The sequence below is a fragment of the Prionailurus bengalensis genome, chromosome D1, assembly GCF_016509475.1.
Source record: "Prionailurus bengalensis isolate Pbe53 chromosome D1, Fcat_Pben_1.1_paternal_pri, whole genome shotgun sequence".
Taxonomy (NCBI): Eukaryota; Metazoa; Chordata; class Mammalia; order Carnivora; family Felidae; genus Prionailurus; species Prionailurus bengalensis.
The window spans coordinates 56,741,673-56,882,193 of record NC_057346.1 but is presented as its reverse complement, the minus strand read 5'-3'; the positions used below and the strand labels follow the sequence as shown (position 1 = coordinate 56,882,193).

Genomic DNA, 140,521 nt, shown 5'->3' with positions numbered 1-140,521 from the left:
AAAATGAGCCTACTCTCTCTGCCACCAGATAATTCTTCCAGCATTCAGTGATTTTGTAAATTTTTTCTAAAATTTTACAGAGAAAATTGTCATCAGGGAAGAGAATTTAGAGGTGAAATTATGCATGCTGCTTTGTAGACATATTTTTTAAATGCCTTCCTGGATAAAGTAGGGGAAGCAGAGGGAGAGAAAAGGCAGGCTTAGAACATTTGCTGAGGAAAAGGCTTTTGATTTCTGAAGGGGGTGTGGGACTGGTGCAGACTATGGTGCTGTGTTCAAGGATATCTAAGGATCCATAGCCCTGAGGTTGGGAAGGAAGCAGGTGTTGGGATGGTCATCAGGGGCATATCTTCAGGCTTCTAGGAATGTGTTCCTCATTCATTCAACTATACTTATTGAGCATCTACTCTGTGGCAAACCTTATTTGAGGCATTGGGGATCCAACAAAATTCCTGCCCTCTCATGGAGCTTACATTTTAGTGGGGAGAGCAGGTGAAAAAAAATAAGTAAGATAAAATTAGAAATGTATTTACCCGGGGGCGGCTGAGTGGCTCAGTCGGTTGGGCATTGGACTCTTGGTTTCGGCTCTGGTCATAATCTCGCAGTTTTGTGAGTTTGAACTCCGTCTCAGGCTCTGTGCTGGTAGCACGGAGCCTGCTTGGGATTCTCTCTCTGTCCCTCTCTCTGCCCCTCCCCAATTCACATTATCTCTGTCTCTCTCAAAATAAATAAACTTAAAATTTTTTTTCAAAAAAGAATTGCATTTACCCCCTGAGCTGGCGTCCCACTTCTATGATTATAGCCCAGTCCTTCATCTGCAGGGTGAAATGAGGTAGGCATGAGGTTATTCATCGCAGTATGATTTGTGCTAGTGAAAGACTGGACACAACTTTGAATCTTGAACTGTGAGAATGTATTACCCATTCAAATCAAAGCAAAAAATTTTTAATGTAATATAGGTTTTATTAGATGGTGATATATATGTTATGGAGAAAAATAAAGTAGAGAAGGGAGGAAGAAAATTAGGTAACACTTGGAGGGGATGTTACTATTTTAAATTGAAGGTCAGGGAAGGCCTAATGGGGAAGATAACATTTGAGTAAAAATCTAAAGGAGGTGAGGATGTATTGGGGAAGTATTCCAGGCAAAAGGAATAGCAGGTGCAAAGGCACTGGGGTGGAATATCAAAGGAGCAGCAAAGAGGCCAACTGGATTGGAGCAGAGAGAGCCAGGGGCAGAGGGTGTGTCAGTGTTGCAACCCCAGGCACTCTGAGTCTGAGGGGCTGCAACTATGGGGTACTCATGACCCTGGGAAGCTCCTTTCTCATGCTGACCTCCCCAGTTCATTCTAACATTTCCACAAATGTAACCTGGTCCTTCCCTGGATCTTCTCTTCCTATGAATGTTTGTCCTGAAGTGTGATGCCCAGAACTTCCCTGGCTTGTGTCCCCAGTGCCCCCCCCCACCACCTCCAGCCCACCTGCCCCCTCAGCAGTGCTGCTGGCTGCCCACCGCTCCCTCCTGGGACCTCTCTTCTCCGCTTCACTGGCCCTCTGGACTCAACCCCTACCCAGCCCTCTGACTGTTTCCCCTCACTGCCCCTGCATATGGAGACTCCCAGGCTCTGTCCCCACCCTCTTCTCTCTCTCCTACCAACTCTTGCCATCCCACCCTCACCCAGGGCTTCTGAGCACATTTCTCTTCCTAGCCCAGACCCCCAGTTCTTCTGCTCCTTTGACCCCAATGTCTCTGGTACCATGGACTCCACATATATCCAGAGCTGGACTCACCACCCACTAATCACTCCTCTGCCCCCCAGACCAGTTCAGGCTGGTCCTCTCGATGCCCTCTCCCAGACAGCACTGACCGTGATCCCTGCCTAGGCCTCCCATTCCTGCCCACCTGAGTGGGGACCAGCTCTGTCTGTTGGCTGCTGCCTCCCTAGCACCTAGCACAGTGCCTGGCACACAGTGAGCACTCGATAAATAAAAGTTATCAAATGACTGGACAGTCTCATCCTCTGCTTCTAGGTTCTGAGTCTGCTCTCCTCTCCTAGTGACCCCTGCCAAGTTCAGTGGATGGTCCCCCCAGGTCCCCACCTCCCCAAACACTGGGCAGGGGAGGTCCCATGAGTCTGGCCTCATTCCTGAGTGGATTCAGACCCCAGGAGGCACTGGACCTTTACATTTGCCCACTGGAGGCTTAGTGTCATTCTTTGGGTTTCAGTGAATTCCCCCTGCAGGAGACAGAGTGTGAATGGATCATGGAACCCTTTGCAGACAGCTGTTTGAGTAAGAGGAGGGAGAAGCAGAATCAACAGTTAAGGGCCCAGTCCAGCCAGGCACCTGAGGGACTTTAGTGGCCTTCTCAGCAGCATCCTGCATGAGATTGTAAGCCCCACAGAGCAAGGATCTCCTCTGTCTGCTCCTTTCTGTCTGGCACCCTATGGCAGGGGCTTTTAACAGAGGGTTATCCCTCCATCCCCACCCCTAGGTTGCCAGGTAAAATACATGCCACCCAGCTCATTTGAGTTTCAGATAACAAGTAGATTTTCAGTGTATGTCCCCTCCCAGTATGTCTTTGGGGTATACTTACACTAGAAAATTATTTCTTATTTATCTGAAATTCAAATTTCACTAGGCAGCCTTATTTCTATTAGTTAAATCTGGCAACCCTCTTCCCGGGTGACAGTGGCAATGTCTGAAGACACTTTTGATAGTCACAACTGGAGAGGAGGTCAGGGATGCTGCCAAACATCCCACAGTGCAGAGGAAAGTTCCCCACAACCAAGAATTATCCAGACCACAATGGACCTCTCCTTATGGGTACCCAGAGCACACAGAACTCCCCACTCTACCTCCACCTCTTACCCCTGCCCACCTGCCTTCCTTCCTTCAGGTCATTAAGAGATGTGGAGAGGGGCACCTGAGTGGCTCAGTAGATTAAGCGTCCAACTCTTGATTTTGGCTCAGGTCATGGTCTCATGGTCATGGGATCGAGCCCCCCATTGGGCTCTACTCTGACGGTGCAGAGCCTGCTTGGAATTCTCTCTCTCCCCCTCTCTCTAACCCTCCTTTGCTCTCTCTCTCTCTCTCTCTCCTGTCTCTCAAAATAAATAAATAAACATTAAAAAAAAAAAGTTGTGGAGAGAAACTCATGGTCCTGTCACAGGTGCTGACAGATGCCAAGTCATGAGGTTAATGGGAAAAACAGAATACAAAATTGTATTGCCTCTCGACACTGTGCAAGAGTAAACTATGAACAAAAAAATTCAGTGGAGGGAAAACGTAAAAGGTCCAGGTGGTTACTTTAGGCAATGGAAATATTTTTTCCCCTCTCCTTGTCTCTTTTTCTTTTCTCACACACCTCTTGAAAACCATGTTTATAAAATACTTCAAAATTTTTCAACTTTTCATTACATAAGTATTGTATGAGTACATTCTCCTTGTATTAGAAAACGCTGGAAATAATACAGCAAGGCCAGTGTCTTTGACCCGCACATCCAATCTGGGCCTAGCCCCCACAGAGAGAACTGCTCCTGTGGGGCTAATGCAGAGCCATCGGAGGGACCCAGGTCTAACTTTGGCTTTGAACGGATGCTGGAAAATGGGATTATACAGTCATAGGACAAGTACATTCAACTCGTTACTGCCAGGTTGTTTTAGAGTTAGCTGTTATCAGTTTACTTCGCCACCAACAAGGAATGACAGGACCGGTGTAAGCCAACTCTTGATGCCAGACTTGGAAATGCTGGCTGATCTGATGGGTGAAAAGTATAATCTCATTGTTTTAATTTGTACTTCCCTTATTACAACTCTTTTATTCAGCTTTACTGAGATATAATTGACATATGACATTGTGTAAGTTTAAGGTGTACAGTGTAATGATTTGAAGTGATCACCACTATTAGGTTAGTTAACACATCCATCACCTCATATAGTTATCCTCTGTGTGTGTGTGTGTGTGTGTGTGCGTGCGTGTGTGTGGTGAGAACTTCCAAGATCTACTCTTAGCAATTGCAAGTGTACAACACAGTATTATTAACTATAGTCACCATGCTGTCCTTAGATGCCCAGAACTTATTCATCTTATAACTGGAAGTCCAAGTATTTGACCGCCTCTACCTATTTCCCCCACCCCTCAGTCTCTGATAACCACCACTCTACTCTGTTTCTACGAGTTTGGCTTTTTTTTTTCTTTTTAAAAAGATTCTACATATAAGTAAGATCACACACTAGGGGTTCCTGGCTGGGTCAGTAGGTAGGACATGCAACTCTTGATCTCGGAGTTGTAAGTTTGAGCCCCACATTGGACATACAGATTACTTAACAATAAAATCTTTAAAAATAAAAATACATAAGATCACCCAGTATTTTTTTCCTCTGACTTCCTTCCTATGACTTAGCATAATGCCTGTGAAGTCCATCCAGGTTACAAATGGCAGAATTTCCTTCCTTCAGCTGAATGATATGTACGTTTATATATGTACATATGTGAATGTATATATGTATATTTGTGTAGGTATATGTGTATATGTACATATGTGTGTATATATGTACACGTATGGATATGTATATATATTATATACGTGTATATCACATTTCATTATCCATTCATTCATCAGCTACCACTTGGGTGACTTCCATGTCTTGGTTATTGTAAATAATGTGCATTAAACATGGGGGTGAAGATATCTCATCGAGACAGTGTTTTTATTTCCTTCAGATGAATATCCAGAAGTAGGATTACTGGATCATATGGTAGTTGTATTTTCTTTATTATTATTTTTTTTATTTAAAAATTTTTAATGTTTATTTATTTATTTTGAGAGAGAGAGAAAGCATAGATGGGGGAGGGGTAGAGAGAGAGGGAGAGAGAGAATCCCAAGCAGACTCTATGCTGTCAGCACAGAGCCTGATGTGGGGCTCGATCTCATGAACCACAAGATAATGACGTGAGCTGATATCAAGAGTTGGACGCTTAACCAACTAAGCCGCCCAGGAGCCCTTATTTTTTTATTTGAGAGAGAGAGAATCCCAAGCAGGTTCCATGCTCAGCATGGAGCCTGACATAGGGCTTGATTCCACGACGCTGGGATCATGACCTGAGCCGAAATCAAGAGTTAGGGGCACCTGGGTGGCTCAGTCAATTAAGCGTCCAACTTCAGCTCAGTCATGGTCTCACTCAGTTTGTGAGTTTGAGCCCCACGTTGGGCTCTGTGCTAACAGTTCAGAGCCCGGAGCCTGCTTCAGATTCTGTGTCTCCTCCTCTCTCTGCCCCTCCCATGCTCATGCTCTGTCTCTCTCTGTCTCTTAATAATAAATAAACGTTAAAAAAAATTTTTTTAAGAGTTAGACACTCAGCCCACTGAGCCATCCAGGTGCCCCTGGTAGTTAAAAACTTTTTTCAATTTTTTGAGGAAGCTCCATACTGTTTTTCATACTAGCTGCATCAGTTTGCATTCTCACCAACCATGCACAGGGTTCCCTTTTTTCCACATCCTCACCAGCACATATTTCTTGTCTTTTTTTTTTTTTTTTACAAATAGCCATTCTAATAGGCATGAGGTGCTGCTTGTATCTCTTATGGTTTTGCTGTGCATTTCTCTGATGGTGCGTGATGTCGAGCATCTTTTCATGTGTCCATTGGCCATGTGTTTATCACCTTTGAAGAAAATGTTACAACTGAGCTTGGATATCTTCAGGGGTCCATCTCTGTTTTCAAATTAATGAAAAATGTACTCAATATGCATGCACATCCTACAACATTCAAAACGGGTGTTCAGTGAAAAGTCAGCCTCCTTTCCATGTCTGAAGCCCCGCTCTGCAACCCTCCATCCAGAGACCACATCCAGACGCGCGGTCTGGCATCTCCATCCAAAGGTATTCAATGCATTTGTAAGTGCTCACATATATAACCTTTCTCTTTAATTTTTCCACAAATCATAACATTTTCCACACTGTTTCCCCACCTGGTTCTTTTCTTTTTTCAATCTGGAACATGGTTCATTCCACTAGACACAAAACCATTTCTTTCTTGTTCATGATTTCACAGAGTCCCATCTGATAGAGGTATCACAATTGGTTTAAACAGTTCCCTAGTGTTGGACACTTTGGTGGCTTCCAATCTGCTGTCACAGTGCGCATTCCGGTGCATATGCAGTTTCTCACATAGAGGAATACATTTGCAGGTAATTTGCCAGAAGTGGAATAGCTAGGTCAAAGGGGAAGTGTATTTAAAGCATTTTTTTTTAAGTTTATTTATTTTCGAGACAGAGAGACAGAGCATGAACAGGGGAGGGTCAGAGAGAGAGGGAGACACAGAATCTGAAACAGGCTCCAGGCTCCGAGCGGTCAGCACAGAGCCCGACGCGGGGCTCGAACTCACGGACCGCGAGATCATGACCTGAGCCGAAGTCGGACGCTTAACCGACTGAGCCACCCAGGCGCCCCTGAAGCATTTAAGCGTGTAACTGAATTGCATTCCGCATCAGTTTGCTGATCATGTCATTTCATGACTGTAAAGAAACTGTCTTACTTTTTAATTCACAGAAAAAATATATTACAATCATTGTCTCTGATGATAAGAAACCATGATTTATAAAACACGTAGTGCCGAAAGCGCTCGTGACACCCGTGAGGCATAGTGAAGTAAGCCGTTTGTTTAAGGCACCCATGGAGTGGATGGCAGAGCCAGAAGTCAAACCTTGGCCTGTTTGGCTGCCTCTGCTGGGCCTGGGCCTTGTCACCCCGGAATGAGGAACTAGGCTCCAGCATAACTCACAGTCAATCGTGTTTGGAGGTATTTTAATGGGTAATCTTTTCCTTCGCATTGTTTAAAAAGTTTAGTTGGCAGACTGGTAATGATGGGGTCCATTGAGCTGAAGGTGACAGGAGGTAAGGTCAGAACGGCCTGATCCAGGGACCACCGTTGTCAAGGTTTGATCACAGCCATGCCAGGCCCCTCTGGCAGCACAGCAGCTGACAGAGTTCCCAGAAGTTTACATATTTTGGCAAAAAAAGAATTGCTTAAGAGTGTTGAAATGCAGTCATGCAAAGGTAGGGTTTTTTAGAGTTAATGTTGATTTAGCTCTTACTATGTGCCAAGCACTGTTAAAAGCCCACCATTTAAACCTTCCAACAAGCCTACTGGAGAAGTACTGTTATTATCCCCAGGTTACAGATGAGGGAACACCCCTGTTACCTCTCTGAGGGTCTGTCTCTCTCAGTGGGCAACTGGATCTAGAATTAAGTGGCCGTCTTCTCAATCCCTGCGCTCTTTTGGAGTGAATCTATGGAAACCGTCACACCTCCTCAAGCCTGAACAGCTCTGATCTCAGAGCAGAGGGGAACGGAGGGGATGGGGAGCCACAGAAGGCTCCTAACCTGGGGCATGACACATTGGCTTGCTTTTCATTTTATTTTTTTAAGTTCATTAACTCATTTTGAGAGAGAGAGAGAGAAAGGTAGAGAGAGAGCACAAGCAGGAGGGGTAGAGAGAGGGAGAGAGAGAGAATCCCAAGCAGGCTCCACACTGTCAGCACAGAGCCTGACGTGGGGCCCAAATTCACGAACAGGGAGATCGTGACCTGAGCCGAAACCAAGAGTCTGAGGCTTAACTGACTGAGCCACCCAGGATCCCTGACTTGCATTTTAGGGAGAAGTTCCATAGTGCCCCAGGGGAAATATTTACAGGCAGGTGTAGGGGGGTGGAGGAGGGGTGGCAGGCCAAGGCCAAGAGGTCCTTGGACTGACCTCTCTGGGAAACTACTTGAATCTTCATGAGGCCCTTATCCTCTAAGAGGTACTTACCCGATGGAAATTAAATGTCTATGGTTACAAGCGGCTATTGAACCCTTGAAATGTGGCTCATCCAAGTTCAGAGGGCTGTAAATAGAAAATACATGTTGGATTTCAAAGGCATAATCAGAAAAGTAAGACATCTCAATAATGTTTATGATAATAGCATGTTGAAATGATACCAGCTTGGACATACAGGACTAAATTAAAAATATTCTTAAATTTAACATCACCCGTTCCTTCTTTCTCCTTTTAAGCGGTTACCAACAAGCTTGAAATTATCTATGTGCTCACATTGTATTTCTACTGGACGGCTCTGGTCCATAACCTTCCCCCCAGGCACCCGACTCTTTTCCGCTTCTTGAGAAGCTGTGGTGGTGTCTAACAAGGACCTGTCAGCCAGAGGTACACGCCGCCCCCACCAGCGTTCTTAATTTGAGACAACAGGACAGAGGCTGGGACTCCCCGCGACCTCGGTGCGTCCGCTGCGCTCTGCCGCCCTCTAGCGGTTCCTCTTCCAAGCTGACCTCTTTTGTGGTGGGATTGGGCTGGGCTGGGCTGGGCTGGACTGGACTTGGGATGCTGAAACTCTTCGTGGTCCCAAATTTATTCCACTCACGTACTATCCTGCTTTGATTTTACTTTTTACTTTTTATGTTTTTGAGAGAGAGAGAAACGGACAGAGCATGAGGGAGGGAGGGGCAGAGAAAGAGGAAGACAGTATCTGAAGCAGGCTCCAGGCTCTGAGCTGTCAGCACAGAGCCTGATGCAGGGCTCGAACCCACAGAACCATGAGATCGTGACCTGAGCCGAAGTTGGACGCTTAACTGACTGAGCCTCCCAAGTGCCCCTCATTTTAGTTTTGATTTTAATTCAAAGTTGCCATACAGAAAGAATTTAAGAAATGTCCTGGTCCCTAGTTCCTATCTTCTCAACAGGTCTGCATACAATTCGGATGTCACGGGTATCCCTTCCCCAACGTGGCTTCCGGTTGGTGGAAAATTATCAATATTGCATAACCCTTTAAATTCCTGGATGTTAATAAGTAATTTTCTTGAGGAGGCTAGAGTTTTTGGTCTTAGAAGGCAGTTTCCTTTGGTTGGCAAAATGGGTTAATATCATGGCAAATAGGTCATAAAGTGGATTGTGAGGATTTGGGGGGAAAATATATATAAAGTACTTAGCATAGTGCCTGGTTCTCTTATAAATTCTCAACATGTGGAGATATTGTATACAAAATTACTTGTTGGGGCTCCTGGGTGGCTCAGTCAGTTGAGCCTCCGACTTCTGCTCAGGTCATGATCTCGGGGTTCAAGGGTTCGAGCCCCATGGAGGGCTCTCTGCCATTAGCACGGAGCCCACTTTGGATCCTCTGTCGCCCCTCTCTCTGCCCCCCAATTGTGCGTGTGCCCTCTCTCTAAAAAAATAATTAAAAATTCATTTTTTAAATTTTTCAATGTTTTATTTTATTTTTTGAGAGACAGAGCGCCAACAGGGGAGGAGCAGAGAGAGAGAGAGAGAGAGAGGGAGCCACAGAATCCAAAGCAGGCTCCAGGCTCTGAGCTGTCAGTACGGAGTCCAATGAGGGGCTCAAACCCACTAATGCAAGATCATAACCTGAACAGAAGTCTGATGCTCAACTAACTGAGCCGCCCAGGCACCCCAAAATAAATAAACATTTTTTAAAAATTACTTGTTCTTTACACAAGCAGAGATATTCTGAGTGTTGTCGCTAGATGCTTATGTCCCTGTATGCTAGGACTTTACTTCAGACCTTTTTTGCTGAGTAAACAGGGGGTAATGGGAAGAAAGGATATCAGTAGGTCACTGAGCCAGGAAAACACCCAGCTGGTTTGGGGTCTTCCTGGAAAACCACCCAGCTAAATGAAACCTGAGTCAGCTTGGCCAATGAGGGCAAGGAGAGTTGCCAGAAAGAGGTCATGGATCCACTCCGAGGGAACTCTGGCTTTGTCAGGGTGCACGAAGCCATTCACAGGGTTGTGCACAATAAAAATATAAGTTCAAAGAGAGGATGAATATAAAATATAAATATAAAATATGCAGCTGTTCAAGAAAAACTTGTTTGTGTATTTTTTAAGTGGATAATTGTGGGTATCAAATCACTGTGGCATTCATATTCCTATGGATTATTTTATTTTATTTTTTTTAAGTTTATTTACTTATTTTGGGAGAGACAGTGTATGCAGGAGGGACAGAGAGAGGGAGAGAGAGAGGGTGAGAGAGAGAATCCCAGGCAGGCTCTGCACCGTCAGTGCAAGGAGCCGAACGCGGGGTTTGAACTCACGAACCCGTGAGATCATGATCTGAGCGGAAATTAAGAGCCAGACACTCAACCGACTGAGCCATCCAGGTGCCCCGCCTATGGGTAATATTAAAAGAGTGACTAACTGCTATATTTTAAGGTGCTGCCATTCTGATGATGATGGAAATTACAGTCTTTGCAAGTTTATTTAAACTTACAGCGAAAAGTTCTACCTATGTTAAAGTTCTACACAACTTGAAGTGTACGAAGAATCGCCGCATCCTTCAAATTCTTGTAGGGAGAACATGAGCGCAAACTTTTCAAGACCGGGGTCTAGGCTGCCTACCCAGGAGTGGAATTGCTGAGGTTTGGGGATGCACGATCGACATTCCTCAAGGATACTGAACTTTCCAAAGCAGCTGTGCTAATTGACATTGCCCCGCCCGGCCCCGCCTCCCCGCAGCGCAGGGCCAACGCCATTGCTGCCCATCCTCCCCCATGCTCAATGACTGTGTGCAGCCTGCAACATTCAGGAAGCAGCTATGTCTGTTGTCTCCCTGGGAAAGTGCAAGGCTAAGCAGAGGTTGCTTGCAGCCAGAACTCCAGGCCTTCCGTGCCTGTAGGATCAGGGCCCGGAGAACTAGATCAAATGGTTCTAATGGCTTCGCTCTATAAAAGCCCAAAGCACCGATCTCTGAGAAGGAGCTCTCTCTACTCACAGCCAGCCCTGTCATACCCCAGGCCTGGCTCCTGCCCCTGAGCAGCGCTGGCTACATGCCAGCTCTTGGCTCTTGCCTTCCCTCTTTGTCTCCAAGCTAACCAGCCGCCGTTCACACGGCCTTGCTGTGGGCAGGGAACTGGGCAGCTGGTAGCACTGGCTTCTTACCATCCTGTTCCTATCCTCCCATCACCTCAGGGGAGTCCATAAGTTCAGTCTTTTATGTGTGGTTTCACTAGTCCAATCCTGGGGAGCCAGCCTCCTGCCTCTTGTTTGTGGAGCATCCCCACCTACCTGGCTCTGTGCTCTCCCACATTCTCAGCCCCTTGCATTTGGCTACCCGAGATGCTCACTTGGTTAGTGGATCAGGGGAAGAGGTAAGGAGTATCCGCTGGGAAGAGCCCCAGCCCCACGCCCTTCTGGGAAAGAGCTTGAGCAAAGCGCTGTAGTTGCAGATTGTCGCCGCCAGAGGGCAAAGTAAGCAAAGCTTTGGAAGAGCAGGTTTCGGAAAGGTGAGATTTCCCCGTTCTAAAGTGAAACTAGACAGAGTCTAGTGCCCCACTTGTGTTCCCCATCCTCGAGCTGGGTTTGGTGACACCCTCTCAGAAAGGCTTTGGCTGGTCTTTCATACCTGCCTGCCCTCCCCTTACTCGTCCTTGTTACAGCTGTCCTTGGGCCCCACCTCTCCAGACCACATGCTGATCCCATGCCCTTGGAGGAAGCCTGATGATGTCTCCTCTTTCCTGATGAAGGGTCTGAGCTTCAGAAGGTTAATGAATTGCCTGAGATCACAAAGCCTGTAAGTGGCAGCATTGGGATATGAAACAGATCGAGCAGGCTTCGTTATTTCCCCAATGCCCCCCTCTAACCCTGCTTCCATCCCCTCAGCATCCTTCTGGCAGGGCTCCAGCATCCTTCATGGCCCCCGTGCATTGTGGTGACACCATTTGCGTGACGCTGCAGTTGCGCATCTATTCGTGAGAATATATCTCACTGCCTGAGGAGAGATCTGGGGCAATGTGCCCCGATATGTTTACACCGCTTAACCAGTACAGCATCGTTTTTATTTCCTTCTTTATTCTTTGCCATGTTTTTTATGAATGCATTTTATTTTTTGAATCAGAAAAGAAAGCTATTTTCGTAATGAGGGGAGGTCAGCCCCTTCATTTTGCCCGAAGTGTCCACTGGGCTGGCAAACACCTACGTGTCTTGTGAGCCTCAGCTCAAGGGTTGGATCTCTGTGACATCCTTTCAAGTATCCTGTCCCCTCAGTACTCTATTGCCCCCATCGTGACACTTATGATGCTTATCACACTCATTTATCTGTATCCTCCACCTCATCCCAGATCTGAGCAGGGGCTGGGTCAGATTCATCAGTTTCCCCAGGACCTGGCATAAGCCGTGGATCCATGGAATAACTAATGCTAATTGAGCACTTACTATGTTCTGGGTGCTTAACTATGTGCTAAGCATTTGGCCTGTATTAATTCATTTCACCCCACAATCACCCCATGAGGTTGAGGTGGGTTTACTATTATTTTCATCCATTTAATAGATGAGGAAATTGATGCAGGCATAACCTGTTTGAGGCCACACGGCTAGTAAACCAGCAGACCAGGGGTGGGTACCTAGACTGTCTGGCTCAAGTGTGTGACCTTAAACACTATGCCACCCTGAAAAGTTGCTTGGAAAAGTTCTGCTGGATGAGAAAACTTGGAATTTCTCCAAAGTGTCATTCAACCTGAGAAATGTTTTGCCTAACCCCAAAGGCAAGGATTTAAATCCATACCCCAGCCTGCCATGTGGGTCTAGGGGCCACATAGGCAGTTCACTCAGAAAAACCTGAACGCTGGGGCGCCTGGGTGGCGCAGTCGGTTAAGCGTCCGACTTCAGCCAGGTCACGATCTCGCGGTCCGGGAGTTCGAGCCCCGCGTAGGGCTCTGGGCTGATGGCTCAGAGCCTGGAGCCTGTTTCCGATTCTGTGTCTCCCTCTCTCTCTGCCCCTCCCCCGTTCATGCTCTGTCTCTCTCTGTCCCAAAAATAAATAAACGTTGAAAAAAAAAATTAAAAAAAAAAAAGAAAGAAAAACCTGAACGCTGAGTTCACCTTTACTCATTCACCGGATCACGTGGGCTCGGTTTATGGAAGAGAGAGAGCGGGTGTATGTGGAAGAAGGGCTGTGATGGTCTTATTTTCCTGATGCTAGAGCTGCAGGAACGATCCTGAATGCCCCCTGATGGGTCTCTTCCACCTGTCTAGTGTGGGTCCAGGCCAGAGTGGGGTCCTAGTGATGTGGAAAAGGTTGGGGTTTGGAGCCAGTGGCCAAGAAAGAATTCTTGAGACATCTTTGGTGCAAAAAGGTGGTTTCATTAAAGCACAAGGACAGGACCTGTGTCCTGCAGAAAGAGCTGCACGGGGGTTGTGGCGGGTGATTGATTACATACCTTCAAGTGGGGAGAGGGTTAGGGATAGCGTAAGTCTCTAAGGAATTTTGGAATCAAAGCCTCCAGGACCTTGAGGGGGCTAGCCAGGGTTAGGAAAAGGTCATTTATTACTGACCTCAGTCATGAGATCCTTCAGATGTATATCAGTGGGCCATAAGCTTGGAGTAAGATTGCCAACATATATGTTGGTGGGGGGCAGGTAGAGATAAAGGAAGCTTCCAAAGGAATTTTTATATGTTAAAGTAGATTTACGGGATCCCGGGGGTTGGGCTTAGATCACATCTTGCCCTTCGCAAAGTGTCATCATGGAAGCAGCTGGGTTCCCAGAGGAAGGTCACTCTGCCCGTCTCGAGGACTTGTCAGTGGACTGTAAGTTGTCAGGAAATTTAATTTTTTCTTCTGCCTTTGTTTCCCACATTGTTAGGACCTCAACTGAGCATGAAATTTAGCTCTGAGCTTCCCAACGCCCCAGGCAAACAGAGAAACAAGATTGGTACGTCAATACTCCAAGTGAGCTTTCCTCTGTTCTGTAAGTCTGTGGGGAGTTGCCGACTGCCCGTGCCCTGCCAGTCACTGTGCCCAATCCCAAGAAAACAAGAAGTCAGACACCATTGATCTCTGCAGTGGAAAAGAGTACAGCAGCACTATCCAGTGGAAACGTTGAGGGTCTCAGATGGGAGCCATATATGTAATTCCAGTTTTTCTTCTTTTTTTTAATGTTTATTTATTTTTGAGACAGAGAGAGAGAGAGAGAGAGAGAGAGAGAGAGAGAGAGAGAGACTGAGCATGAGCAGAGAAGGGGCAGAGAGAGAGGGAGACACAGAATCTGAATCGGTCTCCAGACTCTGAGCTGTCAGCACCAGAGCCGGACGTGGGACTCGAACTCACAAACTGTGAGATCATGACCTGAGCTGAAGTCGGCCACTTAACTGACTGAGCCACCCAAAGGGCAAAAGAAACAGGTGAACATAATTTTAATAGTATATTTTAACCCAACGTGTCTAAAGTGTTATTGTCTCAACATATAATCAATATAAAAATTATTAATGAGAATTTCTTCGTTTATATATACCTTGAAGTCTGGTGTGCATCGTATACTTATAGCGCTGTTCACTCTGACCAGCCACATCTCGGGTGTTCAACATCCCCGTGAGGCCAGTGGCTACTTGTATGGGACAGTACAGTTTTAGAATTTAAGAAAAGAAACGTTTTTCTTTACCTTAAACTATCAGAAGAAAGGATTATGGCATTTGGTGCTGGAGGCTGGCGCATTCACATTGTTTCACAAGTGGTCGTGTGGTCAGAAATCCAAAATGTATGTGGCCCTTGCATTTTTTTTCTTTGTTATTTGTATTTAAGTTCACGAGTAATGAATATATATATTTATTATAAGGGAAGCAATAAAGTAAATAGCCCTTTCGCCTCCCTCAATACTGTTCCATTCCCAGAAGTAGGTTTAGCTCTCCATCAGTTGGGTAGAGATCCTTCGATGTATCTATATGCATATATATTTTATTTTACCATACAAAGATATTGCACAGTCCATATTGTTCTGCAACTTGTTTTTCTGGTGTAGCAGTATCTCTTGGTGCTCTATGCATATGTGCACCTCATTCTCTTTAATGACTACATAATATTCCACAGCCATTTCCCTACAGTTTGGGGGCTGTTTTTAATTTATGTTTTCACTATTAATAACACTGCTATAATGGGCATTCTTTATTTTGTTTTTTTAAATTTTTTTGATGTTTATTTATTTTAGAGACAGAGACAGAGCACAAGCGGTGGAGGGGCAGAGAGAGCTGGAGACAGAATCCGAAGCAGGCTGCAGTCTCTGAGCTGTCAGCACAGAGCCCTCCGTGGGGCTTGAACCCACGAACCGTGAGATCATGACCTGAGCCGAAGCTGGACATCCAACTGACTGAGCCACCTCAAGCATTCTTTTTTTTTTTTCAAAAATTTTTTTTTCAACGTTTATTTATTTTTGGGACAGAGAGAGACAGAGCATGAACAGGGGAGGGGCAGAGAGAGAGGGAGACAACAGAATCGGAATCAGGCTCCAGGCTCTGAGCCATCAGCCCAGAGCCTGATGCGGGGCTCGAACTCCCGGACCGCGAGATCGTGACCTGGCTGAAGTCGGACGCTTAACCGACTGTGCCACCCAGGCGCCCCTCAAGCATTCTTTATTTTATGTTTATTTATTTTTGACAGGGGGGATGGTGGAGAGGGTGCAAGTGGGGGAGGGGCAGAGAGAGAGCGAGACAGAGAAGCCCAAACAGGCCCCCCGCACTGGTAGTGTGAGCCCAATGGTGGGTTCAAACTCATGAACCATGAGATCATGACCTAAGCTGAAGTCAGACACTCAACTGACTGAGCCACCCAGGTGACCCATAATGAGCATTCTTGCACCTACCTCCATGGATGTATGCCAGGGCAAACCACACCTTTGGTCTTCTGGAATTTCAGGATGGTATCTGTGTGGCATTCACAGAGCCCAGCCATGGCCTGCATGGCCAAAAGGCCATATGTGTTCTCCCACCCACGGCTCCCTCTTCCAAGTTCTGAGGACACTTCTGTGGCACTGGGGGCTCAACACAGTGAGCCTTGGTTAGACTTTGGATGTCCCAGGGGAGATTAAGGCATCCTCACAGTCCCTGCTTCTATTAGAGTTCAGCGTATTGTGGCCACTATTATTCCTGTGGTGTTATTTTGAGTAATACATTATCTTCTTATAATGGTCTTAGATAAAATGTAAGGCATCATGATAAAGACAAAGGCTCCCTTCACGGGCTTCCTTCTGGAACCAGAGGACAATACCCAGGCAGGCAGCCTCTCCTAGTGCCGCTGAGGAGCTACTGTGGAGCCTCGGGGTGGATTTACCTCCAAGAACTTGCCATGGTCTGATGCTCAGTTTTGAGTCTCCAGAGCCTGGTTCAGAAATGGCACTTGCAAACAAATTCGTATGAACCATGCTACTAGGAAAGGATCTAAAACCAGAATTCATGCATTGATTTGATTGCTCGTCAAAGTTTATTGACACTGGGCTCGAGCCAGGCCACATCCCAAGCTCTGGTTATAACGAACAAAACAGGCTTGGTCCTGACGGTCTAGTGGGACATAAGCAGGCCACTCCAACCCAGTGAAATGAGATGTGGTGGTTATGGGATCGACGAGGGAGAAGTGACATATTTAGCACGGGGGAGGAAAGAGCCAGTAAAAGAACAGTATCACAGGAAAGAGAAGGCATGACTGCTAGAGCAAGGTCTCAAAGGAACAGAACTAAACTTGAACCAGAACACAGAGGGGTGGCCGACCTTGGGCAAGAAGAGGGTCTCTTTCCTGAGCAGGGAGGAGGGCACACACAATCGCAGGACGGGTGAGGGGCAGTTCTTGCCTGTACAATCTACCGGGGGCAGGGGTTAGGAGGGAAGCTGATCACTGAGAGTGAGGGGAGGCTCTGGTCTGGCAACGCTTACAACAGGCACCGTGGGAGAATGAGGGGCATATCTGGACGAGAAAATATTCTGACCCCAGCATGCAAGGCTGCTGCTGTCCCACAGCACCCAGGTCCTGTGTGAGGGCACAGAAAAGTCAGGTAGGCAGATTCATCAGGGCGGACGCTTTATCAGCCTGGCACCACCGAATCGACAAACCATGGAGCTGGATGAGGAAGGGAGTGAGGAGCAGAGGGAGATGACCCGGGGAGAAAAAAGCCTGATCCTGGGTGCCTCATCTCAGTGAGCGTTGTCACCAAGCGCCCACTGCTGGCATCAGAAATTGGGGTATCATTCTCAACTCCCCCCTCAACCGCAATCCATCACCAAGATACATGGGTTCACAGCCTAACTATCTCTTTGGCTCATCTACTTCTTTTCATTTTCCCTGGTCTCTCTGCTCCGCTCCCCCCCCACCCCCCCCCCCCGCCAGAACTCTGGTAATTCTGTGATTATAGGACAGATCTTTGCATCGGAGTTGTTTTAGTGCTGGGGAAAAGCTCAGATGGCTTCTAGGGCCAGACGATAAATGAGCGAAGCTGCCAGGGGCTGTGGCACATTGGAAAGCCCTTCGCCATCTAACAGGGAAGGAGAGTGCTACACGAGGAAACGTGGGCCTAGTATTCTGCTAGATCTATTTTTAAGAGAAGCCTAAAATAGTTTTACAGAGAAATGTCCTGATTTTAAGTGTAGGCAAACTATTCAACTTTAAAATAAAACTGCTCGGGGCGCCTGGGTGGCGCAGTCGGTTAAGCGTCCGACTTCAGCTCAGGTCACGATCTCGCGGTCCGGGAGTTCGAGCCCCGCGTCGGGCTCTGGGCTGATGGCTCGGAGCCTGGAGCCTGCTTCCGATTCTGTGTCTCCCTCTCTCTCTGCCCCTCCCCCGTTCATGCTCTGTCTCTCTCTGTCCCAAAAATAAATAAACGTTAAAAAAAATTAAAAAAAAATAAAATAAAACTGCTCCTCCTGAAACCAATATTGCAGTGTATGTTAACTAAAATTCAAATTAAAAAAAACACAATTCAATAAAATGCAATGCATCTGCAAAAAAAAAAAAAAAACCCACCTTCATCACAGAGAAACTTTTTCTTCTTCTTCCTTTTCTTTTTATTGTATCTATATGACATGATAGGTGTTAGCTGAACTACAATGGCAATCGTTCCACAATATTTGTAAATAAAACTGTGTGCCTTAAACTTATACAGTGATGTATATCAATTATTTCTCAATGGAACTGTTGTTGAGGTGTTTCGGAGTGAAGTGTGCTGATGTCTGCAATTTACTTTGAATTTTTTTTAATGTTTATTTTTTGAGAGAGAGAGAGAAAGAGAGAGAGAGAGAGAGAGAGACAGGGTGTGAACGGGGGAGGGGCAGAGAGAGAGGGAGACACAGAATCCAAAGTAGGCTCCAGTCTCTGAGCTGTCAACGCAGAGCCCGATACGGGACTCAAACTCACGAGCTGTGAGATCATGACCTGAGCTGCAGTCAGATGCTTAACTGACTGAGCCACGCAGGTGCCCCTACTTTGAAACTCATCGAATGATGCACTGTTGGGTGGATAGAGGGATGGATAGATGCTTGATAAAGCAAATACGGCAAAGGTGTCAGTTGGGCGCCTTGGTGATGCACATATGCACAATCCTTTCCACTTTTCTGTACATTTGAAAATTTCAAAATGTAAGGGGAAAATTTTTTAGATGAAGAATAATTGTGAGCCCATGAACCATTATTTTTGCGACTTCCATTACAAGTTTTAACGGACTTTATGAAAGTAAGGTACAGGTAAATGAGTTCATAACATAAAGGGCATAGAACGGTCCCTAGAATATTTAATAAATATTAGATATTATTAGTGTCATCATTTGGAACAGGAAATGGTCACAGATTGGAAGAGCTGGGCACCTAAACGGATTTCATGGAGGGCTTTCAGCTGACTTTTTATTACAGTGTATAGTGTAGGGACCAGGATTCCATGCTGTTGCTGTATGACCTTGTAACTGTAATTTCCATCTCTGTGTCTCACGTTGCTCACTTTTACGCTAGTGAGAGTTGGACTGTAAGCTCCCCTGCAGTTCCAAAGTTCTGATTGATCTGCTACTCTTCCTGTTTCTGCCTATAGGGGTCTCCATTACCCTTCTTCCCCGCCTCCCCTTTAACGCTTTCCTAAAAACTACAATTCCCAGGAGGGCCCACAGGCGTTGACGTCGCGCAGTTCTTTGTCGTCGCTCGCGCCCTTTATACGTACTTCCGCCGGCGAGCCACTTCCTTTCCTTTCAGCGGTGCGCGGCAGCAAGATGGCGGTGCAAATTTCCAAGAAGAGGAAGGTGAGACCCTGAGGGCCGGTCCGGGGAACCGTGGCGCCGCGCGGGTCGGGGCTTGTGGCGATGCCTTCGCAAGACTTGCGGCTTTGGGTCCTGCCTCGGGAAGCGGCCGTGGCCGTGTGGCGTTCCCCCGGGCTGCGGATGGCGGCGGATGGAACGCGGGCCCCGGGCTTGGCGAGCGCAGTTCGGCGGCGGAAGTCAGGCAGCGAGACATTTCTGCCGCTTCTGGGCAGAGAGCAGAGATGAGTGCCGGGCGCCCCTCCTGCGCCGGAGAAAACGCTTATGAGCATTTCTTGGTCGACAGATAGCTTTACTAAACGAATGCTATGTGGGGAGCGTGAGCCATTTCCCATCACGGCTCACACTGTGGCTTTGGGTAGGAGAGGGAGCAGCGTATTCGTGCTTTATTCGTGGCGGGATGCCGCCTTCTGACCCCAAAGACCTCAATTGGAAAAGCTACTGTCAGTTTCTTGCTACGTCTGGGGCCCAAAGGAAACTCCTGGAGGAAGAGAGGAAGGAGACCCGGGGAGAACTTGAACTTTTCGAGCTTTAACTTTTCGCTTTTCCGTGGGCGAGAACTGTGTAAAGACCCTTTTGCTTTAGAAAGAGGCAGCTTGTCGTTTTTGTGTGTGCATAACATCTCGTAGATCCACACACATTTCGAGTTAGGACTTGCCAGTTTTGTAAGACCACAGGTACTTGCAAGATAACGTGGTTGGGGTTCTTCTGATGGTCCAAGTTGTGTCTGTGTGGGACTGCTTAAGTCACTGTATTTTCACCAGTTCCGAGGGTAGTTAGTGTCTCTGCTGTTCTGAGTGAGTGAGTGGTAAATGTGCCCTTTTGGGGCAGCTTTCCGTTCAGCATGTATATGTACATCCACATAAACACGTCTTAAAAAACCCTTCAATGAAGAGAAGATGACGAGTCTGACTGGAGGTTTTCTCTTTGTCCAGGGGGCCCCTACTTCGTGCCGCGTTCTGTGGCAGTGTTAAGGGCCCTCGGGTTAAAGTAACTTCCAAAGGACGACCTAGAGGCATTTGTCTGAGAAGGGTTGCCCCGTTCCAGATGGAACAAGGGTAACAGAGAGGTGATGGGCTGGTTGTTAGAGGTGTGGAATTTTGATGAGAGGGGCCCTGGCAGAAGGACTAGGCAGGAAAAAGTGACCCTGCATCCATGTTCTAATTGCAAGTTTTACCTTTTGGTTAGTTTGTCGCTGATGGCATCTTCAAAGCCGAACTGAACGAGTTTCTCACGCGGGAGCTGGCTGAAGATGGCTACTCCGGGGTTGAGGTCCGAGTTACACCAACCAGGACAGAAATCATCATCTTGGCCACCAGGTGAAGACTCAGTTTCCTGGTTATCACCTGTAGTTGTATATGTGAGGACGGTGTATTCTATACGTTTAAGGGGACAACCAGTGAATTGGCTGTAGTAAACGTACGGTTCTTATTAACGGCATTTTAAATCTAATTCTAGTTCTTGTTATCTAGAATTTATATATCCTCGTGTCAGATGAATGAGACTTTACTACCACGTGCATATAAGATTTAAAGTCATGTCCGGAATTTTGTGAGAGTTATAAATTCTCCCTCTTTATTTTCCTAAGGACGCAGAACGTTCTGGGTGAGAAGGGCCGGCGGATCCGAGAATTGACCGCTGTGGTTCAGAAGAGATTTGGTTTTCCTGAGGGCAGTGTAGAGGTGAGTGATCTTGGCTTACGCCAGAGATAACTGTGGTCCTGGAAATGGTTATTTAGGGTGGTACTTCTATAAACTCTTAACGTCATGTAGATCTTAGTTATGATCACTAAATTTTATAAATGGAGTGGTATTTTGTTGAAGGTCTCTTAATAAGCAGTGGGCTTCAGTTTATAGGCCTGTTCTCATTTCTGGTGGTTAAGGGATTTTTACGTTCAGTTTGGGTACGATAATGGTATAGTGGATTGGCTACCCCGTCAGTTGGTGTAGCCGTAGAAGGAGCTAGGGGTGGGAGGGCAATAAGGAAAGGTTCAAACTATATCACAGTGCATGTTACTCGTGGGTAGCAGAAGTGTTTAGTACTTGAGGGATGCCAACAGTGATACATGCTGGCATGATGAATGAACTCGTTTTTTGTAGAAAACACTGGTTTAAGGCTGTGACTTGTTTCCTTAAAGCTTTATGCTGAAAAAGTGGCCACAAGAGGTCTGTGTGCTATTGCCCAGGCAGAGTCTCTGCGTTACAAACTCCTAGGAGGCCTCGCTGTGCGGAGGTAAGTGTCTTGAACCTTTTAATGATTAGGGAACTCCAGGGAGAGGAAGTTAGGATTCTTGTTGAAGTTACTCAGGTCCATTAAGTGCAGGGATTATAAAGAGGTGAGACATAGTCCTGATGGGAGAGCTTATCTGTATGTATGTATGTAGATAGTGCTGTGAGGAGGGATGGACTGTAAAGCCATGAGGTGGCTAGAAGGCTCTGGAGCTGGGCCTACTGGTAAGATTTCAGTAGGAGTTCTTTGTGTAGTTTCACTATTTGTGAAGTTACCGGAATGCCTTGCTTGGGTGTTTGAAATTCAGGCAGTACATCATGCAGAGCCCTGGCAGGTTTTTCAGCAGGGGAAGGACATGAGAGCTGAGCTTTAGGAATGTTGACCTGATGGGGAAATAGGTAGCAGGAAAGGCTGTAGGCAGGACTTCTAAAAAAGGCTGCCTGCCTGGTTTGAGTACCAGCCACGCCGCTTAGAACCGTGGTCGTCAAAAGCTTGGTCCCTGGGCCAGCGTCACTGTCATCATCAGAGGACCTGTTAGAAATAAAACTTGTCAGTCTCCACCCACTGAAGTGGAAAGTGGGGGTGTGGCCCAGCAACCTGGTCCAGGTAATTTTTTGTACACAGAGAAGTTTGACTTGGAAGTTCTGAGACCTGAGCCTCTTACTGAGTTTCTGACCCTCGGATCTCCTATTTGTAAATGGAGGTCATTACATCCACCTCTCCTTTTTGTGGTGATTACATGAGATGATGCAAAGGGGCCTAGATCCTAGAGTACCGGGTCCTACCTTCCCTTCCCTGTCTAAAGTGGCATCTAGCTCTCCCAATTAGTATTTCCCAGGGTATGCGGTGATAAACGAGTTGGGCGCATGATATTTTAAGGCTGTCAATGTATAGGCCTAGAAACCTCTTTTTCCAGCACTCTAGTCAAGGTGGCTAGGAACCCACATTAGTAGTTAGGGTTCCTAATGAATGTGAATTCTGGAGATAAGGGGCCACTCAATGACTGGGGTATTTCTGGGTTCTTAAACTGAGTGCTTACCCGATTGTGAAATGCTGAGTTTTACCACCCTCACCGTTTAATTGGCCTGGAGTGAGGTCTAGACTTCACAGGTTTTTTTGTTCTATTTTAATCTTGTTGAGATGATCCTAATGTGCAACCAAGGCTGGGAAGCATGTGGTTAGAAGAATTTGGTAAATATTCCCTAAGGAATTAGCCTAAGATGAGGTGTGATGGGAATGAAGGAGAATTGCCAGGCTCTGGTCAAATTTATTCTCCATTAAAGGAACGTTGAAGATAGTGCAGACCAATAAGTCTTGTGCTTTTTGTATCTGTTTTTTAACATGGTGGGGTGTGGTGGGCTTGAACAATCCCTATCTTTGGTGATGATAGGTGGGTATCTGTCTCTTGTTCTCCCAAAGGGCCTGCTATGGTGTGCTGCGGTTCATCATGGAGAGTGGGGCCAAAGGCTGTGAGGTCGTGGTGTCTGGGAAACTCCGAGGGCAGAGGGCTAAATCCATGAAGTTTGTGGATGGCCTGATGATTCACAGCGGGGACCCTGTTAACTACTATGTTGATACTGCTGTGCGCCATGTGCTGCTCAGACAGGGTAAGCAGCTGGGAGTGCTTGGGGCAAAGGGCTTTTAGCAGATAGATGTGCTTTCCACGCACACCGCAGTGTTTGGGGAGTTCATTTTGGGAGTAGTGGAGCATGTTGATACTCCTTGGGTTTACTGATTAACGTGTTGTATCGAACTGTGAGAATTACTGAGATCAGTCAGATCCGAGAGTTGGTTTGCTCTTAGCCACCTGTGTACCCTTCGGTGATGATACGATGACGAGTCAGAAAGGTCACATCCTGCTCTTGGTCCTTGTCAGTGCCACGTTCTGTGGTGCTGTGCATGGGTTCCTTTTGCAAAAGTGTCCTGTTCATTGATTGATTAGAGGCATTTGTCTGAGAAGGGACCAGACCCAGGGGTGCTTGAGTAACCTGTCCTCTTCTTTCTGTCCTGTCTTATCATGGGATCGGTGCAGCCCCAGCTAGATTCTAACTATGGCATCTTCTAGGTGTGCTGGGCATCAAAGTGAAGATCATGCTTCCCTGGGACCCAAGTGGTAAGATTGGCCCTAAGAAGCCCCTGCCAGATCATGTGAGCATTGTGGAACCCAAAGATGAGATCCTTCCCACCACCCCCATCTCAGAACAGAAAGGTGGGAAACCCGAGCCGCCTGCCATGCCTCAACCAGTACCCACAGCATAATAGGTATGTCTCCAGGGACCTCTTGGGGTAGAGTAAGACCCTATTCCCTGTCTTCCTATTAATAATTCTATATCCCACACTGTGGTAAGCACTTGATACATAAAAATTAGATTATACTTGCTTTACGACACAGGTTGGATCCAGAGGCCTATTTACCCAGGGATTCTGTTGGAAGGAGTATTTGCCTTCCATCTCTTAACGAAGTTCCTCTGTTGGGGTGCCTGGGAGCCTCAGTCATTTGAGTGTCTGACTCTTGGTTTTAGCTCAGGTCATGATCCCAGGGTTGTGGAATCGAGCCCCGTGTTGGGCTCCATGCTGAGCATGGAGCCTGCTTAAGATTCTCTTTCTCCCTCTGCCCCTCTCCCCTGCTCATGGTCTCTCAAAAAATTCCTATGTTTACTGTGTTTGAAATAAGTTTTCCTTTATTTGCTTAAAATCATCAAGGCTCTCTTGTTAGTTATTAGTTGCCTGTTCTTCAGCAGCCTCTTCAGTTAAAATAGTAACATCAAGCCTCTTCTATGCCCAGCACCTCTTGTGTGTTCTAGGTGTTCTCTGTGTATATATTCACACAAACCCTAAATGGGAAATGAAAGAACCCAATATTCAGGTGAAGATTCTGTTCTTATTGTTGTGCTTTATTCTGTTTCAGGGTCTTCTTGGCAGCTGGATCTGGAGTTTGGATTTTGCTCTCTAAAGACCTCTAATAAAATCTTTAAAAAAGACGCATGGCCTGAATGGACTGTAGGTCCACTATTTGGACTGATAATTCTATTGCCCCAAGGGAATATTTCTTGATTGATTCTTTCGGCTGCCAGGAAATCCTTGGTTTCAGCTGTGCTTATGAGGCAGGAGCCAGAACAGGAGGAGCCGAGCAGAGTTAACCAGACCCAATATCCCATAAATCTGGTGAAAGCTGAAGGCTGATGGTTAATAGGACAGCACTTTGATTCATTCACCTGCAGTTTGGTGTTACAGGTTTAGAAGAGGGATATGATTAAGATGGCTTTTTTTCCTCTGATGTATAAGGGAATCTGTATTGCACATAGAAAATGAGTGTGTTTTATTTTGCCCATTCCATTATATTTGGGTCATTATACACTATAGGTAGTGTTCTGCATTATTCTCATTTAATCCTGAGTATCTCTAAAGTGTAAAGGGAATTTGCTTGTGCTACTGAAGAGCCTAAAATGCTGAAATACATTTTCCTAAGCAGCATAGAGCTGTGATTAGAATCCACATTTCTATGCTCAGTCCTCTGAGCTGTTACACTCTAGAAGAACATTTACATGTCTACAGTTTGTCATATTTGAAGCGTTTTCTGTTGATGGGCTTTAAGAAATTGAGTTCTCCTAGTTTCTTCAGGTGAAACTAGTGCAGGACAGGCTGGCAGGAAAATCCTACGTGACTAGTGCATGAGTTACATTGGGAACGCAGTGACAAATGTGTCTCTGCCCTCCCCCTTTCAGGGGCCTTTGATGTTTATCCTTACTTTATCTAGAAGTAACCTCTCATTGTTTTTTTCAGTTTTTAGTAGAGACACTCCCCTTTGGAAGTCTCTAACCTCTAGGATAGCTAATGTGCTAATGACTGCTTACTGTGTTCTAGGGAGTGGAATGTATTGTATCATTAGGAAGCAGAGCCTAAATACAAAAATGAATGTTTATTTCCCCATGCTTCTGAACTTGAGGTGACAATTTCTCAAGCTGATGAAAGTTTTCTGGGAAGGGCTGAGGGTGAGGTGGTTATGAGCAGTCAGGCCTGGTATTGGGCCTCCTCAGTAACTATATACAAGTAAAGTGAGATTTGAGTGCCTTGATTAAGTGAGTCTGTGCCCACCCCCAAATCTAATGCAGTATAGGCAGCTATCATAAAGTCTTAATTATCCTTTATGCGTAAAACTAATGGCATTTTGTAATTTTACTGAAAATGTTGAGCCAGGCTATTTAATTCTTGTATTTTTGGACTTCTGTAATTTGGTTGTGAGGGGATTTTTGTTGTGAAACTAGTTCAGCTAATATAAGCATCCAGAATATTTGGTGCTAGAAACAGATTAAGGCAGTCCTGGTCATCTAAGACCTTAGTATCTAGTACTGGCACAGCCAGTCACAGGTCTTTGTATATTAGATGGGGTGATTAAATTCCTTAACTTCCAATCCACTTAAAACTGAAAGTTGGTGTGTGGGGTTCAGTCGTACTGTTATGTAACTCCCCGCCAGGGGGTGCTGTAGCAGGAAATAAGTACCAAAGTAGATGCTTGGGGAAGAATAAAATGCCTTGAATAAAGTAGCAGGTTATTAGTGTGCATGTGTAAAGCTTGAGTTACTCAGGTGAAGAAAGGGAGGCTGAAAGCTGGAATGTGAGAATTTGAGAATAGGCCCAGGGGCCAAGCAAGGGTCCCAGATCAATGGGCAACACTCAATATGGAGAACCAGGGAAAGTACAAAAACTGTTGGCACCAGAAGACAATGGGTAAGGGGTTTCTTGGTGGGGGTGGGTGGGTGGGGTCAGCATCCAGACAGAAAGGTCACTGTTGTCACAGGCTGCTCTATCCCACAGCAGAGTGATAATGTGTGGAGTCTGTTACCTTCAACCCCTACTTGCAGTCAGCCAGTCTCATCTAATTGGGAAATTAGACAAAGGCTTACAGGAATGTACAAGCCTGGTGGGGATGGGGATAACCTTTTCCTGCAGAGTGCTTTAAAAAGGAGACGTGGGAAGATGCTGGGCTTTGCAGTCAGACTTGGATTCAAATGTGACACAGGCACCGGTGAATCTTTCCCATCAGTATCTCTCCAGTCTGTTGGAGTTGAAGATCTAACAATACCTGTCTGTAGCATATCATCTAGTGTACTCTCTCTAGAGACAACAGCTGAGAGCCCAGGCCTTCCAGCCAGAGTCATTCAAAACCAGGTTAACCTCTTAGTATGACCATGGGCCCATCAATGTCCTCTCAGCCTTGAGCATGTGATTTCATAGCACAGTGCCTGACCCATAGGAAGTCCTCTGAGTGTACTGGATGTTGTTACTATTAGTACTTAAGCAAATCCTCTTAGAAATGATTAGTAGCTTAACTTCATGGTATTGGATTCTCCCCATCCTAAGGGCCTTGACCATAGAGATGGCTTTCTGCTTCTGCTGGGAAGTGGGCATAGCTGATCAGGTGTTACCACATTCTGCAGGTGCTGAAATTGGCCTTTTACCATGCCACATCCCACCTAGTGGTTGTTTCTGAGCCCTGAGTTTGCTATGTATAAATGTAGCTGTTCTGTGTTAGGGCCTGCCAACACCAGAGCAGTAAGTCATTTAAGTATCATTTAGAGTCAACATTTTCAACCTAAAAAAATAGTTTTTCTTACTATTTTTCCCTCCTCAGGGACATGAGATTTTGATGTTATTTTATTCATGAAACAAACCATTTCCCTATTTGTTATTGATCAAAAACTACATGTATAACTTGTTAAGCAGCATGACTGGTGAGAAAATTGTTATATTCCCTGAGCTTGCTGTAAACATCCCATTAATCTGCACATCCCTACAATGGGCTAGTTCTGTCACTAATTTCATTTTATAGCAACTTTAGCCCACGTGATACATATTAGAGGAAGGAATGTATGATTTCTCTTAGGCTTTGGAAAATTCTTAGGCTATCTCAAGATCTTACTTAGGGTTTGACAAGTGACATGAAGCCCTAGATTGGGAACAACTTACTCTAAACTCAAATTTTTACAAGTAAGAGGCTCCAGTGGCTCTGAAATTGAAATGAGACCACACCTTTGCTGCTCAGTCCTGTATTGTACTAGCAGCTCAGCCGGCCAGGTGCAGCTGGGCCTTTGTCCACTGCTGGAGGAGTGCTGCTGTGATGGGTTCATCTCACCCTCCACCCTCACTGGCTGGCCGTGGACTGCCCCTATGACCAGCCTGTACCTGCCAGTCTTGTGTGGTGAATCAGAGGAGCTGGAGTGTTGAGTTGTAAGTTGTTGACCGTGTAGAGGGCTTCCCTTGTCTTTGAGAATATTTTTGCTCTTTAGAGGGAGAGCATAGACCCAGCAATGGGACCACTTTCCCATCAGGGACAGAGGAACAGAGGTGATGGAGCTTTCCTCACTGGTTTTCCCTCAATACGACAGGAAGACTAGCCATCACTATTTACCATCTAGGTCCAATAGACACCATATCTTTTAAATTTCAAGTCACTTTACAAATAATTTATGGAAGAATAAAGGGAAAGTGGGAAACAGTTATATATTTTACAAGTATTGAAGTGTTTACTAAAATTTTAAAGTTGATTTTTGAGAGAATCCCAAGCAGGCTCTGCACTGTCAGCAAGGAGCCTGGTGTAGGGCTTGAACCCAAGAATAGTGATATAGACCTGAGCTGAAATCAAGAATCAGACACTTAATCAACTGAGCCACCCAGGTGGCTCTAAAAATACTAAAATTTTAGCAAGTATTAGCACAATTCTGAATATACTGAAAACCATTGAGTTCTGCCCTTCAAATGGGTGGAATTTATGGGATGTGAATTACATGTCAATAAAACTCATTCATATATTCATGAAAATAGATATGTATATGTATGTATATACATAGATGAATTAAACAATTTTGTATTTTCCTTGCCTGGGAGACAACATACCCCAAATGAGCACCATCTCTTAAACGTGGTTAAATGCTCATCAACCACCCTGTGTGAAGCTGGAATGTATTCATCTTGTAACTACTGATCCCAGGTTTCAAATATATCTCTAGTAGACTCTAGCTTCTTGCTTCTGGGTTTTTGGTTTACGTTTTGTTCAGTTTTGCACTTGCATTGTCTACATGGAATACTTTACAATTTTTTGATGGCTCATAATGTTGAAAAGACATTTTCTTTGCTCCATAATTTTAAAACATTTTTGATTTTAGGTTTATAAAGATCATTTTGAAGGACCAATCTAATGAATTTTTAAAACATCTACAGCATCTGTTTCCCTATAGTCACCTTAGTACACAACTGCCTCAGCATGTCTCCACTTAACGAACTGTAACAAACTATATCAAGTAAATGTTGGGGCACAGGCATCATAAAAGATGAGTATTGTACAAAATAGGATGGTACAGGTCTTTGTCAAATACTGTGTAATGAAATCCTTCCTGTTGATTGACTTAAAATGCCATATATCCTTTATATTTTTAGAAATAGGTTGTTCACTCACCAATTCTTGGGTTTGAGAAAATTCATCTACGCGGGGTTTTGCTTATGTGACCAGTTTGCATCCCCAGAAATGAGAGTGCTGCCGTGTCCCTGCATTTACTTTCTGGTTTGTCTGTATTAAGTGTGAAATGTCCTCTGTCAGTTTCCTTCTCTTGGGCATTCTGTCATTATGGGCAGAGAATGAAAGATCCTGAGTTCTCAGCTGACGTCTCAACTTCTTTTATACCTTCTTGAAAGATGATATGCACTATAGGAAATTTAGTATGGAAACTGAAAGATGATGTAATAGTAATGATTTATTCACTACTGTGTCTTCCTTCTAGGCAATACCATCATTCTTCCATTTGATCATTGTAGTCTTGTTTGGGAATAACTGATGAGTAATGTGAAATAATTTTTAGGATGATTAAACAGCAAAATCTTTCAAGATACAGGAAAAATAAATTCATCATGATCTCATAATGTATTTTAGATTTATAGATGAATCTAATGAATCTGTATGGTCAGTGCAAGATAGAATGAGTTTTATTGTTTTTAAAAAGTAAGTAAATTTCTCATTGTTCTTTGGAAGCACACTAAGAAAGAATAACAGTCATAAAATACTAAGTCTTACAAATAGAACTTTTAAAAAACGAAACTCAAAAACTAAATCTGGGTCCAGTGGCTTCTGATGGTATACAGAAAGTTAAGTCTGTTCTCAGCTGGGGAGAGGATGGCAAACCCATTTACCTAAGGAGTCATACTCAGGACTCCTGGTCTGGCTTCCTCCTGGGCACTAACAGTCCCATTCAGCAGGCAGCCTGGGGTGGGGGGCGGGGCACAAAAAGCAGTGGGCTAGGAGCCAGGGAGGCCCTCTGTATATGGTCTTGGTCTAACCTGCAGTCCTAGAAAATTAGGACACTAGTGTAAAATCTTTTGCTTGTATTCTGGTGAGCCTGACTCACCAGGGAGATGAACCACGTCTCCCCTCATCCAACTGGGAGCCCCTAAGGGCAGGGACAGTATCGCATCAGGCTGGGGTTTCCCATGGTGGAAATGATGCACAATAGTCCCCCCCACCCCTCACCCCCGCTTATCCATGGTTTCACTTTCTGCGATTTCAGTTACCCAAGACCAGCTGTATTCTGGAAGCAGATTCTCCTTCTGATTTAGGTAGATAGTAGCCTAATGCTGCATCATAATGTCTGTGTCATTCACTTCACTTCATCTCATCCTGTAGGCATTTTATCATCTCACATCATCACAAGACAGGTAAGTTAGTACAAAAAGAGCCTACATTCACACAACTTTTGTTATAGTGTATTATAATTTTATACTTTATTAGTTAATTTTAAATCTATTACTTGTGCCTAATTTATAAATTAAACTTTATCATAGGTATATATGTATAGGAAAAACATAGCATACATAGAGTTTGGTACCAACTGTGGTTTTAGGCATCTGCTGGGGATCTTGGGATGTATCCCCCCACAGATAAGGGGGGACTATTGTATCTTCCACTTCTAAACAACTCCTGTGCTACACTCAACACTGTTTTAGCAGAGCCTGGGCAAGGCTGCATGGAGAGAGCACGCTTTATAGATAGCTGGACCCAGGGTGGAATCCTGCCTCTGTCACCGCTCACCAGGCCAGTGACATTAGTAGATAAATCACTTCATAACTCTGAGTCTCTCTTTCCTGATTGGTAAGGGAGGAAATAGTACTACCTCATAGGTGTTATGATATAGAAATCCAGGAAACTTCGTATAGTGTACTGAGTGGAAGGTCTTGTTCCAAGCATTGGGGGATACAGAGGTAAAGCTGACACTTTTCCTGCCTCAAGAAGCATTCTGTGGGTATGTCAAGGGAGACTAGAGACGTCACATATATAGGCCTGGCTATATGCCTGGTGATAAAAAAGAGGGGCCGATAAGGAAGGGGCATAAGGAGAGTGATCAGCTCTGGAATGGAGGGTATCAGATCTGCCCAGGCAGAGAGGGCAGGAAAGGGCATTGCGCTTACACAGGAGAGCACTGGGGCATGAAGGGTCATTGTTGGGGAAATGGGGCAGTCTGCTTGGCATACAGGAACTGTCCAGCCCAGGTGAGGTGCCCATGTCAAGATCTTACCTTTTCCACTCAGACTTTTGCCTGAGTGGGCAAGCAGTACAGCACCTTTTTTGCTTTGTTCTGGGTATTATCTGTGGGGTAGGGACCAGCAGGCTCTGAGAGGCTGGGCCTCCATTCTCCTCCCCTCCCCTCTGCCATTATCAGCTGTGTCCAGATGGTCACAGGCTTCCTAATCTGGGATAATCAGAGGGTAGCAGCTCAGTTGGAACCCAGGGCTTTGTGATGGGCCAGTCCCAGCTGGAGAGACCCCACAGATAGGGCCCTGGGGCTTTGGAAGATGGGGAGGGGAATGGGGCTGGCCCTGTGCCGGGAGGGATGCAAAGAGCAGATGATAGCTCTTCAAAAGGCAATCTAAGTGCACAAGAGAGGGAGCCCCAGATGGGGCCTGGCCAGCTCCTCTGGGCCTCAGAAACACAGGCATAGGACCAGAACCACTGGGTCTCTGCCTCACAGAATATGTGACATCTTTTGTCCCCTGTCTGTGCTCTGAGCTCATCCTTCCCCCTCCAGCAGTTTTATTTTGCTGCCCATAGAGCCCCAGGCCACCCAGGTGCTTATGATGGTACGAGGAGCTTGTGCCCTCTGTTGACATTGGGGAACTCGGAAGTCCAGCTGTGGAGCTGGGCTGGCTGGGTTCTCAGGCTGGGGCCCTGGTGCCTGCCACCCTGAGCCTGCGGTTTGCTGTGAGCTTGGCCTCAGAGCTGCTCAGGGTCCCATGATGGTTTTTGTTCTGTTTCTGCTGCATTTGTGAGTTGGGGCACCCCACCTTGGCCCTAGCATCTAACAGCCTTATTTGTTATCCTTTTTAGAGCTTTATCCCAGAGTCTGAACCCTAAAGCTGAAGCTTCTCCCTTCCTCATGGTTTTATAATTCTGTTTCTGATCCTCGGACATGTTTACTTACTTATAAGCCTAAGCCTCTGTCTTTATTTTATTTTACATTTATTTGTTTACTTGTTTATTTATTGTCAAGTTAGCTAACATACAGTGTAATCTTGGCTTCAGGAGTAGATTCCCATGATTCATCACTTACATACAACACCCAGTGCTCATCCCAACAAGTACCCTCCTCAGTGCCCATCACCCATTTTCCCCACCCTCAATGCCCACCACCCATTTTCCCAACCCCCCACCCCCATCAACCCTGTTTGTTCTCTGTATTTAAGAGTCTCTTATGGTTTGCCTCCCTCTCTTTTTTATCTTATTTTTCCTTCCCTTCCCCTATAATCATCTGTTAAGTTTCTCAAATTCCACATGTGAGTGAAATCATGGTATCTGTCTTTCTCTGACTGATTTCACTTAGCATAATACCGTCCAGTTCCATCCACATTGTTGCAAATGGTAGTATTCCACTGTATATATATACATCTTCTTTATCCATTCATCAGTTGGTGGACATTTGGGCTTTTTCTGTAATTTGGCTATTGTTGATAGCGCTATTAAACATTAGGGTACATGTGCCCCTACGAATCAGCATTCCTGTATCCTTTGGATAAATTCCTAGCAGTGCTACTGCTGGGTCTTAGGGTAATTCTATTTTTAATTTTTTGAAGACCTTCCCCAATGTTTTCCAGAATAGCTGCACCAGTTTGCATTCCCACCAACAATTAAGCCTCTGTCTTTTTAGTTGTCTGGCATTTATCTGTCATTGCTAAGTGTTTGAATTGGAGAAGGTAGTTTAGAAAAAGAGAACCATCCTGACCAGAACTGCTTCATGGATTCCTGAAGCTTCATGAAATCTTGAGTCATGGACTCCGCCACTTACTAAGTATATGATCTTGGGTGATTCTCATCTTTTTAATGCAGTTCCTTCTCTGTAAAATACAAATATTAATAACTAGCTTATTAAAAGTTTCAAAAATGCCAATAATCTCAAATGTAAAGACAGTGATTACCTTTGGGATAGATGTGGGAAGGAATGGGTTTAGGAATGGAGGTGCCTACAAAGGCATTTGTAAAGATCTGTTTCTTAAGCTAGATGGTGGAAACACAGATATTTACTTTATTATAATTCTTAAGCTGTATAAAAATATATTCTTTTTATGCATGAAATGTTTCATAATTTTTTTTAATATGTCCATACTGCCATCATGAAGGTGGATATATGAAGGTGCTTTGTAAAGAGTCAATTCAGGGAGTAGATGTTGGGCATTACTTCTCCAGGCAAAGCAGGCTTGAGCTGGAACACAGACCCAACCTTTGAAGGTTTTATTTCTATGAGAAGGGAGGGCAGCAATAAGTTAAGGGGCTATTTACATGGAGGAGCCATGAGGGGAGCAGTGGTGAACCCAAGTTCTCCTTCCTTTCTCTGTTTCCTGGCTCAGGCTGTTCAAGTCTGTGTCACCTGCTCAGGCTCTGAATGATGGTGATGCAACCATGGGAGCTGGTACAGCGCTGTAGGGATGGCTGGGCCTCCACCTGCCCACTGCTGGGATCAAAGGTGAAGACCTTGTCGGTGCTCTCCCCAAGATCATCCCGCCCACCAAGGATGTGGACCTTCCCATCACACGCAGTCAAGCCACAGCTCTCCTGGGTGGACAAACAGAAAGATAATCAGCTATGGGGTCCAGCCTGGAGCTCCCTCTGTCCCTAGCTGGCCAGGCCAGACAGTAAAACCCTGGTCCACAGAATATGAGCAGGCAGTCTAGACGGCAGGAAGGCAGGGACTGGATGAATCAGAGTTCAAGCTCTGGCTTGACCCTTACTAAGGGTTGCCTTAACAGTTAATGGGGTTAAGCAATTAAAACATTTTACATAGTTCCAGGAAGATAGTAAGAACTTCAGTAACAGTGATAACAATCACAACCACCACGACCGCTCTAGGATCTCAGACTCAGGCCAGAAATCTCAGGCTTTTAGAAGCACTGAAGGTCAGAACTGGCAGGGACCAGCAATCCAACCACACCCCTATGTAGTATCTTTGGAGTTTCAGGGAAGGGGACAGGAGATGGGGGAGACAAGGAATGCAGGGGCCAGAACATCTAGGGCCTGGACCTCCCTCCTCTAATATTACTAGGGCAGGGGAACTTACCAAGTCCCTTCACCCTGATCTCCCCACAATAGGCTACCAGCTGGTGGCCTTCAGAACAGAAGAGACTGTGGAGTCATTTAGACCAAGACCCCCATTCAAGGCTAAAGCACTTGGGACTAAGGTTCCATGCTCTGCCTTAATATGGCCTAACTGGTGGCCTTGGATGAGGCCTCAACCTCTCTGAGGCTGGTCTCCTTATCTGTGGAACACGTGGCTGATTATCATAACGAGGACAAAGCTAAGGAATTATATATAACTGCCTAGCATGGAGTCAGAGATAAGACTCCCAAACTCTGAGATTCACATCCTTAGACATGGCACCTTGTTCTCCTGATTGCCACCAGTACCAAGGCTGTGCCCAGTAGCATCTACTTACCACAGGGCTGGGGAGGACAGCTGCCTCCCCCCAGACATCTGTGCCAGGGTCATAAGTGAAGATTTTGCTCATGAGGCCTCCAACCACATAGATGGTGCCCTCAAGGGAGACAGCCTCGAGACAGCACTGTGAGAAGGGCGCCGGTGATCGCAGGCTCCACCGGTCCTCCTCAGGGTCAAAGCACTGTACCTGAGGCGCAGGAGGAGGGGCTGTGGTGAAGCTTCACCCCCCAACTGCCCTGCTACCCACATCCTCCCATCTCTCCGGCTGGGGGGACTCATTCGACACATTTACCTGTGTCCACCAGGCCTGAGCTAGCATCTGCAAGAATAGAGGAGAACCCCTATCCCTGCCCTCAAGTGTGCTGAGTCTGGTTCCATATTCTAGCCCCAGCTCTGGACTCCTCCCTTTGTCCAAAGCCTCCTCATCCTTCAAGGTCTGGGAAAGGTCTGTGTCCCAGAAGATGGAAGTACCATCTTCATTAGTGCTAGAGAAGGTCTCAGAGAGCAGGCCCCCCAAATAGAGATGCATTTCTTGTTGCATACGTTGTCAACTCTCTTCCCTCCTCTTGGTGCTCTGAGCTCATGACAAGATTCCAGCTGGGCTGTCTTGTAGTCCCCATTCCTACAGCTACCCACAGGCTTCCCACCCCCACCAGTGTTTACAACACCTTCCACAATTTCTGAGGGCTTATCCTACCTCTGTGTTCACCCTTACTCTGTTTCCTCACTTGTTTCCTTGGAGACCCCTGGAATGGCCTATAATACATCAGTGCTGCACAAAAGGGTATTAAAGGGCAGTTCCCCCAGCCAGCCCCAGGAAGGTGCGTGTGTGGGGGGGAATGGGGTCGGAATAAGGAGGGGTGAGGGATCCTAGTTTTTGAAAGATTCGGGTCCCAGGACCACAGACTTGTGAGGCCATCAGGAGAGGGAGGAATTTACTATCAAGAATAATTTTTATTCACAGCTTAAATGTTCAACAACTGAAAATTTGGTTGATAGACTATGGTTCACCCACCCAGAGAACTATTGAAATGATGGCTGTGAAGAGTTTGTAAGCATGTGGAAAGTTGCTTACATTTAGATGAGAATAAAAAGAATGCAAAATTTTACTAAGGGTAAACACAAAACTTAAACACCAAAGAGTCAGAAGAAGCTTGGAAGGCAATGTACCAAAATATTAATAGTAGTTATCCTTTGGTGGTGGGGTCATGGGTGATATTTTTCTGTTTCTGTTTTCTAAATTTTCAGTACTGCGTGGTGGTGGTTGTTTAAATGGAGGAAAAACATTTTAAGTAATCGCATCCTTGCCCTCACTTAATTTTTAAAATGTATTTGAAACCCCTATGGCACCAGGTAAAATATTCACGTCAGACCCACCGTGTGACCTTGGGGTCATCTATCTCTCTGAACTCACTTCCTTGATGCAACCAGGAGGTCATTCCTCAGGGTTGTTAAGAGTGAGAAAATGGACGAGGACATGAAGGTGCCAGTTCTGCGCCTGGCACACAGCAGACCTCTAATGCCCTGTCTGTGCCCACCTTGTTGATGCTGACACCGTCCTGCCCGGCGCCCCCGATCACGTAGATCCTGCCGGCGCAGGCCACCACTGCAGCTGAGCTCACAGCCTCTGGGAGAGGTGTTGCTGCCACCCAGGTGTTGGAGAAGGGGTCATAGCGTTCTACGCTGCGCAGGCGCCGAAGGCCATCAAAGCCGCCCACCGCGAACAGCTGCGGGTGAGGACAGGCAAGGATGAGGTGTGGCGGCGACTTCCAGCGGGAGTCAGAGCCATGTGTGTGCCAGCCCCACGGGCTCCACTCTGTGCAGAGAAACTTTCTCCAGACCTAGATCACGTGCATCTCAGCACTGCCAGTGCCTGGGTGGCCTCCATCCACTTACCAAACCTCCCTGAACATGTTTCCTCTGTTAACTGGGGATAATGATATCGGTCTCTGGGGTGGGTATTAAATCTGTCTGTAAAATATCTGGCACCAGGCTGATGCTTAATAATAATACCTAGTAATTTATTGAGAGTTTATCAGCTCACTTCAGTGGTCCTAAGAAGCACTTCTTTTTTCTGAGTTCGGGATGTAGTTTATAGAGATAATGAGCAATTTTTTTTTTTTTTTTTAAGTGGCAGAGTCAAAATTCAAACTAGTCTGTTTGGCCCAGAACCCACACCTTTGACCCCTGACTGCTAGACTGTACTATTATGGTGATTGGTATTAGCACTAGCATTATTTTTAACTTCAGGCAAGTAGCTTTGCTTTTTGGTGCCTAAGATCTCTTCTTTCAAAGACAGTGTCTTAGAGGGCCTTCCCCCAGTAAGTCCATTAATCTGTACCTTGGTTCACAGGGCAGCAGCTGCTGGGTGTGCTTACCTGCCCCTGCATGACTGCCATCTTATGCCTCCACCTGCCCTTGAGCAGCGAGGCCACCTTGATCCAGGTGTGCAGAGGGGAGCTAAACATCCAAACGTCATGGCTGTTGATGTGGCCTCCTAGGGAAAGAGAAGCAGCTGTTGACCCCAGGCCCTCTTGCTAACCCCGGCACCCCTCAAGACCCAGAAATAAGGGCCCCCAGATGCAAAGGAAGTGTTAAGCAGGAAAGACTCCCCCCCACTGTGCTGGTGTGAGGCTCTAGGCCTGTCACCTGGACAGTGTGCTTTGACTGAATGGTGGGAAAGTGTGAGTTAGGACAAGGGGCAGGAGTTTTGAGGAGAGAGGCCTGAAAGCCTCAGGGAGAAGAAGCTGATCTTCACTTGGTGCCTTATGGTGGTATGCCAGGCTCTGTGCTCAGGGAAGCAAAGTGGGGGGCACTTAGAATTCAACTAGATATAAGAGTGCAAAGCGTGCCCAAGACAAGCATCAGGAAGGTGATGGGGGCAAAGGGAAAGCAGAGCCACCTGCTCTGGATGGGTAAAGGTAGAGAGTGACCTAGGAACCCTGCCTCATTTCTGCCTTTACCTTCACAATTTCATGTCTGTTATCCCTCCATGAGGTGTTAGTGTTACTGTACCCAGTTTAGAGATAGGAAACTCAGATGCAGCTTAGAAACCAAGAATGCACTGTTGAAGACCACATATGGCCTTTCACTCCAGATCAGTGACCAGATCCAGAACTTCTAGTCCCTGAAGCTGGGCAGTGGTATGGCCTATGAAGCCAGGCCCTGGAATGCAGGCCGTGGACTCTCCTTCCCCGTTCCTCCCGGGGTTACTGACCAGGGACTCAACTGTCAGGAGCACCCTTCCCAGGGACAACCCTGACTGCATCCCTTAGCCTGAGCCCATGACTCAAGCCCCAACACTGTTTTATAGCTCTTGCTTCTGTGTATTCCCAGCAGAGGCCCAGCAACATGTGGTTGCTCACAGGCCATCAGGAGCCTTAGAGAAGTTATCCACTAATAAAGTGTGGCCTGGATTGTCCCTGAGGCCTTTCTGGTTCATTCTTCTCCTTATCCTTCCTAGACACCCATAGCTCCCTACCACAGTGCTGTCTGCCTAGACCTGGAATCAAAGCTTCCCTGACCTGACTCGACTCCCTTTCCTGCCTCATCCAGAATACTTCCCTTCTTCTCCCAGATGCACTCAATCTGCACTTTGGAGACCTGAGTACCTGGGTTTCCTTTCTGCACATTCCTGTCCTATGCTGTTCCCTCCAGATTTTCAAGATCCAGCTGAAAAGTCTGGTGGTAAAGTGAAATGTCTCTGTCTTCAGTGCCTCTCCAGGGCACCCCTGGGGAGGCAGGGACTATTTTATTTACATCTCTGGGGCCTGAATCTCAGGGCACAATCCATTGGTATCAAAACAATCTGTGTTCCTCCTAGCTTTGCCATTTTTGAGATAATGGGAAAATTCTTAACCTCTCTGTGAAATGGGGCTAGAGGGGAAATTGAGTAATGTAAGCTGCCCAGCATAATATCCTACATGTGGTCTACTAAATAGAAGTGATTAATAGTACTACAAACTGAAGTGGACTTTGGTGAATAAAGGTCGGAATCACACTAGTGATGGGCTCTGCAGGACTACATGCCACTTCAGCCAGTAACCACAGGTCATCAAGAATATCCCACCCCCATTTCACAACTGAAGATTAAAACAAGGGACCTGCACGAGAGAGGCAAAGAGCCAATCCTGTGGGGCTCCCCCTGCGGACCTGCCCTCACCGGAAACATAGATGTCATTGCGCAGAGCACAGGCGGCGAACTCTGAGCGCATGTATCCTGGGAGGCTGGGCAGTGGGGTCCAGCGCCGGCTCTCTGGATGGTAGGCATCAGTGAAGGGCAGCCTCAGGAGCCCCTTGCGGTCACAACCGCCGATGACCACGATCACTTCAGCTAGGTCCATGAATCTGGCATGGTGATAAGCCCAATGCCTGTTAACCCGCACACAACTTTTGGCCCTCCTCACCCTCTCGATGACCAGACTGTACTGACTTGCTGCCCTTCCATGCCTTTTTGTCCTCCAGTCCCGTGCTGGACTCTGACACCTCCAACCTCCTTTCCAGCTCTTGATGGGAAGAGTGTCACACTAATCCTTAACCCCAATCTACTGACCTCTGAATTACAGAGAAAGAATCTTTACAGAGCCCTTGCCTAGAAAAGTCACCTTGTTTAATCCTTATGATTATTAGGCAGGGATTACAACTCCTTTGGCAGAGGAGGAAACTGAGGCTCACAGACTTTGGCTTGCCAGAAGTCATGGAGCCAATAAGTGAGAAAGCTGGAATGCAAGCCCAGGTTGGGTGCCACTAACTCATTCTCTTCACCCTTTTCTGCCCTTCATCCCTAATGAAGACTGCCTAATTCTGCTGCCTCCCTCCTACTGTAATCATCTCCTAAACCCATTCCCTAATTACTAATTCCATCACCCTTTCAGCAAAGCATTCTCCCCTTCCACTAACCAACCCCTCAGGCTTTTGACCATACCAGAATTCCCAAGCCAAGCCACCGGCTTCGTACCTAATTCCTTTGACAAATATTGAGCATCTTCTTTGAACCAGGCCCTGAGATTAGTGTTGGGAGACACAGTATGGGAAGACAGAGGCGTTCTGTCTTCTATCCTTGGGAGGGTGACAGACAATCTTGGACTACTCCATGCAAAGTCTCCTGGTTTGGCCCTAAGCCTCTCATTTTTTTCCAGGACCTGCCTATTTATAGCCTTTACTAAACTGAGCTCTCGTAGGTAAATGCTATTTCCAAATATTCCCAAATCCCAGGCACCCAGTACAAGATCTGCACGCAGGGAAGCACTCAGAATTATGGATGGATGGATGGATGGATGGATGGATGGATGGATGGATGGGCAAGGCAAAGGATATGTGTAAGGTGTGAGATCCCCACCCCTCCCTCACTGGATCCTGAACTCAAGGGCAGCATTCCCAGTACCAAGTCCATGAAATGTGTGCCGAATGCATGACCGCATCTCATTCCGGAGGCACGATTAAGTGATTGGATTAAAGGATGCCACAGGGATGAGTGAAGAACCAGGGATGCGGAAGGGTGGAAGGCAAGGGAATGGGGGCCGTACCTCCGCGGCCGGGCCCGCAGCGCACCAGCTTCGGGGCCGAGGATGAAGCAGGCGCGGGCCTCGAGCAGCAGCGGGCGGCACTCGCGGTTGGCCTGCAGCAGCTCGTCGGCCTCCACCTTCTCCAGGAAGTAGGCAGGCGCCAGCAGGGGCAGCCGCACGTGCTCCAGCAGGCGCCGCAGCTGCCCGCGGCGGGCCGGCGCGTCGTGGCGCACCCAGCGCATGGCCGCCTCGAACACGGCCTCCTCGCGTGCCACGCCCAGCGCCGGGTCGGCCAGCAGCGCCGCCACCTCGTCGGGCGCCAGCTCCAGGAAGTCGGCGTGGCGCGCCACCTCGACGAAGGCCTGGCGCAGCACGCGGCCGCAGCGCTCGGCCAGCGAGGCGAGCGAGAAGGCGGCGGCCACGCGACGCAGCGCCAGGCTGTTGGCGGCGCGCAGGCGACCCTCGAGGAAGCTGGCGCAGGCCTCGCGCAGGCCCGCCACGCCCAGCCGCTCGGCGAGCGCCAGCACGGCGGCCGCCTCGTCCTCAGCGCGCAGCCGCACGCCCGCCCCGTACACGTAGTCAAGCACCACGGCCAGAGCCGCCGCCGCCACGCCCGGCCCCGCGCCCGGCGCTTCCGAGGCCACGGGCGCCACGGGCACTACGGCCAGGCCGCGCTCCGGCCGCCCCGCGGCGAACAGGCTGCGGAAGTAGGCGCTGCCCGCGCTGAGTGCCGCGCGGTGGCACGGGAAGTCTCGGCCACCGGCGCGCAGCACCACGTCGGTGAAGGTGCCACTCAGTCGGTACGCATTGAGGGTCTGCAGAAGGCGCTGCGCGTGGCAAGACCCAGCGCACGGCCCTTGGGACCTGTGCTCCGACTCCTCCGGCACCGGACCCTCCAGCATCCTGCCAGGTAAAGAGCACAAACGGCGTCAGAAATCCACCGGGCTGGGCCTGGCGAGAGGGCCAGAGGCCCCTCGTCCGTTCATCCTTGGTTCCTTGTCTGGTTTGCTCACACAGGTGTGCATGAATGTAACGCGTGTGCTTTCATTTATCCAGCTGCTCGTCATTCCATTCCTCCACCCAGAGCCCTAATGGCTATAGTGATCTAGTCCTTGCCTACCTGAAGGGCTAGGCCCTGCCTCGGCTGTATTACCTCTCCCTCGCTTACCCACTTAAGCCATTTTACTCTTTCTCTTCTTCAAACTCGTTAAGCTTTTTCTTTCTTTTTTAATGTTTATTTTTGAGAGAGAGCGAGCAGGGGAGGAGCAGAGAAAGAGGGGAACAGAGGATCTAAAGCGGGCTCTGTGCTGACAGCGGTGAACCCGATGTGGGGCTTGAACTCATAAACTGTGAGAGCATGACCTGGGCAGAAGTCAGACGCTCAACCGACTGAGCCACCCAGGCACCACTAAACTTTTTCTTAATAACAGCAGGAGACAGATGGTAAGCTCTCAAATGGGATAATTGGAGGAGAGTCTAATAAGGGAACAGTTTACAAACACATCGTGTTTAGGGCCTCTCACAAGGGGTGAAGCAGTGCCACGTGGCTGCCAACAGCAGGGAGTCTTTAACTCTCCAAGGTCTGGAACAGGACGGCTGGGAGGTTACTGGAACCTGCACAAAATATCTGTGTGTGTGTTGGGGGGGGGGTCCCCTGACAGGAGCTGTAGAAGGGATTCAGACTGCCCCCCAGAGACCCAGTGTGGTGTAGGGAGGTATAACTCTGCTCCCACTTGTCACCCCATCCTGTCTCCTGATTTCCTGTGGGTACTCCACACTGACTAAACCCTGATTTTTCTCTTTTTCTTTTTTTTAGAGAGAGAACACACATGAATGGGGCAGAGGGGGAGAGAGAGGGAGAGGGACAGAATCTTAGCAGGCTCCATGCTCAGCACAGAGCCTGACTTGGGGCTCCATCCCATGACCCTGGGATCATGACCTGAGCCAAAATCAAGAGTCAGATGCTCAACCAACTGAGCCACCCAAGTGTCCCCAAGCCTTGATTTTTCTATTTAATATCCACGTTTCCCCCATCAGTACAGGATCTGGCCCGTGGTAGGTGCTCAGTTAATACCTATTTAAGATTGAGCGAATGTATTAAGCTAGCATGTATTTAGAGCCTTTTCTGTGACAGGCAGTGAGCAAGATAGTCATAGACCCTGCCCTCCTGGATCTCACAGCTTGGTGGGGGCCCCACGGGGGGGAGTGTGGGAGCCGATAGCAACTAAACCCAGTTGGAGGGGAGTCAGGGAAGGTGTTCCTGAGGAGGGGTGTGCAGACTGAGAAGCATAGGTGGACTTAGCCAGAGGAAGGCAATGCAGGGAGCTTGTCACCATTTAGAGAAGAACTTTTGCTAAGGCCCAGAGAGAAAGAGTGCAGGAGGCTAGAGCCCCGCTGAGAGGGTAGTTGGCCCTCTCTCTAGTGAGTTCTCTCTGCGTTTTCAAGAAGCACGGTGGGGAAATGGAGCTAGCTCTAAGGACTGATCTGGGTTCTAACCCTGCCTCTGTCACTGAGTCTCTGTGTGAGCTGTACAAGTCACTCCCCTTCAGTTTCTTCCTCTGAAGAAGGATTGTTGTGACTTTGGGACTATCAAGTGGAATTTGAAAAGTGCTAGGTACATAGTACAAATTCAGCTAACATTTCTTTACATGTTTTTACACGAGAGGAAGGAAGCGCACCAGGTATGTTAGTTGCTTTTATGTACATAATTTCATTTGATCCTCACAACCCTGAACATTTCTTTAGATGCCCCTGCCCTTCTTTGAGTCTGTCATAAGGAAGCAAAAGCACACAGGGAATCCGCCTTTCAGTGGTTGCTGTGAGGATGAAAAGAAAGGTGTTCGCGAAAGCACTCTAGAGACTGAAGGGTGGTACTGGGCTGGCTGCGATTTGGCCATTATGAACATACAGTCTCTGCTTGCACACCTCCAGGGACTGGGAGCTCACTGCATGAGGTTGCATTGCCCTGGAGGTCAGATCTTGCCCAGCGTTAGTCTGGCTTTCATTGCTCATGCTCCGGTCATCCTTGGCGCTGGATCGTCCTGTCTCAGGATGACAGAAATGTGCTCCCCGGTGGGCAGCGTCCCAGGAAGCTAACTATGCCCAAGTAGAGGGGCTGGGCCCTGAACCCACCTGGCTCCCGACTCTGCATGCCTAGCTGCTCAGCCACACTTGCCAGGGTTAGGGGATGTTCTAAGGAGCAGCCCAGGATCAGCAGAGGGAGGTGAGAGAGGTCAGCAGAGCACGCGGCCCCCATTCCATTCTCTGCAGGCTGTTTGCTAAGAAAGCAGCCACCTCCTGAGCTGAGATCCAAGAGGGCAGGCCTCCTCAGGGTAAAGAGGGGCTTGTCCCTGCAGCACAGGGGCTGCTTGGCGGGGCAGGGAGGGAGTCTTCTCCTGGAAGTGCACCAATACTTTTTCACTATTTCATTCGTTCTAACTGCTGTCTAGTGCACTGGGCACTGTGGTCATGCTGGGACATCAGACTCAGTTTCCACCCTGGAGATTCCCAGTCTGGGGGCCGGAGGACACCCGGTTGCAACATGGAAGGTAGGGATTCCCAGGGAGGACCCTGCTGGGCATTCTCCCATCCCAGCTAAGAATCTAGGCACCTCCAGCCGAGAGTCCTGATGCAAACTGGGGAATCCAGCCTCTAGAAGTTGACATGCTACCCTGTTTCTTGTTCACATCCACAGCCACTCACACAAATACACATTCAGACTTGTAGACACCACACAGCCTTGCCGTGTGAGGGTCTAAGTCCCGGATGTACCTGGAACTTACCTGGCCATGCCCTCACCCAGGTGCTCTGTGGCTGCTGCGCTGGCACTGACCACTCCTCTCTGTCCTGCTGCCGCACCCCTGGCAGTCCCGGCTCCAAGGTCCTTGCGGCTCTGCCTGGACTCCCGTTCCGGCTCAGCTACAGGAGGACAAAGGGGCTGGACGCCAGGGGGGAGGGGAGAGGAGAGGGGGAGAAGGGGAGGAGGGGACGCTGGGCTTTTGTTCCATTCCTGGACCAGCACTGGGAGGGACGGGGGGAAGGAAGGAGGCGGGAGTAAGTAAGCGTGGCATTGACTGTGCATACATCTCAGGGAATGTTGTACCTGGGTTGGGGGTGATCTGGCACTGGTTGTACCCCTGAATAAATGCATGGATGTGAAGGTGTAGGGGAGATTGCCCTAGGGAGTTGGGGTGTAATCGGGTGGTTGTGAGTGTACAGGTGTTCCAGGGTCCCTGTGAGTGTGGGAGTGCATGGGGACCTGGTGACTGTGTAGCACCGGGGTGGGTGTGATTGTATAGCTGTAGGTGTGACTAAGAATGTGACTGCATAGCTTAGAGGTCTCCTGTTTCCCTCCTGCTTCTGTGTGGCTCTGCTTTATCTGTGTTCCTATTTGACAGCAGACTTTGTCTTATAGGACTGCATGTGTCTGGTTGTCTGCCTGGTGTGTCCCTCTTAGTGTCCATCTCTAAGTGGTTGTTTCTGTGTTTTACATGGGTCTGTCTGTAAAGGACAGGAAGCTGTGCCTCGTGGACTGTGTGTGTCCTATATCTGTGGCACGGTATGAGTTGAGGTAGTTTTCAGCAATGTACCTGACTCGGAGGGGACCCAGTGAGGTGGGGCGTGGTGGTACTGAGCAGGCCTGGTTGGCATGGACAAGAGGACAAGAGGAGGCAGCTTTGGGCTGGCCTGGCCTCCTGGACCCCGAGGAGGCAACCCCATAGGCTGGTCCCAGATCGTTTGCTGCCTCCACAAAGGACCGCCGGGCCTAGTGTTTGAGAGGCAGGTGAGGAGATTTGCCTTCATGGAAGAGGTCAGCAACTGGGAGGAGGTTGCTTTGACAAGAACCCGGATAGGCCCAGGGCACTTGGGGTCTGGTCCTGGAACTGCTGTGACTTGCCATGCAGCCTGGGGCAGACTCCTGCTCATCCCTTGGCCCAGCTCTTCATCTTGGCAGTAGGGATGCTCACAGTTCCTGCTCTGCCACTCTTACTGGGTTGCTGTGACACTCAAGAGGGGGTCTGTAAGTGAAAGCCACGTGCCATGTGGAGTCAGTGAGGCCTGGGGCTGAGTTTGTGGAAGGAGCTGGGATGGCAGGGGTCACCATGATGCTGGCCAAGTAGGCGTCCTGGGGGGCAGAGTCTATTCCCAGAACCCCATGCCAGGGAATGGTCTATCTCCCTTCCCCCCAAGAAAGGAGTATGTATTGCGATGTGTCATAGGTTATGAGAGATTCTTTTTTTAAGTTTATTTATTTATTTTGAGAGAGAGAACATGAGCAGGGGGTAGGGGCAGAGAGAGAGAGAGAGAGAAAGAGAGAGAGGAGAAAGAATCTCAAGCAGATTCTTGACGTGGGGCTTGACGTGGGGCTCGATCCCACATCTCTTAGATGGTGACCTGAGCCGAAACCAAGAGTTGGACACTTAACTGATTGAGCCACTCAGGTGCCCCTTGGTCACTTTTTATCTGTACTTGGGAAGGATGGCCCTGGAGCAGGCTCACCCAGGGGAGGCTGTGCCCCTGAGGTCCAAGGGAAGGAGTGGGACGGGAAGGGACCCTGTCTCCGGTTTCTCTGTGAACAGGGCAGTCAGTCTGTCCTCCTCAGACCAGGGGAGGGTGTGGGGATGGCATCAGGAAGGTTGGGTTCTCAGTAATTCTTCAGTCAAGGGACAGGAGCCAGCATTGACCACAGGCTGCAGGTTCAGCTGAGGGTGGAGACAGGACTGGCCCTCTGCCCACCTAGGGAATGGTCTCCATGCTCCCTCTGCTTTGGGGGATGAGGGGAGGCAGCTGGACTGCCTGTGCACTGGGGAGGTGGGTACAGTGTAGGGCCCCGGTGAGGGATGCTGACTAGCTGTCCCACTCTGAACTCCCAGCCCCCTCTACCTGCTCCTGAAGACTTTGGGAGGTCTCAAGTTGCCCAAGTGTGGCCATGAACCTGGGACATCCTGGCCAGGGGCACTGGCTGGACAGGAAAGGGCTGGAATGAAAGGTCAAATCCACTTTCCTGGGTGGGCCTGTCAGAGGCTGGAGAGGTTATGGGGGCATTTTGTGTAGAGCAGTGCAGCCCATCCCTGACCTGGCTGTTCAGGATTTCTCTTATACGTTGTGCCCAGGGAAAGGTGGGAGCTGGCCTCTGTCCCTGAAAGGGATGCACTTGTATATGTTCAGTAGGAGGGAAGGAGTGTGAATCCCCTCACAGTTCCCAGAGGGTGGTCCTAGAGGTTAATGTGGGGGGCACAGTCTGGATTTCAGAATTTGGGAGGGGTTTCTTTTCCTTTCTTCCAAGAAGGTACCAGAATTGCTTAGACCCCAATAATTCTACCCAGAAGAGGTACATCCCTTGGCTCCTAGAAGCACCTCCATATGGCTGTGAGGGGACCTGCTAGCTCCACCACCCAGCCCTGCACTGGACCCAGGAGGTCTCCCCATCTGCCTTGCCATTCCTGGCTGGTTATGGAAGGCGCGCATGCATAGGCTCTGGGGCCAGAGCTTGGGCAGGATTCTGCCTCTGCCCATTCTAAGCTATGTGGCTTTGGATGGTCACTTTATCTCTCCAAGACCATCTCCCCACCACAGTATGGGGATGCTGGTCCCCAACCCCAGGGTTATTAAGGAACCCCTGGTGTCACGGTGATACTGGGTAGGGGCCCAAGTACCCTGCCACTCTTCTACTCGTTTCTGAAAATGCTTCCTCCTTTGGCCAAAACTGAATCCCAAACCCAGCAAGTTCTCTCCCCGTCCTCCCACAGACCATTCAGAGACAGCACGTGTCAGGATGGCAGCTTTAATCATATTGGCCAAGGCTGTCAGGCTTGCTCTGCTATAGGCCTCCTTGGCCATGCCTAGGACATTCTTCCTAGGTGGTCAATGCCCTGTGGCCACTGATGTGGAAACCTGAGGTTGTATCAGTCTGCAGATCTCTTGGGCCTCTGTGCCACTGTGCCTTAGAAGTCTGTTGGACATGAGGGCGAGGGATAAAGCAGCCTTAGGCCTATTCTCCTGGCCATCTCCAGCTGTTCCTGGGGACGTGGCTCAGTCCCTCTCCTGAGGCAGGGCCAGTGGTGGTAGGAGGCTGGTCAGGGAGGAGTGTCTCCACCACAGCAGGCTTTCTTCTTGGGCTGAACCTCCTTGTGCTTTGAGACTGATGTGAAGAACAGCTGCTGGGGGCAGAGGCCCAGCCCAGGCCCTCAAGGCAGGAGACACCGAAGAAGTCGGCTACCTCAGCATAGAAGGGAGGATGGACACACGTGGACATCCACATCCTCAACTGCCACACGGCCCAGCAGCGAGCCATCAGAGCTTCCAGATCAGGATGCAAGGGAAGGCCTCCGGGGGAGGACCAGGCCCTGGGCCCCAGACTTCCCAGAAGGGGCCCCAGGCCAGCAGGGGCCTCTGCGAGACTGGAGTTCTGACCTGGCTGGGCCTCAGGAGAGAGGGGAGTCCCCTTCAAGGGGGGCCATGGCTGACGGGGGCCGGAGCCAACGAGGAGGCCGTGGAGCCAGCTCCCAGAGCACTCCAGGTCCAGACATGCTTCTGCCCGCTCTCTTGGGCCCCCTGGTCTCCACGTACAGGTACAGGCTGGGACAAACAGGTCTTCGGCTAACGCCCACTCCGGTCTGTGAGAGTCTTGGTGCGGCTGCCACTCCCTCGGTTGTCCTTAGGGGTGGGAGCGCTGTTGGCATATGTGTCATAGCTGTTGTCTGAACATACAGAGAGCTCATCGGAAACCTCCATGCCATCGCTGATCTCTGCTGGGCCAGAGGGAGGCAGAACGTGAGTAGGGAGAAGAGAGTTCAGTGAGGATGGCTGGCAGATGAGGGGGAAGGGTAACTCGCAACACACAGCTCCTATTCAGGCACTTGGAGGCTGATGAAATCACTGGGTTCAGGTTTGCTATTGAGGTTGGTATTCAAGGCCCTCCTTGGACTCTGCAAACACTCTGGCCACACCCCGTTCACCTCTCCCCTGGAACTCCACCTCCCAGCCACAGAAAACCATCTGCACCCTCCTGGGCTTGGTGCTCATGTGTTTACTCAGGGCCTTTGCACGCACTGGTCCCTCTCCTGGGAGTGACTTCCCCATCGGTACTTTATTTCTTAAAATATGGCTCAATTTTTCTCATCTCTGTTATTATGGTTCCCTAAAAGCCTCCCCTGAGCCCCCCAAGCTGGGGTGGGGCCTCCTCATGTCCACCTTAGCCCCTGCTTCCCCCTGCCCCATCGCATCCTGTACTGTCACTATCTGTGGCCCCCACCAACTGGAGTACTTCAAGCACAGGGGTGAGGTCTGGGTGCATCTGTGTCCCTACTGCCTGGCACAGCACCGAACATAGAGCAGAGGCTCAGGAAGTGTCTGCTGAGTGGAGCTGAGCCCACCCTGAGGGGACTCAGGGTGCCTTGGTGAGGTTGAGGGTCTCTGGAAAGGACCTCTCAACCCGGAGTGGGCAGGGTGGCCTGAGGGCTGTGGCTGGCTGCCTCAGAGTCTGTATCCTAAGGTGCTCAATGAATGGCCTTTGGCACTGAAGGAGAGGTGGGGGCCTGCATGGGCAGAATCTTCCAGGCCTAGAGGCCTAAAGGCTCTCCATTCACTCCGCCCGCCCCTTCTGATTTCCTTGGGCCAGGCTGTAGGAGCCTGGGGACCCCGGGTGCCTTTGGCCCTTACAGGAGCTCCCCAGTGTGGCTAGAGGGCTGAGAACCACCAGGAGAGGCCCTCCAACCCAGCCTTGGTGCTCAGAGAAGGCTCCCAGGAGAGGGCGGTCTTTTGAGCCAAGGGAGGAGGAATGTAAGTGTCCCATAGGCAAGAATCTGTAAATCCTGAGCACCTAAAACAGTGCCTGGCAATTATCTGTTGAAGGAATGAATGAATAAAGGGGAGAGTGAATGAATGGATGTTCACACAATCCTAGGAACCAGCTCCCAAACCAGTCACCCCCTCTGGGGTATCGTTCATTCAGGCCGTGTTTACCAAGCACACTGCTGGGTCACGCATGGTGCTAACCCCACAAGCACCCTGTGAGGGGCAGGAGGTGCCAGTCCGTTTTATACAGGAAGGGTCTGGTGCCAATGTGCTCTGGTTCACACTCTAGTTGGGGACAGAGCTGGGATTTGAACCCCAGTCCATCTAGCTCCTAAATATCCCTCAAATCTCTCCTCTCCTCCGTGTTCCCATGCCTAATCTCTCACCTGAATTTCTGGCTTCCTCATCTCCACCTTCCCCCTCTCTAGTTCACCCTCCATGCTTGTTAGAGGTGGAATTGTGCTCTGCCCCCCCAATTCGTATGTTGAAAGTTCTAGCCCCCAGTACGTCATGATGTGACTTCATTTGAAAATAAGGTTGTTGCAGATGTTAGTTAAGATGAAGTCATCAAGGTGGGCCCTAGTCCAATATGCCTGGTGTCCTTAGGAAGAGATGAAATTTGTACACAGAGATGCATACTGGGAGAACCACGTAAACCCAGATATGACCACCTACAAGTCAAGGAGAGAGGCCTGGACCAGATCCTTCGCCCACAGTCCTCAGAGTGAATCAACCTTGCCAACACCTTGATTTTGGACTTCTGGCCTCCAGAACCGAGACCATAAATTTCTATTGTTTACACCACCAGTTTGGGGTGCTTTGTTACAGCCTTCCTGTAACAGGGACAGATCTGCCTGTGACCATACTCTGCTTTCAAACTGAAGCCCAAGCTCCTGACCACACACTCGAGGCCCAAGTGCCCCCCTCAGTGCCACCTCAGGGTAAGTGAACCTGAGCCCCCCCCCCCCCCCCACCATATGGAATGATAATTCTTGGTACCCCAGTAAGCCATGCCCCCTCACTACCTCTGAACATATGCTGTTCCTGCCTGAATACCCTTCCTTCCCTCTGCTTGGTCAGTCCTCACCTCAAACCCAGACCCCTCCTACTCATCTTTCCCATTCCCACTAGGTCACCTCCTTGCAAAGTGGGCCCCAAGACCCTCACTGTCCCAGAGAGCTCTGACCACTCTTCTCTGCACCCCACTCTGGCTCAGCACACCTGTTGGAGCTCTAGTGACACCCAAGTTTCTATGTATTTGTTCTTACGGCTGCCTCCTCCATCAGACTGGGAATGCCATCGATGGGCTGGCAGCAAGCAGAAGGGAAAAAATCAATATCTGTGGTGTATAAACCAGGCAAAGGAGGGTAAGCCTTAAAAGCAGACTCCCCCACCCCCACACTTTTGTCCTTTGTCCACCACCCATGGGGCTGACTGCCCCAGGGCTTGGAGTGGATGACAGCATGCGGAGGGGTACATGTTTCTGTATGTGTATGTGAAGCTGGGTGGGTACATGTATGTCCGTGCTGTGTTCCTGGCTGTACGTGCTGTGGGTGAATGTGTGTACACATACTCGAGTACATGCGTGGGGTGGTAACTGAGCCCACCGCCCGTCTCAACCTGCAGGGCTGCACACCTGAGAAGATGAGCTTCTCCTTCATGATGCTGACATCCCGGCTGGTCCGGCGCACCGCAGCGCTCAGCATGATCTGCTCGGGGTTGTAGCTCCGAATGCCACCCAGGCGCCACCTGCAGAGACGGCCCCATGGGCACAGGTCCTTCCCCACCCTTCCTTGGAGCGAGGGTCCTGCCCAATTCCAGAACCTGTCCGGATTGGGCCTGAGAGGCCAGCAGGACTCTTGTCTGACTAGAGATGGGGAAACTGAAGCCCAGAGAAGGGCTTGCGTCAGAGTCCCCTGACTCAGCCAGGGCTCTCCTGCCTCTCTCTTGTCCCCCGAACCCTAGGTCAGCCCTCCTTGCCCAGGAAGATAGTTTGTTTGGGGTTGGTGAGTTCTGTTTCGGGTGCTTGCAGTTGCACGCTGACTTCTGGGGTAAATTGGGGTGGGGGAGCTTAGCAGACCTGACTCTGATGAGCCATCTGTGGGGTACACACCAATCTCAGGGAGTCCTGGCTGATGTGTCGTCCAGCTCCACCATCAGGACCAGGCTGAGTGAAGCCAGTGGGGAAACCCCGGAGTGGAAGTGAAAGAGGGGAGGGAGTGAGGGGAGGAGCTGTGAAGACAAGTGGGGAGCTTGTCTTCACAGGTTCAGAGACAAGGGTGTCAGTGACTCGGGTCTGTTCCAACAACCCTAAGAGAGTGACCTGTTTCCTCACGGTGAGGCACAGGCTAGATACAGCATTAATCCCTCTGACAGCTGAGGCAGGGATGAGGTGGGGGATAAAATTAAGCCAATGGGCAAGAGGTGGGGCTGTACGGGGCGTGCAGGGGCCAGGAAGAGCTGGGGAACTCGGGCTCCTGTACCTAGCCCACAGCAGTTTTTGCTATTGCAGTACCTCTGAACCAGCCCCAAATCTCTGGTCTCTGAACTTATGACTTGTCCTGCAAACTAGACAGAAAGATTGACTGAACCCCTACCCCCATTCCCACCAAGAGAAGCAGGGGTCAGCTTGGAAACAAGAACCCAACCCCTCGGACATTGAGCCCTGCGGGGGTGGTGCGGGCAGCCCGGACTCCATGAGAAATCAGTTGTTTCCAGATGGGGTCAGCACAGCAGAAATGGACAGACAGATGGACAGGCAGATGGGTGAATGAAAAGAACAGACAGACAAGGGGGAAGCAGGAAGCAGAGGGTAAGGCAGCCTGTGCTCTGGCTGGGCTGGCTGCCCTACATGTCCTTGAGGGCAGCGATAGGTCTCTTATCTGCCACTGTGTCCCTGGCACCAACCTCAATGTCTGCTGTGTGGCAGGTGCCCATAGTATTGGTTCAGTAAGTGAATGGAGGAAGGGGGCCCGCAGGGAATGATATTCTCCCTCAGGGTCCCCTCTTCCATCAGTCCTCTGCTGACCCCCAGGAAGACAGTGACACGACCCTGGCTGGACATGTCCATCCCAGCACCTAGGCCACCTTGGCTGGTCCCCACCCAGCACACCGGGGCTCCGAGAGCGAAGGCCTGGCTCCCCGCTGCAGGCCCAGCACAGCACCAGCACATGCGGATGTCTGCTGGCTGCAAATGAAGGACCAGGTACATGTCCCTTTGCTGCACTCAGCCCCTCAGCCCCTCAGCCAGGGAGGGTCCTCTGGAAGCTGGTTAGTGAGGCTGTATAAAGCAGGAGGGCCCAAGGCACTTAGCTAAGGTGAGGGCTTGGACCCCAGGACCTAGGACTCCTGTTGGAATTAACATCGAACCCAGGAGGAAAGTGTCAGGCCAGGGTCTCTGCAGCCAGGCACATCTAGGACAGGAAGCTCAACCACTGTGGGGTGCCCCCAGGGGAAAGCAGGGAGGCTGTGTGTATAAGGGGGTGGGGGGGCAGGAGTCACAAAGTAAGAGACACAGAGAAAGATAAACAGAGGCAAAGCCAAAAGTGGGAAGGGGGGAACAGAACTTGGTAGGGTAGTGGCGAAGGCCCCTGCGAGTGCTAGAGTTGGTGGCAGGGGAGGGACAGCCAGGCACAGCCCCTCCCCCGAGGGGAGCCGCTTTGGTGCTAAGAGAGGCCAGGTCAGCAAACCTGCAGGGAAGCATGGGTTCCCATCCACAGAGACAGCGAGGAGGAACAAAGGGCAGAGGGACACACATGGCAAGATGGGGACAGAAGGGAGGATTGTGGGGGAGAGAAGGAGGGCAGGGGACAGCAGGAGGCTTCAGGCGAGGGGAGGTGTCTGGGAGGGTGACCCGCGAGGGACCCTGACCCAGGCACCGGCTCAGTGCACGGCAGGTTTTCAGAGGGAACTGGAGAAGGGAATGGCAAGGAAGAGGGAGAAAGAGGGACAGGAGAGGAAGACCACACCAGAATTACCTGATCAAGTGATAGCTGTGAGATGCCAGAGTGCAGCAGAGAGGGGGGTGGGGAGAGAGAGGAGGGACATGCGCCGGATCAGAGCGGTGTGTGACAGAGAGAGAACGTCAGTCAGGAATAGAACGGCCAGTTGTTGTCTGTGGCTGGTTTGGGGCCCCTGCCTGGCCCTAAACCCTCCCCCAGACCAACCCCACTTCCCCACTGCAGCCACCAGCTCAGCTGCTACCCTGACAGGCAGGAGGTCTCCAGCACGGCACACCTGAGTGCCGGTGACAACCCAGGCCCCGGGGAACAGGTCAGGACACAAGCCAAAGTCCACATAGCAAATCATGTCAGAGCTTGGTTGGCTATGGGCTCCTAGCCGGGTACCTGTTCCCGAAGCCACTCAGCTCTGGCTGAGGAGGACGGGCTGCAGGCCACTGGGCAGTCCTCCTCCTACCCTGAACACGCTGCCTGGTCAGGGCTTCTCCTGGCCCAGGACTTGGGGAGGTTTGACTGGCTGAGGTGGGGGCTCGCCTGCTGTGGGGCAGGGAAGGCTGTGGAAGGGCGTCCAAGCCTACTCACTTCTGGAGCACGAAGATGCCAATGATGAGGCTGAAGGAGACCAGGTCTGCAGTGACCCACATGAGACAGTACTCGTCCGGGGGCTGTGGACAGATGGCCAGTGGCCAGTTTTCAGTCCTGGCCAGTCCATACCGGGGCCCCAGACTGAGGGTCCATATGGGCAGGGGGACCCCACGTCACTATCAGGGATGGGCTGGGAGGATCCAGAGGGGGCTTCGGGGCTTGAGATGATATTTTGTAGGAGTAGGCTCTGAACACTGTAAGCCTGTGTGTGTGTGTGTGTGTATAGGATAAAAAAGATCTGTGTGGGGTATCTGGTGGCTCAGTCATTAAGCATCTGACTTCGGCTCAGGTCATGATCTCACAGTTTGTGAGTCTGAGTCCCACATCAGGTGAGCATGAACCCCGCTTCAGTGAGCCCCACTTCTCTCTCTGCCCCTCACTTGTACCCCTCCCCTCTTTCTCACTCAAAAAAAAAAAAAAAAAAAGATCTGTGTGGTGTTCAGGGTAGAGGTGGCATTTGTGAATAAGCCTGGTGGGTTTGTGTGCTTAAGGGGGGCTCCAAGCAGAAGCTGAGTAACAAAAGACAAATAGCTGAATGTGGGGGTGTGACTAGTACGTATGCAGGGGTGTGTGTGGCATCTGTGCAGGTGTGAGATTACGTGTGTCACTGTAGGGTGTTGAGTGAAGGCCTGCCCGCTCCGGGGGCCAGGGAGGGCAAAGCCTCCAGTGTAGTCAGGCCTTGATGTCAGGTGAGCTGTGGAGGAGGGACGGGGCCTGGACAAAGGAGCACTTCTTGCTGCTGGTCAGCTGCTGTCGCCTGAACCTCCGAGTGTGCGCACTGCTGGTTCCCCGCAGAGCCTCTGGAGGTTTACAAGGACCTCTGGTAGGTGGACGGACACAACCATCCATAACCTAGCTCTGGTTACTTGACCCTGACACTGTCTCAGCCATAACAAGACCCTCAGACTGGCTGTCCTGTCCTCACGGAGATGGCAGTGGGGAGCCAGGGGGAGCATAGGAGTGGGGGGCTCCCCCAGTGACAGAGCTGGGATGGGAGCCCAGGCCAGTCTATAGGGACCCAATCAACCAGTTGAAAACTGGTTTTATTTGGTGTATTCTCAGAGCAGCTTTTAAATGTTCCCTATCTTTGTCCTGTTGTTACCCTCTTTTTCTAATGCCTTCTCCTTCTTCAAAACAAAATATAACAAACTCCTGAAACCCAACCCCCAAGTAGTAATTTACTCCTCTGGGGCCCTTAAATGATGTTTTTCTCCCTGTGGGTTGGGCCCAGGTTCTTCCCACCCCCCAGCACCTTAGTGCAGACTCTAGAGGCCATGAAGATCTTCCTCTTGCCTCAAGCCTATACCCCCCACCATGTGCTGCCCCCACCCTTGAGACCTCACCAGAGAGCCCTGAGCATCGAGCCTACCCCCCACCCTGTATCACAGGCTCCCTCTACACCCCCAGGTGCCCTCCTGCACACACCCCCCAACAATTTCCCAACTTACCATGATCCAGAGAGGGGAAGGCACCTGGGACAGGGTATGGGAGTTGTCGGAGGTGACAGATGGGACTCCTGCACACCACAGCAAAGAGAAGAGCCACGGTGCATTGACCGTGTAGAGGTTCACACTCAAGTTCCAGGACGCATAGTCCCTGTGGGGCAGGGGGACGGAGGGTGGTCAGCCCTCAGACTGGGCCCTCCGGGCCTGTAAAGCATGCCCCCTTCACAAACCTCCTGGCTCTGGAGAAAGGAACACCCACAACTGGCCCTGGAGAAAGGAATCTCCACTCCCAGAGGACCAAACTCAGACAAAACCTGGATCTGCCTGATTCTCTCCACCTCCACTCTTTGAACCAGGAACTCTGTGCATCCAGCCTCCCCCTGGTGAGCTGGGGCAGGCACCTGAGCTCCTGGCGGGACACCTGAGTGTAGCGCAGGTTCAGCCTCTGGATGTGGCCTCTCCGCAGGCTGGCGGCCGCCTCCTTGGAACCTGATGTCTGCTGGAAGCCAGGAGCCACCTTCCGCACGAAGGGCCTCTGCCTGTTAGGCAGCCACATGACCTGCAGGCAGGAGAGGGGGCAGCCTCGGCTTTCTCTTCTGTTAAAGAAGCCTGAAGCCCCTGGAAGGTTTCAGAGAGCTGGGACTTGGCACACAGTGGAGCTTATGTGTAATCATTATCTACAGGGGTCAACCTGGTCCCAGCCAAGGCTGTGCAATTGCTCTGGCAACAACTCAGGGAGCTTCCCCTGTAGACCCCTGTCATGACAAGACTGATAACCCAAGCGTCAGTCACTCTATAGGATGCCACCAGTTTAGTGTGCTGCCATAAATTCGTTTCGAATTCCTCTGACCCCCAAGTATTACAGCACAAGGATGCGGGCAGTGCTTCGTGGAAATAGCAGTGTCCCAGAGAACCTGCTCCTGCCCTTTGTACATTTTAAAGGACTTTCTTGTTTCCCTCTTGTCTCCACGACTACCCTGTCAGGAAGGCAAGGGGCATGTTACCCCCATTCTACAAATGTGGAAACTGAGGTCTGGACAGGAGGCACAGTGAAGTTGCGCTGGAGTCCTGCTCCAGCCAGGCCTGGGTTTCCAGGGGGGCAGGGCAGGGCTGCTGAGCAGGGCCTCACCTGGTGCTGGGGGAACCCAGAGCGCAGCAAGGCCTCCAGCGTGACATTGAGGAAGCTGCCACGGTAGGGGTGCTCCCGTGGTGGGTCACGCAGGTTGAGCAGCAGCGTGGCATTGCCCTTGGCCAGCTCCAGGAGCTCTGCTAAGCTGCAGATGGACTGGTTCTGGGCCTCCCTGTGGTCGGAGGGTGACAGAGAGCTGGCCGTCCAGAAGGGATCCGTCTGGCAGAGATAGGAACACACATGGCTGCCTCGCCAGCCCTTTGGGGCCTCCGTGTGCCTTCTTGGCCACTAAGCACGGAGACCCCTGAGCTTCCAGTGTCTGCTGGTGTGTGGGTCAGGTAAATTGATAACTGTGGCCCTGTGGGGCTTTTAGAAGACCCCAACCCTAACTTTTCTGGGCCACACCTGTTTTCCTGAAAGAATCACCTGCTTGGAACTTATCCCAGACCCCAGCACATTTATCCTTTAGTAGCATTTCACACCAGAGAACCAATTTCCCTCTAGAGTTTGACAGAGTTAATAGTTTTACCTGTTAACTCTTATCATCACCGCCAACTTTTTCTGATGTGGGAGACAGAACCAGAAGAAGCAGTGACAACCATGAGATCTGGACTTCAGTGGCTGGAGCCGAAGCAGGCCACTAACCAACCTGGCTGTGAGTCATTGATGCTAGGGGACTAGGGGTCATCTGAGCTGATGACCACTCCCGGCCCTCTCACTCCATGGGGTCCCCGCCTGTGCTTTCCATGCCTAGGACTGGGACAGGTACAGCCAGACCTTCAGAAACCACTGGCCGGCATTGAGCCTCTGCAGGATGGTCCAGTTCAGCATGGAGGCGGGCCTGCGGGCGAGCTCCGGAAACTCCTCCTCCACGTTGGTGGTGCGCCGCAGGGTGGTGTCATGCATGAGGAAGGGCACGCCATCCAGGCTATGGGAAGGTGGGGTCCCCAAGTCACTGTCCACCCAGGTCCCTCACCTGCCCACCAGTCATCCCCCCACCAACACACGTAGGCTCCTTCCCATCCACTTATACAACCCCCATGACATCCAGGCAGGTTTTGCCTCTGTGGACCTCAGGTTCCCTGTCTGCACCGGGAGGGCAGCGGACTCACAGATGACTCCTTCTGGCTCTCTGTGAGGGTCAGACGGGGTTAGGGACTGCTGAGGATGGAGGGCTGGGTCTATTTTTTCAGCAGCCCTAGCAGATAGTGCTGCCTCGTTTGATAATGGGGAAACTGAGGCTGAGAGGGAAGTACCTAGCTCAAGACCCATTAGCCAGTAAATGGTATAACCTTACTTAGAACCCGGGCCATGTGATGCCATACTAGAACAGTACAAATGCAGGCCCCTTTGACAAATTCCCCCTTCCCACCATCCTAGTCTACCCGTTTGGGGCTGCCGATACCACATATGATGTCATAGTGTGAAATAGTAAAAAGCACCTGTGCCCCCCTGCCTCAAGGCATTTTACCTCCGTCTGCTAGAAATTTTCGATACACACACAATTCTGTGGTATCTACACTGGGACCAGTGGGTTATCTAACAGTGATATCTATGCTTAGCCCCTCACGTATGTGGTATCTTGTTCACTACACAACCTGTGTAGCTAAACATGGCAGCCCCGCCTCCTTCCCCTCTCAGAGATAATCTGTTGTGAAATTGGTATGAGTTCTTCTTGACCTTTCATGTTAAGACATACTTTTAAAATCTACACGTTGAAAACGTACAAATCATTTTCTGCGTCTTCTAAATATAATTGACATCACAGTGAATATATCACTCTGCAGTGTGCTCATTCCACCCAGTGGTGTTTGAGCCATCTTGCTGAGCCACACAGATCTAGTCTTTCCTTCAAGTAGATCTGTGGCAGGACTCCAGGTCCCAAACACTCACCCCTGCTTGAACCAAGAGCATGTGTTTATTTCCCTATTTTATATCCTGGCATTAGGCACAAACAGGGTGTCAGCCCTGTGGCAGATCATCCAAGCCCCAAGCCCCATCTCTGAGGCTCTGGGACCCGAGGTTTCTCCAGCAGGGTCCCGGATGCGGCAGGGATGAGAGGCCTTGTGGTCCTCTTGACCCCCACACCTACCTGATGGTGACATCAGCCTGTAGCCCATACAGCTTCTGCTCCAGGGCCTTCCGGAAGGACATCAGTGTGTGCTCTGGGGCCAGCTGGGCAGGAAGGGAGAGCCGAGATTTAGCTGATGTACACCTCCCCAGCCAATCTAGAACCTTCCATGTTGGGAGGCTGGAGTAAGTCTGGTTCTAATTCCAACTCCTCCAAGCAGTAGCTGTGGGACCCTGGACACCCATGCAGCTTCTCAGAGGCTCGGTCTCTTCATCTGTGAAATCATGCCTGCCTCACAGGTTTTTTTGGGGGTGGGGTGGGGAGGAGGCAAGGTGGTTAGTGTTGATGTATATATGGGGGTGTGAGGGTTTTTATACAGTCCTCTGTCTCGTCACAGTCTTGGGCTGGGGTGCAAGCCATGTTTCCTCCCAATTATACCCGGAGTCTGGGTGGAGATCCCAGAGGGAGACGGGAGGGGACACAGGATGGCACCGTTTCCAGCCATGACAAGGCCATCCCCCAGGCTGTTACATGGATTAAAAGCCCCCAACCATGCTGCCTGACGTACAATAAATGCTTAATAAATGACTATTAATCCTATAGCATACACATCAGAAGATCTGGTTCTAGCCCTGGCCCTGCCATAAAGTAACTTTGTAACCGCTGGTGCATCTCTTTCTCCTATGAACCTCAGTTTCCCCATTTTCCCCTTGGGGTATATATTCACTGTTCTCTGAGGGTCTTTCCAGTTGGGAGAGTTGGAGTTTGAAGTCTCCCTCCCTAGTTCTGTCTTGCCTGAAGACCCTGTCATACCCTTTGTTGCCACTGGGGGTCACCACCATATCAAGGAGTGAGCTAGGACCCAGTGCAGTGCGGGCTGGAACAGGGAGGGGAGTGAGGACTCCTGGCAGTGAAGGAGTGGGGTGGAAGGGGTTCCCGCGACTGATCTCACTTCCCACAAGACACATGCCCTCTGGCCATGCTGCTCCAACATGTAACACATTACCCTCCCCTGGGAGGCAGCCTGGCACGGCAAGGGCTGTGGGGACTGAGAAGGAGCAATTCGACTTCCCAGTCACTCACCTTCTGCACCTTAAGGTTTCTTTAGCTATAAAATAGGCTAGTGTTATCAAGCTGACAGATGAAATAAGGGCATCAGCAGTCTCTATAACTGAGTTCCTTTCTTCCACTTTTCTTGGGGCAGAACAGCTTTGGGGGACGTGGCTACCTTCTCCCAGTCAGGTGGGCTGTTTGTGGCCCCACCGAGAGGCAGAACAAGGCCACAGAGGCATCTAGAGACAGGCATGGACTCGGTGGAGTTCCTGCCCAGCTCGCCTCTAAACGTCCTGCGGCCAGGCCTCTCACAAGAGGTGCCATTGCTCTTCTGGGGGCTGAGGCTGCAGAAGGTTGACTATGCGAAGAACACAAAGGAGCACAGCGGGGTCTACAAAGACCCTTGGGGAACAGAGGAAGTGACTGGGAAGGGCAGAGTCTCTTCTCCAGAGGCTTTTTAGTCAGGTCTCCTGGGGATAGGTGCTCGCCTCCGCCTCTGGGAGAGGGAGGCATGGAAACCTAGCCCTCCTTGGCCAGCCTTGGGACTCCAGGAGGGGTCTAAGAAACATGTGGGATTTCAGGGTGAATTCTTAATCCCTACCAGTCTCATGCCTGAGCCCAAGTGGGGTTCTTTTCTCAAGTGTGTATGTGAGGGGTGGCTGTCACAAACTCAGGTGGGCAGGCCACTGTGGTTAAAAGTCCCGACTTTGGAGTTAGTCTGACCAAATATTAAAGAACACACACATACACACATCCAGCTGCACCCACAGAGGAACCATACACCCAAGGGCACACGGACACACCAAGACAGCAATGTGCACTTGGGCTTATCACACACAGATGTGTGGATCCAGACCCAATGATACACACAGGTGTAGACACCGATACATGTGCATGCACAGTGACACATGGAGCCGTGTCAGACACTCGTGCTAGCCCCTCAAAAACCACCAAGAGGATGCAATCAGCCAGATGCACAACGTGGGAAATTCTACAGGACAAATGACTCCGTTTCTTTGACAAATAAACAGCATCTGGGAAAAAGGGAGGGGGACTGTTCTATACTAAGAGATACTTGGAAGACATGTCAACCAGATGCACTACGTGTTCTCCGTGTGGATCCTGATTTTTAACAACTGTAAAAAGGTATTTTTGAGACAACAAAGGAAAACTGAACATGGATTCAGTATTAGATAATATTAAAGAATTATTATTTTGTTGGGTGTGACAGCAGCATTGTAGTTTTGGCTATGTTTAAAAGAAAAAAGTCCTTATGTATTAGAGATACATATATATGAAGTATATATGGGCAAAATGATAGGATGTTTGGGATTTGTTTTAAAATTTTACATCAGAAAAGAAAAAGTAGGGAGACAGATGAAACAAAGGATGGCAAGAACATTGATAAATATTGAAGGTGGTCTTGGATTCCTTATATTATTCTTCATTGTATGATTCCTTATACAATTCTTGCCACTTTTGTGAATGTTACTTTTTCCTACTAAAAAAATGATCCATGCTGGGGCCACCTGGTTCCTTCCCCTTGGCTGAGTGCCCACCCCCCTCGGCAGACCTACTTGTTCCCTGGCCTCCAGAGCAGGTGGGTGGGTAATCTGGGTCATGGATGGAAGAGGTGCTGTAACCTTGGGCCCTGCCCACCTGCAAAGGCTATGCTTCTAAATTATCCTCACGATGGTCAGCAGCATGAGGCTCAGAGGGGACTGGTGATCCCCCGAGACACACAGGCAATATGGGACAAAACTGGACCCCAAATCCAGATCCCTCTGGCTCCAGAGCCATGGTCTTTCCAGCTGTTTGCCTCCTGGAGGTACTGGGACCAGCGAAGGGTGTGTTGGGAGGGTACCAGGGGCTGGTTCAGGCACAGGTATCTGAATCTCACCTACAAAACGGGCACAGTAACACTCAACACAGGAAGTGGGGAAAAACCTAAGGGTGATTCACAGCGCCACCAGACTTGACACCTCCTTTTAAAAGTTACTTTGTGAGGCTGCCTTGACTGCCCTGAAATTCAATGATACATGGAACTCTCAATCACTGCAAAAAAAAAAAAAAAAAAAAGAAAAAAAAAAGAAACTCTCACGCAGGCCCCAAGCGCCTCCTGGTGGTGATAATAGATACTGCCTCTGTTAAGAACCACAAAATCAAGGTGTTGGTGCAGGAGAACCCCCTGGTCCAGAGAAGGGAGACAGCCTGCCCCAGAAGCCAGGAATATCTCTCTCTCACTCTCTGTGTGCTAGGCTCATAGCTGGGTACTTCACATGGCCCACCGTGCAGGCACTCTTGTTATCCCAAGACACAAGATGAAGAAACCGGCACAGAGCAGACATGGATTGGTCCAGGCTCCCACAGCTGCCAAAGGGCTGAGGAAGCATGGCTCTGGAGCCACCCTCTAAACTACTGCTGGGTCACAGGGCTCTGACTTTGACTCCCTTCTGTCTCTAATTCAACCCTCTTCAAGTACCTTCCCTCTAGCAGTGGGCTCTGAGTTGTACCTGTTCCCTTCTGCACCCCACAGCCCAGAGGTTCTCCTGCAACCCGGGGACCGGCTGTCCTCCCCACACCCAGCTCCCCCTCTCTCCTGGGCCTTCCCAACCCACAACCTAGCCTGCCTGTATCTTTCCAGGGCCCTCAGGATAAAAACTTAAATCTTTTTAGCGAGATGCCTTCAGGACTCTTCAGGATTCAGTCCCATCTGAGCTCCCCAGCTTTTTCACCAACCCTTCCCATATGCCCCCCAAAAGGGCTAAAGATTCCTGCTATTACCATGTTACACATATTATATCTTCCCTACAAAGAGATAGGTCTTGGCCTGTCTCCTTCCCACCCCCCTCTCTGCTCCGTTAGGACCCTCAGGTGGTACTCACCATAGGAGCCCCACGGTGGCCAATGAGGGCAGGCTTGGGGCCCAGGTCCTTTTTCTCCATGATGCAGGGAGATGAGATGGTGAGAGGGGCCAGGTAGAAGGCAAATACCATGGCAAAGAAGATACAGAGAATGGCCACCTGGGAGGCTGCAGACATCGGCCGTGAGTCAGGCTACCTGGTGAGCTGTTTGGCTTTCCACAGGGCCCACCCATGAATCCTGAGCAGGCTGGGGTTGGGGTGGGGGCCCCTCTTCCCTCTACCTGTCAGGACCCAATGCTTTGAGGGGACCCTACACCATGGCCAGCCCCCATCTGGCTAGGAAGGCGAGCTGGACTTCTAACACACACAGACACACAGAGGAGGAAACGTGCAAGGCTGACCGAGGCTGCGACCCTCAGTGGACCCTGTGGGCCACTCCGAACCAGGACCTCCATGCTGAGAGTGGCCACCTAGGTGATGTCCAGGTGGGGACAGGACAAGCTGGTTTTGGTACTTGGGAGGCAGTCATACTTACAGGACCGCTCTGCACGGGCGAACTGTCCTGCCACAATCCAGGAGAGCGCGGTGATGGCAGCCAGGGCCCCCACATGCAGGAATGGCGCTGTGCCCTTGTGTGCGGGAAGGGGCAAGAGGAACCATGAGCTCCCAGCCATGCCTAGACCCTCTGGTCACCAACACCCTGACAGCCAGCCTATCTGTGTCCGTGGGGTGGGCAACTCTTATCTCTGCAGAAACCCCAAGGTGTAGCACCCTCCCTGTTCTGACTTGCTCTGTGATCTAGACCCCTCCCTGCCCCCTCTGGGCCTTCGTCTGGAGAGATGTGAGTGATGAAAAGGCACTGCCTTGTGTTGAAGGTTCTGGGGAAGTGGCTGCCCAGCCCTCCCTCACCCCCTCACCTGCAGGGAGATCAGCAGCACCTCCCACTCGTCCTCCCACAGCTGGGCCACGGCCGACATGGCCACCACCGTGGACACCAGGATGACCACCAGCCCCATCTGGAAGGGGAAGAGTCACCAGACAGGAGGTCAGAGCAGGTGTGTCTGGACAGCCCGAGCATCCCCAGTGTGTCCGAGAGAGGGGCAGGGAAGCAGAGACTGCGGAAGAGGCACGGGGAGAAACAGAGAGTGCGAGAGAGACCAACAAAGCAGGGAAGGGGGGAAGCAGAAGAGAGCCAGGCACAACGGAGAAAGCCAGAGATGGCTAGCCAGAAATGACAGTGAGAGACAGAGGCAGGAGGAGGCCGGGGGACCTCCAGAGAACAGAAGGGAGGCTGAGGAGGAGAGACGGTGGGAGGAAGCTGGGGGGAGGCGTAGGCGCAGCCCAAGGTTCAGCCCCACTGAGGGTGTGAGGTGGGAAGACTCTTGGCCCGTGGGGGCCTCTCGTGGGCCCAGCCAGTCATGTCAAAGGCCTCACTTAGCCCTGCCAGCAGCCCTTGAGGTGAAGGGTGACTTATCTAGGCCGCAGGGGCAGGAGGCTGGGGAGCCGGGTCCCCTACAGGAGCCGGTACCCCCTCAGGCTGGAGCGGGCGGAAGTGAGGCAGAGCTCTGGCCCACTGGCCCCACAGCCGGGGCTCCCCGCTCCTGCCTCTGAGCTTCCAGCTTCTACTGTGTTTACGGGGGCTGCCCTCTCGGCTGACTCCTAGAGGAAGCAAGGAGCACACGTTGGAGGGCAGACAAGATGGAAGCTTCAAGGGACAGAGAGCTTTGGGGACAGTTGGGATCTGAAACCTCTCACGCAGCACAAGATGCTCCCCAGACTAAGTGGAGCCTGAAGCCTGGTTTCTGGCTACTCAGCCCCCAGCCCCACCCTCTACCCCCCTGCTCGGTGCTCATTCCAGCCACCTTCCGCTCACCGCCAAGCCTGGCAACTTAAGGCTCAGGTCACATCCCTACCCCAAAGCCCCCACGCCCCTCTCCATAATGGGCCAAGTCAAGGCCACCGTCCCCTGCCTTCACTGACTTCCTACTGCCGCTGCAAGCTGTTTCCCCACTGCCCCCCTTCCCTTCCTGCTGTGCCTTTCCCGGAGGCGGAGGCGGCTGTGTTGTGAGAGCCCTCCCAAATGGAACTGAACAAGATAGGATGGTGAGGGCAGACACTGGCTGCTCCATCTTCCCTCCCTGCCAGGCAGAGAAGATTCATTCTGGCCTGGGATTAAGTTTCCCTTTGGAGCTTTGTCATTTGGCCCATCAGCCCGAAACGAATGTTCCAATAAGAAACAGTAATAAGGCGGAGATGGGTAGGGGCCTTTATGGACTGTAACGTACTGGCCTGGGGTGGGGGGGGGGGGGGGGACGGGGCACGAGAACGGGGAGAAACGCAGGGACACAGAGGAGGGAGGGCCTGTGTGCCTGGGGCAGGGACATCCTGTTTTCCTCACGTTTACTCTTGTAAGGTCCCAGGTGAGGTCATTATCACCTTGATATCACACATAGGGAAACAGCTCAGCATAAGGCCGGCTTGCCACGTAGCTCTGAGGGGGCAGATACTGAAGCAAACTCCATGGTCTGTCCCAGAGGTCATGCTCTTTCTGGGAAGTCACGCTGCAGTAGAGGGGGGCCAAGGAGTGTCCTGAGGGTCCCCGAGAATCCTCCTCAACACACAGGCTCCCTGCCCCCTGCTGCCCTCTGCAGACAGGTCCCGGGCACAGCAAATGTCTCTGAAGGGTTGTTCCTGACAGTCTTATTGCATTTAACTGCTAGGGGAAGTACTTGCAATAAAACTGATTTCCCACAATCCTAATGCAATTAAAATTTTTATTCTGAGCTTTGCAGCTGCTGTCGTGGCAACCATTATGCTCGGCAGCATTACCGCAGTGTTCAGTGTCTGTGGGACCCCACCCCCACCCCACGCTGTATCCTTAAGACACATTACCAGCACTGATCCCCAGCAATGCTGGGAACCATCGTTCCTCATATCGGACCGGAAAGGATAAAGCCCACCCAGAAGGCCCAGAGATGGCCCACTGTCCTCCTCTGAAAGTGGTCTTTGGTCTTCTGTGCAGGTGGGATGGTGGCTTGAGGGGACAGTGGAAGGGACTGAGGACACAGGAGGCACCTCCGTGCAGCGAGCCTCGCCTGCATGCTGGCGTCCAGGAGGAGCTGGAAGCCAGCCTGGCAGAGGGGGCAGCAGGTTGGCCTCCTGGGGGCGGCTGGAATCTGGGTTCTACGATCCAAATGATGGCAGGTGATGGGCCAGGGCTCGGGGCTGCACGAGCCACACCCTTCAGTCAGATCCCAGCCCCTCGGCCTAATGGGAGAGGCTAACCTCCGGAAGCATGTTTCCTGGGGGGTGCAATGGGGGGGATGAGTGCCCACCAGCCAGGGGTTTGGGGATGAGGGAGAGAGAGCAATGGCGTGCTAAGCACAGGGTTGGTACCCAAATAGTAAATGCTTACTAAATGTTAGTGGTGTGATTTGAAAACGTGGGCATAATATCCAATGACCAAGATGATTACCAGGAGTGACTGAAACACTGTGGAAAGTGTCTGACACACAGAGTAAGCGCCCACTACAGGATGGCTACAGCCATCGGCTATCGTGATGAGCGGGGCCCGGCGTGGATGTGCCTTCCTACATACGCTGCAGCTGGAGGGGGAGAGGCTAGACAGCTGGGAAGAACTGGGGAGCCTGCGCCGGTCGTTTGGGGGGAGTCTAAATTCACGGGGAGCGCTGATGAAGGGAACGTGGTCAGATGGTACACAGCACCAATGGGGCCGGGGCGGGGCAGATGCACAGGCCCTGCCCCAGCTCAGTCAGTACTGCTGCATAACTGTGGCGCCCAGTCCTCTTCCCTGGGCCTCAGGTTGGGTCACTGGCAGACACATCCTCCACGCAGGCCCTGGGCTGGGGACTGCCGCCACTCTGGCAGGGGAGTCAGGCAAGGTCGCAGACGGTGGCCGTGGGGTGTGATCAGTGCCGGGACTGGTGGGGGGCAGCCTGGGGAGGTGGGGGCTGTGGTGAGAGCCCCTCACAGCAGTGGTGTCTGGGTGGATTCTGGCGTTGTGGGTGGGTGGGGCAGGAAGGGGACATCTCGGGCAAACAACCTCCTGTTTACTGGAAAGCCCCACACTTCTCATCTTCTGGGCCTCTGGACTTGTCTCCTGTTTCTAGGAAACAGGACCTTTGGGAGGACTAGGGTGGATGGGGAAGGTCCCCAAGTAGACACCCAGATCTGCTCACGCTACCCTGCCTGTCCCAAGCACCCCCCCCCCCCACATTGTCCTGGGCCCCTCTGTTCTGCAGCCCACCCTTACCCATGACCCTAGGGAACCAGAGACTCTCAAAATAAAGATCATGATTAAAACATAATCTAAAATTATAGTTCTTGAAGCAGTATTATATAGGCATGAGACCAGAGAGGTAAGTGAAAGTAAATAAAAACAACAACAACAACAACAACCAGGAACAGATCTAAATACATTTAAAAAAACAAAACAAAACAAAAAAAAACTAGTCTACCCTAAAAGTGGCATCTTAAATTAGAGGGGGAGAATGGATTACTGAACAGAGAGTAGGGACCTGGGAAGCCATCTAAAAAAGAACAAAGATCACACTATCCTCCCAAATAAACTTCCAAAAAGATAAAACAAATAAATGTTAAAAAAAAAAAAATTAGGAACCCAGAAACCTATAATCACCAAATGATACCAACAGAGACATTTTTTTTTATCATCTTGGAGTGGGAAAGACTTTTCTTTCTTTCTTCTTTTTTTTTTTTAAAGTTTATTTAATTTTGAGAGGGCAGGGGAGAGAGAGAGACAGAGGGAGATGGGCAGACAGAGGAGAGAGAGAGAGAGACAGAGAATCTCAAGCAGTTTCTGCACTGTGAGTGCAGAGTCCGATGCAGGGCTCTCAGAGAGAAAGAGATCTCAGAGATCTCACAGAGAGAGAGAGAGAGAGAGATCATGACCCGAACTGAAATCAAGAGTCAGACGCGGGGCGCCTGGGTGGCGCAGTCGGTTAAGCGTCCGACTTCAGCCAGGTCACGATCTCATGGTCCGTGAGTTCGAGCCCCGCGTCGGGCTCTGGGCTGATGGCTCAGAGCCTGGAGCCTGTTTCCGATTCTGTGTCTCCCTCTCTCTCTGCCCCTCCCTCGTTCATGCTCTCTCTCTGTCCCAAAAATAAATAAATGTTGAAAAAAAAAATTAAAAAAAAAAAAAGAGTCAGATGCTTAACCGACTGAGCCACCCAGCTGTCCCTAGGGAAAGACTTTCCTAAGTCGGACACAAAATCCAGGAGACATAAAAGAGAAGACAGATTCACATCCGGAAAAATAAAAAAATTCCTCTGGCAAAAACACAAGCCCAATCGAAAGATGAATTAGGAAGAATCGTCTGCAGTTCACTGGCCAAAGGGTTTTCTGAATCTAGAAAGAGCTCCTACAAACTGCTACGCAAAAAGCACATCCCACAGCAAAAAGGGCAAAAGAGACGAAGAGCCAGTTTATGAAAAAGGAAACGCAAATGACTCAAGCTTGGGGAAGATGCTGAGTCTAAGTCATCACAGGGGAAATGCGGATTAAAGCTACACCGAGGCTCATCCTCACCCATCACGTTGGCCAAAGTCAAGAAATCTGTGAACACTTGATGGCGAGCGTGCTCTCTAAGCACACAGGCATGGGTTGGTGGGCCGTGGCAAGGAGGCAGTTTGGCAGGAGCCAGTGAAAGTGGGTGCTCTTTACCTCGCACCTCCCCGCCCGGGGCGCTGCCGCATTGTGCCATGTGCACTGGGACATCGGGCGGGCCCACCAGCCTCGGGAACCAGGGATGAGACAGCAGGGCAGGAGCAAGGGATGGACGCGATGGGAATGTTCTCAATGCACTGAAGGGCAAAGAGCTCCAATTTTGTCAGGGCGCAGAGGTAGCAGGCCGGTACTTGTGTTCAGAGAAGGAGGAAACGAAGAAACCAGATGTGTATTTGCAGGAACTTAAAATATCGCTGGAAGGATAGGAGGGAGATTAACATTGCCTACTTTTTTTTTTTTTTTTCAACGTTTATTTATTTTTGGGACAGAGAGAGACAGAGCATGAATGGGGGAGGGGCAGAGAGAGAGGGAGACACAGAATCGGAAACAGGCTCCAGGCTCTGAGCCATCAGCGCAGAGCCCGACGCGGGGCTCGAACTCACGGACCGCGAGATCGTGACCTGGCTGAAGTCAGACGCTTAACCGACTGCGCCACCCAGGCGCCCCGACATTGCCTACTTTTTAGTACCTTTTTAATTTCGAACCACGTCCATATAGTAGATGGTCAAAAATTGGTTAAAACAAAAAAGAATAAGGATTCTTTAGAGTCCTAGAAACAGAATAGTAGAACTCTAGCCCCTACTTGAATACTCCTGGCCCCCGGGAACTCCCTCGCTCCAGATGCCGTGGCTCCAGCTATGGATCAGCTCTGCCTGGAAAGACCTTCCTCGTGCTGAGACCTCCCGGGAGGGGACAGAGAGGAGAGGAAGGCAGGACTGGCACCCAGGAGCTGGCACTGGTGCAGATGACGGGCTCGGATCCTCGCAGCCCTGGGTGCTGGTCTGCAACCCCAGCTGGCTGAGTGCCTCCGGAGGCCTCTCCACTAGGATCAAGCAAGTGTGACCTGGCCTGCTGAGAACCAGGCACGAGCCCAAGGAGGTAACCACGGTGGGTGCCAGCCCCACCCGGGGTGCCAGCTGGTGCAGCTCTTTCAAGTCGGCTGCCCAGCAGAGAGAAGAAAGTGCTTCAAGAGGGGACTTCAGAAGCCCAGAGGACACCTCAGGATACAGTGACAAGCAGGAAGAAGCAGGGAGGGCTGCTGGCTGGTCTTCACTCCTCTCAGACTTCAGTCCCCGGGATCTGACTCCCCCAGCACCCGACCTCGGAGGCCCCCAGATGCCCACTGGCACCTGCCACTCCACACAGCCCAGCTGGATTTGCCCTGTCCCCCTTCTAGCAGGAAGTGAGCCACTGCCCCTGTCACTCCTCACCCATCTCATGGGCTCATGGTTACTTCTGGACATTTCTGTCCCTTCCTAAACGGCATGCTCACTCCGAGCCAGGCTCTGGGGAGAAAGAGGTGCCCAGCCTCCCACCAAGGCCCAGGCATCCCAGGAAGGAGGGGCTCTCCTGATTGGCTTTGTACCACCCCATGCCCACTGGGGCCTCGAGAAGGGGCAAGCGTGGGCCACATACATTCAGCACCATGCATGCAATAAATGCTCAGAGCGCTGAGGCTCAGAATGTGTGGAGCCTCTCCACTTTGGGCCCAGCCCTGAGTGGGGCACTGGGGACACAGAGATGGGCAAAGCCAATCTGGCCTGCAAGGAGCTCCCAGACTGGGGTGGGCCAGGTGGGGGAGCGAGGCAGAAATGGACAGCACAGAGGCTCAGGACTATGGCAAGGGAGGCTGCCAGGGCTCGGGGAATCTGAGCAGCCTGTAGGTGGGGTAAGCAAACTAAGGAAGGAGTCCAAAGGAGAGAGAAAGGGAGGGCAAGAGGGAAGAGGGAGAGGAGAGGAGAGGTAGCCATGCTGGCAGGGCCTGGGATGTCTCCTGCAGCAGAAGCCGAGGGTGGCTGTCCCAAGCCAGCAGTTGGGAGGGAGCCAGCAGGACCCAAGTCATACAGGGCTGTAGTGGGGGAGCTGGGATTGCCCCGGGAGCAAGGGGGAGAGAGGTGGGAAGGGCTTTGAGTTGGGAATAACATCACCAGGTTTACAATGAGCTCACCAATGAAGAGGAGAGGGGGCCAGGGCCGTGACCTGCGTTGGGCAAGCAGCAGCTACAGAGCTAGATTCTTATTAAGTGGGAGACCCTGGGCAAGTTCTCTAACCTCTTCGTACCTCGGTTTGCCCAACTGCAAGATGGGAAGATATTAGTACCTACCGCACAGGGCTACAGGTGAGGGTTAAATGAGTTAATATAGGCTAGACGATGAGAACAGTGCCAGGTGTATGGTGAGCACTCCCTTAGCCACTGGAACGGCTGTCGTCATGATGCAGAGGAAGGATGGCATGTCCGAGCTCTTCCTCCGGGGCTGCGGCCTCCCTGCCCCTCCCCCACCCCCCAGGGAGGCAGCCCTTACCTTGTGCAGCCAGTGTAGGTTCATCTGCTGCCCCACGGCGATGTGACATAGTGCCAGGACCTGAAGAGGGGGCCCACGAGGTGACGGTCGGGCACCGTGTGTGACCCAAAGGTTTCTGCTAGCTCCCCAGACACCCTTCTGCCCACTGCTGCTCTGGACCTTGGTCAGAGCAGTCAACAAACCCTCCCCGTAGGCGATGGGAGTGCCCAGCCCGGCCTAAGCCTGGCCTCCTCCCCAGTTATTCTAGGCCGCTAGGCTCCTCCTCCTCTACAGTTTCTCCCTCCACAGGTCACTGGGCGCTTGGGCTGCCCAGTTAATGTTTTGAGAGTTCAGGGCCCCAGGATTCGGAAGCAGACTTGAGCCTAGTCCCCAGGGAGCTCCCAGTCTAGCATGGGGATCGACCTGAGTCTGAGGGAGTAGAGAATTGGTAGCAAGAACCAAGGCAGAAGTTTCTGGAAGAGGCAGTCTGCAGTGGACCCTAACAGCAAGATGGCCCTCGTCACTGGGTCAGGAGGAAAACATTCCAGGATGGGGCAAAAGATGACCTCCCACCTTGGAGGAAGCTGAGCCCCAGAGGGGCAGTAGGCTAGGAGGACCCGGGAAAAGCCAGCTTCCCTTTTTAGGCCAGGGTGGTCCTCCATCGGCCCATGTAAGCCAAGTCTCCCACCCCCTGGGAGCAGGGCCACCTGCCTTCTGAGACGCCCCACGTACCAGGAGGCCCGCGATGTAGGTGAAGGCAGCAGCTGTGGTCATGAGGATGGGCACAGACCAGTCACTCCAGTAGCCCATGCGGTTGTAGAGGTACCTGCCGGGAGGAGAAGGGGTCAGACCTGCACCAGGGAACCAGGAGGTTCCCCTGGGACAGCGGGCTGTCAGCTCTCACACAGCCAGGCTCAGTGACCAGGCCTTGGACCAGTCAGTAATGATGTCACGGTTCCTGTGCTCACCGGTCAGGCCTGTCCAGGGCTCACAGGGGACACCCGGGCATGCCAAGAAGCATAAAGAAAACAATTCCCCATAATTCTACTGCCCAGAAGTAACCGCTGCTGAGACTTTGCAGACTTTTCTTCTGCTGGGTTTCCCTGCCAGGCTTATATATTTGTAAAGCAGCAAAGCCAGGACCCTGTCACGTCTAGCATATGCTCAGTTTGGGCTTTGGAGGGAGGTGCACTGGGTTCAAATCCCCACTCTGCCTCTCACTGGCTTGCAGGACCCTGTGGAGGTGACAGGCTTCCCCGATTCTAAGATGCCATAGATTGTGACATGCGTCTCAATTTCGATGCTAGAGTGTGAAAATTTGGGGTTTTAGGGTTGATACGACATAATACCTGACTTATCTTAGCCTTAGTTTTCTCATCTACAGGATGGAGATAACAAAGTGCCCTTCACAGGGTTTCCTGAGGATGAAGTGAGGCAAGGCACGTGATAAGTAATCAATTCTCTTCTTGTTATTAACACAAGAATTTACTGAGGTCAGTAAAAATCCTGAAGAAATTTGATTTTTTGACAGCCCTGTGGTCTGTTGAATTAATGTACCACACGTAGCCAACTTCCTACTGATGAAAACAGTTTCTAATTATTCACTCTTATAAATTAACACAAAAAAGAAAATGTTGCACATAGCTTTCTGTATTATTAATTATTTTCTTAGGATAGACTCCTACAAATAGAATTATAGGGCCAAAGGGAACGGACTTTAAGGCTCCTGATAGATACTGCTTAGTTGCTCTCCAGAAAGACTGAGCCATCCACATCCTCCCTGTACAACTGAGGAAACTGAGGCTCAGAGAAGGCAGCAATTTACTCAAGGTGGTCAGAGACTCTGAGCTGGCACCAGGCAGTTTCAGGCCTACTGCCATCTCGGGCATGGGCAGGGGTGATGGGAAGGGACACTAGGACACTATGGGGCACCCTGGCCCTCATCTTCAGATTGCAGGGAGAAATCTACTGCTTAGAAGATCACTGAATGCACCCTCCTACAGGTGGAGAAACTGAGGCTCAAAGAAGGGCGGGACTCGCTTCTTAGGAACTGGTCCTGAAAGATGTTTTAGTTCCACTCGTCTCCCACTTTTGGCAGGAAGCCCTCCTGGACAGCAACAGCCCACATGACCCCTCCCTGGGTGGGCCAGCCCTGACCACCTGCTTCTCGCTCGCAACCCCTCGCTGCGTGAACTATCCCCAGAGGCTGTCGGGACTAGGAGGGCGGGGCCAGGGTCTCCTGAACCCCAGCACTGACTCCAAGAAACCGAGGTGACAGTGACAGGCTGATGGAGCTACAGGCCTTCAGGCCATCCCTAAGTCGCAGGCAGGCCTTCCCCCTGCAGACTCCCCAGCAGGGTAGGCACCCATCCTCTGCGTGAGCTGCCCAGTGACAGGACGCTCACTCTCTGGGCAGACTGAGGTAGTTCTTGGACAGCGTGATACAGTCAGCCATGCTCAAGTCCCTGTCCTACATCTGCCTGCACCTCGCTGTGTGACTGTGAAAAGTCTACTTAACCTCTCTGAACTCCAGTCTCCTCAGACTGTCCTCAATATATGCTTTGGCACTAAGTGGTTTTGTGGTTGTGGGTGAGTCCTGCCCTCTCTGGGCCTTAGTTTCCCCATCTGTACACGATGCGGGGGGACCTGAGGATCTCCCAGGCAGCAGGCCTTCAGCAGAAGTGTCCAATGACTGCAGTGGAGGGCCAGCAGGGAATGTTCCCATTTACGCACAACAGTGCCGGCGCTTTGGATACCTGTGAGGATGAATAATTGATTTATGGCATTTAATAAAGGCCAGAGGGCACCTCTGGGACTCAAGCTCATCTTGCTGGGCTGGAGGGGGACAGCAGCACATCCTTTATTGTGCTCATTAATAACAGAGGCACAGCCTTGTGCCATGCAGAGGGGAGTGGACGCCCAGACTCCATTAACGGAGTCTTAGGATCATCCCAGAATCCTAGAACCACAGCCCGTCAGAAGCCCAGAGTCCTAGAAATCCCCAATTCTAACATCATGGCCACCTTCCAGCTGGAGATTTGGCCTCCTGGGAAGCAGCCCTGAGGGTGACATGGAGCTCTAAGCCCTCCCATGGCCATCATCTCATTTCATCCTCAGAAAGACTTGATGAGATTGGAATTATCCCATTTTACGGGAGAGGAAACCGAGCCTGAGAGGCTCACCTTAGAGTGCTCATGGTCACACTGAACTGAGCTGAACTTCTAACCAGAAGGAAAAGACAGCACTGGATAGGGAGTGAGGAGGCCTGGCTTCCAAGCCCCAACTCTGCTCCTAAGTGGCTATGTGATCTTGGGCCTCAGTTTCCACACTTGTCAATGGAGGAGTCTCCATTAGAACCCAGGGAACTTACCCCGATCCCATGCCTTTCACTGTCTGGCAAAGGCAGGCAACGGAGGCGGGTGAAGAAGAAACAGGTACCCTTGCGTACCCAGGTCCCAGCCTCACACAGCCCTGCCCTTGGGCCCGAGGCTGGTGCCCATAAAGGACCCTGAACTGTCCCAGAACCATAGCATCTGCCAGCGCTGCCCAAAGTCCTGCTCAGGGACTGAGGAGGCCTGCGGTCTGGGGTCACCTCCTCTGCTGAGGCCCTGGTCTTTCTGGGCCTTGGGGTTCTTGCCTACAAAGAGGTTCAGGGGCCCCGGACCCTGGCTGAGCCCTGCCCATCTTATGTTCCTGTTTTCCATGAGAGCAGCACCAGGAAGGAGTTCCCTGTTCCTCCCGGCTGGTCTCAGCTCCTGCCCAGCCTTTTTCTTTCCAGAGGACCCTGCTCCCCAAAAGCCACACGGAGAGCCCTGAGGGCCAGCCTGGGAGAGAGGCTCCAACCCAAGCCCCGCAGTTCCAGCCCGGGGCCCAGGCCCCCGTGTCCCCTGCTTACCCCACACCCACTCACCAGTTGAATTCATCGTAGTCATTGTGGACTTCCCACCAGAAGTAGAGCCAGGTGAGTGTGAGGCCAAAGGTGAAGGTGAGGAGCAGGAACCAGAGGCGTTCCCACTGGAAGAACAGAGCGGGGAAAGGGGTCAGGTGAGGTCAGGGGCTGGATCCTGGGGCCACCTCCCATCTAGAATGTTCTTCCTGCTCTCACTTTATAGCCAAAGCTGCCAGGCAGGGATTACTGGCCTCTTCATACTGGTGGGGACCTGAGGCTCAGAGGGGGAAGCGACCGGCCCAACACCACAGAGCTCAAAGTCACAAAATGGTAGGGAGCTAGGAGCGGGGTCAGGGATCCACCCCCTTGGGCTGAGGCCTTTCCAGTGTGCACCGTTCTCCCCATACTGGCGATGGCTCCCAGGAGCAAAGGCCATGTCTGCCCTAAGCCTTTTTACCGGCATGGTCATCTGCAGTCTGTGAGGCCACATCGCTTACCTCCTTCCCTTCTCGCACACACCTACAGTGTAGGTATTCTTTCCCACACCTGCCCCATGCTACTGATAAATACACTGAGGCCCGGAGAGGTGAAGCGACTTGTCCTAGTCACACAGCAAGTGAGTGGAGCATTAAAGACCAGTGTCCCAGTCTCTGGCCTCGAAGTGTAGCCTTCTGCCACCCGTACCAGGCACCGGCCCCTCGGGGCTGGGCCACGTAGCCCCTCTGTCTCCTGCAGGGAGGGGGGTGGGGGCCCCCGACACTGCTGCTTCCAGAGAGGTCCGCAGGCACTTCCGGCTGGGCCCTCAGGTTTATCCCTGCTTTCGTCTGTCGCCTTATCTCAGAAGCACAGCAAGCTGGGAACATCCTGCTCTCTGGGAAACCGCTGAGATCATCAGAACGAACAAACGGCGTTTGAGGGGAAGTCAGCATAGAAGAGAACAAAGACCACCTCCACCTTGAGGGGTTGCAGGGCTTGGGCAGCCTGGGTATCTCTTGCCTGACCGTTGCCCAGAAGGCTTGCGGGCTCCCTGCAGCTCCCTTAGGCTTCTTTGATCCTTCCAGCCCAGAGCCATGGCTCAAACCTCAGCGTAGCCTCTTGATGGCTCCTCACTGCGTAGCCAAGCAGGGGAGCCCCTCTGGGGGTGTTCTCTCCACCTCTCTGCCTTCATCCCCTTCCCCAACCAATTCCCTCCCCCCGGAAGAGCCATCCCTCCTGGTTTATTTGTCTCACATTCCCATTCACCTTTCAAGTCAGCTCAGATGTCACCTCCTCTGTGAAGTCTTCCTGGACTTCACCTCTGCCGCCCAGCCCACGCTGCTGCCACAGCCTCAGTGCCCCCGACTTTAAACTCACGCCCTGTGCACCGTGATCGGCTCACGTGACTGTGTCTCGCAAGCGACTGCAGGTTCTGCAAGGACACTCCCTTAGCATTTACGACTGCAGGCAGGGACGCAAGTACAAGAGGAGAGAAAGTTCACTCACTGCCCGGGACACCTCCATCCTGTGCCATCAAGAAGACACCACAGTGGAGCGGCTATGCACACAGTGTCTGGAGCTTACAAGCCATTTAGCCTCAGGCATCACAAGCTGACATAACCCTTCTGTGCCTCAGTGTATTCCCGTGTGACGTGAGGACAATACTAGTACTTCCACCACGGGGTTGACGTGAGCATTAAATGAGATAATACAAGCCAAGTGCTCGGGGCCAGGGCTGGCAAGCAGTCCGTGCTCTGGTAGCAGGGCTTCAGGCATGCTCTGCCACGCCCAGCATGGAGGACAGGCCCTCAAACCCCGACGAAGGTCCACACTGAGCACCCACTCCGTGCCTAGCCCTGGGCAGGAGGGTCTGAGCTTGGGTGACAGTGAAAGCAGCCTCCTCCGCTCCCTGTCATGTACAGAGCCAGGCAGCCTTGCTTAGCCCCGCTTTGTACGTAAGCAGAGAGGCGGAGGTGAAACCATCTTTCCAGCAGCTGGCAGTGGGTGGTTTCTTAGAGACCGGACCACCCGTGTCTGTCCCACCTGGACAGAGAATGGCACGAGCCCCAGCCCTGGGCCCGTGAGGTGCAGCCTTGCTCAGGAATGGAGAGACCCCAGATAGGAGCAGGGTGAGCCATGTGCCTTTCTGGAGCACTGGAACCCAAGAATGGCTGGGACTGTCTGGGGGAGCAGAGAAGGGCTGTAGCTCAGCCTCGGGGCTGAGGGCTGGGGGGTGCCCCGTCTGAGCCAGCAACCCCAGCCCGGCTGGCCTAGCATCGCCCGGGTCTCGGCTTTCTCTGAGTCCCTCTTGCTGCCTCCAATTCTCATTTGCTCACAAGTAAGAATTCATTCGCCCCTACTTCCTGCAGAGCATAGCTGGCTGCTTCCAGGCCAGCTTAAACATAGGTCTTCGAAGCCTGATCCTTCTCTGGTCATGTCATGCCCCAGCCTGAGAATATCACTGGCTTCAGCCCTCACCTCTGCCCTCACACAGGCACTTTACAGGCCATGCTCTGAACTGCCCACAGACCCTCAACAGGCTTCTTCAAGCCCCGTACCTCTGCACAAGCCATACCCTCCATTTAGAAGGCAACACCTCTCTGGTTCACGGGGCGGCCCTCCTCCTCCCTGAGGTCTTCCCTCTCCCATCAGGTCAATCTCCTGTCCACAGAGCTTCCATAGCCCTGACCCCATGTCTGTTCCAGCATAGACCCTGCAGTTCTAGAACTGTCTTTATATGCCAGTTACCTCTGTTATACTGTAAGCACCTTCGAGATCTAGGTGATCTTCCTATTCCCCGGCGTGGGGTGGGAACTTAAGAAGAATTTGATAATGATAGGTGAGCAAAGACCCTTTCTCTTACTCTGCCACGAAGATGCCCACCCAGGAGACATTTCACCGGGGGCTTACCATCCCGCCCCCGCAGAGGGGCCCGTGGTCTTCTGCGGACCCCCGGCTGGCAGCAGTGAATGGCCATCTGTCCACAGAGATCCCTCCACTTCGGCAGGGGCAAGCTGCTGCACCTCTGGCCACTAGACAGGGTTCTGAGAGGGGCCTGGGTGAGGGGTAGGCCTCAGCCTATGATGGGTCCTGTCCCAGGCAAGCAGCCTGGAATTCAATAGCTGGTGGGACCAGGGGGCTAGCTGTAGGGACAGTGGCAGGTTAGAAAAGCTGCTACACGTGCTGGGGGATGTCCTACGGTGAGTTATGATGCATAACCGAGGGGCAATTCTGACAGGTTTGCTGGGAATACCACAGGCCTTCGGGGACCCACAGCAGACGGGCCCTGTGCACTAAGGGCCACTGTCCCCATTTGACCAGATCCTGAGGGTGGGGCAGGAAAGACTGGGTGAGAATGAGGGGCTCCCCTGCCCCAGCCCTGGACACCAGATAAGATTAGAGCCGGCAGGTGGATGAGACACTGAGGGCACAGCAGATACGGGGGCAAGGCCGTGGCATTAAGGAATGAGGAACCCCACTATCAGAACTGGCACGAGCTGGGGTCGGGGGCCACCTGAAGATGAAAATCCTGGGAGCTAGAAGCTGGTGGCCCCATGGCCACAGGGAGCCTGTAGATGGGGATGAAGAGACCCGACCCCAGCAGGGAAGCGGCAGGTCACTGTAAGAACAATCAGAGGAAAAACCTGGATGGCGGGGGCTGGAAGAAAGGGGAGGGACAGGCCAGGAACTGGCAGAGGAAGTGGCTCCATCAACAAAGAGGCTGCAAATGGCATTAAGGGTCCTTGTCAGGGCCACTACAGGAGAAAGGCCTGGGCCTGCTCCCAGGCGGTGCGGGCGCTGAGGTCACTGCCAGCTGGGAGGGACGGTGGACCCACCAGCCCTCCATCACCCCTCAGTCCGCCCAGGGCCTGGGACTCTCTCTTTGTGGGGTTTTATCTCCATCCGAGAGCAAATGAGGAAAACCCCCAAGCCTCAGAGAAGGGCCAGCACATTCAGCTGAGCGAGCTGTGGACCTCATCACTAAGAAGTGGCACTCACGTCATGGTTACCATCAGTACACATATTTGCCATGATTGGTTTCCAGTACATGCTGGGCATGAGTCCTGGAGAAGGGGAGACTTTTGCTCATTTGCACAAAGGCTCAGTATGGATGCGTAGGGGGGAGTCAGAGGTTGAGGAACATACCCGAGGTCACCAAGTGGGGGAGGATAGATGTGGGATTGAACTCGGTATCCTAACAGAGGCCCCCATGAGAGCCAGCCCTGCGCAGTTCTCCCCAAAACCCGCCCTTGCCGTCTGGGACCCAGGATGGTAGTCCCAGGCCCAGCCTGGCCCCCTGCGATTCTCGCTCCTCTCTCTCGGGACTCTACCCCAGGCCAAACCTCCTTCTCCTTCAGGAAACACCCGCATCCCTCCAGGCCTTGAAGACCTCCTTTCCCTGAGTACTTCTGCACAGAGTCGTGGTGCCCGCCAATTTGACCCTCAATCACATTCTGAAATGTGGAGATGAAAATAACCTGGGCTCAGGAGGCAGACGGACCGGCCTCTGCCTCTTGGGCAAGTTAACTCCTCTGAGCCTCAGTTTCCTCGCCTGTAAAACAGGGAGAATAACCCCCTACCTTGGAGGATTGCTATTAAATGAGGTGATATATATCAAGTGGCATACAGTAGGCACATAATAAGGGAGGGTTCCCTGGGCTGTGGACTCCTTCAGGGCAGGGATGGCTGAGATACATCCGCATACCCTGGTCTCACATCCTGCAGAACGCAAGATGATGCTCAGACATGGTGTGAAGGCGTGAACCTGACTGTGACGCGGGGAGGCTTCAGGTCCCCAGTGGACGGGGCCATCATCCAACCCAGACATATCCTTTGGCTGAGGGACCAGGAGAAGGAGCTCCTGTGATACCCAGCCTCCTTCCATTCAGAGCCTTGTAGCCACCTGAGCGGGAGAAGGGTCAGGGAGCTCCTGAGCTGGCTGGGCAGCAGCAGGCACAGGGAGAGGCTGAGAGCAGCTGGGGAGGGGCACAGGCCCGGCCGCGAGCTGCGGGGGCCGCTCCATCCCTCTGCCGGGAGCTGGGGGTGATGGAGAGGCGGGGAGACCCAGCCCCAGAGGCCAGGGCATTCAGCCCCGCACCCCCTGCCTCATCTCCTCCCGTTCTTGTCCCCACCCTCCAGAAGACGGGTCCCTCCATCCCGCGCCAGGCGACACTGTGCCAATTTCCCAGACGCCACCGCTCCTCCTCACCGCCTCCTGATGATCGTGGAGTCGTCTCCGGTCCCTCTTCGTTTCCGTCCCGCCCACCCCAGAGCCTTCTGCATTCAGAGAAAAACGTGCTGAAAGAGCTTATGAGCAGCGGGGGCTCGCACAGTCGCCAAGCCTGGCTGCCGCACAAAGCCAGCCCTCCACAGGAAACGCCCGCACAGGCCCGGCTGTGGCAGCGTGTTGTACCACTCGCCTGGGGGCCCGGCCCACCCCACACCTCCACCCCAGGCCAGGATGCACGCACACACCGCTTCCCCTCCTGGGGACCCTGCCCTGGACCCCCAAACGGACCCGGAGCCTGAATTCCGCATAGGCAGCAGGAGCCATCCGTCCTTGACACGGCCACAGACTTCAGATTCACAGGATGGCGGGGACAGCGCTGTTTCGCTAGACTCCTGTTCCCCGCCAGTCCCTGCCTCTGCAGCCCCCAGGGGAGGAGCCCACCCTGCTTTGGCTCCTTAGCTGCAGGGACGGGCGCTCTCCCTCTGGTGCTGCCTGCCTCTTCCTTCTAAGACAGCAGCCGGATAGAGGCAGGCTGCCTTCGGGAGCCCAGCAACACTGGCTTTGAACCCAAGACTGGCCGCCTCCTACTAAATGGGTGACCTTGGGGGAGACATTTATTTATCCTCTCGGGCACCAGCTTCCTGCTCTGTAAAATGGGGCCAGCAGGTCGGCATGCTGCAGAGACCAGCAGGACCTACAGTGAGTCCCTCTGTTCCACCTTCAGGCTCCACTGACATCCTCGGCCGCCACCCCGAAGCTGGTTCTCGGATTCTACACACAACAAGTCCAGTAAAAGGGCAAGAAATTCTGGGGGTCACGGGACCAGGGCACTGCGGGGGGTGTAAACAAGAGTTGGATCTTAATTCTCAGCCCTCCTCCCCAGTAGCCGCATGCCATGGGCCGCTCAGGACCAAGCCTCAGCTTCCTCCTCCATTCATGGGGGTGACATCACCTCTACCTCACGGGAGGGCTGCCAGATATAGATGTAAGCTGTAAGTCGCCAAATCCACGATGGTTCCTATAATTATCGTTTCGCATCTGACAGCCCTTTAATTATGCGAAGACAGTGATCAAGACGTTCCCCCCGCCCCCTGCCCTACACCCAATTTCTTCCGGCTGCTGAGGACAGCCAGCAGCTCACCTGCTCCCAGCCCAAGGTGGGTGTCACCGTTGGTGGGACGCAGAGGGCAGGCCAGCTCTGGAGGCTGCTGTCCTAGGAGCTGGCACAGATGAAGGAAGGAGACCCTGGCATAGCACCTGTCCCATGCCCCCTCCCAGCCCCGCATGGCTGGCTGTGGAGGACAGAGCCCTGCGTGGGCTCTTCACAGAGTTGGGGCGAGGTGCCCCTAGGAGTCCTCCACATGCCCCAACTCCTCTCGTCCTCCCCGCAGCTCTGCAAAGCAGGTGGTATAGTTGGAGGAAAGCAGAGGTCAGCCAGGGGAAGTGGCTTGCCCAAGGCCACAAAGGGCAAATGTAATAGTGGAGCCAGAATTCACACCCAGGTCTGGGTGCCTTCAGCATCTCCAACTGTCCCAGAGCAACAATGAGCAAGACATGTAATTGTCCTTGTCTGACCAAGGAGGAAATTGGCTCAGAGGGGCCAGGCCTGGCCCAAGGTCACACAGTGAGTCATAGGCAGTGCCAGGCCAGGAACCCTGGAATTTCAGACTTAGACAAGAGTTCAGAGATCATCTTGCCTCATCCTCTACAGATCCAATTCAGAGATGGAGAAACAGACCGAAAGAAGGGGAAGAGCCTGGAAGCAAGGACACAAGATTAATAGATAGTAAATTAGTACAGAAAGGATACAGAATTCGACAGATGGAGTGGGGACATCTATTGGTAAAAAATTATACCCCTACCTCACACCCCATACCAAAGCAAATCCCAGCACCTCCCCTCCACACCCTTGCCACCTCTCTCTTCCAGTCATCCTAGATATATGTGCTGTGCCCTGCACAGGGAGATGAATGAGGCCTGGATTTCCCTCTGAGCAACCCCCCCAGGTGACTGAGAAGCCAGCAGGCAATTCCCATCCTACGGCCAGTTACGGGAGGAGAGATGGTCTGGAGGGCTTCCCGGAGGAGGGGATGCATGCAGCAAAGCTGGAAGGAATGGGCCTGCTGGGATGACAGGTTAGGGAGCCCGGACTGGGGCAGAGGGAGACAGCAGAAGGTATAAAGGCACAGAGCTCAGCAGCTTTTGTTTGGGAGAACTGGCTTCCTTTGCTATGGGCATATAAAAGCTCTATGTAGGAGTATTAACCTTCATATGTGTTGTATATTTTTTCTTTTTTTAATTTTTTAATATTTACTTATTTTTGAGAGAGAGAAAGAGACAGAGCGTGAGCGGGGGAGGGGCAGAGAGACACAGAATCCGAAGCAGGCTCCAGGCTCTGAGCTGTCAGCACACAGCCTGACACAAGGCTCGAACTAATGAACTGTGAGATCATGACCTGAACTGAAGCTGGCTCAGCCTGGTGGCTGAGCCACCCAGGCGCCCCTTTTTCTCTTTTTCAATGTTTTTTTTTGGGGGGGGCAGTGGGTGGGGTGGCGGGAGGCGTGGGCAGAGAAAGAGGGAGACAGAGGATCCAAAGCAGGGTCCACACTGTCAGCACAGAGCCTGATGTGGGGCTCGAACTCATGAGCCGTGAGATCATGAGCTGAGCCGAAGTCAGATGCTTAACCAACTGGGCCACCCAGGCGCTCCTGTTGTGTATTTTTTCTTATTTCATCGTTTTACTTTAATTTGGTTTATTATGCTTTCTGCATAGAAATTTAAATTTTCATGTAGTCTAATCTACCCTTCTTTTCCTTTATAGGTTTTTGCCTTTGGAACCATGTTTAAGACAGGTAGCCCAAGAGTATATATTTGATTCATATTTTATAGTGGTAATTTCTTGGCTTTGTGGTTTACATTCAAACCTGTAATCCACCCAGCTCTCTATATTCATCTGTCTACCGCTCCACACGGATGTATATATACGTGCACGGATAGAGATTGGAAAGCCATTTCTCTCAAGCGTTAAGATTAGAATTCCATCTACTTTACATCTTTGCAAGTTGTTTGAATTTTCTCAACAAATGTGCACTTCCTCAATAGAGAAAAGGAATTTAAAGATAGAAAAAAAAATACATTTTAATCCATCTGGAATTTATTTTGGTTTGAGGTAAGAGGCAGAGATCTAATTTTATTTCCACCAAATGGATACTTCAGCTGTCTCTACACGGTTTGTGAAATCTGCCGTCATTTCCACGTTCGTTTACCACACAGAATATCCTCACATGCGTGTGCACTGCTTCTAGGCTTTCTAGTCTGCCCCACGGCAGCCCTTTCCCCGTGTGTGGGTGCTGCTGGGCACGGCTCCTTCCACAGGGCTGAGCCCTGCTCCCTGTGCCACCCCTGGGGTCCCCACTCGGCTTTAAGGTCCTAGAGTCCAGTGGGGCACCTGGGTGGCTGAGTCGGTTGAGCGTCTGTCTGACTTGGGCTCAGGTCATGATTTCACAGTTTGTGGGTCTGAGTCCCGCGCTGGGCTCTGTGCTGACAGCTCAGAGCCTGGAGCCTGCTTTGGATTCTGTGTCTCCCTCTCTCTCTGCCCCTCCCCTGCTCACACTCTTGCTCTCTCTCTTTCTTTCTCAAAAATAAATAAACATTTAAAAAAAAAAAAAAGTTTGCAGAGTTCAGCTGTGCCCTCAGCACCACACAGCCCTGCAAAGACTGGAGAGCTTGAGGGGTGCCTACCCACAGAGGGCCAGTCTGCCCTCCTGCAGGCTGGATCTCGGGCACGCCAGCTCCTCCTCCACTCATCAGCCTGTTTTCACCCTTGCCACATGCCAAATGGGGGGACTGATGCACCGGAAAAAGTCTGGGAAATGTCAGCTGGGAAGGGTGTGGGGAGCTCCGGGAGGGGAGAGGCAGGCAGGCCCTGGCAGGATTACTTTGGCCCTGACCCAGGAGATTTGGGGGAGGGGGTGGCCCTGGGAGGTTTGAGATGTATTACAGCATTAGGGCCAAGCAGGGAAAGGGATTAGAGTCCCCACCCCCAGCCAGCTCCTGACAGCCTAAGAGGCCGGATTTATTTTTCTGGGCTACAGAGAGCTGGGCAATTAGGCCTCTGTCTGCCCTTGCTTCTGCTGGGGTGCACTCAGAGCGGCTCATTAGGCAGTAGAATTAAACCAAGCCCAGCCTGGAACACCCCGCCTCTCCCCACCCACCCTAGGGGTTGCATCAGCCCATGGGGAGACAGGAGCAGAGGAGCTGGGGTGGGGGGGAAGGGGGGCTCAGGAGGGATCATCCCAGGCCCTCAGAGGGCCCTGCCAAGGCCACAGGGTGGTGGGTGGCTGCACTGCTGATGCTCCATCTCCTGTCCCACCCAGGCTCCCTAAGCAGACACTCAAGGCAGTCACGGAATGTTAGCCGCTTCCCAGGGAGGGCCAGGCACCCTCGGCACCGTTCAAGGAGGAGCTAGGTGGAGTACAGGGGTTCCCGAAGGCCAGAGATGGCCTGGCTTTATTGCGGCGATAAATCCTCAGCTGTTTGTACCGCAACAAACCAGCGCTCTGCCAGACTCTCCTCTGTCTCTCATGGATGCAATAACATCATCTCCTGTGTTCTTATCGTCATGTCAGCCCTGCAAGGCTTAAAGGATAACATGGGGTCTTATCCCCATTTTAGGAGTGGGAAAACTGGGGATCAGAGGGCGCCCCTCTGACCTGCTGGGCCCCTTTCGGCCAAAGTGCTGGAGAAGGGAACAGCCACCCCTTTGAAAGTTTATAGGGAGAACACACTTTCCCCAGGGTTGGGACGGCGGTCTCTCTTGCACCACACGTGACGTGCATTGGTACCCGTTGTCTAACTGGACCCTTGCGGCGTGAATCTGAACCTCCATCTAACCCGTAAGCAAGCCGAGGCCCAGAGAAGGTCTGGCCTTGCCTGAGGGTCGCACACTAAGTCACGATGTAGACAGGGCAGAGTTCAGGCCACAGCTCCCTGTCAGGGAATACCCAAGCACTTCTGGCTGACTCCAATCACACCCTGAAGCCCAGGGCAAAGGCTGCTTCATCCAGGGAGCCCAGCTTGACTCCCAGGTGGGATCCACTCCCCTGTCAAGGCCCACTTGGTGGCGACAGGACAGGGATGTGGGGAACCAGCTGGGACACTCTCCACCCCTGGGCTCCTGCCCACCAGCAGAGCCCAATCTGGCTCTGAGCGTGGCCTGGGAGGTCCTGCGAAGTCAGCGCCCTCATCTGCCAACCACAGCTGGGGGCACCGGAAGACAGCATGCACCTGTCCATACGTGTATGCTGGCCCTCTCCAGACACCCAATATCTGAGAACTCGTCAGCGGTCCTGCCTCTCCAGGCCCAGTCAGCAGGGTGGCAGGCACATTCCCTAACTGGCTTGCTCACCATTCTTCAGGCCCCTGCCTCAACCATCCTCCCAGCCTGGCCCAGGCCCCTCCTCCGAGGCCCAGGCTCCACTCTCACAACACTGAGTCCCTTGGGAAACACAGAAAGTCACAGTCCGAAGGGACAGCCCAGGCCTGAGGTGCTGTGGGAGCCCGAGGGAGGGAGGCCTGATTCTCTTTTTGTTCAAGGGGGGTAATTCTTAGAAGGGTAGGCGTTCGTGACGAGCCTTGAGACGTAAAGAGAGACGGGACATTCCAAGTGAGGGGACAGCCTGAGCAAAAGCAGGATGCTATGAAGGGGTGAGGTTCTCCTGGGAGGGGCAAGGGGTGGGGGGTGGAGGGTCTGATGAACATCCCCCAGTGGGGGTCTTCTTGTATGGCTCCAAGGGCTTCTGTCGTAGGAAGTAGGTCTTGGGGGAAGAGAGACTTAGCTGTCTGTGTCCCACCTGCACTGTGCTCTTCCTGGACTCTACAGAGACCACTCTCCCCTCCCACTTGCCCCTGGACACAGCACCATTTCCATCCCTGGAATGGCCTCATCCGACTAGGCTAGAAATCAGGGGATGGTGGGAGGCATCATAAAGGACTCCCTCAATCTCTTCCACAGCCAGTCTGTTGATTATACCTTCCAAGTGTCTCTAGAATCCCTCCCTTTGCAAGGAACCGGCATACCCCTCCCAGGGGAATGCAAAGCGGCCTCCACCTCTCTCTCTCTCTCTCTCTCTCTCTCTCTCTCTCTCTCTCTAGTTCCGTGCTCTCCCCACCTCCACCCCAGGTCCCTCGGAGCATCCTCCACAATTTAACCAGACTGGTCCTCGCACAGCCTGAGTCTGACTGGGCTGCCTCCACCCAGGAGGGGGAACAGGCTCCCTGGCACAGCCTCAGGCCCAGGCCATGTGGCCACCACCTTCCCTCCTCACGCGGAGCCACACTGAGGCCAGATTGCTTTCGGTTCCCGAACACAAGAAACTCCAGTACACAAGGAAGCTCTGGTCCACATGGCTCCCCGTGCCTTGAACACTTCCCCAGCCGGCGAGACAGGACTAACTCCCAGACATCAGGTCAGGCCAGCTCTCCTGCCTGGGGTTTTCCTGGGCCTCAGCAGGGATCATCCTGGGTGGCCTGGGTATGTTAGATCTTGTATGCTCCCCCACCAGCCTGGGAGCCCTTCAAGGGACGGGGGAGCCGGGTCAGATACCCCTCCCTGACCCCAGGGCCCAGAGCAAGTATCGGGACGGATGGGTGTGTTGATTAAATAAGTAATTAGTGCATCCCAGACAAGACTGTGGGTGTGGAACAGTCTGGACTGGGGATGCAAGCAGGGGGCAATGCAGGCTGTGCCTTCAACCCCCGTGGCTTGAATAAACCACTCATTCTTCCTGGAGCCTCCTCTGTGAGACAGAGGGGCCAAACGAGCTTTTTAAAACACAGCCCTCAAAAGGCAAATGTGCTATAGAAACACGAGAGAGGTGACAGTCGCTGTCTGTCTTGGGCTGGGAAGTTCCTTCAGGTGTCTGACCTATATGCCTCTTGCTACAGAGAAGCTGGTTTTGACACTATGCTGCCTCCCACAGACACACAGTCTTCAGGGGGCCCTGGGGGACAGCCTGAGAACTGTCTTCTGTCCTAGCAAGTCCTTAATTGGCGGCATTAGAGTAATGAGTCACAGACAACAACCAATTAATTATCCCCAGTTATAAAAAGCTTCACTTCCCCTTCCTAGCTGTCGAGTGAGCCGGCCTCCTGCTGCCAGGCTCCTCCACTCCCTAGGGGCAGGGGGCAGAATAGGTCATTTCACCTCTCCAGTCCTCAGTTTCCTGCTTCCTTATTTGTCCAGTGTGTGTCCTGGGGGTGGGGGACAGTACGAGCAAAGGTGGGAATGCGTCAGGCTAGGCGGACAGGAAGGATAGGCTGGTGGGGCAGGAAGGAGGCTGCCAGCTGGGACCCAGAGGAGGGGGCTCCTCCCGGCTCCCCAGGATCCACTCCTGTACTGCAGGGCCAGCTCTTGATCCCAGAGCCACGGAAGGCTCCAGGTCTGGCATTCAAGCCACTCCCATTCTTGCCCCGCACATTCCTGGTCTCAAGATCTTCTTCCTCCTCCCCAGGCAACTTCCCAAGTGATCCTCCAGGCCCTGCTTTCTTCCCCTTCTTGCAAGTTCTCATTTAATCTCCTACTCCAACCGTGCATGCCCCCTGCTCCTCCCCCCCCCCTTTATCTTCCTGAGGCTCCTGTTGCAAATCTATCGTGGACTCTCTCCAGTGTGATGTGTGATGCGGCTTTAAGCCTTGAGTTCTCCATCGGCATGACAGTTAACTGCCCCACAGGGGAGACCTAACAAATCAACAGGGCAATGCAGGTAAGCTCTGGGATACCAGCATACAATAGGTATCCAATAAATGTTAACTGTTACTCTCATGCTTTATTTCCCAGGCTGAGCAAGATCATGAGTGAAATGCTTCTGCGACTCACCCCCAGTCTGTCACCCCATTTCACAGATGAGGACCAGAGAGGTCTGGCTTCACAGAAGAACTTGAGCCAGGGCTTGTCTGAGTTGGGAAAGGCCGGGGGAGGCTCCCCCAAGGGGACTTGAGGGGCGGCAGTACCTGGGCAGAGGGAGGGGCCCCCAAAGTCTGAGGGGAAGTTGGGGATGAGAAGAGGCACAGGCCCAAAGTTGGAGCCCCCACGCCTTTTGGAGGCCCTGATAGTGCTCTTTCCCCCCAACCTGTGCTTCCAGAGCTCACCCCAGGGCCTGTTCGTTCAGCAAAACTTAGGGAGTTTGCTCCTACTCTGCACCAGCTCTGACGCCATCACGGTTCCCCTCACTGTGTCAGGCTAGAGGGCCCAGCCCCCTCCCCCCGCCCCGGACATCACAGGCCTCGCCCTCAGTCCTCACCCAGTCTAAGGAGGGACTGGGGAGAAAGAACAAGGGGGAAAGAGAGAAAAAGGGTGAGCAGGCTGAGGCTGGAACCCGGGAAGTGGGCGGGGAAGCGGAATGAGGTGAGTGACAGGGAAGGGGGAGTCTCTGTGGTTCGTGGGTCGCCTGAGGTGAGCTCAGCCCTTCCTGTGGAGGCCCGGAGGCTCTGACACCCAGAGCTGTGGCAAAACCCTCTCCAGGCCAAGCTGGCTTGTGGCCCCTGCAGCCCCTACTGCCTTTGTGCCATACCTGGCACCCCAGATCTTGGCATCTGTGGAGCCGGCACCACTTGGGCTCTGAGTCAGTCCAGAACTGGCCTCAGCTCACCACTTCCTCCACCCCGGGGCCCCGTGCTGGTCACAGCCAAGCCCGGTCACTTCCTGACTCTGAAGCCTGGGATGGGCCTGCCCTGGGCACACTGAGGGGTGTGGGATTTCCTGGGAGCCACGCCTTCCTCCAGCAGCTACTCTGACAGCCAAGGGGCTTGCCGCTGGGGAGCCCAGCCATCCTCCTCCCTCAGCTTCCACTGTCTTCCCACCCGGAGCTGTTGGACCTACACTGCCCGGGGCCAGCTCCCAACTCTGCCCCTCACTCACATCCCTGGCTTCTGCTTCCCCATGTGAAATGGTGGCCGCGACATCTAGCTCGAGGGCTCGTTGGGAGGAACGAGGAGCCGTGTGTCAGCGCTCAGCACCGCTCCTGGCACAGACACCCAGATGCCAGCTGCCTGCCAAGCTGCTGCCTTTCCCGACACGGGGAGGCCCCGCTGCCTGCCCCGAGTCCCTGGGGAGAACGCAGCTCAGAGCAGATCACAGTGGAAAAGGAATTCTCAAGTCTTGACCCAACCCCTGTTTCATTTCACAGATGGAGAGGCCGAGGCCCTGGAGTCGGGAATGACTTAACGACTAGTCACAGCCAGCACTGTGCCCGTCCCTTGGTGCCATTAGTGCCACTGGCAGCTCTCTCAGTGGGGATGTTATTGCGCAGGTGAGAAAGCCCAGAGTCAACCGGGTACAATTTTGTGCAATTTGGTACAACTGGGAGCTATTTGGACTTAAGCCTGCCTGACTTCCGATCTCATGGCCCACATCACTGTTGGGGAGATCCCACAAACATGTAAGAGGGAAAGGCTGTCCCAGGCAGGGCCGAGGGTAGACTGAGGCTGCCACCCCAGCACTGCAGGGACCTGCCCTGGGGCCTTGGGCAGGCCCCTCCCTCTTCCTTGCCTCAGCTTAGCATGTGGCCTCCTCTGGGCTGGGAGTGGCAATATATCAGGCCATGTGGCACCTGCTTCTTACCATTTGGGAGTCATGAACCCAGGCTCCTGACTCAGGCTAGTGCTCTGTTGGTCACCAGCACAGGCAGAGAAGGAGGTCAGGAAGGTGGACAGGCTTCCCCATCCTCCCCATCCAGAGAGCCTGGTGATACTTGGCCTCTGACCTCAGCTGACCACCCATACCTTTGGCCTATTTCAAGGCAGGCTGAATTTGGAGGCTGGCTTCTTTGTTCTGACAAACAGGAGAGAGGAGGAAAGCTGTTTACCGGGCAGCAAACCTGTTAGATAAACTCCTTTGACCTCCCTCTCTTCCCTCCTGAAGGAGTTGGGTTCCTTCAGAGAAGAAACTAGATCCATGGGCTGACAGAGACCCAGGGACGGAAGCGTGGCTCGGCTCTGGGTCTGGCCTGGGGTGCCGGCCATTGAAGGAGGCTTTCTTTATCTGGCTGGGCACCTGCTGCCAGCTCCGACAGGCCTGTGGCTCAGGTGACAGAGTCCTGGTGCCAGGCCATGGCCCTGCCAGCTCCTAAGCTCCAGGAGGGCCTGGCACCACCTCCTCACCCTTCCCTCCAACCACTCACCTGCTTGCCGGCCTGTCTGGATCTGCCAGGAAGCTGAAAACTTCTGTTCACCTTGGGGTGAGCCCTTCCTCTTGGAGTGTCCCTCCTGGAGCGTCCCTTTCTGCCAAGACCTCAGGAGCAGCCCAGGTCCCGTGTGTCAGAGGAGAGCTCACCAGCCTCATCTGTGACAGGGTGGCCTACTTCCTTTCCCACCTGGTCACGTAGATTTAGGAGTGACCACGGGCCCATTTTATAGAAGGAGACACTGAAACCCAGAGGGGCATTGACCTGTCCAGAGCCACACAGCAGAGTGATGGAGCTGAGACGCTTCCCCCAAGCCCTGGGGCTCCCTAGTCCTCTGACCCCATCCCAGCCTGGCTCACCGGTGTGGTGTCATCGTGGGATCTCTGGTAGCGCTTCCAGCGGCAGCCGTAGATGCCCGTGAGGCAGGAGAGGCACAGCTGTGGCTCATAGTACTGCAGGGGCTGGTGTCTCACCATGCTCTTGCGTGCGGCCCTGGCGCCCGGCCCTCAGGCACCCATGAGGCCCCTGGCCGGTCCTGCAGGAGAAAGCACAGGGGCGTGAGGCAGGGGAGGTGCAGGCAGCCAGCCCCAGCCCCAGCAGAAGGTGCCAGTCCCGCACAGGGCCCCGCGGTAAGGCCCACACTCTTGCCGGCTCCCCGGCAGTCTCCTGCCCCTCACCCCCGACCCGATCCCCCCCAGCCACACCTGCTCTGTCCCTGCTGCTGCTTCTTGTGCCGGGACTGCTTTTCCCTTAGAGCTCCACGGGGCTCCCTCCTCCCCTCCTCCCCTCCTCTCCTCAGGTCTTTGCTCAAATGTTCTCTTCTCAACCAGACTTTCCCAGGCCACCTCCTGTCAAACTGCAACCCCTTCCCATCCTCCCTCAGCCGTTCTCAGCTTTATTTTCTCAATCGTGTCCCCCAATGTATTTTATTTGAAATACAGCAGGCACTGGGTGAACACTTTGCCCCTCAGGTGGCAGGGCCTACGTCCCAAACCCATTTGATAACTGGACAAGCTGAGGCTCGGAGAAAGGACGGGACGGCGTCTGGCGTGCAGTCTGATACCCGGCTGCGGTCAAGCTGGGAAACTGCTCTGGTGCCCCCAAAGTGTTCGCTCCTTTGGGCTCAGGGGGCTGCCCGCTCAGGGAGCTCTGCCCGTGGTGGGTGGAACAATGAACGGTGGCCTGTGGGTCGAGTTGCTGCCATCAGGGCAACTGCTCGACCCTGCCTGGCGCCCAAGAGACACCTGTGGGGGGGGGGGGGGGTTCGGCCTCTTGGGGCCAGCAAGGGCCAAATGTGGTCAAGTGGCCATCGGCCTGGGCCCCTCACACGCCCCGATGTCAAACATCATCTGATCCTTATCACCACTGTCATTATCATTCCATTGACCGACGAGGGTCCTGGGGCCCAGAGCAGCCAAATAATTTATCCAAGGAGTCAGGATGCAACCCCCCATCTGTGGGACTCTAGAAACTCGAAGCCACATGTTATGTGTCAGGTCCTATCCTAGGTCCTGGAGACAATGTGAACAGGACAGGCACACCGATGCCCTCAGGGCCCCCGTAGGACCCGTGAGAGGCAAAGTCAGTCATTTATTCTGCATTAACTCTTATAGCAGCCCTATGAGATCAAACTCACAAGCCAAAAATTTCACCCTTTATTCTTAAAAATTTTTTTTCAACGTTTATTTATTTTTGGGAGACAGACAGAGTGTGCAAGCAGGGGAGGGGCAGAGAGAGGGGGCGGGGAGAGAACCCCAAGCAGGCTCCATACTCAGTGTGGAGCCTGATGCAGGGCTCAATCTCATGAACCACGAGAGATCATGACCTGAGCTGAAATCAAGAGTTGGATGCTTAACCAACTGAGCCACCCAGGCGCCCCTCCATGTTTAACCTTTGAAAATGGCCAAAAGCTGCTTTGCAAGAACAACAAAGCAGCCGCAGCATTTGACATTCCCCACGTATTATCGTTATCACCCCCATTCTACAGATGAGAAATCTGAAGCACAGAAAGGTTTAGCCGTTTGCCAAAGGTCACACAGCAGAGCCAGTCAGTCTGGCTCCAAGGGGCCTTGCTCTAGGCCCAGGGTTGGCAAATTGTAACTCATGTAACTCAATCCAACCAGCCACCTATTTTTATATAACCCACAAGCTAAGAATGGCTTTTCTATATTTTCACAGTTTGGGGGAACAAATGAAAACAAGAATATTTTGTGACACATGAAAATTATACGAGACTCAGATTTCCGTGTCCATAAATAAAGTTTTATTGGATGCAGCCTCAATCATTTGCTTATGTATTGTCTATGGCTTCCGTAACTATAATTGCAGAGGTGGGTGATTGTAAGAGAGACTGAATGGCCAACAAAGACTAGAATACATACTGCCCAGCCCTTTTACGGGGGCAGTTTGCTGACCTCAACCCCTGGGCCGGCTATAATGGCTCAGGAGCTGGTATTTTGGAGAGAGTAAGGGGGACCTGTGGGCACTTAACATTGTGCATGGTGGCGGGGGGAGGGGGAGCGACGGGGCATGCTTCCTGGAGGCAGCACTGAGCTGAGGCCTAAGTGCCCAGGGGCTGCTCCAGAGGGGCGGTCGGTCTGGGCTTTGGGCCTACCCACAGCTTCCACCTCGGTGGCACTCAGGGCCTCGACCTACCCCTGCTCCCCTGCCCCACCCGACCAAATGCTAACCTCAGCACAAGGATTACAGCCTCTGGTCTGTTAGGAGGGGGGAGATGCATTAGGGCCTTGCTGGGAATATTGACTGACCAGGAGCCTCCTAATTGCTGGGAATTGTCAGGCATAGCCTCTGTGCCCGTGGCTCCCCGGGGAGGTATGTGGAATAGGATGCAGCTGCTGAGGGCTCTCTGAGCCAAGCTGAGCCCAGGGCTTAGGGAACAGTGTGCAGTGGGGTGCTGTTGTAGTCTGGTGACTTAGGTCCTGTGGGGTTGTGGAGCAGCAGGGGCAGTTGGGGGAGAAGGCTCTCAGCTTTACTTCATTCCACTCTAGAAGGAGCGTACAAATGTATTCCCACATTAGCAGCCTTCCAGAGGGGTAGAAGGCCAGATCTTACCCCAAGAGTAGGCCCTCTGCTGGTCAGATCCATCACATCTGTCCCCACCTTTGCTCTGTGGCTGGGGCCTCTAGGGTTCTTCCCTGAGCCTTGGTTTCTGAATCTGTAAAATGGGGTAACAGCCTTTGCCTTGACACCCATAGGAGACCAGACTGGGGGGCGGGTGCCGAGAGGGCACATCACTGCAGTGACTGAGGTATAGCAGGTGGGCGTTCTGTGAACAGGAGCGCACCCCCAGGTCCCCCTGCTCTCACAAGCCTTTCCCAGGACTCCTGGAGCCTGGGACTGAGTCCCACATGTCCTCTGCCCTGCCCCCCCCCCAAATGAGCATTATAAGGCACCAGGAATGGAAATTGCACTTCAAATCAGGAAAGCAGAACCGCCTGCCCTAGGGCCTCAGCCCAGGGCTCAGGTGATTGTGGCTCTTGGAATCATCTCCCCCCTTCCCCCTGCTTGATGAATTTTCACACCATTCATAACTATAGGGGCATCTTGGGGAGGCAAACCTCTTCTCTCTCCTCTGCATATTCTCCTGGGGCCTTTTGTCCCTTCCCACGGCTTCAGTTACTAGGTGTGGCAAAGCCCACCTGGTGGCTGTGTCCTGATTGAGACAGCCAGAAGCAACTGCCTGTCCCCAGCGAGTCACCCAGGCCCTGCAGACCCAGCACAGGCCACACTGACCTCTTCGACCTACTTTTTTTTTTTTTTTTAAATGTTTATTTATTTTGAGAGAGAGAGAGAGAGGGGCAGAGAGAGGGAGACACAGAATCCGAAGCAGGCTCCAGGCTCCGAGCTGCCAGCACAGAGCCCAACACGGGGCCCGAACCCGTGAAATGCGAGATCACGACCTGAGCAGCAGCCCAATGCCCAACTAAGTGAGCCACCCAGGCACCCCAAGGCTTTTTATTTTTTTTACTTTTTAATGTTTATTTATTTTTGAGAGAGACAGACAGAGTGTGAGTGGGGGAGGGGCAGAGAGAGAGGGAGATACAGAATCCGAAGCAGGCTCCAGGCTCTGAGCTGTCAGCACAGAGCCCGATGCAGGGCTCAAACTCACGGTCCGTGAGATCATGACCTGAGCCAAAGTCGGATGCTTAACCAACTGAGCCACCCAGGCACCCCGCCCCCCTCCCTCCCCCAACCTGCTTCTAACATCCCTCATAGCCTCTTCTCACCATCCCCTTGGCCTGGCTCAGGTCTCATCTCTCCCCTAGGTAGGAAATCCTCTGGCCTCCCTCCGGGGATCACACCCCACCAACCCAAGCCCTCACCTGTGGCCAGAGCAAGCTCTTGAACAAATGGTTTCTGATTTCTCTAGCCTTATCCTCCAGAACTTGCTGTCCCTTCAGCTGACTAATACCTACCCATCCTTCAAGTCTCAGCTCAGACATTATCTCCTCCAGGGAGCCTCCCCTGAGATCCAGGTTGGTTAGAGGGTTTCCCAGCTTCCCATAGCCCTCAGTCTTCCCCAGGCATCTTGCATGAGCACCATTGATGGGCCTGTCTTCCCCATGGGATGGCTTGAATTATTCCCACATCCCCAGGGACCAGCCATAAAAGGAGGAGGCACTGAGGGCTTCCCGGAAGGTACTTCTGAGAAGGCCCAGAAGTCTTGCTAACAGAGACGTGCTGCTCAGACACTGAGCACTCAAGCAAGCTCCCAGAAACCAGACTCTCCCCAGCCTCCCCTGCCACTTCCTTTTCCCACCAGGGCTAATGGTATTACTTAGGACGGATCGATTTCTCCAAGCCACCTCCAGGACTGCCGGTATCAGCCAAGTTCCCAAGAAATCCCTAGCAGGGAGCTCCTCCTGGCCCTGGGATAAGAGAAAGCCCTCGCTTCTGAGCCTGATGTTCAAGGGCGCCCCTCGGTCCAAAGTTCTGTTTTCTGCCTGAATTCCTGGCCCCTGCCCTGAACTTTCATAGCCTCCTGTTTTACACAGGGGAGGGCCTTCAAGGGGTCAGACCCGGGATGGAGTGAGCACCTGCTACAGAGCAGGATATTGGCACTATTAGGGTCCTCTCCCATCCTGACATCCTGGGCACGGACCTGACCCTCCTTCCTGCTTCTACCTCACACGACCATCCTCACCGCCCTGAACGGTGCTGGCTGTAGCCCCCCAAGCCTGTTCTCTTTCCTGAGAGTGGAAAGAATTTCAGGCCAGATGTCAGTGCCCAGGTTCCAGCCCGGTCTTCAACGGACTTGCCGTGCAACCTTGGACAGGTCACTAGCTCTCTCTGAGCCTCACTGTAACCACCCGAGAAACGGGGACTAGATGGAGTGACACAAAAAAGTACCCAAGGCTGCAAAAAAAGGAATCAAACATAGATAACATGTTACAACATGAATAAATCTCGAAAACATGATGCAAAGTGAAAGAGGCCAGTTATTACAGAAAGTGACAGGGATTGTACCAAAGTAGAGCTCGACAGCCTTCTTTTACAGTCTAGAAATATTGGCCCCAGGGTGAACGGATGAACAAACCGTGATCCACCCAGACAATGGAAGAGTACTCAGTGATAGAGCGAAATGTGCCATCAAGCCACACGAGCACCCGAAGAGACCTTCAAAAGCCCATGGTTAAGTGACGGAAGCCTGAAAAGGCTCCAGACTATATGATTCCAGCTCTGTGACATGCTGGTAAAGATAAAACCATGGGAGCGGTAGAGAGATCAGGGGGTGTCAGGGGTGGGGGGCAGGAGAAGAGCAGAAGATTTCTAGGGCAATGAAACTGTTCTATAGGACACCACAGTGATGGACACATGTCACCATACCTTTGTCAAACCCCACAGAATGCACCACACCAAGAGCGAGCCCTAGTGTAACTATGACTTTAGGTAACACCGTGTCAACATTGTCCCCCGCGGTAACACATGTGCCACCCTAATATAGGATGGTGACAATAAGGGCCACTGTGAGGTGGGGAGGGAGAGTATGGTAGCAGCTCTCTTTCCTTTGGATCGATTCTTCTGTAAACTTAGATACCTCCAAAAAAAGAAAAAAGCCTAGGGGCACCTGGGTGGTTCAGTTAGTTAAGCATCAGACCCTTGATTTTGGCTCAGGTCATGATCTCACAGTTCACGAGTTCAAGCCACACGTCCGGCTCCATGCTGACAGTGGGGAGCCTGCTTGGGATTCTCTCTCTCTCCTCTCTCTCTGCCCTTCCCCTGCGTGCATGTGCTCGCTCTCACGTGCACTCGCTATCTCTCTCTGTCTCTCAAAATAAACAAACTTAAAAAAAAACCCAAAAGTATATTCATTAAATATATATGGATTCAACTTCGATATCTCTATCAATGGATTGATCAACAGACAGATAGGCAGGCTGGAGAGATTAAGTGATTCACCCAAGACCAAACAGCTGACTGGGGAGAAGGGAGGATTTGAACCCAGGACTGCTGAGTCCTTCCATGGCACCAGCCCCAGAGGGAAGGTCTGCCCACATTCCTGCTGCCTTCCATGTCTGTACCGGCCACAACGCCTGTGTCACTGCAAAATGCATATCAAAGGGCCAAGTCCAATTATTTGGTTGGCACTCGGGGAGCAGGGGCATGAACAGCACCAAGAACCCAGGGGGAGGGAAAAGGAAACCCCTGACAAGTGTAGGGCTGGAGGAGGAGGAGACCTGACCTTCTCCAGGAGCCTGCCAGGGCCCCAGGGAGGGAGGCAGAGCACGGGTGTGGACAAGGAGAAGTCCCCACTTCTTGTTGGCCATGGCTGGCCTCACGGTCCTCAACCCCAGCTCAGCCTTGGGTGACCTCCGTAAGCCTCTGGCCTCAGCTTTCCTATCTGTATCATGGGATACATGCCACCAGATGGTCCTCAAGGGCCTTTCTGGCACACCCCCCAAAACCTTTTAACCACCTGTTCTGTCTTCATCACCAGGAGGAAAGCAGAGATGAGGCTGCACAGGGAGGAGGGAAGGACAAGCCCCACAGTCCTCGCCCAGTCTGAGGGGAAGAACCCCTTCCCTTCCCAGGACTAATGCTGGGAGCCCTGAGCCTGCCCCTGCCTAGAACAGTCAAGATGAGGTTCCGAGCTGCAGGAAGGCCTGAGACAAGGTTAGAGGCCTAGTCATCCTGAGCCCCAGGCCAGGGCTCTGCCCCTGCCCAGGTGCCTTCACCATCTTTGACAGAGACCAAGGTACAGCAATGACCCCAACATTCCCTTGGAGTAAAACCCAAGGCATAAAAGGCACAGGGCTATGAGGACTCCTCCCCATAGTGCTCAGGAAACATGGCCTTGGAGGTAGACCAGGACCTCCCTGGGGTTCCTCCTCACTGCCTTGTCATCCCCTGCTTCCAGTGCAGGTGTGCCCGTGAAACAGACTTAGCTCTGGGCCCCTCTGCCTATCTTCAAGGCCTGGAAAACTCCTCTTGGTCTCAACTCAGCAGCCCCTCCTCTGGGAAACTTTCCCTGCCTGGGTCAGGGTCTCTTCTGGGTCCCATAACTCCTGTGCCTCCGCGGTTCCCAGCACGGATCACTGAAGGCTGGCTTCTTGGAGAGGGTGGATCTAAACGGAATTCGGAAATAAGGAAGGATTTGTGGCACAAAGTGGGGGAAGCAGGGGCTCTAGGTAGGGGACAGCACAAGGAAAGCCTGGTGACAGGGAGGCATGAGCAGGGCCTCTCTCAGAGCTGAGGGCACCCCCAGGTCCCAGCCGGCAGGTGAAGCCCATGTGGGTTCCATGATGGTGAGGCTGTTGCCAAAAGGAGACTCCTCATCCTCTGGGAGCCCAGGAACAGCAGGGCACCTCCAGGAAGCTCACCAAACAAGCAAACCCAAACCCACGAGACAAATCCTTGGCCCCAGGGCTGGGGCTGGCAGTGGGGGGACAGGGCTGATAATGGGATCAGCCAATCCCAGACCCTACCCCACTGGCCTGAGGCACAGCTTTCTGCAGTTGGCTTCTGAGGAGTGCTCCCACAGTTACCACCTTCCCGTCCCCGAGCCTCGTCAGATGGCTAGAATGGAGAGATCTGGCTGCCACCATCTCACTGTGTGGCCTTGGGCAAGTCAGTCCACTTCTGTGGGCCTCACGGAAAGCTCTAGATTTAACGAAACCAACAGAGAAGGTAGCCAGATGTAGGGAAGGAAGGAAGTCTGTCAAGGAGGCAGCTGCCAGTGGGGAGAGGCTGGGAGAGGTGCCAGGAGGGAGGCCTTGGAGGTGAAAAGACGAGGCAGGCCAGCAGCCCCAGTCCCCCGTCATGCCTGCTGGTTCTTTGGGGAACAGCTGCTCAGTGGCCAAGGCCGGGGCTCTGCAGGAGCCCTCAAAAGATCAATCAGGCCATAATTAGGGTCGTTATTAATCTCTTTCCACAATGGTGCCAGGCAGCCTGTTTATCCAACACTTCCGTGCCAGGAGACCTCTGATTTCCCTTCCCCTCTGAGCAGGCCAAGCTGGACTATATTCCAGGCAGACTTGCTCCCAACCCTGGCGGTGGCTTCCCTAGTTCTTCCGCCCCTTTTGCCCCCCGCCCCCCCCTGCAGAAAGTTCTCCCTGCTCCTCCCCTGGGAAGGGATGGCTTCCTTGGAACGGTGGCCTCTGGGAGGACTTATTCCCTACCTAAAGCTCTTGAGGTCACTCAGTGAATGTTTAAGCCTCTGCTCAGTACCAGGCACTGCTGGGAGCCAAGCAGGATTCACAGAGAATCGGACACGAACCTTCCTTTCAAGGAGACAACCACACTGCAGCAACAGCAGCTGGGATTACGGGCACGTGCAGTGTTTTCTAGTGCCCAGGAGCCTCCATGCATATCGGCTCATGGAAGCATCTGGCTGATTCCAGAGGTAAGTACCAGATCCCCGTTTTATGGGTGAGGAGGGGAGGCTAGCAGAGGTCAGGATAGGTCTCCTGAGCTGCGCCTGCCGTTGAGGCCCTAGGGGGACAGACCTGCATGTCTGAGGTATGTCTGGGGCTACAGGCTGGACAGGAGCCAGGAATGGACCCTGCCCAGGGGACCTGGCTTCTCTTGGCCTAGGAAGGACCTCTCTTTCCCCAGTCAGGGGTATGAGCGTGGGCTGAGTAGTCACCAAGAGTGTGACCTTGCCTTGCCTGGGATACAGAGCTTAGCATCTCAAAACTCAAAATCTCTCGTTACAGACTCTCTAAACCGGGGTCTCAGAATCACCTCACTCAAGACTCCTATGGTCAAGGAGTCCTGGCGCAATCCAACAGGGATCTAAGAACTATCCTTGGATTTCAGGCTATCCAAGGCCTCAATGTCACGGCACCAGGGAAGATCTGCAGTCATTCCATCCGGCCTCCCTTCCCATGCAGAAATCCCCTGTACAGTTAGTTCCTAGGGGTGGTTCCCCAGCGGAGTGGCCTGTGTAGGCTTGCATCCCGCCCCCCCCCCCAGCCCCCTCCCTCCCTGGAGGGCTGAGTGCTTCCGTCTTTAAGCTGCCGGGACCCCTATCACCCCCCTCCCCCACTGGCACTGACAGGTTCTCCCTGGAGCAGGCAGAGTGAGCAAATATTCTCAGGGTTTCTGGCAGGGCCTCAAGGGTCAGCCTGGGGGCCTGGTGGGGTTGGCTTTCACTATTCTCTCACCTCGGTTGACACCCCAGCCTCCCAGGAGCCCAGTGATTCAGTCACCGGGACCGGGCTGGCTTTTTCCGATGCCTCTCCCTGGGTCCCCGGGAAGGAGGAGCCACCCGAAAAGGAGGAAAAGGAGAAAGCTGAGTCTGGCAGAGACTTGCACTGAGCAAACCCGTCCCTGCCCCTGCCCGGTTTTTACCCCCGGAGGGAACAGAGAGCAATGATTTATTTTATTTATTTATGTAAAATAGCAGAGTTATCATACAAACAGGCTTCCCAAGCAGGCCCTTGGGGATGGGAAGAAAAGCAAGGCCTACCATTTAAGGAATCTTTCTCTTGCTTCCCTCCCCTTACACCTACCTGTCCAGCCTTACCTCCCCCTGCCCCTCCTCACACCATTCTGCTCCAAGCACACCACATTATCCGGCCTCCCCACCTCCACGCCTTTGCTCATGCTGGGCCCTCTGCCAGGAAAGCTCTCCCCACCACCCCAATTCAAATCCTATCCACCTTAACAAATGGACCCTGTGCAAAGCCTGGTCTGATCCCCCCCCCGCCCCAGAAGCCCACTGCCTCCTCTCTTTGTGTTCCCGTCATCTGGCAGAGCTCTCGAGACATGATCACAGGCCTCTGTGCCCGGTAATTATCTGCTTCCGTAGCTGCCTTGCCCACCAGACTGAGAGCTTCCCCAGGCAGAGATTTTTAATCCGTTTGGCCAAGTTTTTCTGAAGACCCTGCACCAGGCGACGGGGACACGAGATACCCCAGGCCCCATCCCTGCTAGAGGAGTCACTTTGCAGGGGACCTGTGCCTCTGCACTGGGCCTGGCACCAAGCAGGCACCTGTTTATTTGTGAGTCAGAAAAGCTGCTTACACGTGCAGTGGAAGGAAAGGAGATCACAGCCTCTTAAACCATGCGACTGCAGGGCCACTTCCGAGCCCGATCCCAGTTCTGCTCCTGAATAATAATTAGCCTTTCCCAATTTACAGAAAAAAAAAAGTTACTACAAAAAAAGTCTCCATTAAGCATTTTCTCCCACAACTTTTGCTTAACCCCTTGATAGCTGTTTGCACATATCTGTTCCGGGTCTAGTATAAGGTGACCTCAGAATTAGCACAGAATACTGATTTCCTCACTGTCCCTTCATCTCTCTTCACTGTGGTGTCCTGTGAAAAACAGAAGCCCCTCTACTTCTAGGCACGTCTGAGAACCTGGGCCTAACCTTTCCTTCCCTCCTCTCAGATTTCTTGGTCTCCATCCGGTAACCAAAGGAAACTGGATTTACTAGAATGCTGAGGAAGAAAGTCACAGGAATTTGCTGGCCTGGCACCCCTTGAAGGTTCATGCCAATTCCGTGATTCAAGACCTCTAATTCCACCATTTGCTCTTCATTCCTTTGGCTGAAGCATCACCTTCGCCAGGATTATCTTTGAAAATACAGCTCTCCTCTGGGAATGGGAGCTCTTTAAAGCCCCAAATTGGATGTCAAGGAAACTTCGTTTAATACATGGTTCTAGAGGCAGTAAATCACAGGGATTGAGAATGCGCAATGCGAGTCAGTCTGCCTGGGTTTGAAACCCAGTTCTACCACCTACTAATTGGTAGGATACCACTATACCTCAGTCTCCTTATCCATAAAGCGGGGATAATAGCACCCACCTCATGGGCTGTTGAGGGGATTAAATGAGCTAATACATGTCAGGTGCTTAGACAAGTATCCAGTACACTGGAATAAGCTGTCTAAGAATACTCTACTCCAGTTCTTTACTCACCCATCAAATGGGACAACAATCCCTGTCCCCCGTGATTGTTTTTTTTTGTTCTTTGGTTTTTGTAAATTGCAAAGTGCTGTCTCCCTAGGAGAGGTAGATACTGTTTCAGAAGCCAGAGCACTGCTCTCTGTGGCTTGTCCCTGCCTCCTTTCTCCCCCCACCCCCCACCCTTCCTTTCTCTTTTCTTTACCTGGAAGAAGGTAGCAGCGGCTGTGAGCAGGGCTCTTGAGGATGTCCTGTCCACGGAGGTGGTGTTGTCACTTCCTTGGGACAGCTGAGGGGACAAGGGGACAAACCCAGTCAGATCACTCATCGGTCCACCCTACCTTCTCCTCTCCCACCTGACCCTTAGCCAGTCCCCATGCCGTGCCCACCCCATGCTGGGTGTGGGGCCCAGGGATGGGTCACGCCTTGTCCCTGCCCAGGGAAGCTGCTAAGCCGGCGGGTGGTCCAGCTATGGGCCACCAGACACCCCACAAGCAATCCTACCTCCACACATGCTGCCCACAGACCAGCCCCAACCCCAAACACAGGACAACCAGTACCCTGAACCACTCTTGCCTGCTCCAGAACCCACGTACATGCAATCCAAGTTCCAGCCACTCTGGGGAGAAATTGGGGCTGCGTGTGGCTCCTGGGGGAGCAGAGGCCCTTTCGTGCTGCCCAGAGACCTGCTCCTCTGGAGGTAGCCGCCAAACCAGCTGCTCTTCTAATGCAGCCGATGGGGGAGGGCGGTGGGCTGGAGGCGGGATCTAGGGCACCGCAATTATGTGGCTAACTTCTGACTCATGTACTGGCTCCCCTACCACCAGCTCCTACAGCCGGCAGGGCAGCCCTCCTGCCCGGGGAACTGGGAGGAGAGTTTGGTTCCGACAGGCCTTGGAGAGAAACGGAGAAGGGACACAGCTCTGGGGCAGCACTGCGGGCTTGCAAGGGATGCTGCCCCGTTGCCCACCAGGGCAGAGCGAGGCTGGCAGGGCCGGGAGCTGGCCTGGCCTTCCCAGAGAGTTGTAGACAGAGCCAGGGCTGGGACCCGGGCCTCTTGGTGCCCTGCAGCCCCAGGACAGGGGTGGCTCAAGCCCATGCCAACATGAGAACTCTCCAACCCGATCAGGCCCTGGAGCCACACCCCAGCAAGAAACACACAGCCAAGCTCGGCCTCAGACCGGAGGGGGACAGAACTGGACTCAGAGACAGCTTAGAGAGGACATCCGGCTACTGAGAGACCCCCGGGGCACCCTAACCCTGCCTCCCTCTACCTGCAGTCCCCAGGTTTCTCACCATGCTCTAAACGCACTGCACTTTACAGTTTGCAAAACATACTTCTCTCCTTCGCCTCCCATTCATTATGACCCTAAGTGATGGGTGGAATATAAACACTCTCAATAGAAACATTCTCAAACTTCAGTGTGCAAACAAATCACCTGGAGACCCTGTTAAAACAGTCCCACACAGTAGGTCTACAAGGGGGCCTGAGATCCTTCATTTCTGACCAGCTCCCAGGTGATGCTGGGGCTCAGGTCCAAGGACCACAGTTTGAGTAGCAAGCACATAGTGGTTAACAGCATGGGCACTGGGGTCAAACTGTCCACATCAGAATCTTGGTTCTTACTGTGTAACCTCGGGCAAGTTACTTAACCTCTCTGTGCCTCAATCTCCGTATTATAAAATAGTTACAATGACAACAATAATAGTAAACCTGACTCACAGGGTTGATGTGGGGATTAAATTACGTAAAATGCTTGAAAGTGATTATTATTTCGAAATTTAAAATGAAGGCTCTGAGACGTGGGCGCCGCCAGCAAGGTAGCAGAGCCAGAATTCAACCCCAAATCTCTTCGCATAAATCCTGAGATACCAAGTTACCACAAAAGGTCACAGCCAGCGAGCCCTCCCCCAGGCATGGATATTGAGGCCCAGAGAAGGATAGGGAGCTGACAAGTTCATGAGAAAGTTGGTGTCAGAAATTCAAGTTCATGACTCCCGGCCTCATGTTCTTTCCACTTAACTGTCCTTCTGCACTGAAGAGAAAGTGTCGCAAATTCTCCCTGAGGGCCCCGCCCCCGTCTCTGCTTCAGCGGCTACATAGGCAGTGGCTACCCTGGAAGCCAGATGTGGGAAGGGCGGGATGTGGAGGCTGCCCCCTTGCCCACCGTGGCCGGGGTTCAGGTCCCCCTGCTCCCTCAGAGTCCTGCCCACCAGGCCGGGTGAGAACCGTCTGACATCCTCCTTCCTTTTCCATCTCCTACCTCTAATCTGTGGCACTGCTTGGTCTCAGGGTCACCCAGCTGGGGTCGCAGGCAGAAGGTGACGTGGCCTGGGCCTATCTCCACCCCCACGCTGGCTTCCCAGCACGAGACCAGTGGGAGCCTGTGAGTCACTTGAAGGAAGTGTTTGGCCCCAAACAGGAAGTGGCTCTTCAAGCTGAAAAGGGCCCCGAGGCAGGTGGCTGGGTGGCAGAGCCCCAAAAGCCGATTGGGATACAGTAATACCTATTCAGATTTTACCTGAAACTCAAACGTGGCGTCCATCCTCTACTGTGAAACCTGCCAGGGGCTTTCCTGCTGTGTGACCTTAGGTACACCAGTGCACTTCTCTGAGCCTTGATTCCCTCGTCTGTAGGATCTGGGGCTGCATCACAAGACTGCCTATGGCCTGGCATTCCACAATGAAATGAAGGGTTGGAGGAAGTGAATACAGGTTTTAAATAAATGAGTAAACGCACACACGAGTGAAATGAATGAGTGAACGCAGACACAGAGGTTTAGACACCAGCCATGGCACAAGTTCCATCATTTATCTCTCGTTAAACTGTACGATAGAGATCTCACTGATGAGATCTCATCCCATCCCCTGAATCACCCTTAGGCGCAGGGCAGAAAGGCCACTGCCCTGAGCCCCACACATCACAGACACATGCTCACAAACGGACGTAGTAGAGAACATACAGGAGCCCCCACCACAGGACATCCATGGGACCCGGGAGCCTCATCCGCTCCCCTAACACCACTCAGGTTCCGCTGAAACCCTTCTCCATTTCTTGGCGTGAAGAACAAAAGATGATTCTGTCCAGATAAAGGTCTGTGGGTTGCGTTGTTGCGGATGAGGGAGGGGGACACTAGGAGTGTGGTGGAGGAGGGGACTAAGTAGCAGGAAACATTCCAGAGGCAAATTAAACTTGTCAAATCCTTTCAGACAGCGACTAGCCATAGCTTCTTGCATAACAAAGTGTCTTTCCCAGTAATGCTGAGCAACATTTTCTTTTTATTTGGCTTTTCTCCCTGTTCCAATCTGTGGTTCTAAAAGTACTCATGAATTAGTGCGGTATCCACAATAAATACACAAGGCAGCTGAAGAACATCTTTCAGCATCTAAGAATTCATATTACTCAAATTAATGTAACATGAAGTGTGATGCTAATCCTTCACACTGGCAACCACATGGACACCTGGGACCGTGAATAGGTTCACAGTTACAAATGTTCAAAAATGTGGATATTTCATCTCTAAATAATTTTACTTTAAAATCTGATATTCGTTGATTACAACGTATATAGTTTAAAAAAAATTTTTTTTTATTAACATCTATTTATTTTTTGAGAGTCAGAGAGAGACAGAGCATGAGCAGGGGAGGTGCAGAGAGAGGGAGACACAGAATCGGAAGCAGGCTCCAGGCTCTGAGCTGTCAGCAGAGAGCCCAACACGGGGCTTGAACCCACGAACGGTGAGATCACGACCCGAGCCGAAGTCAGTCGCCCAACCGACTGAGCCACCCAGGCGCCTCACAATGTATATAGTTTTAATATCCATAGATAATTTCAAGGAATGAAAACAAGTTTTGAGGATGTAAGTTCTCCTTTCTTTACATTTACTTTAATTTACGTTTTTGGGGGCGCCTGGGTGGCGCAGTCGGTTAGGCGTCCGATTTCAGCTCAGGTCACGATCTCGCAGTCCGTGAGTTCGAGCCCCGCGTCAGGCTCTGGGCTGATGGCTCAGAGCCTGGAGCCTGTTTCCGATTCTGTGTCTCCCTCTCTCTCTGCCCCTCCCCCATTCATGCTCTCTCTGTCCCCAAAATAAATAAACGTTAAAAAAAATTTACGTTTTTGATGGAAATATATTCTATACACTTGAAATATAATCGCATTTTATTTTCGATCCTTCAGCTGATTACCGTCAATATCCAATTTTTAAAAAAAAATTTTTTTTTTCAACGTTTATTTATTTTTGGGACAGAGAGAGACAGAGCATGAACGGGGGAGGGGCAGAGAGAGAGGGAGACACAGAATCGGAAACAGGCTCCAGGCTCCGAGCCATCAGCCCGAGCCCAACGCGGGGCTCAAACTCACGGACCGCGAGATCATGACCTGGCTGAAGTCGGACGCTTAACCGACTGCGCCACCCAGGCGCCCCAATATCCAATTTTTAAATGATGTGAAAATCTTGATTACAACAATACAACTACAGTGATCTTGTAAAAATGAAGACAATATATTCTACAAAATAAGTAGCAATGCATCCAAACAACACCAACAAAGCCCCCGGATGTGTACTAATAACTACATTCAGTCTCCTTTGCTATTCAGTCACTCTCAGTTGTATAAAACCTTTATGTGTATATTTCAATTTGTATTATGAAGATATATCTGTCAAGAAGAGAAAATCAAATTATTTCATTGAGCAGTTTCTGAGTTGTGGTATCACCTTCAAATATCTGACAAAGTATATGGGCCTCCATTTGCATTCCCCCCCCCCCCCCCCCCCCCCCCCCCCCCCCGCCCAGGCCCAGCAAACTCTGCCCTGGGCCTGCCTGTCTACTCCCCGCCCACCAGCTCTCACTTCTGTGGGGCCCAGGCCACCTGCCCTGGTCACTTCACCTGAGCATCTGCCGGGCTGCCAGCCAGCCCTGTCTTCCCTGGAGTCTGCCTTTTAGAAAGCGCTGTACCCATGAAAGGTCCTCATGCTTAGATGTGGACCTTATTTCTAGAGCCAACTGGGGTTCCTTCAAGGACAGTGACCGTGACTTGACTAGCATCTCCCTCAGACCTGCTGCTCCTTAAAGTCCCTTACCTTCCAGCACCATCTGGGAAGGGACCTGGCCCAGGGGGCCTAGAAGTGTCTGGCAGCCCCCTGGCCATCAGGCTGAGCGGATGGACCCAGTGACCTCTGGTCCCCACAACTGGTTTTCTCCTTTGCACCCCTTCTCAGTCCACCTCTACCCATGCCCGCCTTCGGCCCACTTACTCCGCGCCTACTGGTCACACTGATCCCCTTGGACTAAAGCCACCAGAATGCATGCTCCTGAGAAACCTCCACGTTCCCGGCCCACCACCCTTCCTAGCATCTTTCACAGAGTGCTTCCAGAGAGCAGGAGCCAGGTTCCGGAGGGGGACAGGGTAGGGGAGAGTAGGAGACTGAGCCAGGAGACCTGGGCTCTGAGCCTGGCTTGGCCACTGCCGGCAGGTCAGCCTCCTCTCTAGGCTCAGGTCTTCGTTCCTCAAATGGGTTATAGCCACCAGCCCAGATTCCCCGTGGGAGGATTGGGGGAACCCAGCGGACAGGGAGAACCGATGTGATAGGACCTAACGCCATCCGTCTCGTGTTTCCCACTGGCCTGGCGCATGCCGGTCCATCTACCGCAGCACCGTCGACCACATGCGGAGGGCCGGCCGTAGCCTTGAAAGGGGCAGAGAGTCTGTCCACTCTCTCATTTGTCTCCCTCAGCCTCCCATTGCCCCTGCACTCTGCAGACGGCAGAACAGCTCAAGGGCTCTGGGTCCCTTGTTCGAGGGCACAGCTATGTGAATGGCAGAGCCAGGATTCGTACTCGGACTCCCAAGCCAGTCTACACAACCATAAATCCAGTCACCAGCACACAGTCCCTGAGCTCTTCTGTGTGCCAGAAAAGGCTCCAAGCCCTGGTGGGGGAGCCCACTGTCTAATGGTATAGAGAAAGGCACCGAGTGCCCTCCAAACAAAGGAGGCATGAGCTGGGGGTGGGGTGCAGGGGGGCCTTGTTGGTGGATCGGCGCTTTCTCCTAGCCTCACCCCAACCTAGTCCAGCACTGGATCCACTGGAGGCAGCAACGAATAGCCACGACCGAACAAGCTTGTTTCCTCTGCATCCACCACCCCAGCCAGCCGCTCCCTGCCCGCTCCTTGGAAGGAAGGGTAGGCAGGGAGGAGCCCAGGCCTTGGGATACGTGTGCTAGACATTAAGCCTGGGAAAAGCAGGACCCCGTCCATCTGAGCACAGAACGAACCCTTTCCACAGCACGTCCATAAATGGTTGTCAGAGGAACTAGTGATAAACAGCACGCACTGACCACTGGGGTCCCTACCTCAGGCCATCCTGTTCATTAAGAACTTAGTGCAGGTTCCAAATCAGACAGGGCTGGGAGCCAGAGCAGAGCTGATAAATGGTAAGGTGCTTCCCTAACCAGCCAGGGGGCAGGGAGCAATTCCTGGCCCTGTCACCTCCACCCTTTTGCTGTGTGATCTTGGGCAAGTCACTTTGCCTCTCTGGGTATCAAACAGGGATTAACACCATGTTGAAATCACCAGACCTGAGGTGGGTGGATACAACACTTTGGTGAGAAACATGGGGCACTGAGGCTCAGAGAGGGGAGCTGACTTGGCCAAGGTCACAGAGCAGGCACAAGAGTCTGAACTAGGACCCAGGCCTGTCATGCTCTACAGCGCTGGACTCCCAAAGGCCTTAGTGGGGAGGCCAGATTGTGAGTGACATCACAGGGGTGGGAGAAGGGTTGGGGCAGATTCCATCTGGGCTACCCCAGGAGGACACCACCAGTTAAAGTCGTCATCGTCAGAGTCCTGAGAGCCTAACTCCTGCTTGTTTGTTTCTGGGACATGCTGACCAGCATGAGTTCCAGAAGCAATCCTTGAACGCCTGGGCTTTGCCCATAGACATGGTAGGGTGGGGTGCCGTGGGCCGAGAAGAAAAGTCAAATTCAATTCAGGTGGGGATGGGCCCCAAGGGCCTTGATTTCCTCTGTGGTGCTCAATGCTTCCATGGCCCTGATCTAACCACTGCCCCTGGGCCCTCTGCCATGTCCTGCTCTTCACAGACGCCCCCTAGGCTGTGCAGGCAGGGCTGGAGATATAAGTGGCACAGAGGCAGACTTCTCCAGAAGGGACTACAGCAAGGCAACCTGGCGAAGGTGGAAAGGCTGCATGAAGCCGAGTCATCGGGGAGAACCTTGGGGGCTGGGGCCACGTCTGCCAGCTGAGGAGCTCTGTGAGTTTCTGCTTCTGGAAGCTGAGAGAGCGTGAGCCAGCACCTGGGCCTGGGGGAACAGTGGAAGCACAAGGAAGGTTCTGCCTCTTGGTGGTCCCTCCCAGCAGCCAACATCTGTGGAGGTGTGTGGGTGGACTGCCCTGAGGCTGTTGGAATCCCTTTGCCTGCGGTCATGGCCGGTCCCCAGGGCCCCCCTTTACCGGTGACCACCTGGGTAAAGGTCTAAGTTCTCTGGCATCCTTGCCCTCGGTCAGCTCTGGCCTCATGTCCCCAGAGCTTGCTTCTCCTCCTCTTTCTGGTTCTACTTTCCCTATTACTTTAGCAGCTTCTTTTCTGGAAAACTTCCTAATAAATCACTCTCACGTGAACCCTTGTCTCAGGGTCTGCTTCGAGATCGCCCCACCTCAGACAGCTATGAGGTCAGTGCCATTAATTTTCCCATTTCAGAGACAAGGAAACTGAGGCTGAAACTCGGAGTTGTTCAAGCTCCCCCATGTGGCAAGCAGCAGAACGAACTTGACTTGAGGTGGGCCCCCTGAGGAAAGCCTGGGCCGGCATCATCTGAGCCTATGTACATCCCTCCCACACTCTACCCTCCTGGCCATCTGAGCTAACTTACTTTTTTTACTTTTGTCTTTTTTTTTATTAGAAGGAAAGCAGGAGAATCTGCAGATGATCCAAGGGGGATGACTAAGTCCTCAGATTCTTCTCGTTGGCTCAGATCCTGTTTTGGTCAATCCTTGTGAATCAGGGCGGGTCTGACATTCTGGGAATGCAGGGAGACTTCAAACCAACTTCATGAAAACAAGTTGTAAAAACACTGGCCGCCACTCAAAGCGGCCGGCTGATCAGCTTGGCTCCGCAGAGCAGGGTTGAACAAGTTCACCAGAAGGGAACGCACAGCAGGAGAGACTTCGGCTAGACCCAGAGGAAGAACTTCCCAGTAATTGGGAAGAAAGGGAGTGCTAGCTGGAAAGGGGGGAAGGGGGACAGACTGGGTGAGACTCGGGCCTGTTCAGGGAAGGAGCCAGCCCAGAAGGGGAGCAGGGCGAGACGGCTGTGAACACCTGCTCCAGTTCGGCAGACAGCCACCCCCTAACCCGAGGGAGCTGGGCGTGGCCTCCTTGGAAGCCTGAGGATCCGTGCCCTGACCTTCCCAGGCTTTTCTTGTTTGAAGCAGCTATGAAGCCACCCCTAGAGCCCTGCAGACCCAAAACCACCGGAGGCCAACTCCGCCCAGCCCTGAGCTTCAACCACTGACTTGCAACCTGCTTCAGGAAGATGCTCTGAGTTTGTGGGGCTTCTGCCTCCTAGGACGTCAAAAGTCTCTGCATGTAAGGTCCTCCCACCCCCAGGGTGGCCAGATACCCTGGAGCCTGGCAGAGCTCAGGGCAGGACTGAGGGCCGCCACCATGCCACCTCCTCCTCCCCTGCTCTGCACCCCACCCCTCCAGGAAAATCCGCCCCCTCTAGGCGCCCTCCCCCGGGCCCCAGCAGAGAACCGGTACAGGTGTCCACAGCAGCCTCACCCTGCTCCTCCTCCCTCGGCACCTCCTCTGGGCTGGCTCCTTGCAGGCGGCAAAGAATAGGCCCTGAGTCTCACTCGGTCTGTCCCCCTCCACCCCAGCCCAGCTAGCACACCCCTTATTTCCTTCCGTCTCATCCAAATCTCTGAAAGAGTTGTCTACACTCACGTCTCCACTGCCTCCCTCCCACCTGCTGCTAAACCCACAGCCCTGTGCTTCCGCCAAGTTCAACCATGACCTCCACATGAGTGAGCTCACCGTGCAGCTCTCATTCCTCCCTGACACTGTGGGCCTCACCCTCCTTCCGGAAACCTTCTGGACCCTGGCGTCCAGGACACCACTTGCTCTGGTTTCCCTCATTGCCTCCAGGTCCCCCTCTCTGCCCGGAGCCTCGTGCTGCACTTTCTCCTACGCCCTTTGTCCTCCCTTGCCCTTCACACTCTCCTTGTGCAAGATCACCTAGCACCGCTGTCTCTGCCTGGACCACGCTCAAGTCTGGAGTATCCAGGGACCCCTGGTCATCCCGGCCTGGACACCCCAACAGGAACCTCACACCCCCAGTGGCCCAATGATGACTCATCACATTCCCCCAAACCTGCTCCACCCCTGTGCCTTATCTCAAGGCACCTCCATTCTCCAGTCTTCCAGGCCCGGCAGATGAGAATCACCCTTCCCACCCATCTTCCTCAAGCCCCCAGGCCCACCTGGCATCTGTTCTCCACCTCCCCTCCCCTCCCACCAAATAGCCCTGCAGTCTTGGCTCAGACTCCTTCCGCAGGAAGACTTCCTTGACTCTCCTGGTAGACTTGGGCATGCCTTTTCCTGTTTCCATGGGCCCTGCACAGCCCGGTTCAGCAGCCATGCTCGTGTTCAGCTGCACACTGATGCCCCTGGCTGGCTCCAAGAGTAGAGGTGGTGCCTGATTTGATTCTGGGTCCAAGTTCTGCACACAGGAGCCCCTGGGAGGGGCTTTCCAAATCTGAGGAACTCGTCTTTCTGCTGAATTTGCCCCACTGGTGAGATCTGGACCTCCCCTCAGCCCACACACCTGCCAGAGCAAGGGCTGTCTCTGCTCCACCCTTCCTCGGGGCTTAAAACACATGAGCACTTGGCCCCTTGTGGACACATTCTAACCTGTCTGCCATTTATAAGGAGAGACCCCATGGGGCCTGCAGGAAACCAAGGGCCCCCTCTCATACATGTGCTAGCACATGCACAAACACACAGAGGCAGACATACACAAACTTAGAGCACATATTCACAGGCAGACCCAGGCAATACACATGGACACGTGAATACACACAGGCTCATGGAGGCACACGCAGGTGTAGACAGGTCCATAGCTGTAGCACTCTGGAAGCAGTGTGGTCTTGGGCTTCTGCTTCCCTCACGGACACCATGGGTGCCAGGAGTCAAGGTCAGCTTGGCTGGAGCTCAGGGTTGTCTCTCACAGCTGCATGCAGGGCAGGGGCTGGGGCTGGGGCGGGAGGAGACAGCAACCGTACTTGCTCTGCTGTTTCGACCCTTCCTTCCCTCTCAGTTTCCATAAACTCTTCCTCTGGGAAGCCCTCCCTCTCAGTGCTAGGTGGGGAGGTTGCCCCCGAAGGGGATCCTGCCTGGATCCCACCCCAATCGTTCCCTTGGGCCCCTTCTCACGTGTAAGGGAAGGGCTGGACCGGCCCCGTCACAAGCTCAGAGCTTTTAGGGTCAAGACCAAGTCCCTTTTCCCAGCGCTAGTCCAGCCTTGCCTCCACATAGCAGCTCAAATCCCTCTCCCGAGTAATCCTTGGCGGATCCCTTTCCCAGATGCAGCACCAGCACCAGAGATTATCGCTCAGCACCGGAGGGCCCATCTAATCCTCAGGACAGCCCTGCTGGGGTTGGTGCGCTCCTGCTCCTTTCATGGGTGAGAGACAAGGTGACTTTCCCAAGACCACATAGCTGCTAAAGAGCCCCTTCTTCTCTTTCCTTGAAATCAGGTTCCTGACCTCCAAATCCACGACCTCCCTCAGGAGGGAGCACTGGCCTTAGAGAGTGGCTGGGGGGAGGCTTCGGGGGTGGAGGGTGGAGGATCTCATAGGGAGGAGCCCTGCACCCGAAGAGCACCTGTTCCTGTCAAACTGAATCAGAGGCAGCCCTCAGTGCCACTGCACCTGCTGCAGCCATGTGGCCAGCTTGAGGCTGGATCCTTTGCTAACTTGCTGTGGCATGTGGAGCAAGTCACTGGGCGTCAGTTTCCCAATCTGTAATGTGAGCGGGGTGGACACTACAACCCCTGGGATCTGTTCTATTTGGACCCTGTGAAGCTGCACACTAGGCAGGGGTGTTGGAAGGGGAGACCATGAGGGTGGCGGGGGCAGGGGGGGCATCCCCCGCAGATGGGGCTGAGGCATGAGGAGGAGGCCATTGAGAGTTCTCTGGCCCTGCCAGCTTCCCTAGGGTTGTCTGCTAGGCTCTTCCAGACCCCTCTGCCAAGGCAGGCGCCCTCCCACCCTTCCATCTCCCCTTGCGGCAGAGAAAAATTGCAAAGTGTCCAATATTCTAGAAGGGGAGAAAAGGCAAGTGAGTGTGGGTATGCTCATCACATGCAAAACTGATGCAAACGCCCTGGGCAAACACGCGGGCACGAGTCCCATCATTCCTGCCCTCTCCCTATACCCCCTAAGTCCAGTACCTCCCCCAGTTCTGCTGGTCACACCTCAGAAGTGGCTTCCTCACTAGGGTACTCCAGCCCTTCATATCTCTGCCTGAGAAACAGCCAAGAACTCCCTGGGAGCCACAGGATCAAATCCCATCCGCAAAACTTTTCTCAGCCTGGCCTCCATTCACTTTCCCAGCCCCCCTCCCCCACCCCTCCTCAGGGGGAGCCCCTGCCACCAGGAGCTAAGTCCAGGCCTCAGGAACTTTACGCTCCACACCTTTACACAGCTCGTTCCCTTTGCACAGAGGGCCCTCCCACTTGCCCCTGCTTGTTGAATTCCTATAGATCCCTCAATACCCAAATGAAAAATGCTACAGTTCATCGAATTGGCTTCCGCATTGGGAATCAGGTCTTAAAATCAGCACATCATGAGTAAATTGCATACGGTCACCCTTGACTACATATAGCTATCGCTTATATACAATGCCTAGTCACCGTTCTAGACAGCTCCCGTGTTTTGACTTACCTAACTTTCACAACTGTGGCAGACTGTATTTTCAAAGACAACTGCAGCAGTAGCTTTCACCCCACATGCGCCTCCTACAATGTTCCTAGGGAGAGGTAGGGTTTAGGCTACCCCCACTTGAATCTGGGGGGTGCTTGGGAGTAATGACAGAAGTGACCCTACGAGACTCCCAAGGCCAGTTCATCGAATGTGATGCAGCTTCTGTGGAGTTCACTGGGGTACCCCTGCTGGAGTGTTGGGCCACCATGTAGACAACCTGACTGCTCTGAGGCTCCCAGAGGAGCTCACAGATGGAAACGAAGACCGGAAACTACATAAAGATCAAGAGAGGCCCAGCCAACCTCCAGCTGCCCCAGCTCCTCATTGCTGTAGCCATCATCTGGCTTATAACCATGTCAGAAACACTGAGCCAGAACCACTCGGCTGAGCCCATTAAAAAAATTTTTTTAACGTTATTTTTAAGAGAGAGAGAGACAGAGTGTGAGTGGGGGAGGGGCAGAGAGAGAGGGAGATACAGAATCCGAAGCAGGCTCCAGGCTCTGAGCTGTCAGCACAGAGCCCAACGTGGGGCTCGAACTCACAAACCGTGAGATCATGACCTGAGCTGAAGTCGGACGCTTAACCGACTGAGCCAGCCGGGCGCCCCTCAGCTGAGCCCATTTTAGATTGCCAAGCTATACAAACTGAGATAATAAAATGGTTGTTCTTATATAAAGTCACTGAATTGCAAGGCGATTTGTAATAACAGTCACTGGAACATCGTTATCCCCACTTTAGGGAAAAAGAATCAGAGGCAGACAGGTTAAGCAATTTGGCCAAGATCACAGAGCAGAGTCAGGCAATTGGCAGAGTCAGGATTGGAACACAGGCAGTTTAGCCCCAGAATCCACACTATTTACTGCTACACCACACTAACTGCCTTCGAGGTCGGCTTGGTCTCCAGGCCCACAGCAGGCCTTGGGGAGTGTTTGCTGAATAGATGACTAGGGAAGGAATAAGCAAATGAACAGGTGAGTGAAAGCACAGTGTGAGCTCCCAGGTGCAAGGCAGGACCTCAGACAAGCCTGAACCATGCAAAGGAGTCCGACATGAGCCCCTCATCGCTGGGGCAGTGCTGCTGTCCACAGCCCTGGGAGAAGGTGGCCATCAGAGGAGCCCAGCTGATGCTACCTGCCTCTGGCCCTGTACAGAGGAGCCTGAGATGCTCATCTCCTTGCTCCCTGCCTCCCCAAGCCCTGCATGCCACAGGATTACACACAGGCCCCTGGAGAGCCAGTCCCACCTGAGGACCAGGCCTATGGATCCTGGAGACCACAGCAGGAAAGTCCCTGGGCCGGAAGGCTGGAGACCTTAGTTTAATCCTGCCATGGCCACTGTCTGATTGTGCAGACTTGGGCAAGTCTCTGCCCCTCTGTGGGCCCAGGTGCTCTCCCGCTCCACTGCTGTAAGATTCACCAGATGCTGAGCTGGCCTCGTAGAAGGGGGTTAAGGTGGGCTTGGCATGTGGATCCCCTAAACCCCAAAAGGTATCTGTCCCAAGATGGAAAGTGCATGATGAGAATGAATCCCCCCACCCCCGCTTCACTGTCTTGCCAGGCATTTCTACACGCACAATTTCTAATCCCTGCAGCCCCTCCCCCCGCAGGCACAGCAGTAAGGGGCGAAGGACTCAGACCCACAGCTCAAGTGATGCTAGAAGCCAGGGTCCAAACCAGGCCCGCTCACCTCCCAAACCTCCACTCTTCACAGTAGCAAGAGGTGACGCAACCCACATGTCCAGTGGCAAACAAATGGATAAACGTGCAGCATGCATGCACCCTGTAATATTATTCAGCCGCTAAAAAGGGAAGGAAACCTTGTCACATGCTACAACATGGACAAACCATGAGGACATTACGCCGGGTGAAATAAGCCAGTTGCAAAGAGACAAACACAGTGTGATCTCACGTATATGAGGTATTTAGAGTAGTCAAATTCCTTGTGGGATGCAGGTTGCCAGGGGCTGGGGGCTGGGGGCTGGGGGGCGGGGGCAGAAGGGAGAATGGCAGTTTCCTGGGTATTTCAGTCTTGCTAGTTGAAAAGTTCTGGAGATCTGTTGTGCAACAATGTGAACAAAGTGAACACTACTAAGCTGTACCCTTGAAAGTTATTAAGATGCTGGGGCGCCTGGGTGGGTTAGTTGGTGAAGTGTCCAAGCCTTGATTTTGGTTCAGGTCATGATCTCATGGTTTATGGGTTTGAGCCCCATGTCGGGCTCTGCACTGGCAGCATGGAGCCTGCTTGGGATTCTCTCTCTCTCCTTCTCTGTCTGCCCCTCCCCTGCTCGCTCACTCTCTCTCTCTCTCAAAATAAACTAAAAAAAAAATTATTAAGATGGTAAATTTTAAGTCATGTGTATTTCACCACAGTTAAAAAAAAAATCCCCCACTCTTGGGGTAGAGAGGGAGGTTACAAGGGCTTTAGGGAGGGGAATCCAGGCAGGCTCCACAGAAGCGGGGGGGGGGGGGGGCTTTGAGTTGGGCAGGATTTGGGTAAGTGCAGATAGTTCTGGGGCACTACAGGCTCGCACCTTTGGCCCCTGCTTCCCTCCTTCTCTCCTAGGACCTGGCTGACTCCGCCCCCCAGCCCACAACAGCCCTTCAGATCTGCACACCAAAGCAGTGCCCAAAGGGGAGCAGGCACTGGAAGAAAGAAGGGATTTCTTAAATACCTACTATGTGCTCCCAGCCCACTTGCTTCATGACCCCTATCCTTCTGGGGCACGGTCTTCCCATCTGTACAACCGAAGGGTGACCCAGGATTCCTCCCAGTTCTCACACTGGCAATAATCTCTGAGGGGAGAGGGAGGTGGGAGGCACCAAGGACCTGCAGAGAGGGGGACGAGGACACTCACTGTTCAAAAGTCCAGGAATCTGGTGCTGTGGCCTCGTGATCCTGCCCCAAGCAGCTTCTGTCCACTTCACAGAAGGGGAATCTGAGCCCCAATGGGATCTGGTTTTGTTCCAACTCAACAAGCAGGTGCCTGCACCTACTCTGTTTGTGACAGGATCACAATTCCTCTTCCCAATCCAGTCCTGGAGTAACATGAAGGAAAGCACAATTCGCGGCACCTGGGCGGCTCAGTCAGTTAAGCATATGACTTCAGCTCAGACTATGATCTCACAGTTCATGAGTTCGAGCCCGGCAACGGGGCTCTGGCTGACAGCTCAGAGCCTGGAGCCTGCTTGGGATTCTGTGTCTCTGTTTCTCTCTGCCCCTTCCCTGCTTGTGCTCTCTCTCTCTTTCTCTCTCTCTCTCTCAAAAATAATCATTAAAATAAAAATTAAAAAAAAAAAAGTAAAGCACAATTCAGTGCACCAAGACAAGTCCTCCATGCCTAGGGCTTTCTCCAGGAATTGAGACTCTCACCTCTCCCCCGACTCAGGAATCTTTTGCCCCCAGAAGGAATGAGGTGGGACAGTCCTTGGTTCCAATCTCAGCTCTGCCAAGTACTAGCTGGACATCATACGGATGATGTCCATGAGGACACCTCCCAGCTGCACCCCTCTGAGGGTTGATGAGGCACAGGCACAAACACAGAGCCCAGCAGGGTCTGGCATACAGTAGGCACTCAATAAATGGCCACCATCGACAGCTCTCTCCTTGAAGACAAAGCCATTTTCGTGGATCTGTTTGCTCCTCTCAGAGGCCAGTTTGTTTGTTTGAACACTTCCCAGAGAGCTTTTTCCCCCAGGAACACTGGATGATGCTCCCTAGCCAGCCCCAGGGACAAGACGGGAGGAGCAATGAGCCTCACTGATGGAAAAAAAATCAAATCATCATCACGTGGAAACAAGAGAGAAGTCCTGGGGAAGCCCGTGGTGGCTCCAGCACCCTTCACCCACCTTCTCCCTCCTCCACTCAGGAGGACCCACAATGGCCCCAGATCCCGCTTAATAAGCCCCCTGGGCCAGGCTGGGAGGCCTGATGCCATCCGGCTGCTACTTAAATCACACAAAGCCTTCTATTCTTAGCTGAGCAGGGGCCTAGTTCCTTGCCAGCTGCCGGTCAGCTCTGTCAGCCCCGTGGTGCGGGCCTGGGGGTCAATCGTGACCACAAGGAGGTGTCAGGCGGCCCTTGACCTTCCTGAAGCCTGAGGCCTGCGTGAGGGGGGCTGCAGAGCACAGCCCTGAGGCCGGAAAGGAAGGTGAGGCTGGGTTCTCTGCCCTGGGCCACTGGCCTGCACCCCAGGCCACCCTCCTGCAGAGCCCCCAAGCACCCACTATGTGTCACTTGTGCTTTTTTTCCCCAGTAGAGTTTTATAGGGCATTTCTCACCAGAGTCTCACAACCCTGAGAGTTAGGTATCCATGACCTCCCTTTTACGGGGACGGGGAGACTGGGGACTCACCCTGGGCCACTGGCAAATATGCAGAATCACACCTCACACTCAGGGCTGCCTGGCTGCAGAGCGTCGCCTGTCCCAACAGGAAGGTCCCCCACACCTGCTGACCCAGAAGCTCCTCTGCTGGGGTCATCGGTGTGAGAACACGTCTAAGCTGCACTGACCTTTTCAAGGAGCTGAACAGAAGTTTTCTTTCTCCTGCTTAGACACCACATCATGCCTCCAAAGTCCTGATTTCTTTGCTCTGGGCTATAATTACATCCTCCCTGAAAATCGGTGGCCTACTATGTGCCCGGCACCTTCCTGGATGTCCTACCTGCTGGGTGTTTTGATCTGACCTTACGGTAGCCTCGTGAGGTTGGCCTTGTCGTCAGCATTTTCCAGACGAGGCCGTGTCACAGATCTAAGGTTGCACGAGCACTGCACAGAGCTGGACAGAAACCGGGGTGTGTCAGGCCTTTTTAAGATGGGGGAGAACTGCTGCTTATGTTTACTGGCTCTTCTTTCAATAAACTGCTTAAGTTTACGTTCCCGTTCCATGATTCCTTCCCCCTGCCGGCCCACTCCACCCTGCCCCTGTGCCAGCCCAAGCAGAGCCAGCATCTGTGATCCCTCTGGGTGCTGGCTGAGTCCAGCTGTCTGCCGGGAGCCCCCCTGCTGGGGCCGGGACACCATCTGGGAGCCTCTCAGGAACAAGGGCATTGAGAGGGACCCTCAGAACTCTGGGAGAAGAGATGCTGGGCAGAGCCCAGTCCTGTCCCCCTGCGCCTCATCATGGGCACAGTGGCTGTGACTAAGGATTCTGCGTGACAAGGTGTAGGCCCCCCGAGAGCAAGCAACTAAGCCCTGCTGAAATAAAGCAGCATCCACACCACCAGAGATCTGAGTCGTCCCGACTGACACGTCCTGGCACCAACTGGGAAGTGGAGGGGATGGGCGGGGGGGGGGGGGGGGGGGGGAGGGTGACTGTCTTGTTCTGCCCACGGGCCCCAACCACTCCCCTCCCCGCCAGCTACCCAAGGACACAGGCCTGTAGGTGGGCAGGCCCTGTTGGACCCCAGCCCTGTGAACAGGACAGGTAAGCTGGGGAGGGGGGAGTTCCTCACATGCGTTCCCCACCCTTCCCTAGAGACCAGGACCCAATGCCCTGCAGGCGTCTGGGAAGCAGCTGGGGAGGGGGCGGTATCTGGTCCAGCCCCCAGCAGACAGGACGGGCGGTGCTGTCTCTCCTCCTATTGGAATGCACGCAGACACTGGAGTGTAAACACAGCCCTGGCCTGCATGTGCTCCTTGTACATAATTCATGGGCTCCTATGGCTTTGGCCTGGATAAAATGTACTCAGCAGGAGAAACCTGCATGGAAAATGGTATGCGGTGCCCAGGGAGCACTTCCAGGAAAGGAGTGAGTGGGCCAGAGGCCTGGGAGATTATAGGGGGCAAATAAACGTTATTTACAAGACTGGTTTCCACATGTGTGGGATAAGTTAGTTTCCTACACACTTTCACAGACTACAGCTCAATGAATCTTCACAAAAGGTCAGTGTGGAAATTACTATGATTCCCATTTTACAGATGAGGAAACTGAGGCTCAGGGGTTAAGTAACTTACCCATTTTCCCAAAGAAGGAAGAAGCAGAACTTCCTACCCTGCACCAAACAGCTTCAGGTACACAACCCGCAACCATAGGCTGGCTCAACTCCCCTTACCCCCCAGTTACAGCCTGGAGCCTTAGAAGAGCCAGCAAGCAATGAGGACACCGAGGCACTTCATCCTGAGCCCAGTGCCCAACTGCTGAAGAAAGACAGCGAGGAGTGAATTCCAGCAGCAGAGCCAGCTTGACCTCCGCCCCGGCCAACGGGCTGCCCCCTGTCCAGGGAGCCTCTGGCCCCTGCCCAGCTAGGGCAGCCCAGCGGACCTCGGGCTAGAGGGGAAATGCTCTGGGTCTTGCCCTGCACACACATCAAGAATCCCTGAGAGTCCTTCAAGGCTGGAGGGGAAGTGCTAGGTGACGTTGACTGACATGAGCACGAGCCCCTCAAGGTCCAGAGAGGGGGAACCACTTGTTCAAGGTCCCGCAGTAGAAGAGTCTGGCCAGTCCACAAACTGGGCACCGCCGGGTGCCAGACACGCTGGGATGAATGCAACATACTCTGCTGGTGTTCGGACCCTCATGATCTGCCTCAGGTAGCTTCTCCAGCCCCATCTCTAACAAACCGCCTTTCCTCCCTCTTCCCCCACCACCCTGGCTCCTTACAGCACCCCAAAGACATAACCCACCCGTTGCCACCTTTATACCTTTGCTCAGGTCTTCCCAGGATGCTTGCCCACCCCCGCACCTCCCACTATAACCTCTGTGCTTCTTTGCAGAGCCTCACTCAAGATCTCCCAGCTGCCCTTGCCCACTCCCTCCCTCCTTGCCTCCTCTGAGCCTCCCCACACTCCTGACCTCCCTGACAACATCTGTTCACTCTGCCCAGGGTAACTGTTCCTGGAACTGGCTCACTCACACCCCTCAGGACCCGGGACTAAAGCCCCCGACGAAATGAACTTCACACACCCACCCACCACAAAGACCCTGAACAGTTCAGAAGAACCACTTATTCCTTTTAAGGCTTGTATTTGTCTTTCTTTAAAAACCCTTCGTGGGCACGGGGAAATGAAATGGAAGGTTCTTAGTCAGACGCATCTTGGCATTTCCAAATGCTGGCTCTGTGCCTGGCACACAGATGTCTGAGATATGGTCGCGTGGTGGACGAACGAATAAAAATATCTCCACCTTGCACTTCCTCCCGCTGCCTGAACCTCCGCCATTATTATCAATTCTGTCCTGGGGCTAAACCATGTTCCCTGTGATCCTCTTTCAAAATGCAAACAGCCGTGGGCAAGAAAGAAGCTCTAGCTGGAGGCTTCCGGTACAAAATGAGAAAGTACGGGTTTGCTGATCTGGCTCTTCCCAAAGTGTTCTCTCTAGGCTATTAGTCCCAGACCCTGCTTGGTGACAAAGGAGTTGCATGCTGAAGCAAGCCTGGGAGTTGGGAAAGGCTGGCTGCGTACCGCACCACCTGTTGGGAGACTAATTTACATCAACACATTAAAAAGCCCTGAGAAGTCCTGTTTCGATTTATGTGACCTAGCATTTCTCGAATTTGTATGCTCATGCATCCCGGGACCCTTGCCCTTGCCGGGAACTAGGGCTCCTCAGAGCAGTTTGGGAAGTGTGGACTGGATGGTGTGAGCAGGTCCACTGCAGGCCGAGGTATGCGCGCTGAAAGGGTGTTTGTGTCTGGCGTACAGCCGAGGCCACATTTCCTCGTGCTGACCATTGTACAGAGGCACAGGTCCGGCCTAAGCCATCACCAGTGATCTTTTGTGACAGAAGCAGAAAATGAATGGGGCATCATACAGCTTACAGATGGAGGACAGAGGAGAGGGAACAGGTGACAGGCCAGGCTGGAGACCTGAGTTCCCATTGCAATTCCGTGCTCACTGCTGTCTACTGGGCAGGAGACCTCATCTTGCTGAGCTTTGCTTTCATCATCCGCAGAACCGGGCTAAAGCCATTCTCAGGGCTGTTGTAAAGACTCGGTGTGGTAATGCACTCAGAGGCAGATCATAAACTGTAGGTCCTGTACTGGCATTTGCTATGTACACATCATTATTTCCCTGCGTGCACTGCCAGGAGGGTGTGGTCATGTCTGGACTGATCACAAGCCACTGCAGAAGTCCTCCATCAGGACGGACGGATGGACGGATGGATGGATGGAATCCCTAGCAAGACCCAGAATCAACAATGGCTGTTGAATGAACAAACAAACCAATTCCAATAAGTTCGGTTGTCCCATTTCTTAGCCCCTACCCTAACTGGTAGAAGCAGTAAATCAGGAAAGACACATGGTACGCGAGGGAAGAAAGGTGGTGGACTGCTGGAGGCAGCAGAATGAAGGTCAAGGTGAGAAGAGCCAGAAACCTGCAAAAGCAGACCCTACGGCAGTCAAGCAGGCGCAGCAGCCCAGGGTCACTCGGCTCAGGGCCAGCAGGGTTCAGTGCTCCCAGCACCACAGTGAGTGCTCACAAGGCCCTTCCCGGAGAGGTTAACCATGTCGGCATTGTGCAGGGAAAGGAAGTGATCAATCCTTTTCACAAGGTTTCCAACCCAAACTATGAAAGGGTTGTTTTTAAAGGGGATGAGGGAGAAGGAAGCTTTAGGGACACAAGCCTTGGCTGCCTGGAAAAACACTTACATTTTTATACAAACTTATCAACATAGTCATGCACAGGACAAACATTTTTAAAGTGCCCGCTGCGTGCCAGGCAAGTGCTGGTAGGCAGTTGGGCGGGGGAGGGTATACTCAGGGCCTCATCAGACAGCAGCACACAGCATCACACGTTGAAGACTGGATAAACGAGGTGTCGGGTCACTTGAGGACAGAAAGGGAAGTGCTGGAGGAAAAAGCCACACACAGGAAGTCTGGAGGACCAAGCCTGATCACCGTGTGACCTCAGGCAAATCACCTTCCTTCTCTGAGCCTCCATTTTCCCATCTATAAAGTGGGGCTGATAATAAATATCACGAAAACTACTATATTGCACCAGGCACTGGGCCAGTGGTCATAGACTTTATCTCACCCAGTGTGCACAGCCAGCAAGACAGCCGTTGCTATTTGTTGTGGGGAATGACTGTCCCTTCCACAGATAAGCAAACTGAGGCTCAGCTGGTTACTCACTTGCTCGAAGGCAGAGAGTTGGTGGGAGCTGGAATTTAAACCTGGGTTTGTCAGATTCCAGAGCTCACCCTCTCCTGCCCTCCCAGACGAGTCCCACGCTGCCTCTCACTGATTGCCGTGAGGATTCAGTGACACTGTGGATATCAAAGTGCTTTATAAAGGTAAACTATTAGGTGTCCAAAGCCACCAAGAGATGAGTCTTGATTCCTCTGTGAAACCAAACGCTGAAGTTCACAGGGGCATTCAGAACTCAGGGCTCCCGGGCTCCTAACCCCTCTGCCTCCTCCGTTCCTTGGCCAACTTCTTCCCAGAGCCCCATCCCAGGCTGCAAACAGCCTTGCTCAGACCACCTGGCTCCCCTGCGCTCCACCCTGCCGAGGACCTAGAGGGCACATGAGGCCTAGAGGGCACATTCTGCCACGGGGGCTCCGCAGAATCAGGAGCTCCAGGCTCCTTCACCACTCCCCGCAGACAGGCTGTGGGGCCTCGGGGCCAGTCTCCTCATCTCTCTGAGCCTCGGGTTCCCCCCACACCATGAGGGATTAAAGCAGACTTCATGTGGGAAAAGATATTCTCCAAGGTGGGACTCAAGAAACGTGACTGACCTTTAGCTGGGTGAGTGCAGTGGGGTGGGTAGGAAGGGATTCAGGCTCTCAGAATCCCCGAGGAGGAGGGTACTTACCCCATCCACCAGAAATCCCCCATCTAACCTTGAAATCACTGCCTGCCCTTGGGAGCCCTGGTCGGAGAGTGGACTCGGCTCTTACCACCACCGGCCACCAGCAGGACCCTAATCTGCTGGCTTCCCAGGTTGGCTGGGGCCCAGGTCGGGGAGAGGGAGGAAAATGGTCTTTAGGCAGAACCGCATACATCTTCACCGGAGAGAGCTGAGCCCCAGGCACAGACATCCTCACTGTGGCCCAGAGAGGGTGCTAACTGGCTTCAGGCCACACAGCAAGACGGGCCAAGTGGGTACCGGGACCCAGGCCTTCTAGGCCCAGCTCAGGGCTCTCTCCACTGCCCCAGAGTCATCCCTTTGGGAACATGGATTGAGCACAGAAAGGAAGAGTAGTGTGAACAGTCAGGATGATGCACCCACCCCCACTGCACGGTGGTCAGGAGGCGCTGGCCATTGACAGCTCGGCCCCCAAGCCACAGGGTGAACACCAACACGCAGCCTCAGTGCAGGTACTGACGGGGCACATTTGTATAGAGCACGGACTCTAGGGGCCTCTGCAGAGCCCTCAACAGGGAGGAGGTTCTAGTTACAGCACAATGGATCTCAGTTGAACACAAGAAAGAACTTCCTGAGGCAGCATTAAAAAGGGACAAAGACAGCAGGATGAGGATGACTGTGGAGTCTCCTCTAAAGTAGAAGATGCAATCTCGTCCGTCACGTCATTTTCGCTTCGAAACAGATCTGGAACGGAAGGGCTACGGCCCTCATTTTACAGGTGAGCAAGTAAGGCTCAGAGAGGTTAAGTGACCTGCCCAGTGCCTTCAAAGTTCTGGTCAAGAGAGGCAGAGCTGGGCTTCAAAGCCAGGACTGACTTGGAAACCTGCACACCTCCCCTCATTGCCACACCCACCTTGGGCCTCTATGCCCGAGCCTCCTCAGACGCCCAGGGGTGTGTTATGGGTGATGCACAGCATTCCCGTCAGGGAGGCGAGGGAGTGCTCAGAGGCGGCCAGCTGCCAAGAAAGGGCTCTGCGTTCTAGGTCTGCCCAGCTGTCCCCAAGACACCATCGCTGGGGGCCTCATGGGTGCTTTCCATGCAATGGACCCCGACAGATTTTCCATCTGCCCATGCCTCCAGCGCCCTGCTTGGCAGGAACCTCATGCTCTCCCCAGATCCCACACCCAGGCACCCCTTCACAGGGCCTTGTAGTGTTGGCCCAGCACCCCCTGCATCATCTGTCCCAGGCCTGCCTGGCCCCACACTCCTCTCACCTGGTCTACATAGGCTCTCTAGAGCCACCTGAGCTCCGGGTGGTGTGGCTCATTCTGGGTATTAAAGGCTGATGTCAGAGCCACTATTGGCCGCCCAGCTCTAAGGACAGCATGTAAAGTGGCTACCCCAGAGCCACCTGAGCTCACCTGACACCAACCTACCCATAACCTTTGCCTCACTCCACAGATTAGGCTCTCCCTGGCAAGGCCACTCTGGAAGCTACCCACAGCCTGATTTGGGGGATGAGACGTGGACCAAGGCAGGCCTCTTGGGTCCCTGACTTCTGTGCGGCAACAGGGTGGAGGAGAAGCCTGACTCCTCCAGCCACACTCAGCACTTTGCATGCCACGGCCCCAGCCCTGTGAGTACTTACCCCAGTCCACAGATGGGGAAACTGAGGCTTGACAGAACGAGAAGCCATTTCTCCCAGGACATGGTTTGCAGCAGAGGACTGGGGCGGGGGGAGGGGCAGATGGCTGACAGGTGAGGGCCCGCAGTGTGGCAAGGCTGCACGACACTATTATAACCTTGTCACTGGAACAGAGTCTAGACTGAGGGTGGTGACAGTCCCTGCCCCATACTGATGGTCCAGCCACGCTGTGAGTTCTGGGCTCCCACTATATTATTTGTGATCACGGTAAAGGCTGTCATTTGCTGGCTGCTCCCTGCTCGCCAGGGACTATTCCTGGTACTTCACATTTGTTCGCTCATTTGCTCATCACAACAACCCTCTGAGTACTCTCCGTTATCCCCATTTCATAGATGAGGAAACCAAGGCCCAAGAGACTAGGGGCACATTGTCTAGTTCCCCCGCCTCTATGGCAGAGTCAGGATTTTAGGAGAAAGTCTGGTTTTGGAGCCTGTGTTCCACTACCCCACACTGCCTGACAAAGAGGGACAGAGACACAGGTCGTTCGGGTGATCGGGCTGGAGAAAACTCAGAGCCAGGTCCTCTCAGGACCCGTGGGAATGGAACTGGACACAGTGGCAGGCTCAGTGGGCAGGGGCCTGGGCACCAATCTCCAAGGGGTACTAAGGCACTGGAATGCTTTGGTTTGTCTCCGGTGTAGGGGCCAACACCCCCTTCATAAGGGATATGCCCAAGTAACAAGAGATGATCCTTCAACCGAATCCTAAGGTGGGTGGCTACCAGACTCCACGGCTGTTGATCGATGGAGTGAGGAATACGTCCTGTTTGCCACTCTGGGTCCACTCCCCGCCCTGCTGGGGGCCCAGAAGGCTGATCTTAGTGGACTGCCTTGGGCTCCGTGCCACGGGATTCTGGGTAGGTTTACCCAGTGGGAAGCCCCAGTGGGAGACTGGAGGAAGGAAGAGAGAGAGTTGAGGTTTCTCCCCCTGGGTCTCCTGAGCTGACCGGTTCCCTTTACTGCAGGCCACGGCCCTGGTCCATATCACTGACCACTTCCTCCCCTTGCAACTTCAGCCCCCTTCAGCCCTGAATGGCTCCCAGGGGCTGTGAGCTCTGGGTGCTGCACACTCCTTTGTTGGTTTGCCACACCCCTATTTATTGCCGGAGCAGTTCATCTTGGGCTGATACTCTCTCTCTGGCTGGGCCAGAGCAGGGGAGATCAAGCACTACCACCACCAATGACCCCCTTTCTGCAGCCTTCTCCCCAAACAGCCCTCGGAATCTCTTCTAAATAACCATGGAACAAATGATTAAAGCAGAGTAGTTTACGGGGGTGCTGTTACTGTTACTATATACACAGGCCTCCGTTGTCTCGGCCTGGGCCTGGCCCAGCACACGGAGCAGGCTGGAGGCCAGGGCAGGACCAGACCAGGGAAGGAAGGAGCAGAAGGCAGAGTTCGGCTCTTATGGAGGACAATCGACGACGGTTCCTGAGTGTATACAGCAGGCACTAAGCTTCATACACCAAGCACTTCATTTACTTCTCACAACAGCCCACAAAGTGCATCCTATTCATGCATTTTACAGAAGAGAAAACTGGGGCTCAAAAAGCTGAAATGACTCACCCAGGGTCATACTGCCGGGGAGTGACCAAGACAGGACTCAAATGCAAGCTTTTCCGCCGGCAAAACCCATGCTGGTAACTGCCTTGAAATAATTTCATTGAACTGGCTTCCAACAGAGGCAGCTGGCTTAAATGGGGTCAGTTATTGGTGAGGGCCAGACAGAGGCCTTCAATGTCTCCCCCATACCCTCCCCTAGATGGAAGGGAAAAAAAAAAAATCTCACATTCTTCCGTTCTCCCAGGTGGGACGGGGCCCCAAGCGGGCGGTGCCAACGGGTGTCCAGGTTGGAAAAACAAGCAGATTCAGACAAAGCTTCATTGTGAAGGAGGGCCCGATGCTTTGGCCATTAAAACAAATCCCAGCAAAACAAAATGCCTGCTGCCTTATCTTATCTCTTACAGAAGGGGGGCAGGAAAGGGCTCCAAGACAGGGTGTCGATCCCTCCCCATACCAGCCTCCATCTAAGAGACCCGGTCTCCGTGGTGGCAGCAGTAGGAAAGAGCACCACGGCGGCGGGGGGGAGTCCAGAGTCTAGGTGTAGCCCTGCTCTGCCACTGTCTGTGACCTTCTGCTGCACCCGTGCTGACGCTTTCTGTGCATGGCCTCGTGTGGTCTCCACAGCCATTTCAGAGAAAGATGATTGCTATTCCTATTTTCAAATGAGGACACCGAGGCTCAGAGAAGACACCGAGCTAGGCAGCAGAGGAGGGTTGGAACCCAGGCTTCTCAGACTGCAAAGTCTTCCCACTCCCCTGTTTCTCCAGGCGGGGAGGTCCCGGGAAGAGCGATACCCCAAAGGAGGGAGCAGCCTGGAAGCAATGCGCTCCTTATCATGGGGCTGTGCAGGTATCATCCTGAGGAGACTGAAGATGCATCCCACAGAGGGTGGTGGGTGGTTGTCAATCTCGGGGAGCTGACATCACCTAGGAAGCTTTAAAAACTGCTGAGGCCTTGGTTGTCGGCCCAGGCAGGACTATTAAAAGTTCCCTAACGATTCTTGGGGCACCTGGGTGGCTCAGTCGGTTGAGCGTCCGACTTTGGCTCAGGTCATGATCTCGCGGTCCGTGAGTTCGAGCCCCGCATCGGGCTCTGTGCTGACAGCTTAGAGCCTGGAGCCTGCTTCGGATCCTGTGTCTCCCTCTCTCTCTGACCCTCCCCCATTCATGCTCTGTCTCTGTCTCAAAAATAAATAAATGTTAAAAAAAAAAAATAAAGAAAAAAAAAGTTCCCTAACGATTCTAGTGTGCAGAAAAATTTGAGAGTCATGGGCCCAGATGTGCCCACTAGAGCATCTTCTACCCTAAAGGCTCCCTACCCGCCTCTTGGAGAAAGGTTTATTACTCTGAGCCTATTTTACAAGAGGGACACAAAAGTGGGCAAAACACAACGGATGAGGTCCCGTCCCCAAGGCCCCACAGCCAACCACAAGTGCGGGCAGCAAGGGATCTCTGACTTCAGGGTGTCTCAGAGGCAAACTCCTTCAAGATACTTGGGGATCCTGGCTCTTGTCAGTGGAAGAAAACTTTCTCTTGGAGCCTCTTGGGTACGAGGATGAGACAAATTCTTCACAGCATTTTTTTTTTTTTTTAACCGAGTCCACTTATTTAAAAACCTAAAAGCTACAGGATCAATGCTGGAAGACACCTCTACTGGGTGCGAGCAAGGCCTGGTTGTTCTTTTCTCTAGGAGATTTGGTCCCAGGCCTGGGAAGGGCTGAGACTCTCAGACCTCAGCCCACATTTCCTCCCTACCTGCCTCCCTCCAGTGCCCTCACAGCACAATGTCACAGATGGTGAGACAGCGTGTGGTTGGGGGGGGGGGGGGGGGAGGGAAACCTGTGGGGTCCAGCAGACGCACATGTGTGTGTTAAATGATATCTTCACACTCAGCTCTGGGAACACCACCTGCAGGAAGCCTTTCCTGACACCCTCCTCACCCAGCACTGGACAACCCCAGCCGCACCCCCCACCCCCTACGCCTTCCCTGCCACATTCTGTCACATGCGGTGTTGTCGCTGCTTCTGAACCCTCCCCTCCCTACCAGGCCATCCATTCATTACACAGAGCAGCTGCCCTTAGCCTGGGACTCATTCCATAGGCCCTTCCTGAGCACCGGATCTCTGCCAAACTCCGTGCTAGGTGCTGGAGACAGAGCTAATGACAGCTGGCATGCATCGAGTGCTTATTGTGTGCTAGGTATTTTCTGAGTGCTTTGCATGTATAATTCATTTACTCCTCACTACAACCTTATGCACCAGATGCTGTAATTGTCACCATTTTACAGACGGGGAAACTGTGGCCCAGAGAGATTAAATCACTTGCCCAAGTCACATGTCTAATAAGTATGTGCACTGGGCTGTGGTCTCAGCATGACTCTATATCACCATCCCTAAACGTTGATGGGACTGGCCCCACCCCAGGAGCTCACTCTTCACAATCTGGAAGTTTTGTATCTGTGTGCTTACTTGTTTAATGTCTGTTTTCCCCGCCGTGGACCAAAATCTCCAATCAAACTACATTTTGGGTTTTTTTTGTTTATTTGTTTGAAAATATTTATTTATTTTGAGAGTGAGAGAATGGGAGAGGGTGAAGGGGGAGGGAGAGAGAGAGGAAGGGAGACAGAGGAAGAGAGGGAGGCAGAGAGAGGGAGGCAGAGAGAGGGGGGAGGGAGAGAAATGGAGAGAGGGAGGGGGAGAGACGGAGAGGGAGGGAGGGGGGAGGGGAGGGAGGGAGAGAGAGAGAGAGAGAGAGAGAGAGAGAGAGAGAGAGAGAATCCTGAGCAGGCTCCACGCTGTCAGTGCAGAGCCCAACTTGGGACACGACCTCACGAACCATGAGATCATGACCTGAGCCAAAATGAACAGTTGGGCGCTCAACCAACTGAGCCACCAGGCGCCCCTCAAACTACATTTCGCATGTGTCTGTATGAGATTGAGAGAGAAATATACACATGGACAACCAGACAGAGAGACCAAATGAACACTGCTTCCCTTTAAGAAGGACTCACTCTCTGCCGGGCATCTCCTACCTGAACTCAGACGGCCCCTCCCAATTGGGCCATTCCTGCTGCTGAAGCCTGAGAAGAATCAGGTCCCCAGACACCCTGGTGCTGCCCTGTGCCCGGAACTTAGCTCCGAGCCTTCTGTGTCTGACAGCTGCCTGCTCCCTGGGAAGGCATGGGAATCTCAGCTCTCTGACAGAGTCCTCCTCAGGCAGCAAAGTGTCCTCCTCCGGCAAGTCTCCCTGCCACCTGGCACACCCTCCCGCCTGGCACCACTGGCTGGACCCTTTAATCAGCTTCTTCCCGAGCCACTCCCTCACGGGGCTGCCGAGGGGACAGGCAAGTGGTCTCAGGTCGACAGAGTACCTGCCTGTGTGCCAGGTCTGGCCAGGCACCTCACCCCTCTCATCTCACTGAACCCCCACAACGCTATTATTATCAGCCCCACGTTACAGGGAAGGACGCAGAGGTACAAAGGTTGAGCGGCTTGCCCAAGGGGCAGCTTGAACTGCCAACCAGGGGAATGCTGCTTTGTGCCAGGCACTCGGTCAGGAGGGGAGGACCGGGGTGGCCGAGAATCTAGTTCTGACAGGCTGGCGAGGGAAGCGGGCCCACACAACCCCTCTCCACAGACCACAGTCAGCGAGTGAGCGTGCGGATCTGCCCAGAAGGAGGCTTAGATTCTGCCTGCTTGGGAGGAGTCGTGGAAGCTTCTAGGAGGAGGCATCTTCAGGCGTGGCTAGAATCCTCGCTGCTCTACCCCCATGACCACCACAACAGGAAGAAGGGCCGGCCTCGGCCTACAGAGTTCTGGTGCCCAGTGAGGACTTGCCACCACCTGGGAGGCTGCGAAGGAAGGAGAGAAGGAGGTGCCCTGCCAATGACCCCACTGTGGCTGGGCCAGCCGGGCCCCAGCCCTGCCAACCTGGCCTGGCCCGGTCGGCTCCCAATCACAGGGTCTTCTCTGCCCAGCTAATGACCATGCTGCCAGCAGCTCAGGCCGCCACCCCCTTCAGTGGAGCAAACAGAGCCTGCTGGCCCAGACGGTGGCCAGGCCAAAAATCACAGCTGCCCGTCATACCACATCCTCTGGCCCTGATTACTGTGGTCTCCTCCTCCACCTTCTAGAGTCACAGAGGACACTGCAGAAGGCTGCGGTTCCGGGGGCTCGGACACCACCCCACTCACCACAGACATGGCAAAACAGGACCACCGAGGGGGGCTGATTCACCTCAAGTCGCATAGCCAGGGTCTGGATACCTGGCCCTTCCTCAGCTTTGAGAAGAAAGTTTCTTTCCGGGCTTTTTATATGCAAAGTATGCTCTCGAGGTACTCAGGTAGAGTGGAGGAGACAGGCGGCCTGTTCAGCCACTGATAGGAGCTTGATTCCTCACTCCCCACTGTCTAGCTGTGCGACCTTGAACAAGACGACGACGTACCTCTCTGAGCCCCAGTTTCTGGGTGATAACAGGAGCTACTTCCCAGAGTTGTGAATGAGAGTATCTACAAAGTACTTGGCACAGCGGTTCAGAAGTACTCAAGGGCATTAGCCACTGTTCATATCACCAGCATAGCGTTATTAAATGCGTATGCGGGCACATTTCACTGACTGTAGAATGGGATGCAGCGGTAGGTATTATTTATTACTATTACTGTGAAGTGTTACAAATTCAGAGGAGATGTGACGGGAGGGTTAGGTAATCCAGGAATGTTTCTGGGGGGAATTTATGGCCTGAGTTAGGCCTACACAAATGGGGAGGTGAGCAGAGAAGCAGGGATGGTAGGGATGCTGAGAGGAACCCCATAAGCAGAGGGCAGCACGTGACAGGTTCGGGAGACTGTGAGAAACAACAAGCCAGAGGTCTGTGCAGTGGCTGCGGTGGGCAAGGCCTTGAATGCACAACAAAGGGGCCTGGTCTTCCTTTTACAGTCAAGAAAGAGCCACAGAGGGTTCTCAGTGAGGACTCCATATGCTTTCTGAAGTGTGAAGTTTGCCAGGCATCCAAGGCCTTCTACCATCTGGCCACCCATCCCTTTTCCCCCACATGCCTCACTGACCCCACAAACCCCCGAATTACTACTCCAGAGTTCTCCCCACCTCTCTGCCTTCTACACCATCCCATCCGCCCTGCTACTAGCCCACCCCATGCTTCAAGTTCACAATGAAGCACCCTTCTACCAAGTACCCATCGTACCATGTGCTTTACATATATCACCTCACAGTCACCCATAACGTCTCTGGTCTCTGATTTTACAGAGGACGAAACAGAAGCCTGGCAGGATGGTGTCTCACTCGCTGTCTCACAGTACGTGGCACAGCCAGGATTCAATTTTGAACTGATGTCAAGACCCCTACTCACTATAGCAAACTGCCTCTTGTCCCAGCCCACAGAGCCTTCTGAAGCCTTCTGGGTTACTCCAGCCTCAAAGCCTCTCCCTGCCAGCCCCTAGCACTCATTTGGAATCAGAGGCCCACGACTGGATCCTAGCACACGTAGCTTGCTTTTCATTGTTTCCTGCACGTCTATCTTGCTCCCACCCCCAACAGGAAAAGAGCCATGGTTGATGATAGGTCACTTTCTTCCCGCGCTGTCCCCTCCCTCCATATCCAAGATGTCTAATAGCACTGATAGGAACCACCCACCTGCTCTGGTAGGATTCAGAAGTTCAGCTGAGCACAGAGCAATTTCCCTGAGCCTGCCTCCCATTTCATGAGGGGAGCCATAAATTATTCACTGCACCTTTGTGCCTAGGAAGGCCAGACAAGGGGCCAGAGGGAAAGAACACCAGCTCCTCCCAACCCCAGAAGCCAACAGCCCTGGGGTGGGGGTGGGAGGTCAGAATCCGGAGCCCCTAGCCAGGGTCTCGAAGCAGATTCCGGAGGGCTGTGGAACAGGGTAGCAGCCAGGGGAGCATGACCCATACAGGAGTCCCAGCTGAGCAAACCCTAGTCTGTGAGCCTGCAACAGTAGCCTACCTTCTAATCTAAGGCAGATCTGAGAATTTTCCTGGTCAAAATTCAAGCTTCCTTTCTTTTTTTTTTTTTTTTTTTTTTTTTTTTTTTTTAATTTTTTTTCAACGTTTATTTATTTTTGGGACAGAGAGAGACAGAGCATGAACGGGGGAGGGGCAGAGAGAGAGGGAGACACAGAATCAGAAACAGGCTCCAGGCTCTGAGCCATCAGCCCAGAGCCTGACGCGGGGCTCGAACTCACGGACCGCAAGATCGTGACCTGGCTGAAGTCGGACGCTTAACCGACTGCGCCACCCAGGCGCCCCCAAGCTTCCTTTCTTTATAGAGAAGGAAATAGATATCTGGCCAAGCACTATATATTTGCATCTTATTTAATTCTCACAACAACCTTGTAAAAGCGAAGTTCCAATTTACAGGGAAGCCAGTGCTCTTGAGTAAAGTGCATGTGGCCCAGAGTAAAGTGCCCAGCGGGAAGCAGAGCAGATTCAGCCCACCTGGTCTGACTTAGCGCTGTCTGCCTGCGCTGTTTAGCCCACCCAACTGGGAGCTAGTCGTCCCACTGCCTTTTCCATCTGGGTAACTTCCAGAGCACCTGGTATGAATTGACGCTCAGTTCCTGAATTAAACTCCAAGGCCCTGGGCAAGTATGTGGCTTCATCTCTCTGGGCCTCCGTTTCCCCCACATGGCAGCCATTAGTAACAAGCCCAGTCCCGGCAAACACAAAAATCTCTTTAGCACTTGACAGTTTGCCAGATGTGATGGCCCCATTATCTGAGCAGGTAACACACAGCCTGCCTTGACCCCATTTTACAGGTGAGGCTTGGAGACATGCATGCATCTGAGAGGTCCCAGGTGGCCCCCCAACCCCCACCCTGCCTCACACTCCAGGTTCCAGGTTCTTTCCACCACACCATGAAATGAGATCACAGGTGTGAAATTATCTCATCAAAGGGGAGCTTTGTTTAGATGTAGGGATTATAATGAGAATTTGAATCCCCATGGATGGGAGTTGGGGGGGGGATGCCAAGCCCCTCTGTGACCCTCTCTTTCGGTGCCCCCCAACCCCTCCACCCCCAGGGACTGAGCTTCTGGCCTTCATCTGACCTCTCCACCCTCCTCCACCTCCCAGGGGCTTTCCAAGGGGGTTTCCCCAGACACCAGGAAGCTGGGCACAGCAGGGGTTAACTACTCCCAGCCAAGGCCACAGGGCTCAGACCAAGGCCACGTCCCCTCCCCCTCCCCACTCAGAACAAGAACCTACAGAGCTCACGCCAAGCTATCTTTCACAACACCCCTCTTTCTGCATGGCCCCAGAGGGCAACAGAAGGAGCCCCTGCTTGGGAATCCAGACACCTGGGACTGTGCCCCTAGCCCTGGCAGCCCCAGCCTAGAGACCCTAAGCAAGCCCCTCCCCTCCCCTCCCCTTCTGGGCCAGAGGTGTCTGGCAGGTTCCCTTGCCCAGGAGAAGCTGGGGTCAGACCTTCAGTCTGGGCCAAAGGCTATGGGACTGCTGGCTCGTCTTGGGCCCCAGCAACCACCACACAGACTCTCAAAGCAGCCTCATAAGTGGTCACCCTGACCTCCCATCAAGGGGTGAGAAAACCCCAGCCACCCACCCAGAAGATGCTAACTGGGAGCAGATACCTTGAAAGATCTCTGGGAAGATTTTCTCAAGTGTACTGCTGCCGCAAGCACTTACTTACTTTAGCCCCTAGGACAACTGGCACCCCCCCCCCCAGGCCCCCAGCCTCCTGTGTCCCATTACTAATGTGAAGGAGGGGGGCTGGTGAGTGCTGAGAGCCCTCACCTCTTCCAGCTCTGATGGGCTCTGACTTGGGGACCTCTAGAGTGAGTTTTCCCAACAAGCAAGCAGCATCTCAGGATGCCATGGTGTCTTAGAGACCCCAGAGCCTGGCACACAGGGGCCAGGGGCCACTGCTCCCTGGTCTGGGGTCCACAGGGAGGGAAGCTGTGGAACTGGGAAGCTTCCCATCTCTACCCTCAACTCTGGGTCACCTTTCCTGGGACGTGACCTGGCCGTGGAGTGGGAGGGAAGGCGGCCAGGGGAAGCCACCTCCCCAGCCTCAGGATCAGCTCTTGGATGCCCCAGTGGCCCTGCTTTGACCCCTCCCCGCCACCTCCTGCCTGGCGGCTATCCACTTCCTTTCTTCATTCTCCACTTCTTTCCCTCTCCACCCTAACCCTCCACCCCAGTCTCATCCCCCAGAGTGAAAACATCAGGGTCACTCAACCCCGCTGAGCCTCTGCGTCCCCATCTGTAAGAGCCCATAACAATGCACAACACCTTTTATCTCGTGGAATAGTAGTGAGCCTTAAATGAGGGACCATTTGCGCAAGGGTGGGGCGCGGACCCGCACACAATGGGCGCTCAATAAGTGCCCGTTTTCTCCCTTCCAGGCGCCCTCTCCTAGCTCCAGCCCCAGCTAGTGCCCGGTACACGCCCGCAGCTGGCCCCGCGCTGCCCGGTAGGGGTCGAAGGCCGCCCTTGCCTGGCATCCGGGGCTCTCTCACCTGCAGCTCTCGGCTCTCGGCTCTCGCCGGCCGCCGGGCAGGGGTGGTGGTGGTGGGGTGGCCTGTGATCCCTTCTTCGGGGCAAACGCTGAGCCCTCGCCTGGGGCGGCAGAAAGGTGACAGCTTCGGCTCGCAGCACCAGCTCGGTCCGGCTCAGTCCAACTGCCCAGCAGGCTTGGGACCCCTCACGGGGTGCTTGGACCCGGGCCGGGGTTTCCTGGGCGTTCGCACGGTCCCAAGTCCGAAGCACCGGGCGGAAGGCAGCTGAAGGTTTGGGTCTCGGGAGCCAGAGTCTGGGGGCTTCTGGGCTCCGTTGCACTCGGTCGGGAGGCTGTGGGCACCCGCCTTAACCCGGGTCCGGGGGCTCCAACACACACTACAGAAGGGCAGGGTACAAGCCCGCAACCATAGACCAGTACGGTGGGCCAGGAGCTTCCCGCCCCAGGCACTGGATCGGGTCGGGAGCTCAGGGCGTCCCAGCCGCGACGCCCCGGATCGCGGGGCTGGGAGCGTCCCGGCACAGAACCCCGGGCTGGGGCAGGCGGGGCAGGGCGCAGGCGAGGACGCGCAGAGCCGCGGCGGCCGAAGCCCGGCGGAGAAGTCTTCCCAGGTCCGGACTCGGCTCGCTCTGCAAAATGGGGCGGACCTCGGCGCGTCGGCTGACTCCGGAGCTCGGGGCCGCGGCTCCACTTCCTCCTCTTCCCCCGGCTCGCTCGCGGCTCGCTCAGCCCTGCGCGGCAGCCGCAGCCACCCCCGCTGCTGTCATCCCCGCCGCCCACCCCCACAAGAGCTGCAGCCGGAGCCGGAGCCGAGCCCAGCCGAGGCAGCGCCGCCCAGCGCCAGAGCGCCAGCTGGCGCGGCTCCGTCCGAGCGGGGCGGGGTCAAGCGAGGCCCCGCCCCCCGCCGGGCCTTTGGCAAGGGGCGGGGCGCGCCCCAGAGACCCTCCTCCGGCCCCGCTCAGTCGGACAGCGGGAGCCAATGGGAAGATGGGAAAAGAGCGGAGCTCTGCGGAACGTGTACTCTACCCCGAAGAGGGCGGGGCAGACAGTGGAGACTTTGCGGCTGGGGAGAGGACAATGGAGGGGTGGGGGGTTTTAAAGAGTGGAACGGGGTACAGAGTCGCCTGGGGACCCAGATGGAGGGAGAGGTGATGACTGCTGTGTGTGGGATGGGGGCGCGGAGGCTGCCGTGTGTTGGGGAGTGGGGGGTCAGGAGGCAGGAAAAGAAGCAGGGTGGAGGTGAGGTAAGGTATTCGGGGATAGCGGAGTCCCCAGGGATAGGGGAGCTCTCCGGAGTGGTGGGACACCGCCTCCACAGTACTCTTCCCCCTTCCCCAGTTCAAGGGCTCAGCGCGCGGAGGTGAGCGTTGGAAGCCGTGAAACATTCAGATTTCACGAAGCGGTGAAAAATGTTTTTGAAAATAAAGATCGTATCTACCTACCTACCTATCTTCCTTCCTTCCTTCCTCCCTTCCATCCTCCCCCCCTCCCTTCCTTCTTTCCTTCCTTCCTTCAACATTTCCCCCTTCCCAGCGCCCATCTTCGAGGAGGAGCGTCCTTGCCAGTTATAGATACACTAAATCAAGAGCAGTGTGTGAGGATCACACACACGCACTCCCTCTCTCTCTCAATCTCTCTGTCTCTTTCTCTCTCTCCCTCCCCTCGAGTAAGGCAGCATCTGCCCTCGGCTCCCTGCCCTCCCCTCCCCCAGCGCCTTGGGTCGGGGGAGCTGTGTCTGATTATCTGATTATTTCCAAGAGTCCCCTGCCAACTGCACAGGGCAGGGCACAGGGCAGACGTTAGAGGGTTTTGATGTATGAATGAATGAGGGTTGATGTGCTGCTGGGTCATGTAAAAGTCACTAATTGGCCTGGGGAGCAAAGGAATGGCGGCTGCACAGTAAGGCTTTTCAGTAAGCCTCACACAATAGGTGCCCCATTTCCCTGATGACACCAAAGCACAGAGAGGCCAAGTGATATTCTCAAGATCATATAGCTGGCACAGGATTCTATCCACTCATCACTATCGCTTTCTAGGGCATAGCTGTGTGGCTGTGACCAGGTTACTTGACCTTTCTGAGCCTCTGGTTCCTCATCTGTAAAAGGGAAATAAAGATGCTGCTACTTGGCGGGGACTGGCAGGCACCAGACTTCAAAAAATGGAAGGAAGGGTATTCCTGGCAGAGGAAACCGCATATGTAAAGGCATGGAGTCTGAAAGAACACTCCTGGGGACCCCTGGTGTATTCTGGAGGGTTAGGCTAGGCTTCCCTGAGGGAGTAAAAGGCAGGCTCAGGCCAGAAGTAGGGGGTAGCTAGATTAGGAGGGAACCTCAGGGAATGGACAGTGCTCTGGGCAGAGAGGCCGGCCTGGGCAAAACCGTGGAGGTTAGGGAGAACATTCCTTTGTCGAAGACAAGTTCAGAGTGGTTGGACAGCTCCCAGGGAAGGAACAGCAGAACTGATGGGAAGAGAAGAGCATGACAGAGCCAGACAGGAGGGAGTTCAGACTTTATTCTGAGGACCAAGAACTCTGTTGGGGTCTTGCTCATGACCCTGAACCCAGCAGGGTTATTCCGAGGCCCCAGCCTGGACTCACTGGTTGTCAGAAGGGTGGCCTGGAAGTTTTTAAGCCAGGTATTGATAGGGGAAAGGGAGCTTTGTAGGGAAACCAGGTAGCACGAAAACAGTTAAAAGCCACAGGAGGCAAATGCCATGGGCCTGCACAGTGAAGGTTGGAGTCTTCAATGAGGTCTGGACCCTGAGGCTCTGGCCCATCCCCTCTTGAGAGTGCAGCAGCCTTAGGGTCTGGTTGGAAGAACAAGGAAGAGGGTGAGCTTGAGGCTGAAGTCCAGGGGAGCACCCTCTCTTAGCCAAGCCCAGGGGTTGGGAGTTTGGAGGTTGTCTCCAGGAAGCTTGCATTGGTGGATGTGGCAGGAGGGCTGGGAGGGGGCTCTTTTGCTAAGAAAACTTCGACTTCTCCCACTGCCCGGAACCTTCATATGGCTCCCCGTTGCCAGAACGATCAGGTCCTAAATATCTAGTCCGGTGTTTCAAGGCCTCCATTACTGCTCTCTCCCAGCCTCACCACCCTCCTCTTCCAATCACTTTCCTCTCCCCTTGTACCAGACTTCTCTCAGCTCTATCCATGAGCAGGATACAGTCTGTCCCTTCCCTGTGGTTGCTCTCACAATTGTCCTTGCCTGGGGTACCGTGTTCCCTTTCTCTCCCGAGTGACTTCTACTTCCCTGCTGAACTGAAGAGAAGAAACTCTGGGGCAAATGCCCATCTGCCCTCTTTACTGCTATATCTTCAGAGCCCAGCACATAGCAGGTGCTCAATGAGTAACCGTTGAATGAATGTTCCATCTCGCAAGTCAAGTGTCTCCTCACTGAGAAGCCTTCCTGGACTCTCCCAGGAAGTCTGCCTTCGGTACGAGATCTCTTGGCTTGAAGGCTCTGTAATTATGTATTTGCTGTCTAGTTGGCCCCACTGGGCTGTGGGAGCATGTCTGTGGCAGTGCGCCCCCACCCACCAGCACCCCACGGAGCGTAGAGCCGGGCCTTGTAAGACCTCAACATAGAGCAATGAATGAGGCTCTCAGAGAGCAGTTCTCTGGCCGCCCCTGCCGAGAGAGCCTCCTAGGCGGTTCAGATGAGCAGAATGCCAGAATGAAAAGGAGGCTTTCAGAACAGACCCCCATCACCTCTGAGGCCTGGGGGAAGAGGGCCCAAGGTCACCAGGAGGTGACCAGCAAATAGTTCTCAGACACCCACATTCGCCCTCTGGCTACCCTCCCCGGGGCTGGAAGGGGGGGCGGTGGGGGGCGGGGAGGAAGTCTCCTGACCTGGGAGAACCCGGCCTTTTTGCCACCAGAGAGGCCCAGAAAGCGTGACAGATTCATGGTCATGGCAGTTTGTCTGGGAGGGTGACCGAGGACTCAGGGGAAGGCTCTGAACCTGGGCCTCTGGGGCTGACAGAGAAGGCTGACCTTGTCGGTCTCGTGCCCACCCTCCCAGAGCCTGGCATCCTCCTTATATCCTCCTTATATGACCAGAGGAGGATTAACAGTGGGCCTGTTGCAGCTTCAGCTCTGTCACACGGTTCCTTTTTATTCTTGTGGCAGATATTCACTTTTATGCCTCCATGTACAGTAGGAATTTTGCATTCTTTTTCCTTTTTATGTTTATTTTTGAGAGGGGGGAGGGCCAGAGAGAGGGAGACACAGAATCCAAAGCAGGATCCAGGCTCTGGGATGACAGCACAGGGCCCGACGCAGGGCTCGAACCCATGACCAGTGAGATCACGACCTGAGCCGAAGTCGGACGCTTAACCGACTGAGCCACCTAGGTGCCCCTGCATTCTTTTCCTTAAACAGGAACTCCAAATTGTTTAAGTCTGCACGCCCTGCGAGATCTGCCTCCAACAAATCATTAGGGTGCACCCATGATGTGCAGGCACTGTGCTAGGTGCCGGCAGGGGACAGCACGGAGAACGAGGCAGCTTCTGCACTAACCTCCTCCTGGTGGGGCTGATGGGCTCAACTGAACTCACAGTACGTGCTGCTTTCCTACCTGTCTGCCTCTCCAGCCTGGAATCTGTCCCCAACTCGTGCTGCCCGCATGCACCCCCCCCCTCCCCCGGGGCTTCAAGGACCCTCTGAGAAGCCTGCCCGACCCTCCCGGTGGGAAGCACAGCATTGTCCATCGAAGCAGCTGACAATGCAAGCTTTTTGTGCCCTTCTGGGGACACTGATCCCCTTGGCTCTTGGGCTACTTGTGGGTCAGTTTTTAGAGGGCAAGGGATGGAGTCTTATCTGTACCCCTAGCCCATCCCACATTTACCAATAATTCCTGAGCCAGATGAAGTCCTAGACTACACATTGGGCATCCAGGGATGGGACAACTGGGGAGGAGACAGCCCTTGACATCAAGGCGCTCCAGTCCCAGGGCTGTGTGCAGCGGCTATATGTACAGAGTGCTCTGTGAACACAGAGGAGGGTGCCTGCTTTGGCAAGGGGGGTGAGGGGGGTAGGGCGGGGTCAAGGGCAGTTTCGCAGAAAGGTGACATTTGAGTTGGCTATCTAAGGCTAAGTAGAAGTTGCCAGATAAGGAGAGAAGTCTAGGCAGACAGAACCCAGAGTACAAAGGCCCAGAAGTGGGAACAGGCAGGTGACAGGTGAGAACTGTGGTGTGTTTGAGGGAAGGGCAATGACGAGGGGAGGGAGAGCTTGAGGACACACAATGGCACAGCTAGAGCACAGACTCTGAACCCACACGGCCTGGGTTCGCATACTGGCTCTGCCTTTACGAGCTCTGTCATGGCCCTGTGCCTGTCTCCTCTATAAAGTGTGGATAATACCAGTACCTATCTCACGGGGTATTATTTATAAGGATTAAACGAAGTCCATTTTGTAAGAGTTTAGGGTGATGTTGGCACATGGTAATCCCACTGTGAGTGATAAATAAGGTGGAGCTGGAGGGGCAGGCAGAGGCCATATTAGGCAAGGCTTTGAGTTTGGACTTATACCTGGAGGCACCAGAACTTTAACAAGGAGGAAGGGATCCAGCCTCCCTCCTCCCACCCAGGAACTGCAGGCCCCCCCCTCCCCCTCCCCCTCCCCAGCCCTCGGAGCCTCTAGTGGCATCAGTCAATACATAGTGGGACTGCAGGGGCTGGGGCCACATCCCCCCCCCCCCCCCGCCCCGGCATACCCAAGGCAAGTGTATGGCCCGATTTGTTGCCAGAGGAGGTCAGGGAGGGGCCCCGAGGGCGTCTGGGCATCTGGGCAGGAAGAGCATCTGAACCCTGGCCAACCCTGAAGGATGGTGGGACGGGGTAAGAGTGTGTGTTGAGTGGGGAGTGGATGGGGGTGTTGGAAAGGCAGCAAAGTCACTTACCTGACCTGGAGACAAAGTAGGATGTGGGACACTTGGGGCCTGATGTTTGGGCTGGGGAGCCAGAGGCGCATCCTGGCCTAGTCACCTCCCTTCTCTCTGCCTCAGTTTCCTCATGAGTAAAATGGAGACGAAAATGGCCCCTCAAAGGTGGTGAGGGCTAAAGCGCTTGGTCAGCCAGGCCTGAGACAACATGGTGTGGCAGGGGAGATCTACTCGGTTCCACGGTACCAAGGCGGGAAGGTCGAGAAAGCCTGTGCCTGAAGAGGTAAGCAGGAGGCCCTGTCCCTCAGGTCTTTGTCACAGAGTTTGGTTTCTGTGCTGCCAGCAGAGGGGAGTCTGGGGAGAGTTTAAGCAGGAGGCGATGTCAGATCTGCTTTTCAGGGCTTGTTCTGGTCAGTCTTTGGAGAAGACTGAGGCAGAGAGGGCAGCTCGGGCCTGTTTTGAGAATCCAGAGGACAAGGAAAGGTGAGGTTCTGAACCTGGGCTCCAGGGGTGGGCGTGGGGGGGTCAAGGACATTTAGGGGGAAAGAGACAAGCTACTGATGGTGTCTATGTGGGGTAAGGGAGATAGAGAATCTGAGATGTTTGGGCCTGGGACAGTCTTTAGGGTGAGAGGGGACCATTCCCAGGGAGGTAGCGTGCGGTTCACAGGGATGCAGCAGGAAAGAGATAAAGGGGGAGAGGGGGTG

The 140,521-nt window shown here is 52.8% G+C and overlaps 3 protein-coding genes and 2 non-coding genes across 14 annotated transcripts; 3 read left to right on the top strand and 2 right to left on the bottom strand.

Annotated features, from left to right (window-relative positions):
• The first annotated feature begins 18,941 nt into the window (after positions 1 to 18,941).
• Positions 18,942 to 24,267, top strand: RPS3 (ribosomal protein S3). Its single transcript, XM_043580221.1, has 7 exons — positions 18,942 to 19,042; positions 20,246 to 20,376; positions 20,646 to 20,739; positions 21,195 to 21,289; positions 22,706 to 22,893; positions 23,352 to 23,548; positions 24,195 to 24,267. The coding sequence occupies exons 1-6, from the start codon at positions 19,013 to 19,015 to the stop codon at positions 23,543 to 23,545; spliced, it is 732 nt and encodes a 243-aa protein (XP_043436156.1). The 5' UTR covers positions 18,942 to 19,012; the 3' UTR covers positions 23,546 to 23,548; positions 24,195 to 24,267.
• LOC122484563 lies at positions 19,941 to 20,089 on the top strand. Its single transcript, XR_006297623.1, has one exon. It is a non-coding gene; the product is annotated as a small nucleolar RNA SNORD15 (small nucleolar RNA).
• Positions 23,103 to 23,247, top strand: LOC122484562. The gene has a single exon (XR_006297622.1). It is a non-coding gene; the product is annotated as a small nucleolar RNA SNORD15 (small nucleolar RNA).
• An 8,557-nt stretch (positions 24,268 to 32,824) lies between the features above and the next one.
• KLHL35 (kelch like family member 35) lies at positions 32,825 to 40,661 on the bottom strand. The gene is made up of 6 exons (XM_043580222.1): positions 39,780 to 40,661; positions 38,417 to 38,601; positions 36,633 to 36,751; positions 35,793 to 35,981; positions 34,253 to 34,441; positions 32,825 to 33,374 (listed from the first exon to the last, which is right to left on the bottom strand). The coding sequence occupies exons 1-6, from the start codon at positions 40,658 to 40,660 to the stop codon at positions 33,186 to 33,188; spliced, it is 1,752 nt and encodes a 583-aa protein (XP_043436157.1). The 5' UTR covers position 40,661; the 3' UTR covers positions 32,825 to 33,185.
• A 5,865-nt stretch (positions 40,662 to 46,526) lies between these two features.
• Positions 46,527 to 134,819, bottom strand: GDPD5 (glycerophosphodiester phosphodiesterase domain containing 5). 10 transcript variants are annotated; one of them, XM_043580212.1, is made up of 19 exons: positions 133,937 to 134,733; positions 102,936 to 103,083; positions 100,619 to 100,702; positions 89,401 to 89,576; positions 73,676 to 73,779; positions 70,498 to 70,591; positions 69,787 to 69,846; positions 62,638 to 62,736; positions 62,256 to 62,349; positions 61,742 to 61,887; positions 57,825 to 57,907; positions 56,510 to 56,660; positions 55,733 to 55,951; positions 55,005 to 55,162; positions 54,607 to 54,754; positions 53,096 to 53,178; positions 52,532 to 52,546; positions 50,191 to 50,303; positions 47,243 to 47,509 (listed from the first exon to the last, which is right to left on the bottom strand). In XM_043580212.1, exons 4-19 carry the CDS (start codon positions 89,515 to 89,517, stop codon positions 47,358 to 47,360), a joined length of 1,836 nt encoding a protein of 611 aa, XP_043436147.1. In that variant the 5' UTR covers positions 89,518 to 89,576; positions 100,619 to 100,702; positions 102,936 to 103,083; positions 133,937 to 134,733; the 3' UTR covers positions 47,243 to 47,357. The 10 variants fall into 10 exon arrangements, with proteins under 10 accessions (XP_043436151.1, XP_043436152.1, XP_043436153.1 ...); XM_043580211.1 differs by lacking the exon at positions 102,936 to 103,083; XM_043580214.1 differs by lacking the exon at positions 102,936 to 103,083 and having other exon boundaries at positions 47,243 to 47,506; positions 133,937 to 134,732.
• Positions 134,820 to 140,521: the final 5,702 nt, after the last annotated feature.

Coding starts and splice junctions, on each gene's coding strand:
- RPS3 (XM_043580221.1), top strand. CDS start 19,013: ATGGCGGTGCAAATTTCCAAGAAGAGGAAG. Junction 19,043..20,245: donor AAATTTCCAAGAAGAGGAAG/GTGAGACCCTGA, acceptor CCTTTTGGTTAG/TTTGTCGCTGATGGCATCTT. Junction 22,894..23,351: donor CCATGTGCTGCTCAGACAGG/GTAAGCAGCTGG, acceptor GGCATCTTCTAG/GTGTGCTGGGCATCAAAGTG.
- KLHL35 (XM_043580222.1), bottom strand. CDS start 40,660: ATGCTGGAGGGTCCGGTGCCGGAGGAGTCGGAGCACAGGTCCCAAGGG. Junction 35,982..36,632: donor TGGCAGTCATGCAGGGGCAG/GTAAGCACACCC, acceptor CCTCACCCGCAG/CTGTTCGCGGTGGGCGGCTT. Junction 33,375..34,252: donor CTGTCCTCCCCAGCCCTGTG/GTAAGTAGATGC, acceptor TTGTCCACCCAG/GAGAGCTGTGGCTTGACTGC.
- GDPD5 (XM_043580212.1), bottom strand. CDS start 89,517: ATGGTGAGACACCAGCCCCTGCAGTACTATGAGCCACAGCTGTGCCTC. Junction 55,163..55,732: donor CTGGGTTCCCCCAGCACCAG/GTGAGGCCCTGC, acceptor TCCTGCCTGCAG/GTCATGTGGCTGCCTAACAG. Junction 47,510..50,190: donor GGAGAAGCTCATCTTCTCAG/GTGTGCAGCCCT, acceptor CCTCTGGCCCAG/CAGAGATCAGCGATGGCATG.